Raw genomic sequence first — 104,966 nt, forward strand, 5'->3', positions numbered from 1 at the left:
TAGAGAATGGAAGAGAGAGGGAAAGACAGAGAGAAACATTGATGTGAGAGAAACACATCAATAGGTTGCAAACCCTGACCAGGGCCCCGGCTGGGTAGGATTTTGCAACCAAGGTATGTGCTCTTGACCGGAATCGAACCTGGGATCCTTTGGTCCGCAGGCCGACTCTCTATCCACTGAGCTAAACGGGCTAGGGCAGGACCCACATTTTTAAATGTTTTTGTTGTAGCACCTAGCACATGGCATTTGGTGTTCAATAAATATCATAGATATATGATCAATGTGTGTGAGTTCCCTTTCTGGTATAAATAACTGTGATACTGTACTAGAGAGAAAATGTACATCAACATACAATATAAGGTATTTTTATTGTTTTGTCTTTTAATAGATAATACATTTACATGGCTGAAAATTCAAAATGTATATATGCATTAACAAGATTTCTTCCTATCTTTGAACCACTAGCTTCTTAGTTTTCTTCCTTAAGCCAACCAATGTTTTCACGTTCTTGTATCTCTCCAGAAGAAGTTTATGGATATATTAGCTCATGTATATGTCTATATGCATATGTGTTTGTCCCTTTTTCCATTTAACAATACATATTGGAAATAAATATTTTATTTCTTATTTTTTAAATATATTTTTATTGATTTCAGAGAGGAAGGGAGAGGGAGAAACATCAATGATGAGAATCACTGATCGACTGCCTCCTGCACGCTCCCTACTGGGGATTGAGCCTGCAACCTAGGCATGTGCCCTTGGCTGGAATCGAACCTGGGACCCTTCTGTCCACAGGCAGACAGACACTCTATCTACTGAGCCAAAACCAAAGAGCTCCTTCATTCTTTTATATGACTATACAGAAATATCCATTGTATCAATTTATCATAATTTCTCTAATACTCTCCCAACTTTTGCTATAAAAATAAGTCTATAGCAAAATTGTATATACATATTTTTTTCCCATTTGCAAGATAAATTACTGGAAGTGGAATTGCTAGGTCATAAGGTAACAGGTTAGTTTTTGACAGTTGGCATCAACTCTTTTAGGGATGACTTTTGCTCTTTAGGGACTGTCACTGCTTTTCCCCTCTCAATGAACTGGACAGCCATCAGCAAAGCATTCCGCAGAGCCTGGTTCTTTACCATGTTGGTGATCATGAAAGTGACATCCCGGATGTACATCTGTCTCACTTTGGCACTGTAGTGTTCCGCCTTGTTACCATGTGCAATAAAGAAGGTACAAAGTGCTGTGGTATCTCCTTCTTGCAGCCCACACTCCTCCAGGACAGATTCCCATACGTCTCTAATGCGCTTGTTCTTGACTTTTCTTCTAAGGACAGAGGCTAAGGTAGGAAGACTTCTCACCAGGTCTGGCAGCTTCTCAAGCACACGAGTGTGCAAGCAGATGAGTACTTCCATGACATAGCTGTATATAATATTTAATTCCATTGAAGTGAACCTACAAATAAGGGGAGAGCTTCTGAAGCAGAATACTTTATGTTCAAATATAAATAAATTCTATTAGGATAGCTCAAAGAAGTACAAACCCACTAGGAGAACCAGCTGTTGTATTTTAGAAAATACTTTAGCAATAAGACCTGTGCTAAACTGGATACCTAGTTCTCCAGCCACCCATACTATAAGTTTCTCAATGGCAGAGGAGTTACTTTATCCATCTCTGTGTTAGTAAGATTTTGGCAAACAAGAAACTGTTGATGAGTACTGCAGTGCCTAGCATATAAACAGGTACTCAAATTGATATTTTTGGAATAAATGAACCTAAGCATATGTGATTTCTTCACAATCCATTGCTGGAACCACATTAAGAAATTCAATTTTAGAATGACCATGCCATTCTCACAATGCCACAAAATTCCACTGAATTCTCATTGGATACTCACTTGAGTGTCAGAACTGCTGTCCACAGCTCATCTTGGGCTGCCTGGCTTGCCAACATTTTGCTATGATGTTCAAATTTCTGTGTCAGATTATCCTTGGTGAAGTCCAGTTCTTTAAACTGTGCTTCTAAAGCTTGGAGTTTGTGGTCTACTCTATAGGATAAAAGAATCAAGTGTTGGTTTAAGTTAGGGGACAAAATTAAGGTGTTGCCTAAGATGAGAATGTATTATTTACAACCACAACCAAAGTTGGGTAGCTATTGCCATTCTCTCTACCCATCATCCTAGTTCTTACATTCCTTATATTACCAAACTTTTGAATTGTCTACTTGAATTCATTTGTCATGTTTTATCTTTTTATTGTACTTTATACTTTTTAAAAAAATATATATTTTATTGATTTTTTACAGAGAGGAAAGGAGAGGGATAGAGAGTTAGAAACATCGATGAGAGAGAAACATCGATCAGCTGCCTCCTGCACACCTCCTACTGGGGATGTGCCCGCAACCAAGTTACGTGCCCTTGACTGGAATCGAACCCGGGACCTTTCAGTCCGCAGGCCTACGCTCTATCCACTGAGCCAAACCGGTTTTGGCTGTACTTTATACTTTTAAAAGTATTTTATACAGCCCTTGGCTGGAGTAGCTCAGTTGGTTGAGCCTTGTCCCATGCACCAAGGGGTCACTGGTTCAATTCCTGATCAGGGCACATGCCTTGGTTGGGGGTTCAATACCTGGTGGTGGGCAGTAGGGGACAGCGATCAATGTTTCTCTCTCTCTCTCTCTCTCTCTCTCTCTCTCTCTCTCTCTCTCTCTCTCCCCCCCCCTTTCTTCTCTAAAATCAATAAAAACATATATTTTTAAAAAAGGAAAAAAATAGTATTTTATACAGGCATTACTTTGAGTCTCACAACCACCATAAGAAGTGAAATAGTCATTTCTACTATTTTACAGATAAAGATATTAAATATCAGTGCTCGCTTCGGCAGCACATATACTAAAATTGGAACGATACAGAGAAGATTAGCATGGCCCCTGCACAAGGATGACACGCAAATTCGTGAAGCGTTCCATATTTTTTTTTTAAATATATTTTATTGATATTTTACAGAGAGGAAGGGAGAGGGATAGAAAGTCAGAAACATCGATGAGAGAGAAACATCGATCAGCTGCCTCCTGCACACCCCCCACTGGGGATGTGCCCGCAACCAAGGTACATGCCCTTGACCGGAACCGAACCCGGGACCCTTGAGTCCGCAGGCCGACGCTCTATCCACTGAGCCAAACCGGTTTCGGCCATATTTTTTTTTTTTTTTTTAAAAAGATATTAAATATCAAAAAGATTGAGACCTGCCTGGCCAGTGTGGCTCAGTAGTTGAATGTCAATCTATGAACCAGGAAGTCACAGTTCGATTCCCAGTCAGGGCACATGCTTGGGTTGCAGGGTTGATCCCCAGTGGGGGGCATGCAGGAGGCAGCTGATCGATGATTCTCTCTCATCATTGATATTTTTATCTCTCTCTCCCTCTCCTACCTCTCTGAAATCAATGAAAATATATATTTTTAAAAAGATTGAGACCTAATGTCATATAGTTAGCTAGTGCTGGAACCAGTATTTAATAAGACTGCTTTCTCTGCCCTATTCTGACTGTTCGAATCCTATCCTTCCTTTAAAGATAAGTTCAAAGTCCACTGCCTGCTTGAATCTCCTGTCTACCTGAAGATCTCCCTGAATACTTTGTTCTCACAAGGACTACCTCTATCACCTGTCACTCCCCACCTACTGCTTTGAGTTAGTTTTTCATGAGCAAAATTGTACACTCTTGGAGGGAGGGGTTCAGAGTCTTTTTCTTGTACATTTTTTTTTTTCTTTTTTAGAGAGAGAAGGGAAGTGAGGGAGAGGAAGGAAAGAGACCTAGGATTACGGCAGCCTAGCTGGATCCCTGCTATCAATTTCTGCAACCTCCAATCCATCCTCCAGAAATATGCTCCTGAAACACACTTCTAATCATGTCCTTCAACTTTTTATGCCACCCTGACTAGCCCAGTGATACTGTTAGAGCCAAGCTGTATCTCCTCAGCAGGAAACATAAAGTCCTTTACCCTGTGGTCCCATCTTCTGCCACTCCTCTCACAGCCTAGTCACCAATCCTTGAGACATCTAGCTGCTGACTGAATACGGTATGTGATTCCAAGCTTATATGGCTTACAGATACTGCTTCTCCAGTCTAGAGTTCCCTGCCATATTTTTCTTATAAACTCCTACTCACACTTTAAGATCTAGCTTAAACGTTCTCTATGAAGAGTTCCTTTTCCTAGTATCAAAGGCAAAATTAATTGATCCCCTCTTCATAGCCATTTAGGAACATGACCATTATATGGACAATCACAATAAATTTTAAGTATTTTTGAATACTTTTGTTATCCCTACAGGCTGTGAGTACCTTCAGAGCAGAAACCACATTTCATTTATTTTTGTATACCTACCATATAGCACATGCACTAATTTAATGGAATTCTTGCACCTGGGAGTAAATTTTTTCTTTTTTATTAAATTACATATTTTTTTTTAACTTGGAAGACTTAAACCACTTTAACAGACATAGAAGTCTAATTGGCATGTCTGTAGTTCTTTACCTATTTTTAATCCTTATACTTCTTTAACCCATCTTCCCAGTAAAGAAGGCCTATACTTGCTCCCTCCCTGTATCCCTTAGCAACCTTTTCATCGTCTCTTTCAAGGATATCAGGGTTGCGGTTTCATTGTTCATCTTCTTAAGGCAAAATGAAAGGAAACAAAAACAAAACAAAAACCCAATAGAGGATTGAATCCAGATTTCCTGCTGTCTTCCACTCAGCAACAGGCAGCACTAGGGCGAGTATTCGATCTAAATTCTGCCTGAAAGGTCACTCAGTACAAGAAGCTTTTAATAGCTTGTACATCCAAATATAGTTTCAAAGAAATGATCGTGTGGACACAGGTGTCCTGGGATGCACTATAATGTTTGCCTTTGAAAAATGAGCTGTAGTATATCAACAGAGCACAAAAACCAGATGTAATTGTAGTTCTAATTATATTCTTGTAAATGTATATATGGATACACAAAGGTAGACATATACTAGAATTAAGTTTGATGGAAATATAACTCAAATTTTAACATTATTCAATTATCACCTAAGTTAGGTTTAAAGAAAGCCCCAGACCATTTATTGAGAGCTTCTAGTATTAGGTTAGGTATTTTAAATAAAAACAGGCATAAAACAGGATTCTGTAATTTAAGGGATTCCAACTCTAATTGGGGAGATAGAACTTTACTTAAAAAGAAAATGTGGCCCTGGCTGGTGTGGCTCAGATGGTTGAGTGTCCTCCTATGCACACAGGTCACTGTTTGATTCCCAGTTAGGACACATTCCCAGTTGCAGGTTCGATCCCCAGTGTGGGGCATGCAGGAGGCAGCCGATCAATGATTCTTTCTTATCATTGATGTTTCTATCTCTCTCTCCCTCTCCCTTCCTTTCTGAAATCAATAAAAATTAAAAAAAATGTATATAAAATGTGTGCTAAATAGGTACAGACCATAAAAATAATAGAAGATGAGAGCAGGTCACTGAAGCCTTGTATAATTCAGAAACACTCACATTGAAAGTAGGATTTGGGCTTTGCCTTAAAGGAAACGTAAGTCTTTAGTTATCAGAAAGTAAAGAGAAAGGTATTACAAACTGGAATAATCGTGTGACCAAAATTATAGAGGTGGCAAGGTAAATAATGGTTAGAGAAAATTGTGTGGGTATGTCTTAAGCATAAGATTCATGTTAAGGCCAAAACCGGTTTGGCTCAGTGGATAGAGCGTCGGCCTGCGGACTGGGAGGTCCCGGGTTCGATTCCGGTCGGGGGCATGTAACTTGGTTGCGGGCGCATCCCCAGTGGGAGGTGTGCAGGAGGCAGCTGGTCGATGTTTCTCTCTCATCGATGTTTCTGACTATCTATCCCTCTTCCTTCCTCTCTGTAAAAAATCAATAAAATATATTAAAAAAAAAAAAAAGATTCATGTTAAGAAAAAGAAAAACAGCCGAAACCGGTTTGGCTCAGTGGATAGAGCGTCGGCCTGCGGACTGAAAGGTCCCAGGTTCGATTCCGGTCAAGGGCATGTACCTTGGTTGCGGGCACATCCCCAGTGGGAGGTGTGCAGGAGGCAGCTGATCGATGTTTCTCTCCCATCGATGTTTCTAACTCTCTATCCCTCTCCCTTCCTCTCTGTGAAAAAATCAATAAAATATATAAAAAAAAAAGAAAAAGAAAAACAGCATTTAAACTGATAAATCCAGGTCATGGATTTATTTATTTATTGAATAATTTATTCACTTGTTCAATATTTATTCGATATTTACTCAACACCATAAATACCAATGGAATGGATAAAACCTAGGAATGATCAGCACTATTCCAGGTATTGAGAATACAATGATGAACAAGGCAAAACCCTTGCCGTAAGGAGCATACTAGTAAGAAGACAAAAAAACAAGGATTACAAAAGAATGAATGGTAGTCTGGTAGGAAGTTTCCCAGTCAGGACATATAGGTGAGATGTAGGTTCTATAAAGTTAATCAGTGGTGTTTAGGATAAATCTAAGTGGGAATAAAACCAGAGGCAGACATGCCCCCTCAGAACACTGCTACATAGTCAGATATGAGGTGATGAGGGAATAGATTACTAAGAGTGGAAAGGCAAAGGGACAGATATGAGAAATATTCTAATTCCCCCCATGGACTCCTGGGGGTTAGAGTCAGTAAGTCTCACATAAATCTTTAGAAAACTTTGGGAATCAAGTCCCTCCTTGCCTCAGTGGGAAAAACCTTGCTAGGGTCTCATGTCCTACCAAATAGCCATCCTCCCCTCTTCCCACCCCATCTACTTTTATCTCATTAACAGAATCCAAGTTTTGTTCAAGTACTGGGAAGCCATGTGCTTCAGGAAAGGCTGGGCCTCTCCCCAGTCATAAGGGAGTGAATCTTAATTAGACAAAGCCAATCATATTAATTTTATTATTGTTGCTATTTCTATTGGTTTGGGAATGGGCAGGTGGCAGAATTCTGGCCTATGAAATGTGAGAAGAGGTCTACTGTGGGGCTTCCGAGGTGTTGTGTTTTTATTTTTTTAAATTGTGATAAAATATACATAACATAAAATTTACCATTTTGGTGAAGGTGGGTAAAATGTACCAAAAAGTACAAACTTCCAGATATAAAAAAGTCTTGGGGATGTAATGAACAGCATGAAGTCTATAATTAATAATACTGTACTATATATTTGAAAGTTGCTATGAGTTTTTTTTTTCTTATTTTTAAAAAATATATTTTATTGATTTTTTTACAGAGAGGAAGGGAGAGGGAGAGAGAGTTAGAAACACCGATGAGAGAGAAACATCAATCAGCTGCCTCCTGCACACACCCTACTGGGGATGTGCCCACAACCAAGGTACATGCCCTTGACCGGAATCGAACCTGGGACCTTTGAGTCCGCAGGCCGACGCTCTATCCACTGAGCCAAACTGGTTAGGGCTGCTAAGAGTTTTCTTGAAAATTTTCATCACAAGAAAATTGGTAGTTCTGTGTGGTGATGGATGTTAACTAGATTTATTGTGTTGATAATTTCTCAATATATACTTTTTTTTTTTATCAGGTCATTATGTTGTAACCCTGAAAATAATATACAGTAGCACCCCCCCCCCCTTATCTGTGGGGGATACTTTCCAAGACTGCCAGTGGATGTCTTGAAACCTCTAATAGTACTGAACCCTCTGTAACTTTTTCCCAGAGTCCACACAGCTGAGAGGGAGGGAGGGAAGGAGAGGGAGAGAAAGAGAGAGAGAAAGAGAGAAACATCCAGTTGTTCCACTTATTTATGCATTCATTGGTTGATTCTTGTATGTGCCCTGACCAGGTACTGAACCAGCAACCTTGGTGTATTAGGATAATGCTCTAACCAACTGAGTTACCTGGCCAGGGCTACCTCTGTGACTTTCTAAATAAACTTTGGTTGTATTTTAGTTCCTTGGCTCTGAGTTCTTTTCTTAGCTGAACTCAAGGACCGAGGTCTAACATCTGGTGCCCTTCCCCGTCAATAGAATCACCTCACAAAATATGTGTAATTCTCTCCTTAGGCCCTGCTTCCGGTATACATCAAATTAAGACTTACACGTACTTACAGCAAGATAAGCCATTGACCCCAAAATGTGTTACTTTCACATTTATTATATATATATATATATATATATATATATATATATATATATATATGGGCATATTCACAGACAGTGGGGTTCTTATGGGAGCTTCCATTAAGGAACTGGAGAAAGCTCCCATAAGAACTACCTACTTACCAATCTATTGAATCATTTTATTTATTTATTAATATATATTTTATTGTTGATAGTATTACAGATATCTCCCATCCCTCCCCTGTTGCCCTCATCCTTTCATCCCCTTCCTCCCACCCTCCCTCCCAGCTCTTCCCTACCCTATTGCCTGTGTCCATGGGCTATGCATATCCTAAATAATAAAAGCCCAGCGATCATAACAGCAGAACAACTAGAACGACCACTTGACTAGTCACTGTGAGGTGCACTGACTACATCTTGGTCACTTTCCCCAGCCAGCAGGCTCTGATTCGCCGAGGGTGAACGGGAACTGCAGTGGGTGGTGGGGGATGCAGGTGGTGCCAGGCTAAAGCCCCCGCCCCACTGGTCGCCCCACACACAAAGGGCGACCCATGGCAGGGGTGGGGCCGGCGAGCAGGCAGCAACGGCCAATCTCTCGGTCCCTCCCCTGGCCATCAGGCTCCCATCATCAGATGGAGAACGGGGAACCGGGGTGAGTGGCGGTGAGATGGCCCTGATTGCAGGCTAGGCCTAGGGACCATACCCACACATGATTTTGTGTGCCGGGCCTCTAGTAAGTATGTAAGTTCTTTGGTTTATCTTTTCTCATCCCCCTAACCCAGCCGTGGGCAAACTACGGCCCACGGGCCGGATCTGGCCCATTCGGCTGTTCTATCCAGCCCGCGGAGCCGAAAGAGCAGAGGGTTCTCTTGCTCTCCCCTCCGCTCCTTCACCAGCAGCAGTGTTAACATGGCAACATTGGGAAACATGGCTGCAGCTCCTTCTTCTGAGTGGGCGGATTTATATCCGCCCATTCAGTAGAAGGAACAACCTCTCAATCTTCCAGAGGCTCCTTGTAACGCCCGCGGACGCGTCCCCCGACATCACCCTGGGAATGCGTAGACACGTTATCGTGGTGATGTAGCGAGACACGCCCCTGGATCAGAGCATTAGCTAAAAAGGAGACCAACAACACTGTTCCCACTGAAGTTGATGTTTTAAAGACCAAAAACCTTTCAACCCAGTCTACATTGCCATCTACATCTACGTCCCGGGCATAATTTGGAAGTTGCACTAAAGAAAATGTTTAATTTACTGTTTACACATTTTGTTCTTTTCTATTTGTTTTAGTTTTAAATTATTTTATTATATTTAAGTTTAATTGGAAAGGCTTTTGTACCTTTCCTTTGTTAGGCAATTTTATTTTGCCTTTGCCATCTTCAATATAAGGTATGTTATTGTGCTATGATTCCTCCATTTTTTGAAGTTTCAAATTATAATAGTGTTTACATTCTTCTTGTTAAAATGTTTGAAATGAATAAAACTATTGAAATAAAAATAAAAACAAGACCGTACCCTTTTATGTAATGATGTTTACTTTGAATTTATATTAGTTCACACAAACACTCCATCCATGCTTTTGTTCCGGCCCTCTGGTCCAGTTTAAGAACCCATTGTGGCTCTCGAGTCAAAAAGTTTGCCCACCCCTGCCCTAACCCTACATCAGGGTATATCAGTCTGTTCCATGCTTCAGGTCTTTTGTTGGTAAATTCATTTTGTTCATCTGATTCCACAAATAAGTGAGATCATGTGATATTTAGCTTTCTCAGATTGGCTTATTTCACTTAGCATAATATTTTACAGGAACATTTAAAAAAATTAATAACGGTTTCCAAAAATTGAAGTATTTACAAACTTAATGTCAGTGATGTTGTGACATAAGAAATTTATATTTGGTCTTTGTCATAGTTCTTGGCACAGGGTTTCTAAAACACTTGTAACTTTCTAAGTGATAAGAACATCTTTTGTTATGCTATTTGTTTCTTTGTCCCCAGCTCCAGAAACAGGTGAAAGGAGCGTCTTTTATTATAATATTTGGTTTTAATCCTCCAGTTAAAAATAGCTCTGAAATGATCAGACTGAAAGGAGTGTCCTTTGTTATTCATAATCAGCCCCTTTCAAACTCACCCAAGTTTATATCAATGAGGCAATTTTTAGAAAGCCCCTAAGGATGTGGGGCTGGTTGCTAGAACAACCTCATGATTAGAAGGTTGGAATTTTCAGCCCCATCCCTGAACCTCTGGGAAAGGGGTCAGGGCAGGAGACTAGGTTAATCACCAATGGCCAATGACTTTATCAACCATGCCTACTGTAATGTAGTAGCCATAAAAACCCATACCAAAGGGGTTTGGAGAACCTGAAGTTTGGTGAACAAGAACACATCCACATGCCGAGAGGGTGGAGTACCCCCAAATCCACAGGGACAGAAGCTCCTATGCTTTGAACACTTCTAGACCTCACCCTATGCATCTCTTCATCTGGTTATTCATTTGTATTCTTCAATATATCTTTTGTAATAAATCAGTAATAGTAAATAAACTGTTTCCTTGGGTGAACCATTCTAACAAATTATCAAACTTGAGGAGAGGGTCATGGGAACCCTTGATTTACAGCCCGTCAGTCAGAAGTACAGGTAACAACTTGGGACTTTTGATTGGCATCTGAAGTGGGAACAGACTTGTGGCACTGACCCCTTAACCTGTCGGGTCCAAGCTAATTCTGGGCAGTTAGTTTGAAAATTGGGTTAAATTGTAGGATACCCTGCCAGTGTCTTCTGAGAACTGGAGAACTGCTTGATGTGAAAAACCAACATATCTGGTGTCAGAAATATTGAGTGTGGAGAGGAAATGGTGTGTTTTCTTTTAATGACTTATTACAAAGTGAATACACTCATGTAACCCTAACCAAAATCAAGAAACAGAATATTACCAACTTGCCAGAATTGGCATAGCCCCTGGGACTCTTCCTAATCATTGTTCTCCTTATCTTCCCAAAAGATAACCACTATTTCTCATTATATATTAGTTATTAGTTTTGTCTGTTTTTGAACTTTTTGTAAATGGGATCAGGCAGTATGTATTTTTAACAGCTTTATTGAGATATATTTCATATATCATACAATTGACTCATTTTAAATATAAATTTCAAGAGGTTTTAGCATATTTACCATCACAATCACTCCCTATTCCTTCCTAATTCCTTTTCCCTGTCACCAGCACTAGCAATCATTTACCTTCTTTCTGTTTCTATAGATTTGTCTATTCTGTACACTAATAGAAATGCATATATGCAAAGAAGGCTGAAAAATAAGTGAGCTAAGTGTTCATCTTAAGATGTTAGAAAAAGAATTAAACCTAAAGATGATAGACTGAAGGAGAAACAGAAAATAGCTAAATAATAGAATTATCAAAGGTAAACATTGGTTCTTTGAAAAGGCTATTACTATTGAAATGCTCCTGAAAAAAAAAAAAAAAAAAAAGACATGGTCCTGATAAGACTACTAAAAGTGAGAAACCAAATAAGCAATAACAGGATCAAAGAAGAGGACATCACTATACATGTAAACAGGTATTAAAAAACTAAAAGGATATATTTTTAAATAAAGTCACATTTTGTTGATTTTTTTACAGAGAGAGGAAGGGAGAAACATCAATTGGTTGCTTTCCTGCACATACCCTGACCGGGGATCTAACTCATAACCTGGGTATGTGCCTGATTGGGAATAAAACTTGTGACCTTTGGGTGCATAGGATGATGCTCAACCAACTAAGCCACACTGGCCAGGGTTAAAGCTAAGAGGATATTATAAACAAATTCATGCAATAAATTTGAAAATCTATATGAACATCCAGGTGGCTGCATATACCAACAGTTTGTTCCTTTTTATTCTAGGCAGTATTCCACTGAGTGGATATTATCAGTTTATTTAACCACTAGAGGCCCGGTGCATGAAAATTCATGCACTGGAGCGGGTGTGTGTGTGGGGGGTTCCCTCAGCCCAACCTGCCCCCTCTCACAGTCTGGGAGCCCTCAGGGGCGGGAGGCGACCCAGCAATCAGGGGAAGGTGATGCCCCCATCACACCTCTGCTGCCGCCACTGCCATCAGCACAAGCCTCGGCCAGCCCTGGTTACCTGAGCCTCGGGTGGCCCTGGGCCGCTGGGGGGCTGAGGGGACTGGGGCACTCCGGAGGCAGGGGCTGAGGGAACTGGGCACCGCCACCTTGTGGCTGTGGGCGCTGCCATCTTTGAGGGCTTGGCAGTCAATTAGCATATTCCATCCTTATTGGCTGTGGGTGCTGCCATCATTGAGGGCAGGACAGTCAATTAGCATATTTCCTCTTTATTAGATAGGATTAACCTGTTTAAGGAATCTGGGCTGATTCTAGTTTGGGGCTATCTGAAATAAAGCTGCTATAAATATCTATGTACAGGTTTTTATGCGAACATATGTTTTTTCATGGGATAAACGCCCAGGAGTGCAATTGCTGGGTCATACAGTAGTGGCATGCTTAGTTTTGTAAGAAACTTGCTAACCTCTTCAGAATGGCTGTACCATTTTACATACCCACAAGCAATAAATTATAGATCTAGTTCTCTAATCCTTACTAGCATTTTGTGTTCTATTTTTTTAATATTAGCCATTATGACAGATGTCAAATCAATAAAAAATATATAATCCAGATTTTAAATATTTTTGAAGGGTGAACTGATCTGTAAATATTTTTTTATTTAAATTCTTTATTGTTGAAAGTATTACATATGTCTCCTTTTCCCCTCATTGAGCTCTTCCCAGTCGCTCCCCCATCTGTAAATATTAAACCTCTATACTTGTACTGATTCAGATTTTTGATAGGACCCAGGCATCTAGATATATATTTTTAAATCCTTACCTGAAGACATACTTATTTTAAAAACAAACATTTTTTATTGATTTCAGAGATGAAGGGAGAGGGAGAATTAGAAATGTCAACGATGAGAGAGAATCATTGATCAGCTGCCTCCTGCATGCCCCACAGTGGGGATTGAGCCTGAAACCCGGGCATGGAATTGAACCGTGACCTCCTGGTTCATCGGTGAACATTCAACCACTGAGCCATGCCAGCCGGGCTGGATTTCATTCTTGATCCCAAAGTCTCCTATTGATAATGTGACTAGTTTCCCTACCTAACTACCTTAGAATTTATACAGAAAAATCCTCTGTGCTTCTCCAGAATACCTTCTTTCAGAGCAAGCTATTTGTTCCAGCCTTGCTGTTTCCCTACACACCCCAGCAACATCACTCCTAGTCTTAACAGGAGATGCTAAAGGCCACTAAAGAGGATTTCTGGGACATTATCTACAAGTCCACGCACTCAAGCTTCAGTGCTGTGTATTTTTAAATAAAAAATTATTAGACTTGTAGGATTTGTTATTTTTAATTATTAGACTAAAATTACTTTAGTATAATGTTGCTTTAATATCAAACCCAGTATTAGGCATAAACTTCTTAGAACTCATATGCAACTATAAAATCAAAACAAATCTACATACTAAATACAACCCAAATTACAACTAATAAAATTCAATTGTCAACATTAATGTATTATGATGGCTGATGCAATTTTGCTGATACTAAATAACTTCTCACATCATGGATTTAGCATTAATTGCTTTGAAGAAGGTTCTTTTGAATTTGGCAAGTTGATACTACCTTGGGCAGAGTTATGACTCATACACAACTTTTCTCTAAATGAGTTACATCCATCACTTGGTTTATGCATTCTGTTTGTAAATTTTAGATTAAAATAAATCACCTGCCATTTATTTTAAAACTTTTATATTTTATGAATTTTTTCAAACCAAACATACCATATAACATGTCATAAAAGATAAATTCTTCCTGTTACTTTTGCTACTGCTAATGATGAGTGGAAAATTTATAATGGGACACTGCGGAGAGGATTTATTGACACTTTTTTTGAGTGACTCTATTGGGTTTGGGGGACCTGTGTCTGCCCAGTTAAAACTCATTTGTATTCTTTCTTTTTTTTTTTTTTTAATATATTTTATTGATTTTTTACAGAGTGGAAGGGAGAGGAGGGATAGAGAGTTAGAAACATCGATGAGAGAGAAACATCGATCAGCTGCCTCTTGCACGCCCCCAACCGGGGATGTGCCCGCAACCAAGGTACATGCCCTTGACCGGAATCGAACCTGGGACCCCTGAGTCCGCAGGCCGACGCTCTATCCACTGAGCCAAACCGGTTTTGGCTGTATTATTTCTAATATCCTAAGTTAAAAAATTTTTTTCTTAGTCTTCACTCAAGGATTTATTTTCACATTGATTTTTAGAGAGTGGAACGAAGGGAGAGAGGGTGAGAGAAACATCGATAAGAGAAAAACACATCAACTGGTTGCCTCCCACAGACACAACCCAGGTACCTGCCCTTGACTGGGAATTGAACCTACCACCCTTCAGTGTACAGGTCGATGCTCTAACCATTCAGCAACACTAGCCAGGGCCTAACTTTAATTTTTAAAATTAATTTATTAGAGAGAGGTTTGTTGTTCCACTTATTTATGCACTAGTAGCCCTGTGCACAAATCTGGGCACCAGTAGCTCTCTGCGGGGCCTGGCCGCTCCTCACCCACTGCCCAGAGGCTCTTCAAGGCCCAGAGGCCCATCCGCGGCCGGGAGCGGAACTCTTGCCTCGTTGCCACGGTGACGAGGCAAGCATTCTGCTAGGCCGCTCATGCTGCCTGCTCTCAGCGGCCACCCCCTCCCCCAGGACTGGGGACTCCAGCGGGGCTGAGAGGACTGGGCGCTGCCATTTTGTGGCTATGGGCGCCACCATCTTTGTGACGGAGTGATGGCTAATTTGCATATTACCTTCTTATTAGATAGGATTCTTAGTTGATTCCTGCATGCTCTGACTGGGGATCAAACACTCAACCTTTGTGTATTGGGACAATGCTCTAAGCAACTGAGCTACATGGCTAGGGCCTAACATCCTAACTTTTAAACTACAAAAATACAGGGTGGAAAAAGCATTAAGTTGTTAAACCTAAGGAAAAATATTATTTTAAGTGAAAAATTAGTAGTGATAAATCTAAACAAGACAAACATTAATGATGTGAAAGCTACAAATCTTCCACATACAAGGGCACTGAGAGGTAGTAAGTTTGGAAAGAGCACCAAGACATTTGTTTTGAGACTTACTTTTATAACAGCAGCCTTTAAAAAAAATCAGTTTAAGGTGTTCAACATATTGATTTGTTATATTGTGATGACTGACATTGTAGTGTTAGCTAACACCTGTATTGTATCACACAACTATAATTTCTTCTAGTGTTAGGAACAATTAAGAACTTAATCTTGTCTCAGCAAGTTTAATATTTATAATAGTTTTTGTCTATAACCACTGTAGTGTATTAGATCTCCAGGATTTATTAGTTGCAAACATGTACCTTTAAACATCTTTCCCATTCCCCCACACTTGGGCCCCTAGTAACCACTATTTTACTCTTTGCTTTTACAATTTTCGATTTTTCTAGATTCTACATGAGGTATCATACAGTATTTGTCTCTCTGACTTATCTCACTTAGCATAATGTACTGAAGGTCTATGTTGCTGCAAATGGCAGAATTTCCTTTTTTTCGTAGCTGGATAGTATTCCATTGCTTGTGCGTGTGCGTGTGTGTGTGTATCACATTTTCTTTATCCTTTCATTTAATGACAGGCATTTAGATTGTTTCCATATTGTGGCTATTAATAATGCTGTAATAAGGGGGAAATATGTAATACTTTCATCAATATTTTTAAAAAGTAATAAACATGGGAGTGCTATGTCTTTTTTTTAATATATATTTTTTTATTGATTTCAGAAAGAAAGGGAGAGATAGAAACATCAATGATGAGAGAATCATTGATTGGCTGCCTCCTGCACGCCCCATGCTGGGGATGGAACCTGCAACCCAGGAATGTGCCCTGATCGGGAATTGAACCGTGATGCTCAACCACTGAGCCGCACCGGCCAGGCCATATGTCTTCATTTCCTTTGAATATATACCTAGAAGCAAGATTGCTAGATTGTTTGGTAGTTTTAATTTTTAGAGAAATCGCCATACTGTCTTTCAGTGGCTGAACCAGTTTAAAATCTCACCAACAGTGCACAAATGTTTCCTTTTCTCCACATGTACACCAACACTTACCTTGTCTTCTTGATGGTAGCCTTTTTTTAGGTGTGAGGTAATAATTGGTCTTGGTTTTGATTTGCATTTCCCTGATGATTATTGATGCTCAGTACCTTTTTATGCACTGTTAATCATTTGGATATCTTCTTTGAAAAAATGTCCTTTTTTCTTCAGCTTAAGATTTTTTTCTATTGAGTTGTATGAATTATTTATAAATTTTGGATATTAACCACTTATCCAATACATGGTTTGCAAAAATTTTCTCCCATTCTGTAGGTTGCCTTTTTATTTTGTTGAAAATTGTTTCTTTGGCCCTAGCTGGTATGGCTCAATGGACAGAGCATCGGCCTGTGGACTGAAGGGTCCCAGCTTCGATTCTGGTCAAGGACACATGCCTGGGTTGTGGGCTCGATCCCCCTATTAGAGTAGGGGGCATGCAGGAGGCAGCCGATCAATGATTCTCTCTCATCATTGATGTTTCTATCTCTCCCCCTCTCTGCCTTCCTCTCTGAAATCGATGAAAATATATTAAAAAGAAAATTGTTTCTTTGGCCGTGCAGAAGCTTTTAAGTAGGGGCATTCAGGAGGCAGCTGATCTCTCTCCCTTCCTCTCTAAAAATCAATAAAATATTTTTTAAAACATTCTGCTCCTCTGGTTGGGATGGCTTATGTGGTGGTGGTGATAGTAGGGTACCTTGTTTACTCTTCCACAATATCCCTCTGGCAACTTACTTTAAAATTAACCTTGATAAAAAAAAAAATTAACTTTAGCCCAGTGGAAGGGGTGATCTTCCCCACTGGGAGCACCCCACAGGAAGAGGGTTGGCTACAAAGGAAACCCACCTCTGCTCAGATCCCTGATTGAGCCACAAAGTCCCACTTGGCCCCAGACTTTCACCTCCATAAGCCTTGCTCATGGCTTAAGAGCCTGTCTCCTGCAGTTGTAGCTCCTATCACCAGACTAGTGAGAGAGGGTGGTATTAAGTCACAATTGGGTGGTTAAGAGCAAGAATGTGAATTATTGCTAAGTTTCTTAGATATGATATCAGTATCTAAGTTTTCATTAAAAAGTGGCATATTCCCTTAGGGAATATCTAATTTAACCCCTTCACTTTCAAATAAGGAAACTAAAGCCCAACATGGCCAAGAAAACTGCCCAGTGCTGGGATTAGAATCTTGTTTCTAGCCCTAACTGGTTTGGCTCAGTGGATAGAGCGTCGGCCTGCGGACTCAAGGGTCCCAGGTTCGATTCCGGTCAAGGGCATGTACCTTGGTTGTGGGCACGTACCCAGTAGGGAGTGTGCAGAGGCAGCTGATCGATGTTTCTCTCTCATCGATGTTTCTAACTCTATCCTTCTCCCTTCCTCTCTGTAAAAAAATCAATAAAATATATTAAAAAAAAAAAAGAATCTTGTTTCTGTCAGTACTCAAGTCAAGGTTCTTTGTCAAATTTTTTAGGGCCAAGGTATTCTCCTTTCTTTAAATTCCAAGCGAAATCACTAAACAATATTTACTGATTGCCCATATAATGGATTCCTTTAGTTGTAAGTTAAAAAAATCTAGCTCTAAAAGCTTAAGCTTAAAAAAAAGGGGGGGCTCCAGGAATACACTTGTTTTAGGCATGACTGGTTCCAGGCTCAAAATTACTGTGAGGATTCTACCTCTTTACCTCTAAGACTTTCCACAGGAGGGGCACTATAGACTAACATCCTATCAGCTTAGCTACCCCAGTAGTACATGTCAGCTTATCATTGGACTTCTCAGTTATGTGAATCAATAAATTCCTTTTTATTTCCTTAAACCAATTCAATTTTGAATTCTGTCACTTGTAACAAGTGTTCTGACAGAAATGAAGCTTATCAAAGGGTTCTCCTCAAAAAAGGATAATGGTAACCAATCAGATTCTCTCTTCAAAACTTTGAATATAAGAGTAGGATGTATAAGCAGAAGCCGAAAGAACATGCAAGGAAGACAGCAATCCAGGCCATGAAAAGAAGTTTACTATTGATACTCTATCTTGGCCTCTATTTTCTACTTCTTCTTTTTTTCTATCTTATATCTTGAGCTTATTTGTGACTTCAGTTTATTTTTGGTCCTACCTGCATCATGGCCAGGATTGCTGAATATACTAAACTGATTTGATTCTAAAACCTTCTTCTTAGAAACAGCAAAGGGTAAATTGTTACTAAAGCCTTCTGGGCTTTACACAGAACAAACAATAACAGGTTTCCTCTTCCAGCCTGGTAAGGCTCCACATAGCATCCTAGAATCCGAAATAACTATGTTCTAACTAGTGTAGTGAAATTTCCTGGGTTTTCAAGTTACTTAACACCTCTGAGTCTCAATTCTTGTGCCAATAAAATGGGGGAAATCATTGATTTGGAATAAAAAAATGAAATATACATAAAATCACTGGTATATGTTCAGTACTGAGCTAATATTAGTTCCCTTCCCCTAAATTTTAATGTCACTCACTATATGAAGTATTATCCAATTATGTTCTTTTGCTCAAATGTCTTAAAATTTATACAATGGAATGGTATTATTCTACATATGACAAACAGTTTAAACAAAGAAACAAGATTCTTTTAAACCTAAAAAGTTGGCTGCAGTTATTCAAATGTTTTTATTGGATTTAAAATTCATTTAAGGGATACACAGATATACAACTAGTTTGATCAGCTACTAATATATTTTGGCAACACTTTATTTTTGTACTCAAGAGCCAGTTCACTTTTTCTCCATGTTCAATACTTAGCTTTGGTAAAATTTTGCCCTGTTCCTCATGTGTCACTGAAGCATTAGTGTTTCTATCCTGGTTGGTATAAGTTGCTCTTTTAGTGCTTTTTCTGTGGGTATGTTTTGTAGGACTCTTCTGTTTTTTCTCAACTTCACTGCTTACATCCCACATCATTACCTTCCCATCATTCCCTCCAGTAAGCAGCAAATAAGATTCTGGCAGAAAGCAGACCTGGGATACTCCCAAAGTGTGGCCCTTAAATCCCAATTCCTGTTCACACTTGATTCCCATTATCCTAAAGATTCGAATCTTTCCATCTTCTGCACCACAACTAAAAATATTGCCACACGATGCCACAGACACAGAATGGGCTAGAGCAGGGTTTAAAAGCTGACCCGGTGACTGTGGGCTCTCCATTTCTTCTGTTTCATCCTCCTGTAAATTTGTAATCCAGAGTGGCCGGGCTTTCTGAAGGTTCCACAGCATCACCTTTAAACAAAAGGATGATACACAGTCAAATAAAGTTCTAGCCATCTTGCTAAACTACTATGCTTATTCTGCTTCTAATAAAATCATCAAAATAGTCTGAGATTGATTAGTAGGATATATTTCCAGCAACATTAAGAAAAAATTTAGAGGGCACTACAATATGGCACTGGAATGCTACTGTGGTGCCAAAACTAGAATGCCAATGGGCAGTAAGATAGACTTTAGAAAACAAGATCCTAAATAACTTTCTTTTTTTTTTAAAATATATTTTATTGATATTTTACAGAGAGGAAGGGAGAGGGACAGAGAGCTAGAAACATCGACGAGAGAGAAACATCGATCAGCTGCCTCCTGCACACCCCGCACTGGGGCTGCGCCCGCAACCAAGGTACATGCCCTTGACCGGAATCGAACCTGGGACCCTTCAGTCCCCAGGCTGACGCTCTATCCACTGAGCCAAACCAGTCAGGGCCTGAATAACTTTCGATTAACAAGACTATTAAAATGTAATCCAAATTATTAATTATTAAGTAGTTGCCAGTTTTCTTTAGGTCATTCTACCCTCATCTCTGGAAATAAAATTAAAGATTATGAAACTTATTAATCTTAGTCTATGCTGGTTACAAGTAAAAATCAACAAAACAATCTGGGTTATCACTGAAATAATTTGTACCTGGAATGTTTTCCTTTCCTTTCCCATTACCCAAATTATCCATTCTAGGTGCTTAGCTCTAGTCCCTGTCTCTGCAAGCAGGCTTTCCTAACTATTTCAGCCCACTTTTCTCTTTCCCATATTTAATTCCTATTCTATTAACTAACATTACTAGCTTGTCAGTTTTTGGAGATTTAATACATCTTTGCTAATGCTTAGTATAATGCCTGAAAAAGAGCAGAAATTCCAAATCTATCTGTTGATTAATTTGACATCTTAGTATATTTGGTTTTTTGTTGTTCCCTACCATGATCTCAGACATATTACATTTATTTAAATGAAGTGCTAATTAAAATGAAACAATAAGCTTTGTGAATTGATTTCACTCTAAGGTGATTTGTTTTCTTCCTGTAACCAAATTTAAAAGGAAAATATTTTTAATACTTTTAGAGAGAATATACAGCTTTATTTTACCATCTAGTATTATCTCTGAACTAGAGGCCCGGTGCATGAAATTCGTGCACGGGGGTGTGTCCCCCTCAGCCCAGCCTGCACCCTCTCCAATCTGGGACCCCTCGAGGGATGTCTGACTGCCCGATCAGGCCTATATGGGTAGTTGGACATCCCTCTCACAATCCAGGACTGCTGGCTCCTAACTGCTCGCCTGCCTGCCTTCCTGATTGCCCCTAACTGCTTCTGCCTGCCAGCCATCTTGGTTGGGTTAATTTGCATACTTGCTCCTGATTGGCTGGTGGGCGTGGCTTGTGGTGTAGTGGAGTGATGGTTAATTTGCATATTACTCTTTTATTAGATAGGATTATGACTCACAATTTAAAATGGATACTAGGGTAAGTAAGACTTTGTTTAGATAGTTAAAACCATAGATCTGAATTGATAAGATTACTACTGCTGATATTAAGAATTTGGTTTTCTACTCAAGGTTAACTTCCAAGTCTACTTTCCAAATAAGTGAAATACAGTAACATTTATTTTCTGCTTCTAGTAGGAAAAGAACTGAAAATCCTTTTGGATTGGATTTATAACATTATACTAAGTGGACAGTAATTGTTATTGGGGTGAAGCCAACAGACTAATAAATTAAAGTAACTTTAAGTAAAATAAAAAAAGTCAGAAAATATAACAAAAAATGAGTGAGTACTAAAACTTGATGTGGAAATAATCTCTCTCTTTAAAAAAAAAAAAAAAAAAAGCCTGGCCAGCATGGCTTAGTAGTTGAGTGTGGACCTATGAACCAGGAGGTCACAGTTTGATTCCTGGTCAGGGCACATGCCTGGGTTGCAGGCTCCATCCCCAGTGTGGGGCATGCAGCAGTCAGCAGATTGGTGATTTTCTCTCATCATTGATGTTTCTATCTCTCCCTCGCCTTTCCTCTCTGAAATCAATAAAAAATATATATATTAAGAAAAAACACATGCAAAACAACCAACAACAAAACAAAAACAAAAAAAACCCCACCCTGAACACAGGAAAATAAACATTCCAGAATCTGCTAGCTTAACTGTATTGGCAGTTAACCCCAAGTTCTTTCTCACACAGGCCCCATAATATCTGGATTATATTTATTGTCCTCCTAAGACATCCAAACATGAACTATACCCGAAGTGTATTGAGCAGCTTAAACATTTTGTATTAATTAAATCATCTACATGTTTCTACCAATTCAAGAATCATTTCCAAGTATTGAAGATTCCCAAATTGTTCCTGTCTGTACATTCTCTTTATATTTCTTTGTTCTTCCTAACTGCTAAAGATTCCAAGGTGTTTTATAATTTCTCAACCACCTGTTCAAGCTGTATCACCTAAGTAGGAGAGCTGGAGATAATGAAGAAAAAAAAATACAAGAGTTTGGGGGTAAAAAAAAAAAAGAACCTGGAGGTTATCTATACTAATAATTCTATACTAACAATAGAGGAATATGCAAATTGTCTGGGACGCTGTCACAGTAACAGTAATGACTAAACAGTGGGGCGACCAGGCCGGCAGGGGGGTTAGTGAGGGATGACCAAACGACTGAACAGCAGGCTGCGTGGGGTGACCAGGCCGGTGGTGGCAGTTAGGGGCAACTAGGCTGGCAGAGCGGAGCAGTTGGGGGTGACCAGGCTGATGGGGGAGGGAGTTAGGGGCGATCAGACAGGCAGGCAGGTGAGCAGTTAGGAGCCAGTGGTCCTGGATTGTGAGAGGGATGTCCGACTGCCGGTTTAGGCCCGATCCTCGGGATTGGGCCTAAACCCACAGTTGGACATCCCCCGAGGGGTCCCGGATTGGAGAGGGTGCTGGCTGGGCTTGGGGGACCCCCACCCCCGTGCACAAATTTCATGCACCGGGCCTCTAGTAGTCCTTATAAAACATTAAAAGGGAAAGAAAGTGGACAACTGGCCAATGTTTAGAAGTGAATGCAATCATATCAAAGTGACCCTGCTTAAAAATTTCTCCTTCTACAATACACACACACACACACACACACACACACACACACACACACACAATTTCTTCCCCTACAAAAAACATTTCTTTCCACATAAAGAGATTCATTTATCACTTCTCAGCCTTTTGGCTAAGATCAAGTGTACAGATTAATTTTAAAGGAAAAAAAATCTCCTCCATTATCCTGATCCTTGTGTTAGTACTAATGACTTTTAAAACTCCAGAAACAAAAACAAACCTTTGAACCATTTATTTCCAGGTGTGGATATTGGGTGGGGGGAGTACCATGTATACTATAGAAATATATGATGGTTTTAGATTTCCAAAGAAAAAACTATTTCATTCTCTTTTTTTTTTTCCTTATAGTGAAACATAAGGGAAAAAAAAGGATAGTGAAACAAGGGAGGGCCTTGGATAGAAGCAGCATCAGGAGAGAGCCTAGGTGGGGCTGCTTTGGTTCTCTAGAAATGTTATAGGAAAGAAATGAGCCTAGGTGGAGCCGCTAGGTTCACTGGAAAGTCAGAGAAAAAGGGGCCTTGGAGACAGGTTTGGGGGGTTAGCCTGGGACAAGCTGCTGCTGCCCACTGATCCTGTACTTGCAAGTCTCATGGGGTCCCCTACAGTTGGGAGATGCATGCCAGTGAGAAAAGAGGGGAGCCTGTAAAGGAAGAAGAGGGGGAAGGGAAAGACTGGTACATACTCCCAGTGCTCCCATATGGAGAGCATGCCTATTTAATGTTATTCTTTATACCTTCACATATACTATAATTATTATTTGTATCTATTTAATATAAAACTAAGTGGTCTCAAGTGTCTTAATTAATCACAGTTTGGACTCTCAAGATTATACTTTCAGGGATCATTTCTACAGTTTGTTACTAGAGAAGTCTCTGAACATGTGGAACACCTAAAACCATGTGGAGGAGGTGCAGTGTTATCTCCTGAGTGTGAAGTTAGCTTTTGGTGTTGCTTTTGCAATGCTATTGCCCATTGATGATTGTTCTTCTCTTCCTTTGGGAGAGCATGGGGTTGGAGTGTTAAAAAAATAAATAAATCTCTGACTCTCTGAGTATGCTTTGCCTAATTACTTAAACCTACCTAAATCAAAAGATATAATTTTTATAATTTCTATAATAACAAGGATAGGTGTGTTGAACATATCTACTGTGTGTGGTAGTAATTAAATTTCTGCCTTGAAATAAAATACATTTGCTCAGAGAGAAATAACTCAAAATTAAACTGATATGAACTTCCTCCCACTATTATAACTATATTCTTAGACTCCCCTATAGGCTGGATATTCTTAAAGTATAATGCTGGATAATCAGGTTTTAAAAGGTAAATTGTGGAAGAAATTAGAGTTTCACCTTCAGTAAGGAAATCATTTGTTAAAAGAATGGTTGTGTTGTCTTAGCCACTATTGCTATATCACAACCAGTGCAGAAGGTAATCTACAGTGAACTTTTAACAATTCTTAGCAGTCAAGCAATGACCTAAGCCTCCTTTTCATAAAATATTTATTTCTTATACTTGTCTCTAGCAGTTGCCTGCCACTAAAGCTTCCTGCCTAGAACTGGATGCAAAATGGTAAATTCTGGATGCCCACACTTCTTTTCTAATCTGAAGAATACAGGTCATTTTGCATTATTGCCATGCCTAGTAATTAAATAATGAACCAGTGATTGAAAACTGATAAGAGGACTAGTCAAAGAGACACTATACAATCTGCCTACTTAAAACAGATATCCACCTGGTTGTGTAGATCTTTCTGCACAACCAAGTGGGCAGGTTATCACCACTACAGTAGAAAATTGTAGGTGTTAAAGGGCTTGATCAAGACCTAGAAGGAGAGCCCCAGCCCGTGTGGCTCAGTGGGTTGGATGTCGTCCCTTGCAGCAAAAGATTGCTGGTTCGATTCCTGGTCAGAGCACATGCCCAGGTTTTGAGCTCAATCCTCTCACATCGATGTTTCTCTCTCTCCCCATCTCCCTTTCTCTCTCTCTCTAAAAATCAGTAAAAATATTTAAAAAATAAAATAAAAAAGACCAAGAGTGGAAAAAGACTTTAGAGGTTATAGACTCACTATGTCCGATAATTTTAGAATAATTCTAAATAGGTATTTTGGGTAGGACAATTCTTCACTGTTTAGGGACTGTCCCAGCACTGCAGGACATCCACTGATTCTGCCTACTAAATGTCAGTAGCCTGAGAGAGGGGAAGTGGCAGTCACAATGACAACAAAAATCAGCTTCATCTATTTCTAAATTCTGAAGGGGTGAGGAGGGTAGAGGAGGCAGTAGCAAAGATCACTGGCAAAGAAGGTGGAAAGACAAAATATTTGATGTGATTAACAGAATCAGAGCATCTCAGAAGAAAGATACTGTATATAGTTGAGAAAGTAGATGAAATGCCTAGAATAGTGGTGGGCATGTAGGTCATTTAATAAACAATGGTTCTTTTTCTGGAAGAGATGTGTTCCCAAATCAAAAACGTTTCTTACCACATTCATGGTATTCTGCTTGAAATATGCAGATAAAATATAGGCTTTGGAACCAGAGAGATTTGTGGTTTGAATCCCAAGTCAGACAGCTGTGTGAACACTAAATTTGAATCTGTTTCCTCATGTATAAAAAAGAATAGCTATCTAGCAGGGCATAATTAGAATGAAAGCTAATATATGTAAAACACTGGCAAGTACTAAGTATTCACCAAAAAAGAAGCCATGATTATTCTCACTCCAGTGATATGAGATTTATTCTCAAGAGAAAGCACATCTGCTATGGGAAAGTTCAAGCTATTTGGCTATTTGAAAGTGTTGGGTTTTTTTTTTTTTTCTTGTTTTTTTTAAAAAATATATTTTATTGATTTTTTACAGAGAGGAAGTGGAGAGTGATAGTTAGAAACATCAATGAGAGAGAAACATCGATCAGCTGCCTCCTGCACACCACCTACAGGGGATGTGCCCGCAACCAAGGGCTGTTTTTTTTTGTTTTTTTTTTTTTTTTTCAGTCCTCACCTGAGGACATGCTTCTATTAATTTTAGAGAGTAAGTGGAGAGGGGTGGGAGAGGGAGAGAGGGAGAGAGAGAAAACATTGATCGGCTGCCTCCCATAAGTCCCCTACCAGGAATCGACACCTTTCGGTGTACGGGACAGTGCTCTAACCAACTGAGCTACACATGCCAGAGTGAGAAAGTTTCCTTTAATTAAACCAAAATCTGCTTCCCTATGACTTCTATTTAGACCAGCATATTCCACTTTTCCCCCTCATGAAAACCAAAATTTAAACACCTACAGTTCCAGACATAATAGGGTTTCTAGATATACCTAATCTCCTCTGAATATGAGCTAATTTGTGATGTTCCTTTCAAAACTCAGCATGAATATAATGCTCCAATCCTGGTCACCAATATACAATATTTCAATTAACATACTCCAGAATTTTAAAAAATATGTATTAATGTATTGATTTCAGAGAGGAAGGGAGAGGGAGAAAGAGAAACATCAATGATGAGAGAGAATCATTTATTGGGGGCCTCTTGTACACCCCCTACAGGGGACAGAGCCTGCAACCCAGGCATGTTCCCTGACCAGGAATTGATCCGAGCCCTCCTGGTTCACAGGTCGATGCTCAACCACTGAGCCACACCAGCTGGGCAATGCACCCCAGAATTTTAAAGTAAACAACAGATCCACCCTGGCCAAACAAAAACAAAACAAAACAACAATCCAGTCCTTCCAACTTTTTTTTTTTTTTTAGAAAGTGAGTGATGAACTCTGCCCTTCAGCATGCCCCTTTTTTAAACAAATGTTTAGAATAAAATATTTGAATTCTCAGATATTAGGAATGTATTAAAGCACAGAGAAAAGACTAAAGAATTAATGATTACTTTGTGAATAAAATCTAACAGGCTTTGTCAAGTTAGCATAAAACATGCATTAGAAGTAAAGCTTATGGCTCATGTTAGTAGAAAATAAAAAATTCAAAGATATATTTAATCTGATCAATTTGATTCTGCTAACAAATCTCATTTAGAAATTACCCAAGTATTCTTTGCAAAGCATCACCTGCATATCCAGTCCACATGACACCAGGCTCTGAGGCCTCTGAGGCCGGAAAGCCACAGAAGAACAGATGTTGGAATGTCTCTTCAGCGATCTGCTAACTTTCTTATTTTCCAAGTCTAGGATTTTGATTGCTCCGGAGTCGTCAGCAGAAGCCAGCAGGTTTTCAGTTTCATTCAATGAAAGGCAATTGATTTCTTCTTCATTCACATGAAAATGGTCCAGGGAACCTTTGAGGGATCTGACATCCAGTATGCTAATAGTTTCTCCATGCGAGGCATAGAGCTTGGTGGGGCAGGAGGGAGAGAATAAGACACAGGTAACGTCGTTGGCCCCTTCAAAGCGTGTGTGTCCCAATGGAGTCCCATCTTCACCCCAAGCCATGAGATCTCCACCCTCTGCTCCAGAAGCCACTAGTCCTTCTGAACTTGCATTCAGGCAGAGAATAGGAGAAGAATGTCCACCAATCCACTTGACAGCCATAATGGCTGAGAAGACTGTGAAGAAGGAGGAAAAAAACTATAACATCATATTTTACTTAAGAACTTAATGGTAGGAGACAAATGCAATAAGTAGTATTTCATTTAAATATTTTTAAAAGACATCTAAACAACTCAACAACAAAAAGACAACTGAAGATCAAGTCTACAAAAGTCTAGCTGAACACAGAGTTGTGGGCACACCAGCCTGGAACATGCTGAAATGGGCTTCCCTTGCAATCGGGAACCCAGGTAAGCCTGGTTCTCCAGCCTTTGGTGAGGCTCACATAAGAATAAACACTAAATATATTTATTTTAAATTAGGAAAAATTATTTTTAAGAGAGGGCTGCACAACCATCAGGTAATATTTTTTATCAGAATAATGTTTTAGAGAATGAGCTCTGCAACTAGAGTCTCTGGGTTTGACTAGTTCTACTACCTACTAGCTGGGTGACTTTGGGCAAGTTACAGAACCTCTTCTCTGTGACTCAATTTCCTTCTTTATAAAATGGGGATAATGATAATAATGATAACACCCATTTCATAGAATTAGAGAGAACTATATGTAAAGCACATAAAATAGTGCCTGGTAAATAATGAGTGCTCAACAAATATTACCCCTTTTTTCATTTTTATTAAGCTGGTCAAAGTGGCATCATATACACTGAGTGGCCAGATTATTATGATCTCTGAATGCATAATAATCTGGCCACTCAGTGTATATCCTATATAATAAAAGGCTAATATGCAAATTTTCCCCTTGACCAGGAGTTCGACCAGCAGGCAGGCCGGCCAACCGCCATGTCCCCACCCCCTGGCCAGGATGGCCGGACCCCCTGGCCCCATGCCCAAATTCATGCACCGGGCCATACACACACACACACACACACACACACACACACACACACACACACACACACACATACACACTGAGTGGCCAGATTATTATGCGTTCAGAGATCATAATACTCTGGCCACTCAGTGTATATTACACCAATGGTCCTCAAAGTATGGTCTCCAGACTAGCAGCATTAATATCACCTAGGAACTTGTTAGAAACAAAAATTGTCAGACCTCGCCTTAGGCCCACTGAATCACAAACTGGAGTAGGGGCCCAGCTATATGTTTTATTTTATTTTATTTTATTTTATTTTTATTTTTTTCCATTTATTTTATTTTATTTATTTTTTTCCTGATTTTTTTTTACATTTTTTTTTATTGTTTGAAGTATTAAAAATAGTAGTACATATGTCTCTTTTTTCCCCCCACAGCTATATGTTTTAACAAGCCCCCAGATTATTCTGGTGCATGTTAGAATTTGAGAACCTGTTTCCCAATCATCATTTGGGAAACTGATTAGAAATGTAGACCCTTAGGTCTTAGCACCAGAGACTCAATCAATAGGTTACTTTTATTCTTGAAACCTTTCTGCTTGGCATTATTCCATTTTATAGATAATAAAACTGAGTTTCAGAAATGTTCAATAATTTGCCCAAAGTCTCCTGGCCCTTAAAATTTGTACAGGGACCCAATATAAAGGGATACGAAAACTTTTAAATAAATAATGAAGACCAGGCCTTGGTTGGGTAGTTCAGTTGGTTAGAGCAGTGGTCGGCAAACTGCGGCTCACGAGCCACATGCGGCTCTTTGGCCCCTTGAGTGTGGCTCTTCTACAAAATACCGCGTGCGGGTGCGCACGTACAGTGCGATTGAAACTTCGTGGCCCATGCGCAGAAGTTGGTTTTCGGCTCTCAAAAGAAATTTCAATCGTTGTACTGTTGATATTTGGTTCTGTTGACTAATGAGTTTGCAGACCACTGGGTTAGAGCATTGTCCCAGGATGCCAAGGTTGAGAATTCCATACCTGGTCAGGGCACATACAAGAATCAACCAATAGCCCAGCCTGTGTGGCTCAATGGTTGAGTGTCAACCTATGAACCAGAAGGTCATGGTTCGATTCCTGGTCAGGGCACAAGGCCAGATTGCTGTCTTGGTTCCCCCAGTGGGGGGTGTGCAGGAGGCAGCCAGCCAATCAGTGATTCTCTCTTATCATTAATGTTTCTAGCTCTCTCTCCCTGACTCTCTGAAATAAATAAAAATATATTTAATTAAGAAAAACCCAATCAACCAATGAATAGATAACTAAGTGGAACAACAATTTGATGTTTCTCTCTCTCTAAAAATAAAAATAATTTTAAAAAATCAATAAATAGAAATTTTACAAAATTTATTTTAAAAACTTAATTAAAAACAGTTTACTTGTTAGTATTCTTCCCTCCCCCCCTCCCCCATATTTTTACTGATTTTAGAGAGGGAGAGGGGGAGAGAGATAGAAACATCAATAATGAGAGAGAATCATTGATTGGCTGCCTCCTGCATGTCCCACACCTGGGATCGAGCCCGCAACCTAGGCATATGCCCTAACTGGGAATTGAACCATGACCTCTTGGTTCATAGGTCGATGCTCAACCAGTGAGCCATGCCAGCTGGGCTTGTTAGTATTCTTTACCAGGTAAAGTACAGAAAATGACTAAAAGATACTAATAATTCATTACTGCTTTTAAATGTACTTGTTAGGGGCAAAAACAGAATATTGGGAACTAGCTATAGTTATAAGAAATATTAAACATGTTCTGATTAAAGAAAGGACATTCTAATCTGGCTGGGAGTTGTGCACGCCCAGGAACCTGGGAGTCAACCTAGGAATGCAGACCAGTCTCATTTAGTAACTGCCTATTATCACAGAAGAATTAACAATCAGGTTGCCCTAACAATGGAGTCCCACCCAGCACACAATGCCTACTTCCCCATGCCTGTAATACCCATTTTGCATACCCATTCTTACTCCTTTTGTCTACTTCCCCATGTAATCTTTGTCCTACCCAATATAAGCAGCTTGCTTACGGGAGGGTTTCAGAGCAGATTTTTGTGGATGACCTGCTGCTCTCCCATACTGCCAGCATTATTGGAATAAATGCTCATATATGATTCAACCCTGTCTCTGCTTAATTGCCTCAAGTAGTGACAGGCAGCCCGGACCCATTGGTTGTCAGTTTATTAATGTAAAAACATTCAAACCTGTAAAGAATTTTTGTGAATTTTAGCCAAACTGTCGACAATTGCCAATTGCCAGTAAGCTGAATCTCAATGGATTGGGATAGTGCTCTGGAGAATGGCTTCCCCCCCCCCCCCCCAAGAAAAACAATTTTAAATATAACAATGTTACATGCAATAAACATTAATATTTCAAGAAGAATGGTGGTTTTTTGTCCATTTTTATACGTTGCAATCAAAGGAGGAGACGTAGGTGGTTTACATGAAATCCATTGGTGATAGGTTAGAGAGGTGGGAGAAAGCAAAGGGTGGGGGCGGGGACGGGGGAGTCTGGGATTGGATAAAGAGTAAAATGATAGACACACTTCTTTTACTTAGGTGGGTACAGGATAGTTAACAGTCAGCAATTAACATAACAATGAAGGAATCTGTGGTATCTGTCCTGGCACCCAGGGCATTTGGTTGTGCCCAGAGGGGTCCAGAAAAAAGGGAAGTTACAAGCTACCCTGACATTTCAATGATATGTTATTGTAGATGCAAAGACCATAAACTCAGTTAAAGACTGACCTTGTCAGGGAAGATACCAGCCTAGGAGGTGACTACCCACCATAAATGCCTTTAGTCAAAGTTTAATTTCAGACCATCCTTTGTGTTTACTTTAGGTCATTTGCAAGACTGCCATGTAGGCCTTCCCTGAGCTTATCAAGTTAGCATGTGGCCCCTTTTGTCCACAGGTTTCATACTGACAAATTTTTAATTACATTATTACCTACTTGTACTTATACAATAGTAGTACCTATATACAAAATTTAGGTTCCTGCCCTGACCGGTTTGGCTCAGTGGATGGAGCGTTGGCCTGCGGACTGAAGGGTCCCAGGTTCGATTCCAGTCAAGGGCATGTACTTTGGTTTCGGGCACATCCCCAGTAGGGAGTGTGTAGGAGGCAGCTGAATCGATGTTTCTTTCTCATTAATGTTTCTAACTCTATCCCTCTCCCTCTCCATTCCTCTCTGTAAAAAATCAATAAAATATATATATTTTTTTAAAATTTAGGTTCCTGATATACTAGGCAGCCAAATCTATAAACTGGAATTGCCACATACTTCCCTGCTAGAACTGCCTATGGACAAAGCAAAAAAGGAAATCAGGGAAATTTATATATCTCTAATGGTCAAATAAGAGGAAACAAACAAATTTGGACAAATTTAATTTTTCATTTCACAAGCCAAGGGAGAATTTACCTAGTGAAAAATTGCCATAGTTGCTTTGTATTTTTGCATTTGACACCTGAATTTTATCCAATGGTACACAGATAAATTTCCTAATATTGTTTTAAAAATCATTTAAAATAACACACAGAAATCATTAACTAGACTGCAAAATATCACTAATCTGTTAGTTATCAAAGTTAATAGAAACATCACAAAATCAGATAAAGCAATTTTCATAATGATGACAAAATGGGAAAAAGACAAGATACATTTTTTAAAATCTCAGCAGAAGCACTCAATATACAGATGAAACTAAACAGATTGAAGCAAATACACTGGAGAGGTTTTGGAGAGAAAATGACTCAGAAGGAGGTAAAGCTAGGGAATCTTGGGTGGTTTGATTTTTGCTGACAAGTATTGAAATACTAGTTAAATAACTTTCTAACATAACAAAGGCTCTTGCCAAATGTTCCTGGTAAACCAGAAAAGAGGACACTTTGCATAATTAAAAATGAAATATATTAATATTTAGGATTAGGAACTGTTCTCTGTGTTGATTATTAACTTATATAATAAAGTCAATATCCTACCTTAAAATATTATATTTAAATAGGCCATTGAAAAGGCCATTTAAGTTACATATAATTTTGTTTAAAATTCTGTAATGAATTTTAGAGTTTTGGTCATTTATTTTGTAAGTTAGAGTTTTAATTTTTTTTTACTGTAGCACTATAAATTTTATTCAGAAACTCATCTTTGTTTTCTCAAATTGTTTTTTTTTTTTTTTTAAATTCCCATTATGAACTGGTTTGGTCAATCAACTACAACACTTTTTAGCAGACATACGGTAAAAATGGCCTGGCTCAGAATCACCCAGATCTCTCACGATCTCTTGACCGCCTCGTCACGCTCTGTCCCCCATAACTGCCGCCACCATGATCTCTAGACCAAGAGCGACGCTCCTCAAAAAAACTCATCATAGGGTTCCTGCATCTGGACACTGCTCACAGCACAGCATAGTTTTGAGGGTTACGGTATATGTTTAAGAGGGCAATGGTCTGGCTAAAGGTCGGTTTATTGTGCTACTGAGAGCACCTGTCTCCATGACATGCTCCAATTTTGAAATAAAATGAACAGTTAACTTTGTCCTTCTCAGTGCTGAAGATGAAGGTCAAATAATCCATCATTTCCCACCCGCAGCCGCCAACAGCGCTGCTGAGGCTGCCCACCCTCGAGTTTTAATTTTTTTATGGTGTATTAACATTAAAGCCTAGAAATCTGCCCTCTACTGCTTTAGGATTCTTTATTTTATTATTTAACGGTTTTTATTGATTTCAGAGAGGAAGGGAAAGGGAGACAGGGATAAAAACATCAATGACGAGAATCATTGAATAGCTGCCTCCTGCACACCCCCCTACTGGGGATCAAGCTCCAAGCCCTGCATTTGTCCCAACTGAGAATTGAACTGTGACCTCCTGGTTCATGGATCCATGCTCAACTACTGAACCACACGGGACAGGCAGCTTTAAGATTTTGTGTGCATATAATTTTGGATCGCTGCTGAGATTTTAGGTTTTCTCTAAGATACGAATGAGGCAGGGTTTTTCACAGGGGACTTAAGTAAATGCTAACTGGAGAGACAAAAGTTTTAGCAGGTTTTCTTCCTAATACAATTCTTTTCTGGAAAAGATTAATTCAATTTAAAAAATAGATTTGGTTAAGCTCCATGCCAAAGTGTGAGGTCAGGCAATGCAAAAAATGGATTTTGCATTAACAGGATTATTCCCCAGCTGATTGATGATTCTCTCATCATTGATGTTTCTATCTCTCTCTCCCTTCCTCTCTCTGAAATCACTTAAAACATATTAAAAAAAAAAAAAAACAACACAGAGAATGTGCTAAAAATTTTTTAAAAAGGGATTATTGCAGGCAACAACATAACTCCTGTAAATTTTTCCATAACAGAACCAGTAGTAACTCTCAGTCTATTAATCTCGTAAGACTAAGGTCAGCTATACTTTAACCTCTATGCACCAGAGTAAAAAAAGTTTAACTTCAACGCTGATTGGAAGGAAAAATGGCACCGAATAAGCAAATGTGTCCCGAGCCTTATCCTGGAGCAGGTAGAAGGAGCATCTAAATTGAATAAGATCCACCCAGAATTGGCTAATTAGACACAGCTGGTGAGACAATTCACAGCCAGGAAGGGCAGAGGATGCCCGGAGAACAGTAGGATTGGTGACCTGGGTTGGAGAGAGTCTGGAGACCACCAAGCTGAGAGGGTCAGAAGAAAGCTGCCCAGCACTAAGTCTGCATCCCTTGGGGAAAGGTGTAACAAATCCAACTGTGGAAAGGAAGTCCACAGGGCTGCTGTTGGCAGGGGATTCTAGATCTAAGTTCATAGCTGCAAGAGGCTGAGCCCAGAAAGGCGGCCTGAAGAGCTGCCCTAGCAGTTCCACGGTTGTTTTGCCTCTGCTTTGTTCACTGAACCCAGTGCATAGGACCTTTTATTTTTTTTTAAATATATTTTATTGATTTTTTACAGAGAGGAAGGGAGAGGGAGAGAGAGCTAGAAACATCGATGAGAAACATCGATCAGCTGCCTCCTGCACACCCCCCACTGGGGATGTACCCGCAACAAGGTACATCCCCTTGACTGGAATAGAACCTGGGACCTTTCAGTCCACAGGCTGACATTCTATCCACTGAGCCAAACCGGCTTTGGTATTGTGCATAGGACCTTTTAAATACAAACACTAACCCGTGGCTGCGGTGCAGGTGGAGGTGCGGACTTATGGAGTCTGGGGAGAGGCGGTGGAGGAGAGTGGTTGGGGAGACGTAACCAGGAATCCGGCACTGAGATATTCCTGACCCTCCGGACCTTAGCAGCCATTTTCCTCCTGAAGAGCCAGCCCCTCTCAGCAGCCTCAAGACAGCTAATACAGCCACACCCAGACTACACCCTGAGCTGTACAAAGGACACAAAAACTGAGGAGCCTCAGGGACTGGGTTGAAGAGAGGCTGTTCAGTCCTGGAAAGCAATACAGCACCCTGCCCACTTATAGCCCTGTCAGAAACGGAGGCTTGAGAGATTAAGATTGACAGCAGGAAGACAGGCAAGGTGGGCAGATTGGCTCCACATGTTTGCAGCCAAGGCTGTGGAGATAGACACAGAGGAGCAGTGGATCGCTTGGAACTTCAACACGGTGCTGACTACCTAACAGGAAACTGAGAAGTGGCAGACCGAAGAGTGGGGTCTTAAACCAGCCGCCCTGGGGCATTAAAACGCAGCTGAAACAAATGACACTTCACTTTTTTACTTTATCTTTTATTAAAGATATACTTTTTATTTCCTTTTTTTCATCTTTTTCCTTCATTCTATTTTTATTTATCTCCCCCCCCCTTTCTTCTTCACTTCTCCCTATTTCATCCTGTTTTCCTCTTCTGACCCACTTTAGTTTCTCTCTTTACTTTCTTTTTACCCCTTGTTAAATTGATCTTCTTTATCTGCTTTATTGACGTGTTATTATTACTGTGGTCTCTGTTGGCTTATTCATATATCTAATTTCCTCTCCTCTGCTCCAAGTCCAAGCACCCTACTATTTTCTCTTTCTTCGCCAATATTTTTGCTTGTTTTTCCTCTCCTCTCTTGCTCTCTTCTTCTCCTAATTAGTATCTCTCCTCTATTCTTCTTTTCCCAAAATGGATGAAGATAAATTTTTAAAAATTATTTATCTTTTAATTTATTTAATTTTTAAAATTTCTTCTTATTCACTCATTCTCTTTCTACCTCCTCTATACTGAACTGAGGTCCTTCCCCTATTCATTCATTTCCTTAACCTTACTTTCTGTATATGCTAGGTGTACCGGTTAATAATAGCAGATTTTGTAATAAAAGAAAACAATAATTTCAAGAGAAACTTCAAAAGTGCTTTATTCAAAGTAATGTCCATCGCTAGCTACACATTTCCCCATCTTTCAGGTAATTTGTGGATACCGTCCCAATAGAACTTTTCTTGTTTTGAGGCAAACCACTGAGATACCCAAATTTTCACTTCTCTGTATGTTTTGAAGTGCTGCTCAGAAAGTGTGTGTGCCATCCATTGGAACAAGTGGTAATCTGAAGGAGCAAGGTCTGGTGAATATGGCGGGTGGGTTAATACTTCTCAGGCAAGATCTTTTAATGTGTCTCTAACTGGTTTTGAAGTGTGTGATGGTGCGTCATCATGAAGCAAAATTATTTTGCTATGTCTTCTGGAACATTCTGGTCATTTCACGATCAAAGCGTGGATCAAATTGATTATTTGTTGTTGGTAGTGATCAGTATTAACAGGTTTCACCTGGTTTTAAAATCTCATAATAAACCACATCTTCCTGATCCCACCAAACACAGAGCATTGTCTTCTTTTCCAAGCGATTTGGCCTTGCCGTCGATGTTGATTGTTGACCTGGATCAACCCATGATTTTGTGCATTTGGGATTCTCAAAATAAATCCACTTTTCATTGCCAGTCACAATTTGATGCAAAAAAGGCTTTCTTTCATGCCTTTGGAGCAACATTTTACTGATGACTTTTCAGTTTTCCATTTGTCTTTCATTCAGTTGATGTGGCACCCATTTTCCTTCCTTTAAAATCTTTCCCATTGCTTGTAAACGATCGGAAATTGTTTGCTGAGCAACGTTTAATCTTTCTGCAAGTTGTTTTTGAGTTTGACACTCATCTTCATCCAATAATGCGTGTAATTGTTTGTCTTCAAACTTTTTTGGTTGACCTGGACGTTCTTTGCCTTTCACATTGAAAACATCACTTTCAAAGCGTTTAAACCAGCGTCCACAAGTATCTTGAGATGGAGCATGTTCACCATAAGCTTCCCAAAGTGTTCAGCAGCACTTTTCTTCAAAATAATGAATTAAAGTTCCCACAAATGCTCTTTTTTTGGCATGAAATTCGACATTTTTAAGCGTAAAAGTATCTATGATGTTAACACCTTCAGCAAATTTGACAGATGAAGTTTTGAAGCTTGCTGTCAATACAACAAATTAGCATACAAATCGCGTATGTATCAACATTTGTGTAACTCCATCTATTGAAAAAAAATCCGCTTTATTAACCGGTACACCTAGTAAGCTCTGCTTCTACAGAATCTGCCTCCCCCCGCCCCCCGCTTTTTTTCTGGGTGTTTGTTTGCATTTTTTGGTTTACCTATTTATTTTGTGGTGTTTTCTCCCTATATATTTTTTTCTTCCCTTTTCTTCTCTTTCTTTTCTCTCTTACCTTTTTCTTTTTTTCTCTATATCATTTTTGCTCTCTTTTCTCCCTCCTAATTCTCTTTTCTTTTAAAATATATTTTATTGATTTTTTACAGAGAGGAAGGGAGAGGGATAGAGAGTTAGAAACATCGATGAGAGAGAAACATCAACCAGCTGCCTCCTGCACACCCCCTACTGGGGATGTGCCCGCAACCAAGGTACATGCCCTTGACCGGAATTGAACCCGGGACCTTTCAGTCCACAGGTTGACGCTCTATCCACTTAGCCAAACTGGTCAGGGCCCTAATTCTCTTTTCTCTGGTGGTCGCTTATATTGGGGTTATCGGTATTGTGAGTCCATTTGTGTTTTATTCCTTTGTGTCGTGACTTGTCGAGTTGTATTTTGTGCTGTTTGGTAAATGTGGTAGACAGTGAGCCTCATAACCAGACACCCTGCAAGGAGACTCCATCCACAAATGGGACAATAATACTCAAGACCCAACTAAACAAAGAGAACCCAAATATCCCAAGTAGGGGACATCCCTAGATTACCCAGCCCAGAAGACCGGCAAGATGGTACCATTGGGTCCCACAAAACATCTACTATACAAGACAAACTCAAAAAATCTGGGTGGCATGGCAGTTTGATCTAGTACCTAGAAACAATAACAAATAAACAGCAAAAATGGGAAGACAAAGAAAACACCCCCATTTGAAAGAAAAGGAGGCATAAGCAGAAAAGGAAATCAACAAAATGGAGGCAAGCAGTTTGTCAAAGAAAGAATTCAGAGCAATGGTTATAAGGACGCTGAAAAGGATGGAAGACAAATTCAACAACGAATTTAAGAATCAAGGAAAAATGAAGAATCAAGAGGTAATGAAGAATGATATATGTGCAATAATGAACACAATGTAAAGTTTCCAAAGTAGACTAGATACAGTAGTCGCCAAACTTTAGGACCTCATGGACCACCAGTGGTCCGCAGACCACTGGTTGGTGACCGCTGGACTAGAAGAAGCTGAGGACCGCATCAGCGAGTTAGAAGACAAGGTGGATAAAACCACCCAAGCAGAGTAGCAACTGCAACAAAAACTTAAAAAGCAGGAGAAGAGCCTAAGGGAGCTTTGGGACAACACGAAATGAAACAACATCCACATAATAGGGGTGCCAGAAGGAGAGGAAGCTGAGCAAGGAATAGAAAACCTGTTTGAAGAAATAATAACAGAAAACTTCCCTAATGTTGGGAAGAAAAAAGCCACACAAGTCCAAACAAGATGAACCCAAAAAAGACCGACACCAAGACACATCATAATTAAATTGGCAAACATCAATGACAAAGTAAGAGTCTTAAAGGCTGCCAGAGACAGGAAGTTACCTACAAGGGATCTCCCATTAGACCAGGGTGGGCAAACTGTTTGACTCGAGGGCCATAATGGGTTCTTAAACTGGACCGGAGGGCCGGAACAAAAGCATGGATGGAGTGTTTGTGTGAACTAATATAAATTCAAAGTAAAGGAGCGGAGGGGAGAGCAAGAGAACCCTCCGCTCTTTCGGCTCCCCGGGCCGGATAGAACAGCCGAATGGGCCGGATTTGGCCCGCGGGCCGTAGTTTGCCCACGGCTGCATTAGACTATCAACTGACTTCTCACCAGAAACACATCAGGCCAGAAGGGAATGGAATGAAATATACAAAGTGATGCAAAGCAAGGGACTGAATCCAAGAATATTATACCTAGTAAGGCTACCACCGTTCAAAAGTCAAGTTGAAAACAGGAGCTTCATGGACAAAAAAGGGCTAAGGGAGTTTATTACCACCAATTCCAGCAATGTAATAAATGCTAAAGGGACTGCTGTAAAAAGAAGAAATAGAAATGGAAGAAGTTACATAGGCATAAAGAATAAAATGGCAACAAACAAGTACATATCAATAACCTTAAACTTAAATGGGTTAAATGCTCCAATAAAAAGACATAGGGTAGCCCAGTGGATAAGAAAACATGGCCCATATATTTGCTGTCTACAAGAGACCTACCTCAGAACAAAGGACTCACACAGACTGATAGTGAAGGGATGGAAAATTTTTTCAGGCAAATGGAAATGAAAAAAAAAAAAAAAAAGCTGAGGGAGCAATACTTATATCTGACAAAATAGACTTCAAAGTGAAAGCCATAATGAGATAAGGAGGGCCACTTCATAATACTAAAGGAAGCAATTCAACAAGAGGATATAACTCTGGTAAACATATGCACCCAATACAGGAGCACCCAAATACATAAAAAAACTTCTGGAAGCTATCAATGGAAAGATTGACAGCAATACAATCATAGTAGGGGACTTTAATACCCCATTGACACCACTGAATAAATCCTCTAAACATAAAATCAGCAAAGAAACAGCAATCCTAAATGACTCACTAGATCAGATGGAACTAATCGACATCTTCAGAACATTTCACCCCAAAGCTACAAAATATACATTCTTCTTGGGTGCACACGGGACATTTTCAAAGATAGAGCACATATTAGGACACAGGCAAAGTCTCTTCAAATTCAAGAAGACAGAAATCATATCAAGCATCTTCTCAGATCACAATGGCATAAAATTAGAAATCAACTACAATAAAAATAATGAAAAAATTCAAACACTTGGAGGCTAAACAGCATGCTATTAAAAAAAGACTGGGTTACCAAATAAGAAATAAAAAGCATCCTGGAAACAAATGACATTGAAAACACAACAATCCAAAATCTATAGGACACAGTGAAATCAGTCCTGAGAGGGAAGTTCATAGCTTTACAGACCTATCTCAAAAAACAGGAAAAAATGGTAATAAATTATCTAGCCCTACAACTTAAAGAATTAGAAAGAGAGCAACAAGAAAAGCCCCGAGTCAGCAGAAAGAAGGAAATAAGATCAGGGCGGAAATAAATGACATAGAGACAAAAAAAAAAAAAAAAAGATACAAAAGATCAATAAAACAAAGAGCTGGTTCTTTGAAAAGATAAACAATATTGATGAACCTCTAACCAGGCTCACCAAGAAACAAAGAGAGAGGACCCAAATAAACAAAATCAGAAATGAAAGAGGTAAAGTAACAACCGACTCCACAGACATACAAAGGATTGTAAAAAAGAAATACTACTAACAACTCTAACTCCAACAAACTGGACAACCTAGACGAAATGGAAATATTCCTAGAAAATTACAAGCTTCCAAAACTCAATCAGGAAGAATAAAAAAAAACCTGAATAGACCAATAACTATGGATGAAATTGAAACAGTAATCAAGAGGAGAAACCAAGATGGCGGCATAGGTAAGCACCTAAACTGCTGCCTCGCACAACAATTTCAAAACTACAACTAAAAGACAGAACGGACACCATCCAGAACCACAGGAAAGCTGGCTGGGTGAAAATTCTACAACTAGAAGGAAAGAGAAAAGCTCACAGAGAATTGGAGGTACAGCAAAGGGTCTTTGTGCGCGCAGAGAGGAAGGGTGGCTGAGAGCCTAGCTGACTTTCTCTGGCTGAAGGGGGAAGGAAGCCCCCGACCGCACTGAACCCCAGTTCCAGGTGAGCCCCTGGGGACCCACGCTCTTAAGGGGGGAATCTGGACTCTCAGGAGCCGGGGAAGGCAGAGGTCTGGAGGCGCGCAAATGCCAGTGCGCACAAAGGCTGCGGAGGTTGCCACAGGCTTTCCCTAGTGGAAGGGAGTCAGAAGCTCCTGACTGCACTGAGCTCCAGTTCTGACTGCACTGAACCCCAGTTCCAGGCGAGCCCCTGGGGACCCACACTCTTGTGGGGGGAATCTGGACTCTCGGGCGGAGCATCGGGAGCCGGGGAAGGGAGAGGTCTGAAGGCGCGCGTGTGCGCGCAAGGGCAAGGCTGACGGGAAGCCAAGACTGTCTGCTCCACCCTGAGACTCCACCCCATCCAAGCTGAGCACAGAGGCTATTGCAATTTGGCAAGTCTAATCCTATAAGGCTGTCTCCAGCACCGAACTTCTCCCAGCATAGACACAGCTGATCCTTACAGCCAACTGCCCTGGAGGTCAATTCCTCCCAGTGATACCAACAACAATCAAGACTTAATTACAACAAGGCTGTACACACAGTCCACAAAGGGGTGCACCAAGAGTGTCCACCTCAGGTTAACTGGAGAGGCCGACCCACTGGGCCATATAGGAAACCTAGCACACAAATCTACCCTACCAACTCAGGAAAGCAGTGAAAATGCGGTGTCAAAGAAACAGATCACAAACGAAAGAAATGGAGGAAAACAAACGACTGGATATAGAATTTAAAACCACGGTTATAAGGCTTTTCAAGAATATCCTAGAAAAGGCTGATAAATATAACGAGACCCTTGAAGATATGAAAAAGGACAAACTAGAAATTAAACATACACTGACTGAAATAAGAGACCCAACAACAGACTAGAGGAACACAAGAATCAAGTCAAAGAATTGAAATACAAAGAAGCAAAAAACAACCGAAAAAGCAAAAAGAAAAAAAAAATCCAAAAAGTTGAAGATAGTGTAAGAAGAATCTGGGACAACTTCAAGCGTACCAACATCAGAATTATGGGGGTGCCAGAAGAAGAGAGAGAGCAAGATACTGAAAACCTATTTGAAGAAGTAATGACAGAAAACTTCCCACACCTGGTGAAAGAAATAGACTTACAAGTCCAGGAAGCGCACAGAACCCCCCAAAAAAGAAATCCAAAGAGGACCACACCAAGACACATCATAATTAAAATGCCAAGAGCAAAAGACAAAGAGAGAATATTAAAAGCAGCAAGAGGAAAAACAGTTATTTACCTACAAGGGAGCACCCATACGACTGTCAGCTGATTTCTCAACAGAAACTATGCAGGCCAGACGGGAGTGGCAAGAAATTTTCAAAGTGATGAATAGCAAGAACCTACAACCAAGATTACTCTACCCAGCAAAGCTATCATGCAGAATTGAAGGGCAGATAAAGAGCTTCACAGATAAGAAAAAGCTAAAGGAGTTCATCACCACCAAACCAGTATTATATGAAATGCTGAAAGGTATTCTTAAAGAAGAGGAAGAAGAAAAAAGTAAAGATAAAAATTATGAACAACAAATACATATCTATCAACAAGTGAACCTAAAAATCAAGTGAATTAAAAACCTGAGGAACAGAATAATCTGGTGAATATAATAGAATCAGGGGCATAGAAAGGGAGTGGACTGATAATTCTCAGGGGGAAAGGGGTTTGGGGGGGTTCAGGAAGAGACTGGACAAAAATCATACACCTATGGATGAGGACAGTGGGGGGGGGGGAGGTAAGGGCAGAAGTTGGGGTGGGAACCGGGTAGAGGGGAGCTATGGGGGAAAAAGGAGAAACAATTGTAATAATCTGAATACAGATTTATTAAAAAAATTTTTTTAAACACTTAAAAAAAAAAAAAAAAAAGAAAGAAACAGTAATCAAAAAACTTCCAGCAAACAAAAGCCCTGGTCTGGACGGCTTCACAGGGGAGTTTACCAAACACTCAAAGAACTAAAACCTATCCATCTCAGACTATTAAAAAAAAAATTCAAGAGGAAGACACACATCCAAGCTCTTTCTATGAAGTCAGCATTACCCTAATCCCAAAATGAGATAAAGACACTACTAGTACAAAGAAAGAGAATTACAGGCCAATATCCCTGATGAACATAGATGCTAAATTCCTCAACAAAATTCTAGCAAATCGGATCCAGCATTACATTAGAAAGATCATACACCATGACCAAGTGGGGATTATTCTGGGGATGCAAGCCTGGCAAATCAATAAACATTATCTTACCTAATAATAGACAAACAGCCGAAACCGGTTTGGCTCAGTGGATAGAGCATCGGCCTGCGGACTGAAAGGTCCCGGGTTCGATTCCGGTCAAGGGCATGTACCTTGGTTGCGGGCACATCCCCAGTGTGGGGTGTGCAGGAGGCAGCTGATCGATGTTTCTCTCTCATCAATGTTTCTAGCTCTCTATCCCTCTCCCTTCCTCTCTGTGAAATATCAATAAAATATATTTAAAAAAAAATAGATAAACATGTAAATTTATCGTACCTCCGCTACGCCACCAGCCAATAAGGAGTGATATGCAAATTAACCCAACAAAGATGGATGTTAATTTGCATACTCAGCCACCGAGTGATTGGGGCGGGTCTCTCAGGGCCTCTGGCAGCCAGAGTGGAAAGAGGCGGCTCCGGGGCCTGAGCGGAAAGGGGCTGGGCCGGAGTGGAAAGGTGGTGCCAGCAGCCAGGGAAAGAAAAGCCCATTCTAGCACGAATCTTCGTGCTTTGGGCTTCTAGTACTATACAATAACGAGGTAATATGCAAATTGACCGTCACTCCAACACAAGATGGCTGCCCCCATGTGGACACAAGATGGCAAGCAGGGTAGGACAGTTGTGGGCGATCAGGCCAGCAGGGGAGGGCAGTTAGGGGTGACCAGGCCAGCAGAGGAGGGCAGATGGGGGTGATCAGGCCTGCAGGGGAGGGCAGTTGGGGACGACCAGGCCAGCAGGGGAGAGCAGTTAGGGGCGACCAGGTCGGCAGGGGAAGGCAGTTAGGGGCAATCGGCCGGCAGGGGAGCAGTTAGGCATCGATCAGGTTGGCAGGGAAGTGGTTAGGGGCCATCAGGCAGGCGAGCAGTTGGGAGCCAGCAGTCCTGGATTGTGAGAGGGATCCCAGATTGAAGAGGGTGCAGGCTGGACTGAGGGACACCCCCCCACCCCCCATGCAATTTCGTGCACCGGGCCTCTAGTACATCACACAAATGGAGAGAAAAATCACATAATCATATCAATTGATGCAGAAAAAACATTTGACAAAATCCAACACCCTTTCTTGATAAAAACTATCAGCAAAGTGGGAATAGAGGGATCATACCTCAACATAATAAAATCCTTATATGACAAACCTAGAACCAACATCATATTCAATGGGCAAAAAAACGCCACAATTTCCCCTAAGAACAGGAACAAGACAGGGATGCCCACTTTCATCACTCCTGTTCGACATAGTACTGGAAGTGCTAGCCATGTGATCAGACAAGAAGAAGAAATAAGAGGCACCCAAATTGGAAAAGAAGAAGTAAAACTGTCATTATTCACAAATGACATGATATTGTACATAGAAAACCCTAAAGACTCCATCAAAAAACTATTAGACTTAATAAATGAATTCGGCAATGTAGCAGGATACAAAATCAACACCCAGAAATCTATGGCTTTTTTATACACCAATAATGAACTCACAGAAAGAGAAACTAAAAAAACAATCCCATTTACCACTGCAACAAAAGAATTGAGATACTTAGGAATAAACTCAACTAAGGAGGTAAAAGACCTGTACTCAGAAAACTACAGGAAGTTGAAAAAAGATAGAATCAACATCATTAAAATGTCCATACTACCCAAAGCAATCTATAGATTTAATACAATGCCCATTAAAATACCAATGGCATATTTCACAGATCTAGAACAAACTCTCCAAAAATTCATCTGGAATAAAAAAAGACCCTGGATAGCCACAGCAATCCTGAGAAAGAAGAACAAAGTTGGAGGGATCACAATACCAGATATCAAGCTATATTACAAAGCCACTGTTCTCAAAACTGCCTGCTACTGGCACAAGAACAGACATATAGACCAATGGAAACGAACAGAGAAACCCAGAAATCGACTCAAGCCATTATGCTCAATTAATATTTGACAAAGGAGGCAAGAGCATATAATGGAGTCAAGACAGTCTCTTCAATAAATGGTGCTGGGAAATTTGGTCAGATACATGCAAAAAAGTGAAACTAGACCACCTAACAAGAGGAATCCAAAGAGGACCACATCAAGACACATCATAATTAAAATGCCAAGAGCAAAAGACAAAGAGAGAATATTAAAAGCAGCAAGAGAAAAACAGTTATTTACCTACAAGGGAGCACCCATAGGACTGTTAGCTGATTTCTCAAGAGAAACTATGCAGGCCAGACGGGAGTGGCAAGAAGTGACTCTAAAAATCAAGTGAATAAAAAATCTGATGAACAGAATAAACTGGTGAATATACTAGAATCATGGGCATAGAAAGGGAGTGGACTGACAATTCTCGGGGGGAAAGGGGTGTGGGGGGGCGTGGGAAGAGATTGGACAAAAATCATACACCTATGGATGAGGACAGTGGGGGGGAGGGAGGTAAGGGCATGGGGTGGGGTGGGAACCAGGTGGAGGGTATCTATGGGGTGGAAAAAGAGGAACAACTGTAATAATCTGAACAATAAAGACTTATTAAAAAATAAATGGGCAAAGGACCTAAATAGACACTTTACGAAAGAGTACATACAGAAGTCCAAGAGACATATGAAAACATGCTTAAAGTCACTAATCATCCAAGAGATGCAAATCAAAACGACAATGAAGTACCACCTCAAACCTGTCAGAATGGCTATCATCAACAAATCAACAAAAGACAAGTGTGGCAAGGATGTGGAGAAAAAGTAACCCTCGTGCACTGCTGGTGGGAATGCAGACTGGTGCAGCTACTGTGGAGAACAATATGGCGTTTCCTCAAAAAATTAAAAATGTAACTTCCATTTGACCCAGTAATCCCATTTCTAGGAATATATCCCAAGAAAACAGAAACACCAATCAGAAAGGATATATGCACCCCTATGTTCACAGCAGCACAGTTTACAATAGCTAAGATTTGGAAACAGCCTAAGTACCCATTAGCAGATGAGTGGATAAAAAAGCTGTGGTACATCTACACAATGGAATACTACACTGCTATAAAAAAAGAAGGAACTCTTACCATTTGCAACAGCATGGATGGAACTAGGGAGCATTATGCTAAGTGAAATAAGGCAGTCGGAGAAAGATAACATGATCTCACTCATTTGTGGGATATAATGAACAAACAACATAAACTGATGAAAAAATAGAGCCAGAGATATAGAAGCATTGAACACACCGTCCAACCTAAGAGGGAAGGCAGGCGAGGTGAGTGGGTAAGAGATCAACCAAAGGACTTGTATGCATGTATCTGAGCATAACCAATGGACACAGATAGTAGGGGGATGAGGGCATGTGCTGGGGGGTGAAAGTGGCCAGGCAGAGGTGAATGGGGGAAAAAGGAGACTTATATAATACTTTAAACAATAAAGAATTTAAATTTTAAAAAGTTTAATTTTTTTATAATCTCTACTAGCGGCCCGATGCACGAAGATTCGTGCAAGTACGGGTCTTCCTTCCCACGGCTGCTGGCACCGCCTTCGCTCCAGCCCGGAGCTGCCTTTCCACCTTCCCACGCTGCCCAGAGACCCAGAGCTGCTGGGGCGGTGTGGAACACCTGTGTCGTCACCATGGCGACGATGCAAGCACCCCCCCCCCCCCCCCCGCCTGTGTATGCAAATTGACCCACCATCTTTGTTGGGTTGATTTGCATACTCACTCCTGATCTGCTGGTGGGCAACATAAAGGTACAGTCAATTTGCATCTTTCTCTTTTACTAGTGTAGATATCACATGGATAATATTTACTGATTACCTAGCTAGTTAGAAAGACAAAGAGACTTAATCGAGGGAATGTTAAAAAAAAGTTGGGAAAGCCCCAGAAATTCATACACTTGGAGGCTTTTGATTTTAGTCAATCAACATTTATCACGCAGAGTATTAATCCATAATTCAACCAGAGTCCCCAAAATTACTTTACTTAGTCTGCAAGATTAAAATTTGTTATTATTTGAAACATACCCAAAGACCACCATCAAAAAGTTTTAAACAATCAAACTGCTATAGTAAAAGGTAGTGGGAAAAAATTTAATTAAATCTGCATTGAATCAAAACAATCTTTCAGAAATAAGTTGTCAAGCTACTGTTTCTTATTATTCTCTTATGAGGACTGGAAAGCCCACCAGAAATAGGTTAAGTGCCACTATCCCCACATTTAGGTTTCAAGTCAACAAACCTCTCAAACACTGATGTCTAAAGGGTCAAGCACAACAATTAATCATATCCTATTGTGAATTACTTTAATTAGATAATAGATTCCTTCCAACACCTAATGAGATCATAGAGTGGGTTGGGAAAGGTGGGGTACTTTGAGAGCATTTTTAGAAAGGGTGGAGTACAAAAGTTGGCAGTTCTGAACAACCAGAGAGAATGATGTTGAACATGAAGAATGGGACATGGTCAGGAAGGTGATGAGCAGGTGAAAGATTTGTATAAAGAAAAGGAGGCATGATAAAGAAAATATTTTCCTATTTTGAATTGGGCCACCTGGGGGGTACTCTGCCACACACAGGTCACCTCATTGACTGGACTAGATTAGCATCAGAATCGCCTGATCAGACAGAGCCTTGAAAGGCTCAACTTCACCTGCACTGTAAAAAACAGGATAAAGCGCAACATCTTTAATAACTGAGTGATCTCTAAACACTCTGCTCCAGTCATACCGCCATACACCCAGCTGTCCAAGTATCTGTAGCTTTAAAACTGTTATTCGGCGTGGTTCTTTGCCCCCTTCTCAAGTGTATCAATTCTACATATCCTTGAAGGTTTAAAAGAAAAAGTTAAGCGTCTTCCCAAATGCTGGTCTTCCTCCTCGGATGTCCTATGGTTGAGACCTGAAAAATGAGTAAAACTCCGAAGACTGAGGTTACGCTACCACATAGTCATTATCACTGTAGTAAGTATAGGTCAGCTTTTCTTCACATGCTTGGGTTTTCCAAAGTTGCTCTTGATGTGGAGAAGCTAGTTAGCAGCCAAAATGACTAAAGAGCTGTGCCACTGGCACTAGCAAGAATGAAAAAAATCTGGGTTACTAAGAGTGTTGGAGAAGAAGAAGAAGAAAAACACCTGGAAAGAAGGGAACAAAACTAGTCCTTTTATTTTTATTGGCAGACAAGTGGATTATACACAGTAAGGGAGTTTCGGGAAAGAATTCTTACTACATAAAGACAAGACAGTGGCACTGACTACTAAAAGAAATCTATGAACCCTGTTATCGTAATTATTACCTCGTAGAGTTATTTGAGAATTACATAAAACCCCCATAACGGACCCTAGTAGAGTGCCTGGCTCACATGATAGCTATTATTTTCTCTAACTGAATAATATTTAAAAGTTGTCAGAAAACCTTTTGTAAAGTTTTCAACTAAGCAAACAGTATGACCAAATAATGCTGAAGTTCTTTCCCTTCCAAGAAGACCTCTATAATGACATCTCCAAGTCATTCTCCCGTTGAAATGTCTAATTAAATAAGAACACTCTGCCTTAATCCTCCTACTAATCAATCGTTTAGTTTGTAGGGAAGCCTGGGAAAGGCTACATTTTGACCAAAAGAATGTAGCACTTAGTAGTTATCCAAACGTTGGGGAGAGGGAAGTTCAAAAGTAGTGACCTTACTTTCCGAATACACGCTGGGTCACACGTTCTGAAGAGAACCTAACCAGGAAAAGACCACCGTAGCTGCCGAAGGTAAAGAACGAAGATCCAATTCGGCCGAAGGCGACGGAGCCAGGGAGTGGCTAGCTCGGCGAGGGAAGTTTCCTGCGTTAGGGTGGCGTCGGCAACGGGACCTCGCTGACAGGAAGAGAGGCCCGGGAAAGCCAATGTGGACCACTAGACCCAAAAGAGGAAAAGGCGCGGTAGGCCAGCCTCGAGCCCACCGGCCCCACACTCCTTCCTACCTGCTCTTCTTGTGTTCCTCCGCGGCGCCTCGTGATGACGTCACCCACCGACGCCCAATCCCGTGCAGCGTAGGGCGCGAGGCGCCTCAGCCAAACGGTCACATCCGGGGCGAGAGGAACCGCGAGCGAGCTGGGCGTGCGCCCTTGCTTCGTGCCCTCAACCCTCATGGCGGGGCCACGGGCGCGCCTCCGGGAGGCCTCGCGAGTCGGGCGGTTCCGGCGCCCGCGCTGATCCGCGGGGGAGGGGCGGGGAACGGCTGTGCGCGGGCGCGTCTGCCCTCAGTGAGGCGGGGCGGTGGCGGACGCCCCCGGGCAGGGGCGGGAGTGGCGGAGGGGACGGTGGTGAGCTGTGAAAGGGGCGGTGAGCGCTGCTTCGGGTTCTAGGTGAGGCTTGGCCTCCCCAGCAGAGACGGGGGGAAGCGGCGGCGGTGGCGGCGGCCCTCGGGCCGGCTGGTGAGGCGATGGCGGCACCGGCCTCGGGGGCTGGGGCAGCCTCCGGCGGCGCTGGCTGTAGTGGCGGCGGCGGTGCGGGCGCCGGCTCGGGCTCTGGATCCGCGGGCACCGGGGGCCGGCTTCCCAGCCGGGTGCTGGAGTTGGTGTTCTCCTACCTGGAGCTGTCCGAGCTGCGGAGCTGCGCCCTGGTGTGCAAGCACTGGTACCGCTGCCTGCACGGCGATGAGAACAGCGAGGTGTGGCGGAGCCTGTGCGCCCGAAGCCTGGCAGAGGAGGCTTTGCGCACTGACATCCTCTGCAACCTGCCCAGCTACAAGGCCAAGGTGAGGGAGCTCAGGGCCACGCCGCTACCCCCAGCCCCGCTCTCAGTGCTTCTCATCTCAGCTTGAGTCAGGCGCCTCGCTTCACCATCCCGCCTTCCCAGTGCACCAGTCAGTACCTTACCTCACCTTCCCCTCCATAAACATCTCTTTGGATTGAAGTTCTGCTCCTTAACCCACTCTACTTCCGTGATACTTTTTAAAGGACCAGATGGTATCGTTTCCATCACTCATTCTACTTTTCATAGTCTTTCCCTTTAAAGACAGACCACCCTATTGTTGTTCCTTCAATACTCGCATCTTTTTTTTTTTTCTTGGTGCCCTCCAAATAGGCTTTATTAGATCTTCCTGCGTTCGTACTTAGGTTTTCACGCTCACATTCACCTAACCTTTCCCAAAATCTGATTTATAATCATTTTTTTCTTTATTTTCACCCGGGTTCTCTAATTCTTTCTGCTGTTTCAGGCTTATAAGAGAGTGTGGTCCTGGGCATTCTGCTGCCTCTCTCAGGATATCAATCGGCATCGCTTAACCATCAAAATACTGCCTTGTCCCACTATTATTGGCTACTTCCTTGCCAACTTCTTCCTAGTTCCATCTTGATGGTGTGTCTCTTTAGTTCTATTTGCCATAGAATTCCGGTTTTGTTGCATTCCCCCCTCCTCCCTTAGCGTATTGTGCATATTCCTGCCTTCTTCATATGCAAATAAAAAATGTCAAGTAACAGGTATGGTTGGGCTGAGAGGACACTGGCGCTCTGAGTTTGAGTAATGGAGAATTTGATCTAGGTTGGGAGGTCAGGGAAGGTCTTCTTTCAAGAAATAATGATAAACCGAGACTTGAAGGATAAGGATATGTAAGCCAAGGAGTGAGAAGAGCCTGCTAGGGGAGAACCTGCTGAGTATGAGGTACAAAAATACATCAGTGTGGCTGGAGTATAGAGAGCAAAAGTGAGACAGGTTTGAGATAAGATGGAAGAGGTAGACTGGGGCTAAACTATAGGGAAGTCATTTTGAACTGTAAGCAAGAGGGGGTTAGGGGTGTGGGGATTGATATGATTAGTTTGCATTTTTTAAGAGGTTATTTCTAACCTCAGTATGGAGCACAGGTTGGAGGGAACCTTAGAAATATGGGTAGGTCAATTAGGAAGTAGGTAGTGGAGCAGATGAAGAGAAATTAAGGAGAGATTTAGGAAGTAAAATCTACAGGATTTAGCGGTAGATGTGAATTAGGGGTGAGGAAGAGGGAGGTGCTAAGGATGACTCCTAGATATCTAGCTTACATAATATAGGGATCACCTGGGCTAGATTTACAGGACTAAGAATGAGTTCAGTTTGGGTAGAATAGAATTGATTGTATTTGAGATACCCAATAGATTTCAGATAGGCACGGGTTACAGTTTGGAGCTTAGAGGAAAGACTAAATAAAAAAAAAAAAGTTTAATTTGATTGGATTAAAATAGTGGGCAATATGATTGTAATGGTAAGCTGAAACGAGCTATATCATGGAGGTCCTTGAAATACAGCTTTGAGTCTATATAGTTTGGGCTTTGTTATACATTTGGAAACCACAGATGTTTGAATGGAGGAGTAACAAAATAAGAGCTGTGCTTTAGGAAAACTTGGCTATAAGATGAATTGGAGAGGACAGGGCTTAGTGCCTATACCAGAGGTACTTAAGTATATAGAACAAATGTATGAACAAGTGTAGAGAGGAGAGAAGGGGATGGTTGGGAGAGCTATTGCAGAGAACAAATCCACATAAGTGGACAGCTAATTGGCTGAGTGAGATGAGGAAGAAGGAAAAGTCAGATAGGATTTCCAGGGAGCCTGGTAACTGAAAGAAGGATGGGAACAGGCTTGGGATAATTAATATAAAACTGGAAAGTATTTGGAGCTGTCAGTCTATTTAGGATTTGTCTTTTTTCAAAGTTCCTATTTTCCATGTCACCTAATAGCATCAATTATTCCAGTCATACTTAGCATCTAACTATAATTCTTAAAGTTTCAGACTTAGATCCTAAAGTAGGTCTTAAAGCTGTTAGCCATAATGTACAGTCCATGTGGTGCATGAGACTGGGACAGGAACTATATATTATTTTTATTTATTTGTGTATTTTTCCATTTCTGAATTTTTGGTATCCATCTCTAAAAGATAAGGACACCTAACATATAGCACAATATCATTACATCTCTAAAGTATAAAGAAACTAACAGTAATTCCTTAATATAAAAAATGCAGTGTTCAGTTTTCCAGTTGTCTCATAAATGTTATTTATTTTTAATTTTCAGTTTATTTAATCAAGATCTATATAATGTTCCAATGGCAAACAGTTGACATGTCTCTTAAGGCTATAAATTCACCCTCCATCTCCCCACCTCTCATCCCTGCAACTTATTTGTTGAAGAAATCAGGTCATGCCCTGGCTGGTATGATAAGGGGTTAGAGCAGGGGTGGGCAAACTTTTTGACTTAAGGGCCACAATGGGTTCTTAAACTGGACCGGAGGGCCGGAACAAAAGCATGGATGGAGTGTTTGTGTGAACTAATATAAATTCAAAGTAAAGGAGCAGAGGAGAGAGCAAGAGAACCGGATAGAACAGCCGGATCCGGCCCGCGGGCCGTAGTTTGCCCATGGCTGGGTTAGAGCGTCGGCCCTTGGACCTAAGGGTCTCGTGTTCGATTCCTGGTCTAGGTCATGTACCTGGGTTGCGGGTTTAGTCTGACCCCGCGGGCTCATGCAGGAGGCAACCAATTGATGTGTCTGATGTGTCTCTCTTCATGTTTCTCTCTCTCTCTCTCTCTCTCTCTCCCCGCCCCCCCCCTCGCCCTCTCTCCCTCCCCATCCCTCCCTCCTTTCACTCTCCCTAAAAAAAAAAAAAAAAAAAAAATCAATGGAAAAATATCCTCGGGTGAGGATGAACAAAAAAATACAAACAGTGTTGTCAAGCCCTGGCCAGTGTGGCTCACTTGGTTGAGTGTTGTCCCTTGAACCAAGAGGTCGCCGGTTGAATTCCTGGTTAGGGCACATGCCGGGGTTTCAGCCTCCATCCCCAGTAGGGTGTATGCAGCAGACAGCCAATTGATGTTTCTTTCTCTGCATATCCCTTCCTCTCTGTCTAAAATCAATGAAAACATTTTTAAAAAATCAGGTAATTTACCATGTAGTTTCCCTTGGTCTGAATTTTGCGTATTTTATTCCCATGGTGTTGCTTAACATGCTCTTCTTTTCTCTATTTCCTAGAGGTTTGATCAGTTTAGGTTAGATTAAACTTTTTGCAAAGTAGTTTTTACTAGAATCAAGTGGTTGGGGTGTGTTCAGAATTGTGTTGTATGATGCAGACTATGGTGGGTAGGAGAGAGAGCAAGAGAAAAGTTAGGGAGATTGGGTGATTCCAGTTAAGAATAGCTTCATGAAGGTGGTAAGATTGGGGCTGATCTTAGAGGATATGTGGGAGGAGGAAAGCAGGTATGATATTACAGACAAGGAAAATTAACACAAAATTAGAAAGGAAAATAGGAGGAACCAGATCTGGAGGACTTTGAAAGCCAGACAGACGAATTTATAGTTGATATGGTGGTCAATATGGAACTATCAAAGGTTACTGAACTGGAATGTGATGTAATAAAGATGCTATTTTAGAAAGACAGGTCTGGCCCTGGCCAGTTTTTCTCAGTGGTTAGAACATCGGCCCATGTACTGAAGAGTCGAAGGATCTATCCCAGTCAAGGGTATGGACCTTGGTTCCTTGGCTGTGGGCTCATTCCTGGGCTCCAACCAGTATGGGGATGGCAACCAACCACATCGATGTTTCTCTCTCTGTCTCTCCCCCTCCCTTCCAGTCTTTCTAAAAATCAATGGAAAAGAAAGTATCCTCAGGTGAGGATTCACAAAATAAGTAAATAAATAAATAAAAACTAGCTTCCCTTTCCTATGAAAAAAGAAAAGTCTGGAGGTAAAGGGTTAAGAACTGAGGCTGGAGAGATTGGGAGGGGTAGAATGGTCACCAAAAATGTTACAATGAAGGATCAGTCCTGGGTAGTAGGAAAATGTCATATAATTTTGAGAAAGAGGTTGTCAACAGTTGTCAGTGTGACGAAGAGAATAAGGATAGAGAAAGTGAAATGGGTATTTACAAGAATTAGGGATAGGCATAGTTGCATATTAATGAAATGTTTTCTAATGAAGAGTTAATTGTCTTTATAGTAATCTCGTGAGTTATTTGGGCAATACTTAATATTTTGGGGATGCTTTACTCCTTCTTTAATCTTGTTTTGATATTTCAGGTTTTTAAACGTTGGTTATAAATAGGAACAGGTAGAAAAAAATATAGGAATACTTCAGTTTTACAGCCTCTATGGAAACATGGGATATCTGAAATAAGCAGGATAGTTCGTTTTTTATTAAATCTCTGCTCTGGAATATAACAGTAAAACCTGAAGTACTGGCTGCTAATAGTAAATGAACAGTAGATGAGGGGCCTGGATATCTGACTTCTCTTTGAGGCCCTTTCTCTAATTAGTTATTTACTTTTAACTGATTTATTTAAATATTTTATTTATTTTTTAAAATCCTCACCTGATGATACACCTCCACTGATTTGAGAGAGAGAGAGAGAGAGAGAAGAGAAAAACATCGATCAGTTGCCTCCCGAACCCACCCCAACTGGAGATTGAACCCACAGTCTTGGTATGTGCCCCAACTGGGAATTAAACCTGTGACCCTTTGGGTTGACACTTTAAGCAACTGAGCCACACCAGCCAGGACATCTAGCTATTGACTTTTATGTGAGTTGGACTAGGTGACTTTTAAGGCCCTTCCTAATGCTGAAATTCTGTGATTCTGGAGCTGATTTCTCAGGTTAACTAAAGCAATAGGTCCCAGCCTTTGGCTGCTTTTGGGTAGTTTGAACAAAGTAGATTTAAAAAAAAAAAAAAAGCCAAAAGCGGACACATATGTAATACCTTAATCAATAAAGAAAATAAAAATAAATAAATAAAATAAAAGGGGGTGGGGAAGCCAAATTATTAAAACATGAGAAATTGTTATTATTTATACAGAGTAGCAATTTTTATGCTATCTTTATTTTGGAAGCTTAAAAAAACTGGTAATTACTGAAGGTTAACTAACCTTTCCTATCAGTGGAAGCTGTTCTGAATAGCTATCTCTTTGTAAGTTCTAGTGGTTGAATTTAGATGCTATCTAGGGGGATTATTTGATTTGGTAAAATGAGAGTGGTGCTGTCTCAGTGTATGAGTAATACCTAGCCAGGAGGCTGGGGATCTAATATCGTTTGTGGTTATTAAAATTTTTCATAAACTTTAGAGCTGCTATGACTAAGTTCTCTCTTTTACTTAAAATATTCTTTTTTTTTTTTAATATATTTTATTGGTTTTTTACAGAGGAAGGGAGAGGGATAGAGAGCTAGAAACACCGATGAGAGAGAAACATCGATCAGCTGCCTCCTGCACACCCCCTACCAGGGATGTGCCCGCAACCACGGCACATGCCCTTGACCGGAATCGAACCCGGGACCCCTCAGTTCGCAGGCTGACGCTCTATCCACTGAGCCAAACAAGCCAGGGCTAAAATATTCTTTTTAATTGACAGGATTGCCGACATAAAAACTATGCATCTCTTAATTTTTTTATATAAAAATAATTGAATATAAACTAGAGTAGAGAAAATAGTTTAATGAACCTCCCTATACCTATCACCAAGCTTTGCCAATGATTAATTCATAGATAATCTAGTTTCGTGTTTACCCTACCCACTCCTATTCCAACACTGGATATTTCAAAGCAGTTCCCAGATATCAGTATGTTATGCATAAACATTTCAGTATCATGTCTAAAATATATGGATTCTTGTATATAACATCTTTTGATATTTTAAGAAGTCTATTTGGAGAAATATCACGGGTTAGAAATTTGGTCAGAAATGAAACAGTTGGTGGTTATTTTAAATGTTATGTTAGTGGCCCATCCTGAAACTAGCAATTTTTTGAAATGTTTATTATATTACTTAAAAATATGTAATTTATTATCTAAAAACACATAGCCTGAGGTTTGGGTACTTTTAATTTTTATTTATTCCTCACCCGAGGACATGCATTGCTTTTAGAGAGAGAAGGAGGGAGGGAGGAGGGGATAGAGAGAAAAAGAGAAACATTGATGTGAGACAGAACATCTATCAGTTGCCTTCCATACATGCCTCGACCAGGGATTGAATCCGTAACCTAGGTCTGTGCTCAAACTGGGACTCGAACCCGCAACCTTTCTGTGTACAGAATGACACTCCAACCAACTGAGCCACATCAGCTAGGGCTGGGTACCTTTTATTATTTAAGAAAAATCAAACTTCTGCCGAAACCGGTTTGGCTCAGTGGATAGAGCGTCAGCCTGCGGACTGAAGGGTTCTGGGTTCGATTCCGGTCAAGGGCATGTACCTTGGTTGCGGGCACGTCCCCAGTGGGGGGTGTGCAGGAGGCAGCTGATCGATGTTTCTCTCTCATCAATGTTTCTAACTCTCTATCCCTCTCCCTTCCTCTCTGTAAAAAAATCAATAAAATATATTAAAAAAAAAAAAAAGAAAGAAAAATCAAACTTCTATTTTTTTGGTCTGTTTTTTTCATCTTTTCAGATACGTGCTTTCCAACATGCCTTCAGCACTAATGACTGCTCCAGGAATGTCTACATTAAGAAGAATGGCTTTACTTTACATCGAAACCCCATTGCTCAGAGCACTGATGGTGCAAGGACCAAGATTGGTTTCAGTGAGGGCCGCCATGCATGGGAAGTGTGGTGGGAGGGCCCTCTGGGCACTGTGGCAGTGATTGGAATTGCCACAAAACGGGCCCCTATGCAGTGCCAAGGTTATGTGGCACTGCTGGGCAGTGATGACCAGAGCTGGGGCTGGAATCTGGTGGACAATAATCTACTACATAATGGAGAAGTCAATGGCAGTTTTCCACAATGCAATAATGCACCAAAATATCAGGTGAGAAACTAGGTATTTTCTTAGATGTGGGCCTTTGTCAAATCATGCCTTAATTTGTTTTAAATTTGCAAAATTTTATATAGTGGCTTTGTATGTCCTTTTTGGTAATTTTTTATTAAATAGTGTGACTGGCCTTTTTTTTTTTTCTATTCTAATAAGTTTTTAGTATCTCAATATTTGTTTCCTAATACATATTCAACCTTGAAGCAGTTCATCTTTGCTCTAAATCAGGCATTGGCAAACTTTTTCTGTACAGGGCCAGATAGTAAATATTTTAAGCTTTGTGGTCTGTATGGTCTCTATCACAACTATTCAACTCTGTTTTTATAGCACAAGAGCAGCCATAAATAATATGTAAATGAATGAGCATAGCTGTGTTTCAATAAAATCTTATTTATAGGCTGTAGGCTAGGTTTGACTCAGGGGCCATAGTTTGCCAACTTGTGCTCTAGATTGTCATTTTTCCTTTATGGCATCTCCAAATCTGCTTTTTCTAGACATCTCACCCCCATGAATGCACCTGTGTGCATGCACACACATATCCTCTGCTACTTAGTAATCTGTGGATTCAAAGCCTCTGGATGTGTCAGTAATTTCTATAAAGACTGGCAAGCTCAGGCAAACTTTTACATTTTAAAATTCTTTTCATCTTAGCCTTATATCATATTTATGTTAGTTTAGGGTCAAAATTATAGTTTCTATTTGTAAAAGCTATATGATTCCCATAGGTCTAAAACATAGTAATCTGATAAGAAATTATAAATTTTAAGGAATTATAGATTGCATATTTCAGGAAAACATGTGGCTTGAAAGCTCTAGCCTCAGTAATAACCTCAAGTCAGGGATACTAAAGTAGAAGAACTAAAAAATATATTTAGTTTCCTGAGGTAGAAAACCCTAGAAGGATTTTCTTTCATAGAATTCTTCACTGTGCTTTCAGGCTTTAAGGAGAAGAGTGTCTGGACTTTGGCGATAAAATCCTGTGACCAGCCTTGTGGTGATTTTGTAGTGAAAAACTTTTGGTCTTTGTTTTTCAAAGAACATACTCTGTATGATTTCAATTTTTTAAAATTTATTGAGACTTGTTTTAGTCCCAGAATATGATCTATCTTGATGAGTATTGCATGTGTGCTCGAAGAGAACATATATTCTGTTGTTGTATGGAATATTCCACAAAGGACATTTCCGTCAAGTTGATTGACAGTGTTCAATCTTCTATATCCTTACTGATTTTTCCTTCTACCAGTTCTATTATTTATTGAGAGTAGTATTGAAATTTCCACTATACTTGCTAGTTTTTTTTTTTTTTTTCAGTTCTGTCAGTTTTTGCTTCTTGTGTTTTGGAACTCTCTTCTTAGGTGCACATACATACATACATACTTATCATTGTTATATCTCCCAGTTTGATTAACTATTATCATTATAAAATGACCTTCTTTGACTCTAGTAATATCCCTTGTCTTTTTTTTTTTACTTTTAGAGAAAGGAAGGGAGAAGCTTAGAGAGATAGAAATATCTATGAGAGAGACACATGGATCGGCTGCCTCTTGCACGGCTCCTACTGGGGATTGAGCCCAAAACCCAGGCACATGCCCTAACTGGGAATCGAACCAGGGACCTTGTGGTTCATAGGTCGACGCTCAACCACTGAGCCACACCAGGCAGGCAATATTGCTTGTCTTTAAGTCTATTTTTCTATTTTCTCTGATATTAATGTAGCCACTCTACTTTCTTACACTTACTAAAGCTTACTTTCTTGTGCAAGGTGCCTCTTTTCCCCCATCCCTTTACTTTCTTTTATTTAAAATTTATCTTTATTGTTGAAAGTATTATAGATGTCCTCTCCCCCCATTGACCTCCCCACCTCGACTCCACTTCCTTCCCCTCCCCAGGCCTTCCCTGCACTATTGTCTATCCATGGACAATGCATATATGCAGGTAAGTTCATTGCTTAATCTCTTCCCACTCCCCACCCCCCCCACCCCCCCGCCAACCTTTTCCAAAATAGGTCAGTCTGTTGCATGCTTCAGTGTCCCTGGATCTTTTTTGTTCCTCAGTTTATTTTGTTTATTAGATTCCACATATAAGTGAGATCATGTGATACTTGTCTTTCTTTGACTAGCTTTTTTCACTTAGCATAGTACTCTCCTGGTCCCTCCATGCTGTCTCAAAGGGTAAGAGATCCTTTTTTTATAGCTGCATAGTATTGCATAGTGTAATCAGGGGTCCTCAAACTTTTTAAACGGGGCCAGTTCACTGTCCCTCAGACCGTTGGAGGGCCGGACTATAGTTTAAAAAAAAAACTATGAACAAATTCCTATGCGCACTGCGGGCCCGGGACGAGTCAGCTGCTAAGTAGGACAGGCAGCGGTACCCGGCGGGCCGGATAAATGTCCTCGGCGGGCCGCATGTGGCCCGCGGGCCGTAGTTTGAGGACCTCTGGAAATGTACCACAGCTTTTTAATCCCTTTATCTACTAATGGGCACTTGGGCTGTTTCCAGATGTTAGCTATTGTAAATAATGCTGCTATGAACATAGGGGTGCATATATTCTTTCTGATTGGTGTTTCGGGCTTCTTAGGATATATTCCTAGAAGTGGCATCACTGGGTCAAATGGCAGTTCCATTATTAATTTTTTTGAGGAAACTCCACACTGTTTGCCATAATGGTTGTACCATTCTGCATTCTCACTAGTGGTGTACCGGGACTCCTTTTTCTCGACATCCTTGCCAGCACTTGTTTGTTGATTTATTGATAGTAGCCATTCTGGCAGGTATGAGGTAGTACCTCATTGTCATTTTAATTTGCTACTCTGATAATTAGTGACGTTGAGCATTTTTTCATATGTCTCTTGGCCATTTGTATGTCCTCTTTGGAGAAGTGTCTGTTCAGGTCTTCTGCCCATTTAAAATACATGTGTATATATTTTATTGATTTCAGAGAGGGGGAGAGAGAGAGAGAGAGAGAGAGAGAGAGAGGGGGAGAGAGAGAGAGAGAGAGAGAGAGAGAGAGAGAGAGAGAGAAAGATCAATGATGAGAGAGAATCATTGATTGGCTGCCTCCTGCACACCCCAGGCATGCAACTCAGGCATGTGCCCTGACTGGGAATCAAACCGTGACCTCCTGGTTCATAAGTTGACACCCAACCATTGAGCCACCCTGGCTGGGCCCATTTTTTAATTGGGTTGTTTGTCTTCCTTTTGTTCAGTTGTATGAATACTTTGGAAATTAATCCCTTATCAGATGTATCATTGCCAAATATGTTCTCCCATACAGTGGGTTCCCTTTTCAATTTGATGATGGTTCTTTTGCTGTACAGAAGCTTTTTATCTTGATGTAGTCCCATTTGTTTATTTTTTCCTTTGTTTCTCTTGCCCTTGGTGATGTATCAGTAAAAATTCTGCTACATGAGATGTCTAATATTTTGCTGCCTATGCTTTCTTCTGAGATTTTTATGGTTTCATGAGTTATATTTAAATCTTTTATCCATTTTAAGTTTATTCTTTTTTTAAAAAAATATATTTTATTAATTTTTTACAGAGAGAAAGGGAGAAGAATAGAGAGTTAGAAACATCGATGAGAGAGAAACATCGATCAGCTGCCTCCTGCACACACACCCCACTGGGTATGTGCCCGCAACCAAGGTACATGCCCTTGACCAGAATCGAACCTGGGACCCTTGAGTCCGCAGGCCAACGCTCTATCCACTGAGCCAAACCGGTTAGGTCTAAGTTTATTCTTGTGTATGGTGTAAGTTGGTGGTCTAGATTCATCATTTTGTGTGTATCTGTCCAATTATTCCAACACCATTATTGAAGGGACTGCCTTGACTTCATTGTATATTCTTGTTACCTGACAAATTATTTGCCTTCATTTCACTTAGTTCCTTTTCTGGTAATTCCTTGTTTTCTTTCATGTCAGGGTTGTTTCTTTGTCTCCTTATTTTTGCTGACCCTTTGTATTTTTTTCCATGTATTAGATCAAACTGTTATGGGTCCCAGTGGGTTGGTCTTATGTAGTTATTGTTTTGTGGGACCTAGTGATTCAGTCTCTTAGATTTCCTGAGCTGGGTGCTCTAGGAATGTCCCTTGTGTGAGTTATTTGAATTCTGTTGTAATTGGGTCTTGAATGTTGTCCTGTTCGTGAATGGAATCTCCTCTCAGGCTGGCTGACTGTGAGGTTCACCCCCAACCACATCGTATGAGCTCTAGTGGAGGTGCTGAAAGAACAGAACAAAACACAACAAAATAGCCCAAACCAATTTCTCAGTCGTTAGAGCATTGGCCTGCAGAATAAAGGATCTCAGGTTCAATTCTGGTCAAGGGCATGTACAGGTTTGATCCCCGGCCCCAGTAGGGCACGTGCGGGAGAAACCAGTTGTATCTCTCACATCTATATTTCTCTCTCTGTCTCTCACCTTCCCTTCCATTCTCTCTCAAAAATCAATGGAAAAAAATACCCTTGAGTGAGGATTAACAACAGCAAAAAACACAACAAACAAAATAGAAACATCACAAGACCCCTACAAAAACAAAAGGAACCACAAAAGAAGAAAGAATTAGGTAAAAGAGAGCAAGAATGATAGAAGAAAACCAAGAAAAAAATATAAGGGGAAGAAAAAGGAATATGAAAGGGCAGAGATAAAATAAAGAAAATCAGAGTAAAGAATAGGGGAAGGATAATGGTATAAAAGAGAAAAGGAAGAAAAATATTTGAAAAGGAAAATAGAGGAGAGAGCAGATAGACCAAAAAATAAGAAAAGGAAAAAAGATGAGAAAGCAGGAGGAAAGGAAAAAAAAAAAAAAAGGGAAGAGAAAAATTAAACATATGAAAGAGAAAATAGAGACTAAAATAATAACAAATAAATAAAGCAGAAAGAAAGATTAAAAAAAAAAAGGAAAAAAGAAAGTGAAGTGGCATTCATCAGCAGAGATTAGTGCCTCCTGGGAGCTCCCTTTGGATTCTGCTTTTCTGATGATTGCAGCTCACTGTGTTGTCTGCGGATTCTGGGCTTCCTGGGAGGTACTTAGGTGCTAACCACTGTCAGAAACTCCCATATGGCTGCCAGTCAGCTCTGTGCTGGGGGAGGTCTCAGTATAGGAACAATTACCCCTGCAGGCACCCCTGTCTGGGAGAAAGGTCCCATCCACACACACTTTTTGCTCTGATGCCAGACAATCCAGTTGCAACCTATATGCTTCTAGATCTCCGTGAGCTGTTGCCCTAGCGCTGGAACTCAGAGAGCGGACTGTACGTTTGTGCACCTGCCCTTTAAGAGGAACTGCCGGGACTTGGGCAGCCTCTGTATCACTCTGGCACAATCCCAGCTGGTTTGTACAGCCCGAAGTTACGGGGACTTCTCTTCCCAGCTCTGGAACCCTGGGCTGGAGTCTGGTGTGGGGCTGGGATCCTTGCTCCTCACAGGAGGCCTCTGCAGCTGAGATATCCCTCCCATTTGAAAAAAAATGCCACATGTGGGTGTGGGACCAGTCCATTTTGCCCCACCGCCCCTCCTATCAGTCTCTGTGTTCTTTCTTCTTTATGTCTCTAGTTGTAGGACTTCCATTCAGTCAGCTTTCAGGTGGTTCTGAATGATGGTGGTTTTTTATTTTAGTTGTAATTTTGATGTGGTTGTGGGAAGTGGCGAGTACTGCCCTTTACCTATGCCACCATCTTGGTTCTTCCCCTATTGACTGCTCCCCCCAACCCCCAAATAGGAGTTACACTTTCCTGTTTTCATATCCACCAAGGCTTTCTTGTTCTAGCAGGCAGTTAACTTGTCTTGACTCAAACTGTAAACTGTCTCCCTCATAGTGTGCAGCAGCTAATGGCTTTGTTCAATTTTATTTTTTTTACTTCTCATTGCTACTTTTTTAGCCTAGTTCCTTAGAGGTTTCCTCTGTATCTGTGTAATAAGAGCGGTCACACAAGAATTGGGCAGGGTTTATTCTCAGATTGTGGGGCTCATCCTCTTAGTGGTTCTGTTGCTTCTAGAGCTCCCACTCTAAGGTTCCAGTTACTCTATCATCTCCAAGTTTTGCCCTCTGACACCTGAAGCTAGTAAGACTTCTGCTTTCTGCTCCCTTTGCTGTGTGCATGCTATCTGCTCAGTCAAAGGTGAAGCAAAGTTGCAAATTTCACCAGGAGTAAAATAGGGATAACATCTAGGATTGATATGCAAATAAAGCACACAACAAATACCCAACAAAATATTAACTTTTCATTTATATTTTTTTGTTATTGTTCATGTTTTATTGGTAGTAATGGTGATGATAATTAGGATGTGTTTAGGTCCATTAAGTGGGGTGATGGGCAAAGAGAGGAAAAAAGCAGATGTTAGTAGTTATTTGTAATAAGAAATACAACAAAGAGAAGTATTAACAGCAGGAATTATCATAATTGGGAAGTATTAAATTGCTATTTTTTATTACAAATGTTAGGACTTTCTGCCTCCAAGTATATAGGGGCAACAACTTTTAATAGATGCAAATTATAAAGAGAAAAACATCCTCATTTCTTTGCTTATTTTTCTAAATAGGAAAATAACTGAATATATTATGCTTCCAGTTTAGTTTAACAATTAGTGCTGTCGTTTTTATAATAAGTGTTTTAGATCAGTGCCCACAAAATGACTATTAAAAAGCCTATTCTGATCTTTGGAAACTATAGTCAGATTTGGCTATTCATGACTACATAAGTTCCACATTGTATATAGAACTGCTTTAACTTTAAAGGCTATATAAGTATTTTATAGTATAGTAGAGGCCCAGTGCACGGATTCGTACACTGGTGGGGTGCCTTGGCATGGCCTGCGCCCTCTCGCAATCCAGGACCGCCTCAGGGAATGTTGGACTGCTGGTTTCAGCCGAGGGACCCCACTGGTGCACGAACCCATATGCATATAAGATCTTTGGTTAATCTCTTCCCGCCCTCCTGGCTCCCCCCTTTCCTCTGAGATTCATCAGTCTGTTCCATGTTTCCATGCCTGTGTGTTGAGTGTCTGCCCCCTGGTGGTCAGTGCACGTCATAGCTACCGGTCAAACTGTCGCTTAGGCTTTTATATATATAGCTATGTACTTTTTATTGTAGTAAAATATATGCAACGATATTATAATTTTAACCATTTGTAAGTGTATATAATTCAGTGGCATCAAATATATTCACAGTGTTGTATAGCCATCCATTATCTATATCCAAAACTTTATCATCTCCAACATAAACTCTGTGCTCATTAAAAAATAACTCCCCATTTTGTGCCTCTCACCCCCCAGCCTCTGGTAACCTCTGTTCTACTTTCTGACTATGAATATGAACATTCTAGGTGCCTGTTATAAGTGGAATCATACAATATTTGTCTTTTTGTGTCTGGTTTATTTCATTTAGCATAATGTTCAAGGTGCATCCATGTAGCATATATCAAAGGTGCATTTTTTATTTTTTTTAATAAGTGACTACTGGGAAGCAAACTCAGGTCTGTCTTTTATATATATATATATATATATATATATATATATATATATATAGTTTTATTATTGATTTGAGAGAGGGAGAGGCAGAAACATCAATGATGAGAGAGTATCATTGATCGACTGCCTCCTGCATGCCCCACACTGGTGATCAAGCCCACAACCCAGGCATGTGCCCTTGACCAGAATCAAACCTGGGACCCTTCAGTCCACAGGCCGACGCTCTATCCACTGAGTCAAACAAGCTAGGGCAAGGTGCATATTTTTTATGGATGAATAATACCCGTGTATGTGTGTGTGTATACCAGGGGTCCTCAAACTATGACCTGCGGGCCACATGTGGCCCGCCGAGGACATTTATCTGGCCCGCCAGGTGCCGCTGCCTGTCCTGCTTAGCAGCTGACTCGTCCTGGGCCCGCAGTGCGCATAGGAATTTGTTCATAGTTTTTTTTTTTTTAAACTATAGTCCGGCCCTCCAACGGTCTGAGGGACAGTGAACTGGCCCCCTGTTGAAAAAGTTTGAGGACCCCTGGTGTATACTATAGTAATTTGAAAAGATTACTTAATAGCCTTTTTTGGGTAAAATATGATACCAAGTTATAGATTTTAGTGATATCCTTCTTAAGAAAAGCCTGGAAACAAAAAGTAAATAAGATTAGAGGACTGTTCTAGGGGACATTTGAATTTTCAGTATTAAATGTATATTCCATGTAAGTCTTAACTGAAAACAAATCAAGCAGTTATGATGAAATTGATATATATTCTTCTAGATGTTTCTCCCTTACCAGAAATCTTCTCTTTTGGTTTTTCTAGGTAACATATCCTATCTAATAAAGAGGGAATATGCTAATTGACCCTCATGCCATCACAAAGATGATGGTGCCCACAGCCAATAAGGAGGGAATATGCTAATTGGCTGCCCCGCCCTCAAAGATGGCAGCGCCCACAGCCAATAATGAGGGAATATGCTGATTGACTGTCACACCCTCAAAAAAGGTGGCGCCTATGGCCAATAAAGAGGGAATATGCTAATTGACTGCCCTGCCCTCAAGATGGTGGCGCTCACAGCCAATAAGGAGGGAATATGCTAATTGACTGCCCCGCCCTCAAAGATGGCGGCACCCACAGCCACAAGATGGTGGTGCCCAGTCCCCTCAGCCCTGCTGGGGCGGCGCCTGCTTGCCTCCTGAGTCCCTCAGCCCCCCAGCTGCCCAGGGCCAGCCCAAGGCGCAGACAAGCCTCAGATGGCAGCTGCCTAGCCGCCCAGGACCGCCCAAGGCTCAGGTAACCAGGGCCGGCCGAGGCTTGCGCTGCCGGCACTGGCAGCAGTAGAGGTGTGATGGTGCATTGCCTTCCCCTGATCGCCGGGTTGCCCCCTGCCCCTGAGGGCTCGCAGACTGTGAGAGGGGGCAGGCTGGGCTGAGGGACCCCCCCCCCTCCACTGCATGAATTTTCATGCACTGGGCCTCTAGTTCTTAATATTTTCAGCCTGTTCATTTGTGTTATGTTTCTATTAGCTATGCACTTGGTGGTTTTTTTCTCTAATCTTCTTTTGATATCTGTTTGCAGATAGGAGAAAGAATTCGAGTCATCTTGGACATGGAAGATAAGACTTTAGCTTTTGAACGTGGATATGAGTTCCTGGGAGTTGCCTTTAGAGGACTTCCAAAGGCCTGCTTGTATCCAGCAGTTTCTGCTGTGTATGGCAACACAGAAGTGACTTTGGTATACCTTGGAAAACCTTTGGATGGATGACAGTGGCTTTCTTGGGATGAAAGAGTAGAGGAGATATCTGCTTGTGGAAAGTAAAATCATGAAGTGACAGTGTCATACATGCATGTCCAAGAAACATCCTGAAAAACACATGAAATTGTTAACTGTAGAAGCAACTCTACAGCAAAGATAATCTTAGTGTTTCCTCTTTCTACTGGGCCAGAAAAATCCTCAGGGTTGCAGTTGGTTGAGTGGGCAGTTGACATATGCATGTTGCAACAGAATTTGTCTCTAAGCGAGCAATGTGTTATTTCCAACTTTTAAGGTGAGATCTTAGAGATGCTGTAAAAGGGATAAGAAGGAAATAGCAAGATTTTAAAGTAGTGTGTTTTTGAAGAAAGATTGGTACTGTTTCACAACTGCCTGTTTTTTTTTCAGACCCTTTTCCCCCCAGCCAGCTTGACTATTAGAAAAGTATGAAACTGGTTGGGTTTTATTTAATATTTTTAATATATTGAGAAGCATGGTCTGCTTGGACTGCACTTCTCTAACAGTGAGATGTAAAATTGTGCAGCTATTTTAAAAGTTGTATATACAATATGTGTGTAAAAACAAACAGGACAAAGGGGTTGCTTTGTTCTAGTTCAATTTCTTAAAAACCACTACATGGTACAAAATTAAAATAACATTTAGGGACAATTAGGTAACTACAAAGAAGAGGATTTTAAGAGGAGGTGTGTTGTATTGGCTCATTTTGTGTTAGATTTGGTTTACAGCTTCCATAACTATTATAGTCCTTTTTTTTTAATGATCAAAATTATAAAAATATCTTAATATACTGGATAAAGATTGAGGGGAGGCAAATTTCTTTCTAATCATAAATATAATAATAATAATAATGTCCACCGTATAGTATCTGGGTTTGTTTTTTTTGGCCTTCTGAGAAAGTGTCTCATAAAAACACAGAATATTGCTATTTGCTCTTGTAGGCCTCAAATATGAAAGCTGTTAGTCACAGATCTTAGGAAAAGAATTGATTAATGGTCCTTTTATTTTGTAACTTTATACTGCTGTAGATATTATAATTTTTTAAAAATTTCATATTGTTTACAACATGCAACAATCTAAGCCTCAAACTCTTCATTGGGTTATCAAGAAAATGTTTACTCACCCATCTGGAACAGTGCCATCCTGAACCCAGGTTAAGAATGTTCTTAATCTTATAGATAATTGCCCCCATGGGACTTGAAATAAAACACCTTATGCTGAAAGCTTCAGGTTGGCAATATTTTGAAGGTTTCATTGTAGAAGAGCTTAACATTAATTCCTATTCAGAATTTTTGACTAATAACTGATTTCACTAATACTCTTTCGAATTAATAATCTAACATATATGATTTGATATTTTCTTTTGTTAGAAGAGAAACAAGCATCTTTCTGTATGAAAGTATATATTGTATGGTTTCAGATAAATCTTTGTGATAAGAATTGACTAAGGCAAGTGGAATCTTTGTACTTTTTTAGGTTATGGTTGTATGTATATTTTGTCTTAAGTCTAATAAAATTAGGGACAGCAAGCAGCTGGCTGGGGGTCTTGGGTTGCTGCTTGAGAGTTAAGATTATCAATATCCTATGAAGCAGGGGATTTCAGTCATGAACAAAGATTTATTTTTGTCACGTGTCAGGCTTACAAATATTTGTTGTGTGTTTGGTATGTTGCTTAAAGATCAAATCCGTTACAGATTCTTTTCCATATCCATGTCAAGAAGAAACCTGGAAACCATTTTCAATAGTACAAAGCAAAATTATTTTACATATATTAAAGAGTATAGCTGCTACAGAAATTGATTTTCCTTGCTGTGGAATGACTCGATTTGGTAAAGTGTTTAAAATTTAATTAAAGAAGGGAACTGGTCAGGATGAAAATTGAACTAGTTAGAAAATTTAAAAATCCTTTAAGTATTTGTTTCTTTTTCAGATTGTGATACAGCCAATTCCAAGAGCTTTTGCTGAAAGTTTTGTTTATAACTTCTGTTTTGACTTATTAGTAAACATTTATTTTGTAACAAAGTTTTGAAGGTGCTGAATGGAAAACAGGAACACGTGATTATTGCATATCAAACCTAGAATCAAATAATTGCCTAAATATTTAACAACAAACTATTCTTATCTCAAAGATTTAAATTCACTAATAATCCCATTTGCAAATTTTATAAAATGGAGATTCATATTTAGCACAAGAATTGGGGGAATGAAGAGCCTTCATTTATAACCTGGTAAATGAATTTGTTACTGGAGACCAATAGTAGCTGTACAGAATAGTAAAACAAACTACTACAATGTTCAAGGAAATGGAATCTCTTTTTCATTGGTGCTGAGCAGTTAAGTAGAAGACAGTTGCATGAATCATCTAAACTAGTAGTCTCAACCTCAGCTGTACTTTGGAATCATGTGTGTTTTGAAAATTTTGATACTTGGGTCTCATACCCTAAGATTTTGATGTTGGTCTGGGATATGACATTACCATAAGGATTAAAATAATTCTAGATGATTTTCAAATATGTTGCCAAGTTGGGTTCAAAATTAATGTTTTCTCATCTGCCAAAAATAAATAAAATCCTTGCTTCCTCTCTTCACTACCTTACACGAATATCGAGGGTAGAGAAAATAATGTCAAAGGGCTTGTATGATGGATAAAGGTGCTATTGAATAAGGCAAAGTAGTAGTTGTATTTTAACTGGAACTGAGCAGGAAAAATGTGTAACTGAATTTGCTTTGTTGACTTGAGAAACCAGGAGCATTCTCTAGCTCTTTAGTGAAGCATGCAGATGTGTAAGCAGACATTACTATTACTCTCATTCATACTATGGTATTCTGTCATACTTGAGATAGGCAGTTTTCATTATCTGCTTTTACATAGGAAAGAAGAAATATTAAGACTTAAAGTCTGTATTGGTGAATGGCTCATAATTAAAACATTTCATACAAAGAAATCTGTGGTTAGTATATATCATTTCACTGTTGCCATTTTTTTCATCATCTCACTTTTGAATGTTAAGCCATTTATTTCATCTCCTTCATTTTATTCATGTAAGTTTAGGTTTAGACTTGAGAAAGCACCTAATGCAAGTAGGTTTTGCCCAGTTGAATACTTAAAAGTCCTGGCTCAATAATTAGGCATCTTCTGTAATTCAAATATGGTTTTACCTGGGAAAGAGTTTAGAAAATAACAGAGCCCTAAACCATATAGTAGGTATTATAATTAACTTTTAATTTAAGTACCCCGATTGCTGTTTATATAGACAGCAATATTAATATTTTTTGATCATTTTAAAAAATGAACAGTTTGAAGAGATAGACACTTAAGGAGTTTTAAATTAACATTGAGAAGATTACACTCCAGAAATCAAGGCCACCACATTCAGAACCACTTAGAAGCCTTCTTTGAAGGACCAGTCCATACCCAACCCAAATACTATCCTCACAAAGCATTCCTCAGTTGCAATAGCTGAATGTAATCTCTTCTTCCTTGAAATTCCCCTATTTTTATATTTTATACTTAAGCTGTATTACTTTATACCTCTTATGAATTTATTTATATTTATTATTTGTTGGTGTCTTATCTCCCCTGAACATCTTAGGACAGGATCACTGATGGACTCTTTATGTCCACATCATCTCAGCCCAATAGGCAGGTGCTCGCATATTTGCTGAAGGAACATATAAAGAACTATGTAGGAAGACAAAAGTTATTCTGAAATTACAGTCTACAGTAACAAAAGATAGATGAGAAAGAAATTCTGTATCCTGTCCAAGTGAAACACAAAGGAAAATGATGCAATTCTGAGGCTAATAAGGAAGAAATAATGACTGTGAACATTTTAGCCATTTCCCTTTATTCTTAAATATTGGTAAACTGATTTTTAGTTCTTGGTGTAGATTTAATATTTGTTTAGAATTAAAATTCTGTATTTTAATTTTTGAAATTCTGTTATTTTGCTTTGGTTTCATAATAAAAAGTTAAAAAAAATTTAACCACCTGTGATTGCTTACATTTAAAACAAAGAACTTCTTTATACATTAGAAAGAAAAACGGGAACCTTAATAATCAAACCTAATGGAATTTACCTACAAATTCCATGGCGCTTAATACTGGAATCTGCGTTTCTCAAGTTTAGAGTGGAACGTAGATAGGGAGTAGTAATTCACTAGGATCCTGTTCACCTGTTGTCTCCACCCGCAGCTAACAGTTGTTTGACAATGTGGTAGTTTGCCAAGAGTAATAAGAGACTGACATGGCTGAACAAATGGCTCCTATGATCCAAAACCTTATGAGAGAATCAGTTGATCATGTTGCTCAAAGTTGCTTAATGTATTAATATGCTAAAATTTATGCAAAGGGTTTTAATTTTCTACAAGAAAAGTGTAAAATTTCGGTGTCTTTTTATTCAGGGATAGCTTTACCAGTCTGTTGTCCTATTTTCTTTTTTGGATCCTCCCCCGAACCGTTTGCTTTATATTTAATGTATTCATTAAAATATTGTTGAGAGCAATGTGTTCTCTTTATAGTTTGTTAATAGAAGCAGCCCCTCAGGATTTAAGATTTTTATTATTCAGCTTGTATGTTTTGGATTTCATATTGAGCGACACAAGAAATAAGAATCATTTAGGGAGTTTTCCTTAGATCATCCTGTTGATAGTCCTTACTTTCTGTTTCTTTTTAAACAAGAAGACACTTAAGAAAAAAGAGAAATCCTGCCTAACCTATGGTATGATACTTAGTAAGTAATATTGTATTTCTGCTCCCTCTCTTCCCCTACAAATAAAGTGGCGGATGACATTGAGTAATGATGATTTGAGGTTCCATCTCCCTTGAGAAAGTCTTTCTGAAATAATATTTTCAAATGCTGATTTCCACCCAGCTGGTGTGGCTCAGTGGTTTTTTTATTTTTAATTTATTTTTTTATACTTTTTTTTTTTTTAAATTTCAGAGAGGAAGGGAGAGAGAGAGTAACATCAATGATGAGAGATAATCATTGATTGGCTGCCTCCTGCATCCTGCCTACTGAGAATTGAGCCCACAACCCAGTTACATGCCCTTGACCAGAATTGAACTCTGGACCCTTCAGTCCGCAGGTCGATGTTCTAGCCACTGAGCAAAACCGGTTAGGGCTGTGGCTCAGTGGTGGTGCGTCAACCTATGAATCAGAAGGTCATGGTTTGATTCCTGGTCAGGGTACATGCCTGGGTTGAGGACTCATCCCCAGTGTGGTGGGGGTGCAGGAGGCAGCTAATCAATAATTGTCATTGATGTTTCTATCTCTCCCTTTCTCTCTGAAATCAGTAAATATATATATATATATATATATATATATATATATATATATATATTTTTTTTTTTTTAAATATATTTTATTGATTTTTTACAGAGAGGAAGGAAGAAGGATAGATAGTCAGAAACATCGATGAGAGAGAAACATCGATCAGCTGCCTCTTGCACACCTCCTACTGGGGATGTGCCCGCAACCAAGTTACATGCCCTTGACCGGAATCGAACCCGGGACCTTTCAGTCCGCAGGCTGACGCTCTATCCATTGAGCCAAACCGGTTTTGGCATAAAAATATATTTTTTTTAAATGCTGATTTCCAAAGTTAGAATAGAGGCCTATTGAAATGGGAATAGGCCCAATATTTTTTTATTTTAATGTAACTAACTTGCCACATTCCCCAACCAATGTTTTAAAGGTCTTTTATGCATCTGTGCCCCTTTATTGATCACCTTTATCTTTGAAGGAAAGAATGCTTGGACTGAGAGAAGTCAATGAGTCCTCTCCCTGCTTCACCAAGCCAAAGAGCAATACAATACATGACCAAATTTCCCAGGGCAGTGAAGAGCATGGATGGATGGCTACTTGCTGAAAAGCACATTGTTAAGGGACACTGGCAGCATTTAGTTTTGGAGAGCAGCCAAATGCATCCACATTTCCAAGCACAATCTATGGGAATAGTGAACTTAAGCACCTATGGATGGAGCCACATGGAATGAATAGTGACTCCCTATACCGCTCTGGATTTTAGGTGGCCGTAGCTGAGCCATAGCTTCTGAAATTGTGAGGATCTCCCTACCTACCCAGCTGCTAGTCACCCACTTAGTAGGTTGTAGGTTAGAAGAATGAAAGAGCAGAGAAGGAATAAAAAAAAAAAAGAAAAAAGAGCAGAGAAGGTAATTCATAATTCACTAAATATTTTTAAGCACCTATATGTACCAGGATTTTGCCAACTCTTAGGGATATAGGGATGACAAAAACCCCAAATGGTCTATTCTAAAGTTGTTCACAAGCTAATGAGAGAGCAAATGTGGAAATATACTACCATGAAACAGTAGAATGGTTGCCTTAATGGAGTTATGTACGAGTTCAAGTGTGGCATAGAGAGAGGGAGTATTTAACTTAACCTGGAGTGATACTTAAACTTGAGCCTTAGAAGACGAGGAGTTAGGTTAGATCCACCATTCTAGGCAGATGGAATAGCAGGAACAATAATAGGGAGGCATAAGTATATCCAGTATATTTGGAAATGGTGCATCCTGAAAGAGTGATGGGAGAGGATAAGGAACAGGAGTGTTGGGGCCAGATTATAATTGTCATTCGAAGGAGTTTGGGTTTCATTCTATTTTTCATGGGGAAGCCAAAGGTTTTTATTTATTTATTTTTATTTTAAAATATATTTTAATTGATTTCAGAGAGGAAGGGAGAGGGAGAGAGAGAAACAAACGATGAGAGAGAATCTGATTGGCTGCCTCTGGCACGTCCCCTACTGGGGATTGAGCCCACAACCCTGGCATGTGCCCTTGACCACCCTTGACCAGAATAGAACCCAGGACCCTTCAGTCCGCAGGCTGATGCTCTGTCCACTGAGCCAAACCAGCTAGGGCAAAGCCAAAGGTTTTTAGTGGGGGCATGGCATGATCATTGGTATTTTTCAATGATTACTCCAGCTGCACAAGACAGTAATAGAAAGATGGAGGATGAGTCAAGAGGTCTAGGCAGAAAATGATGAGGACCTAAACTAAGGTCACCATAAGGATGTAAAGAAAGGATGTATTTAAGAGATATTCAGGAAGATAAATGGACACAATTTGTATGTAGAAGATGAGGCACTTTTTGTGTGTGTGTGGACATTTGGGAGAATAACGGCACGATTTATTAATATAGGGAACTGAGAAGCAGGAATAGATTGGAGTAGAAGGTCATGAGTTCAGTTTTGTCCATGTTGAACCTGAGTTAGAAATACTCAAAAGTGTTGGAACTAAGTCAGGGGTTAAGGAAGGATTTAGCCAATAGACCACTAAACAGCAAGTGACAGCTGCTGATGTGTTCTTTCCTCACTTGCTCTATCTTCTCCACTAGACTCTACTGCTCAGGAGGCAGACAGATGGAGGATATGCCTGGAGTACATTGAAAGGACAATGAACTGCCCCTCTACATGGTGACTTGGGTTTTTTTTGTCTTAGTTCTCATGCCCTACACCTCCGAGTAACAATCCTAACACTTCAAATATTTCAAATGCCTCTTAAAATTTTTTTTGGGGGGGTGAGCTCAGTAATTTTCTAGCATTTTGGTTCTAAGATAAGATCAGAAGAGTAGTAGTTCAGGAGTCACAGGTTCTAAATCCTAGCAGTGTTGCTAGCATGACATGATTCCTGAGCAGATTTCTTCCCTTCTCGGGCTGTTTCCCTATCTACTTAAAAGAGGAGGTTGACCCAGCTCAATGGTTCTCATTTTGGGATGCCCATTAGAATAATCTGAGAAGGTTTAATTTTTTAAAACAGCTTAATTGAGATATAATTGACATACAATAAGCTACACATTTAAAGTGTACAATTTTATAAGGTTTTTAAAAAATAGATTTTTATTGATTTCAGAGAGGAAGGGAGAGGGAGAGATAAAAACATCAATGATGAGAGAGACTCATTGATCAGCTGCCTCCTGCACGCCCCCCACTCGGGACCGAGCCCACAACCCAGGCGTGTACCCCCGACCTGAATTGAACCTGGGACCCTTCAGTCTGCATCAAGACGAATTTTAAAAGATAAGATGCCCAGACAAATTCGATGGGATAGGGGAATGGATTCAGGCATCAGTATGTCTTGGTATGTATATTTTAAGTCCCAGATAATTCTCCCCTGAACTAGAAGATCACCATTCAAAACTGACTTTTGAGGAGCCCGAGAAAGGAAGCAAATTCTCTGTTTTATGACCAGGAGGAATAAACCCCTAGTCCTATACCAAGAGCAAGTCAAAGTCAGAGGTAGAACCTGTAACACTTCATATCTCCTATTAGGTGAGCTAAATTTCTGCAGTCATTTAAAAGAGGGAAGTGTCCTTATCAGGATTTGGTGTCCTTAGTAGTGTCCTTAGCAGTGGGTTTGATATCCTTCCTGAATCAGGAAGGCAATGAAATCTGAGTACAAAGCCAAAGCTGAGAAGCTGCATTTGTGGTTTGCCACACTTTAAAACCAAACCTTTTACGTATTTGGAAAAAGAAAAAAAAAATACAACATAATCATTGAAAATTGCTGCAGGAAAGAAAACCCGATGTTATGGGTTGAATTGTATCCCCAGCCCCAAATTCACATGTTGAAGTCCAAAACCCAAGTCCCTCAGAATGTATCATTTTTTTATTTTTTTGGTCAATCCTCACCCAAGTATATTTTTCCATTGATTTTTACAGAGCGTGGGAGGGAGGGGAAGAGAGAAAAATAGAAACATCTATGTGAGAAAGACACATCGATTGGTTGCTTCCCACAGGCGCCTGGACCAGGCCCAGGAATCGAACCTGCTGCAATCCAGGTACGTGCCCTTGACTGGGAATGGGACTCGAGACCCTTCGGTGTGCAGGCCGATGCTCTAACCACTGAGAAACACCAGTCAGGGCGGAATGTGTCCGTTTTTTAGAAATAGGGTCATCACAGATTAATTAGTTGAGGTCATACTGGAGTAGGTTGGGCCTCTAATCCAATTGATTAGTGTCCTTATAGAAAGTGCATATTTGAACACAGGAGAATGCCACATGAAGATGAAGGCAGAGATCAGATGATGCAGCAGAAGCCAAGGGATGCCAAAGAGTGCCAGCAAACCACCAGATGCTAGGAAAGGGGCATGGGACAGATTGCTCCCTCATGGCTCCCAGAAGGATCCAATTCTTTGGTCTCGGACTTCTGGCCTCCAGAACAGTGAGACGATAAAGTGTTGCTGCTTAAGCCATCCAGTGTATGATATTTTGCTACGGCAGCCCTAGGAAACGAATACACCTGGTAAGTTTTCTCTCTACAAATTCTTCTTTTTCTCTCTGAAGGTAACTTCAATACTGTGTTTTGTTAACTGGAACAAGAGGTAAGGCCAGGAACTATTTCAAGGTGTTATAGATTTGTTGGACGTTCTTTTGTCAGGTTGTATTTGTAACCCAGTGTTTGTAAAGTATATACTAGTAGTATTGTGGATAAGAGCATGGATTCTTTAGTCAAAACTGCCTAGATTCAAACTCTGGGAAAGTGATTTCTCTGTGCTTCAGTTCCCTTATCTGTAAAATGGGCGAATAGTGCTACCTACTTTAAAGGATGTTGTGAAGATGAAATGAAAGGCACATTGAGCTTCTTAGAACAGTGCCAGGAACATGGTAAACACATTTTTCATTATTACTGAACTGTTCTACAACATGTAGATATCATTAGGAACCAACCATGAGAGGAAAGCATTTTGTGTGTGTGTGTGTGTGTGTGTGTGTGTGTGTGTGTGTGCACGCGTGTGCTCTTCTGTATGTCTGAAATACAATTTAACTCATTTGATCCTAAAATTAAGAATAGGAAACATTTTTTAAAATATTCAAAACAGCCCTGACCACTGTGGCTCAGTCGCAGCATTGTCCCATGTACCAAAGGGTCTCTGGTTCAATTCCTGGTCAGGGCACATACCCAGGTTGCAGGTTCAATCCCCAGTCAGGGTGCATACAGGGGGCAACCAATCAATATTTTTGTCTCACATTGATGTTGCTCTCCCTCTCCCTTCCTCTCTCTTTAGAATCGATGAAAAACATGTCCCTGGTGAGGATTAAAGGGGGAAAATTGAAACAACAGAAACTTGGGGTAGTTTAAGCAAAAGGAGTTCATTATGGAATACAGGGGTATCTCACAGAGGTCAATGGCAAGAATGTAGTTGAACTGTCCCTGAGATGTCTCTTTATTCTTTCCCTAAGCATTCCCTTCAACATAGTCCCATTGTAGGCTACCTATACCTCTCCTTCTTTCAAGAGGTCAACCCAGGATGAGATTGGACTCTGAGCCCAATACCAAATTTCAAAGATAGGGGCTCCACTTCTCACTAATGGTCCTATCAGCTGTGGTCATGTCATGAGATGGGGAGTGGGTTTACATAGTACCTATGAAGTCACCAGGGTTCCAGTCTGTGACCTTGGCTGAGGGGTGGGATAGTTGGGAGGCAGTCACAAAGAAGAGTGGCAGGATACTGCACGAAGACACTAACAAATGTGCAAAGTGTGGCCATATAAAGAGCAGTAGTACTTTTAGGGAATCTGAGAGAAGGAACACAAAGAGGCTTAAAGGTATGAGGAGAAAAAGATATAGAGGGAAGAGCAGGGCAACCCCATAGAGCAGTGGTGGGGAACCTTTTTTCTGCCAGGGGCCATTTGGATATTTATAACATCATTCGAGGGCCATATAAAATTATCAACTAAAAACTAGCCTGCTATATTTGGTCAGACATTTAAATAATTCACCTCCAATGCCTTGGCAGGGCCAGAGCAAATGATTTCGTGCGCCTACTAGTATACTGCCTGAGGGCCGGATGTTCCTCACCCCTGCCATAGAGGGATGGAGGCTCATAGCAGGACAGCACCCTGAGGGAGAGGACCCATGTTTCAATGCCAGACTCTGTTCTCAAAGGCAACAGACACTACGGGGGGGGGGGGGGTGGACGGGGAAGGGAGAGAAGGGGTGTTGCCAAATTAAAGGCAAGAATAAGAATCTCAGTTTTTTTGGATTAAAAAAAAATAAAGATGCTTCTTGCCTCAAACTTCTGGTCCCTGCTTTTAAGAAAGAGACTGAAGGATGGTGAGGTTTGAAATTCAAAGGAAAGCCAGTTCAATAATCTGCTTTTTGTTTGGCTGATCTTGAATCATTGACAACCAGCTGCTCACTCACTGCTCATTTTGAACATTAAAAACAAGGGTAGTTGGCACTGGCCGGTGGGGCTCAGTGGTCAGAGCGTCAGACTGAGCACCAAAGGGTCGCAAGTTCGATTCCCAGTCAAGGGCATGTAACTTCTTTGCCAGTTCCATCCCCAGCCCCTGTCTGGGCAGCAGGAGGCAACCAATCAACATATCTCTCTCACATTGATGTTTCTCTCTCTCTCTCTCTTCCTTCCTCTCTCTCTAAAATCAACAAATTAAAAAAAAAAATCCTTTTCTGGAGACCCCAGAGTTTAATTTTGATTGCTGTTGGGATACTAAAGTGATCTGAGGGTCACAGCCTAGGGGGGAGTTTGGTGATGAGGTGAACTGAGGAAATATTTTAGGGAAAAGACCGCGTCTTAGCTCAGGCTGTATAACAAAATACCATAAACCAGAAGCTTATAAAGAACAGAAATTTATTTCTCACAGTTCTGGGGGCTGGAAATCCAAGGTCGGAGTGCCAGCATGGTCAGTTCCTGGTGAGAACCCTCTTCCAGGTTGCAGACTTCGGCCTTCTCATTGCACCCTTACATGTCTGAGCAGAGCAGAGCAAGCAAGCTCTCAGGACTCCTTTAAGGGCACTAACCCCACCCATGAGAGCTCCACCTGTTTGACTTGCTCTGATCCTCATTACCTCCCAAAAGCTCGCCTCCTAATCCGGGTTTTGTAAATATGAATTTTGTGTGGACACAAAATGACAGATAGCAAAGGAATTTAATGTTCAAATCTTCTACTGCTTCAACCAAATAAAATGTTCCTGCTCGCTTCTCACAGAGTGAAACTTGGAGCTACAGGGTTCTAGATAGAAAAGAAACTCTTGTAGGAAGATAGAGCCAGTCATCTGCCCGCAGGGGTTTAGGAAGACCTACCGTACCCTCAGCACAGCCCCCTGCCAAAGCCTTTATGTGTCTCCTGATTTCATGACCTGTTGTGGCCTGCCACCCTCACACCCAAGTCCCTGACTTGGGGATCACCACAAGGAATGAAAGGATCTTCCCTGCAGGAGTCCCTGCCATGAGGAAGCACAGGATATGGTCAACGACAAGGGTATTACAAGGGCTTGTCCTCTGTGCATCCCTCTTTCAGAGCCTTATCAGAGGTGGCTAGTGGAAAATTATGATTGAGGCTCTCTTATCTCTTTTTACATTAGAATCATGACTAGCAGCAAGAATAAAATCTGTAGAGCCTCTAGTCTAGAGAATCAATATAGAGCTCACACTCCTTCCACTGTTCACTTATCTCTCCATCTACTAAGTATGGCGTAGCATGTACAGTGTGGTGTTAGGACTAGGTCCTTGCACTCGGTCTTCATGGATGTTGTGTTTAGTATTTCTGAGCACCTACTGCATGCATTACCTTCATTATCTCATTTGTTTATTACAACTCTGGATGGTACATGTTCTGCAAGAGGGGAAGCTGAGACAGAGGATAAGTTACTTGCTATAGTCACACAGCTTTAAGTTTCAGAGTCTGGATTTGAGCTCAGATCGCTGACTCAAAAGCTTGGTCACTTTCCACTCAAGAGGGAGGCAGACATGTCAACGATAGATATCCTATAACAAGGTAAAAGCTCTTGAAGAGGCAGACAAGAGTGGTGGTGGGGTGTCTGACTTGCCTGGAGAGCCAGTGGGGACATTGACCGCTGTTTCATTCATCAGCACTAGGGAGACAATGGGAACAACACCTGTCCCTGCCTTCAAACCACCTCAGGCCTGGCCAGCTCCTCTCTGCTTCCCTTCTAACCTCTGTGAACTGTTCCGTCTTAGCCTGCCTATTACTTACGATCAGCAATAACTATACAACCTGGACCTATGTCTGGATTGCCAGACAAAATACAGGATACCCAATGAAATGTGAACTGCAGATAAATGATTTTTTTTTTTTAGTATAAGTATGCCCCGATGTTGCATGAGATATACTTTTACTAAAGAATTATAGTTTGCCCTAGTCAGCCGTGGGCAAACTACGGCCCGCGGAGCCGAAAGAGCGGAGGGTTCTCTTGCTCTCCCCTCCGCTCCTTTACTTTGAATTTATATTAGTTCACACAAACACTCCATCCATGCTTTTGTTCCGGCCCTCCCGTCCAGTTTAAGAACCCATTGTGGCCCTCGAGTCAAAAAGTTTGCCCACCCCTGCTAGATGGTTTGACTCGGTGGATAGAGCATCAGCCTTGGACTGAAGGGTCCTGGGTTTGATTCTGGTCAAGGGCACATGCCCAGGTTGTGGGCTCGGCCCCCAGTAGGGGGTGTGCAGAAGGCAGCCAATCAATGATTCTCTCTCATCATTGATGTTTCTCTCTCTCTCTCCCCTCTCCCTGCTTCTCTGAAATCAATAAAAAATATATTTTTAAAAAAGACACATCCGTGCCTTCCCTTAAAATAAAGAATTATAGTTTATCTGAAATACAAATTTTATTGAGTGTCCTGTATTTTTATTTGTTAAATCTGGCAACTCTAAAACCCAGCCAGAAGCTTCTTGTCTAGTCCTGACTGTCAGCAGCCTTACCCTTTTCAACCTTTGGCTTTTTTCTTCCCTTTTCCATGTAGCATCCTGATAGCAGCCTGGCTGTAGGCTCCTGGTCCCGCCCAAGATCTCATCTGCTGCTGTACGGGCCCCAGCGTGATAGCTGGGTTTACTGCTGCTGCAGAGAAAAGCTTTCATCATATTTTCTTGCTTTGCTTCCTCTGAGAGCACCTCCCTAGCACCACACTGGTAGGCTGGCACCGTAGGCAGAGCCTGAAGGTAGAAATTGGCAGAACATCATCTCAAAGGAAATGGCCTACGAGGGGAAAATGTTGAAATAGCAAAAGTCTGTGGCCTAAATTCAAAGCACAGACTTATAAATATCCTTCACTTTGCAGCTGGAATAAACAGATGTTCTTAGTTTGATCCTTTCCTCAGGATTCCTGGCCCCCTTTCTCCACTCCTCTGTTCAGATCCTTATTAAGGATCTACCTTGAGCACCATAGCACCAGGCAGGCGGAGATAACTAAAACTTTGTCCTCAAGGATCTCATGGCCCAGCAAGGAACTCAAGACCTGTCCAAATAGCTGTACCATATGGTAGAAAATAATAAGGGAAGTGGAGAGACTTCAGAGGAAGAAGAGGGCATTTTGAGGGAGGGAGGAGTTCAATCCAAGCAACTCCATAGAGGAGGTGTCTTTTGAGCAGACCCTCAAAGGATAAGTCGTGTTTAAACATCTCTCAATTTTCTAAGTAACTAATTGTTGAACACTAATTCATTAATAGCAATTGTACCAATTTGTCAAATGACCAGCTCATTAAAACTTTATTTTATTTTGTTTTTATTTATTTATTTATTTTAAAATAGATTTTTATTGATTTCACAGAGAAAGGGAGAGGGAAAGAGAGATAGAAACATCAATGATGAGAGAGAATCATTGATTGGCTGCCTCCTGCACATCCCCTACTGGGGATAAAGCCCACAACCCAGGCATGTGCCCTTGGCTGGAATTGAACCTGGGACTCTTCAGTCTGCAGGCTGATGCTCTATCCACTGAGCCAAACCAGCTAGGGCTAACTTTGTTTATTTTAACTATTTATATAATTTATGGCAATTTTTTTTTTACCAAGGCTTTCAAATATTCCGTTTATTATTATTTTTAAAAAGTCTCAGGTGATGTTCATGTCCCAAATGTAAAAAAATGTGATAAGGTTGCCTTCTCTCTTCTACCCAATTTTAAACCCATCGTGCTGCCTCCATGGGCTTCTGTGACTCCACTGACGTGATTCCCACAGGTAGCCCCTTCTGCAGACACAGGCTTGAAGCTTTCTCTGTCTTGTGGCTATTCCTTTGTAATTTTGACATTTTTGAAATAAGCAGAAAAGTAAGAGAATAATAACAAACACCCATGGGTCCACTGTTCAGCTTTAACAAATTTTAAACATTTTGCCATATTTGCTTCATATCATTTTCTCCCAGAAACAAAACAGTATAGATACAGTTGAAACCTCTATATATCCTCACCTCTGATTTGATTCCTTTCCTTTCTCTTTCTCTCCAGAATCTGATGCTTCTCACTCCCATGCTTGGTTTTCAACTTTTTTACATATGCATGCTTCATAAAGCAGCATTGTGTACAGGAGAGGGACCTCGCATTTCCTGTTGCCTCACACATTTATAGAGGAGTCTTGAGGAATCAGGATCATCTAAAAAAGCTGGCTTTGAAATTAAGGCTTCAGTCTTCCTAGCATGAAAAATGTGTTAGAGAAAGCCCACTAAATGAGAGAATTTATAGACCAGAGGCTTTGCAGCCCTCCCTGAAGAGCCGGCTCATTGCTAGGCTACCTGAAAAAGTTCACAATGGTCATCCAATTGACAAACTGGTTTATCTCTCTACATGACACCTCTGACCCTGGGGGCTTGTTAAACAGAGGCCTTCCAACTCAGGGCTACATTAGTTGACAGCATTGTGATGAGTTTGCATCAGAGTCTATGAAAGACAGGAAAGTTATTTGGGAACTTCTTGTCTATATCTGTAATACAAAGGAAGAAAGAGTGTTTAAATTTTTTTTTTAAATATAGGTCTTTCATCTACCTAGAATATATTTCTTGTTTTAAAGTAGAAATTTTATTATTAAAAAATATGATTGCCAGGTCAGCATGGCTCAGTGTTTGAGCACCAGCCTATGAACCAGGAGGTCACAGTTTGATTCCCAGTCAGGGCACATGCCCAGATTGCAGGCTCAGTCACCAGTGTGGGGCGTGCAGAAGGCAGCCGATCAATGACATCATTGATGTTTCTATCTCTCTCTCCCTCTCCCTTCCTCTCTGAAATCAATAAAAAAAAAAACAAAAATAGATCCAGAGACAAATGGCAGGGGAGGGCAGGGGGTGGGGGGGATTAGAGAGCAACCAAAGGACTTGTATGCGTGCATATTAGCATAACCAATGGACACAGACACTGGGGCGGTGGGGGCTTGCCCGGGGTGGGAATGGCTGGGAGGGGAGGGGGTCAATCAGAGAAAAAGGAGACATATGTAAAACTTTAGACAATAAATAAATAAATAAATAAATAAATAAATAAATAAATAAATAAAATATTTTGAAAAATATGACTAACATGTTATCCTAGTACTACTTATTGAATACTTTATGCTTTCCTCCATTGATTTGCATGCCCTCTTTGTCACTTAGCAAGTTTGCATATATACATGGGTCAGTTTCTGGGCTCTCTGTTCTATTCCTTTAGCCTATTTTTCTATTCATAGACTTAAACCGTAAACTCTTAGTTGTCCTTGCTTTTCATCAGTCTTCATTTTTGCAAGAGCAAGTCCCTTAACGTTGTGATTTTTTAAAAATATTTTGATTATTCATGGCCCTTTGCTCTTTCATATGAATTTTAGACCTAACTTGTCACGACCTGGAAATTCTGTTGTTATTTGTATTAAAAATAGAAAATATAAATCAATATACATATTGAATTAACAGATTTGGAAAGAACTGATATCTTTATGATAAAGTGTATTCTTATCTGTGATAACGGTGTGATAGATCCTCCCTTCCCCCAACTGGTGGGCAGAGTATGATGTAACCTGCATCTGCGCTGGAACATCCCCGAGACATTGAACCACCAATCAGCACGTGCTGAGTGCCCTGGGCCCCACCCCTTCCCATTCCTCCCCTCAAAAGGCGTGTTCACCTCTGCACGTGTTGCTGTTCTCTCCCCCTGTGAGACAGCCCAGCTGGGTCCTCCTCCTTATCCTCTAATCCTGGTTTTTCTACCCTCCTTCGTAATGAATCTCGCTCGTTAGTGCGGAATAAACTTCCTCTTTTAACTTGCCTTGGTCTCCGACTCCGTTTCCCACGCCTCAGACCTTACATGGTGTATCTCACTATCCTTTATGTCTTTCAATATCATCTTTAAGGGGACAATAACTAGATAGAGTTCCTCACTTGGGATTGGAACAAATTGAGAAATACAGGAGTTGTACCTAGGAAGCCAAAATATTACCCTTACCGATGATAGAGATCAGGATAGAGGACGTGGCTTTAAGTCAGGTATCCAAGTGCTTGGTAGATCAAGCCAATGAATATTAGTAAGCATTCAAAAGATTTTTACAGCCCTGACCAGTTTGGCTCAGTGGATAGAGTGTCAGCCTGTGGACTGAAGGGTCCCAGGTTCGATTCCGGTCAAGGGCATTTACCTTGGTTGCAGGCACATCCCCAGTGGGAGGTGTGCAGGAGGCAGCTGATCGATGTTTCTCTCTCATCCATGTTTCTGACTCTCTATCCTTTTCCCTTCCTCTCTGTAAAAAATCAATACAATATAAAAAAAGATTTATACAAACAATATAATACATAATGCTATATAAAGGGCTCTGCAGGCAGTTTGCTCCCCAAGAAGAAGATAAACAGAATTGATCCTAGCATGCCCAAATTATTCCTCCTAAATTTAGTAACTAACATCACTCTGTCCTCTGTGGAGCAGAATGAGTAAAGGAGAGGAGAGACTGGGAGTGTCACACCAGTAGAGTTCCTTTCAAATGCAAGGGCATCTTACAAGTAGGAAAGAAGTGTTCCTAAGGTGTTCGTTTTTAAAATGGAGAATGGAATTTGTTTGCCACTACATTCTTTTATTGGTTATTATGGGTATATAGGAATTCTACTGATTTATCTATGATGACCTCATTTTCAGCAGCCTTAGGACAATCTTATGAGATACATACTATTATCATTCCTCTTTCTCTTTTTTCAAAACCCTTATTCAAGGATATGCTTTTATTGATTTTAGAGAGAAAGAAAGAAACAAACAACACATTGATGTGAGAGAGAAATATCGATCGGTTGCCTCTTGTACGCATTCCAACCAGAGATTGAACCCACAACCTAGGTATGTGCCCTGACTGTAAATTGAACTCACCACTTTTTGGTGTATGGGATGATGTCCCAACCACCTGGCCAGGGCTATTATTGCTCTTTTAATATGTTTTTATTGATTTCAGAGAGGAAGGGAGAGGGAGAGATAGAAACATTAATGACGAGAATCATTGATCAGCTACCTCCTACACGCCCCCTACTGGGGATCGAGCCTGCAACCTGGGTATGTGTCCTGACTGGGAATCAAACTGTGACCTACTGGTTCATAGGTCCACTGAACCACTGAGCCACGCCGGCCGGGCTATTCCTCTTATTTTATTACTAGAGGCCCGGTGCACAAAATTCATGCACTCGGGGTAGAGGGGGGAGTCCCTCAGCCCGGTCTGTGCCCTCTCACAGTCTGGGAGCCCCATGATCAATCGCCCCGCAGAGGGAGGCCCCGCCCACCCACCGCAGCACCACCGGCTAGGTAGCCTCGGCCTTCCTCTTTGGGGTGATCGCAGAGCCTCCCCCGATTGGTTGCCCTGCCAGCCAGTGGCTTGGGCCTCCCTCTGCGGGGCGATCATGGAGTGATGGCGGAGCCCCCCGACCAATTGCATCGCATCCACTTTGGCTGGCGTGGAGCTAGTGCTTGTCATAGTGTGGTTGTCTGGACGGTCGTTCTGCTGTTCGGCCATTCGGTCGATTTGCATATTATGCTTTTATTATTATAGGTTTATTTATTTATTTATTTTTATAATAAAAGGTGGAAATTTATTGAGAAACAAGCACAGGCTCCTACACGAGGAGGGATAAAGAGTCCCCTATTTCTCTTTTAGATGAGGAAACTGAGGCAATGAAGAGTTTAACTTCGTTCCTTTTTATGGCTATATAATATTCCATTATATATGGACTAGAGGCCTGATGCATGAAATTCATGCAAGAGTAGGCCTTCCTTCCCCTGGCTGCCAACACCAGCTTCCCTCTGGCACCTAGAACCTGGGCTTCCCTCCGGCCACTGGCAGGCACCTGGGACCCGGGTTTCCCCTGGCCCCTGGCAGGCACCCGGGACTCGGGTTTCCCTTGTATCCCCAGCTTTGTCCGGAAGGACGTCTGGTCTAATTAGCATATTACGCTTTTATTATTATAGATACCATATTTGTTTATCCATTCATCAGTTGATGGACATTTGGGTTTCTAGTTTTTAGCTATTACAATACTGTTGTCAACATTCATGTCCATGTTTTTATCTGAACATATGCATGAATATATGCTTTAAATTGTCTTAAGTGAAATTTCCAAGTAGAATTCCTGGATCATATAGTAACTCTATATTTACATTTTTGAGAAATGGCCAAACTGTTTTCCATAGCATCTGAACCATTTTACATTACTACTAGCAGTGTATGAGGGTTCCAATTTCTCCATATCCTTCCCAACACTTGTTCGTTTGTTTTTAAATTTAATCATCCTAGTGTGTGTGAAGTGGTATCTCATGATTTTTAAATGATGTTGAACATCTTTTTATGTACTTATTGGCCTTTGTATAAGCTTTTTGAAAAATGTCTGTTCAAATCCTTTGTCCATTTTTTAAATGGAAAATTTGTCTTTTTATCCTTTTTTTTTGGTCAGAGTTTTTTATATACCCTAGAATGAGAGTGTCCTTTTGAAGTGCCAAAAATTTTTTTTAATTTGATGAAATCTAATTTATTTTTTCTTTTGTCATTTAGTGTCATATTTAAGAAACCATTGCCTAGTCCAAGGTCACAAGATTTACTCTTGTTTCTTCTAAGGATTTTATAGTTTTAGCTCTTAGATTTAGGTCTGTGGTTATTTGGAGTTACTTTTTATTTGTTGTGTGAGGTAAGGGTCCAACTTAATTCTTTTGCATGCAGATATATATGTAAACTATTAATTTTCAAAAATTTCTTCTCGCCGAAACCGGTTTGGCTCAGTGGATAGAGCGTTGGCCTGCGGACTGAAAGGTCCCGGGTTCGATTCCGGTCAAGGGCATGTACCTTGGTTGCGGGCACATCCTCAGTGGGAGGTGTGCAGGAGGCAGCTGATCGATGTTTCTCTCTCATCGATGTTTCTAGCTCTCTATCCCTCTCCCTTCCTCTCTGTGAAATATCAATAAAATATATTAAAAAAAAATTTCTTCTCCACCATTCTATTTTTTTTCTCCTGAGACTTTAAAAGATTTAGATTAGAAACTAAATCTATTCTTCATGTCATTTGGCTGCTGTTACTTTTGTTTTTTTCTTACTTGAAAACTTTTTTATAGTGTTTACTCCTATGTCATCTTTTTTTTCTTAAATCCTCACCTGAAGATATGTTTATTGATTTGAGAAAGGGAGGAAGGGAGAGAGAGAGAGAGAGAGAGAGAGAAACATCAATGTGAGAGAGACCCTTGACTTGGTTGCCTCCCACATGTGTTCCAACCAGGGCTGGGGATTGAGCCCTTGACCAGAAATTGAATTTATGACCCTCAGGTCTGTGGGCTGACGCTCTCACTGTTGAGTCACACCAGCCAGGGCTAATCTTTTCTTTTTTTTAAATATGTTTTTACTGAATTTAGAGAGAGAGAGAGAGGAAGAGGGAGAGAGAGAGAAACATTGATGAGAGAGATACAACAATCAGCTGCCTCCTGCACACCCTGCATTGGAGATCAAGCCTGAAACCTGGGCATGTGCCCTGACTGGGAATCAAATGGCAATCTCTCAGTGCATGGGGCGACGATCAACTAACTGAACCATACTGGCCAGCGCGAAACCTACATAATCTTATTAACTAATCTCACCCCAATAAATTTAATTAAAAACATAAACTATAGCCCTAGTATGGCTCAGTTGGTTGGAGTATTATCCTGTGTACCAAAAAGGTTGCAAGTTCAATCCCCAGTTTTCTCTCTCTCTCTCTCTCTCTCTCTCTCTCTCTCTCTCTCTCTCTCTCTCTCTCTCTCTCTCTCCCCCTCTCCCTTCCTCTCTCTAAAATCAATGGAATCATATCCTTGGGTGACAATAAAAAAAAAAGTGTACAAATCATAAAAAAATAAACTTGTAGCCACACAATACAAAAAGTAAAAATAAAAAAGAAATAAACTATTTCATTAATTTATTAGTTTTGAATGTGCAATATAAGCATATTGCACAAAATTCAAAAGTTATAAAATGTAATAAATAGGTTATTGGGTTTTTAAAAATCCTTATCTGTTTTTATTTCAGTTTTGTTTCATAGCTTTGTGTCTGTATAATGCATATTACTCATAGAGCTAGGAGAATTGAGGTGGGGAGGAGAGAAGCATTGACACTGAAATGACGGTGGGAAGGGAAGAGGGAGAGTTTGAGAATGATAAACAGTGCAGTTTGATCAGAGTGCAGCCTGTGAAAGGAAGACTAGTAGGAGGCTAGGCTGAAAAGGGAAGTTGGGATCAATCTGAGGTCTTGGAAAAAGAGGTGAGGAAAAGATAGATGAAGATATTGAACATTGTTCTTTGAGCTATGCAGTCTTAGAAGATTTTTACTCCCCCGCCCTCCGCCCCCAACTTTGGCTCCTGTTTCATGGGCACAGAATTAGGAATTGAGACAAACTGGATTCTTGAGGGTTTTGGGGCTATTGAGAGGTAATACAGGATATAACTGAGTGGGACTATTTTGGGGGACTTGGCTCCTAGTCTATGTGTGAGGGAAGGGGTTTCTTTCTTTCCCTGGGGCCGAGAGAGAGAGAGAAAGAGAGAGAGAGAGAGAGAGAGAGAAAAAGAGAGAGAGATATCTATCTCCAAAACCCAACGTGCTTTAGGAAGGTGAATACATTTCAGGTTGGCCAAAGGGAGAAGATGGGTAGTCCAGGTCTCATTAAAACCTTCTGTCTCAGGTGGGTACTCCCTGCCTTGATCTCTGTTAACAGGCCTATATGCTGATGATAAGCCAGATGTTTCAAATATTTCCTGCCAATATTAACTTTTGTGTCAAACTGTATTTAAAATACTTTGTTTTATTGCCCACTCTTTAGAGTCCATCCTCCTCTGCCCCTGACGTGGAAAAGGGCCGGCCTCCAAAGGTATCCACCCTCTGCCGGTCCCCCCAGTGTTCCTGCACCAGAGGGCAGCAGCGGCACACTTCAGGTGTTCAGGGGAGGGTGGGGTGCTGAGGGGTGCCCGTGGGGCGGAGCTTGAGGGAGTGGAAAAGTTAACTAGTTCCTCAGTTCCACTTCAGAGCCAAACCCACACCCTATGGTGAGCTGAGCCACAAACACCGCGTTTCCTGTAAAGCTGACAGAGTCTTTTCTTCGGGAGGGAAGAGGATGACTTTTGAGGACCTGGTTTTGTGTTTTTTGCTTTTCCCTCATTCTTTATCCTCTGCTTTTACCGGTGAAAGTTCTAGTTCCTCCCATTTTCTTCTTCCCATTCTTTCATTTCTTCCACTTTTCCCACCACTGTGATGTGATCATGGGTCAATCTAAATAGTCACTGCATTGACGCCCAGTCATGGGGTGGGGGGAGGAGGGAATAGGGGATGAAGCATGAGGGAGGAGCAAAGCTGGCTGGAACCCCGCCATCCCAGGGGCATCACATTTGTCTTAGAGACTCTAATCACCTCTGGTCAAAGCCTCTGGAGATCTCTTACACGGCTTCATGTTCTCACTCACTTACCGGATCCTCTGCCCAGACAGGATGAGCACATGGGCACCCACCTGCAATCTGGCCACTAACGTGACCCACACCTGCATGCCATGTGGTGAAGTGATCCTGGGACAGAGAATGTGGGGTTTGGGGCCAAAGCACAGGGATGGGAATCTTTTGAAGGGTCCCAAAAGAATGTGGCCCTAGTACCTTCTCACCGCTTTCCCTCCAAATCCACTGTTACAATGCCCTTATATACTCTCTCCACTCTGTCAGATTCCATTAGAGGCAGTGTGGTACAGGAGAAAGCATATGGGAATCTGTCACCCCAAGCCTTGTGGGACTAGGCCACAGGCCATACGCTTGATTTTTACTGCTGTGTGGTTTTAAGCAAGTCACTTGCTTTTGAGCCTCAGGTGTTTTTTTTTTTTTCATCTTCAAATGGATATTAATAATGCCTTCCATAACTGCCTCACAGAATTAAGATATTTAAATAAGGTAATGATATGAAAAAGTTTTATAAACAATAGGATGCCTTCAAAACATCATTTATCGTGACTATTTCTTTTTCAAGAGTACTTTGGCTCCTGTTTCATGGGCACAGAATTAGGAATTGAGACAAACTGGATTCTTGAGGGTTTGGGGGCTATTGGGACGTAACACAGGACATAACTGAGTGGGACTATTTTGGGGGACTTGGCTCCTAGTCTATGTGTGAGGAACGGGTTTCTTTCTTTCCCGGGGCCGAGAGAGAGAGAGATCTACCTCCAGAATTCTGGGCCTGGAGAAGAACACTAAAGAGCTATTGACCTTAGACCATTTCCTTGCCTCCCACCTAAGGCTGCATATAAACCACCCCAGTGGATAAGAAAGAATATGGCATATTATCTGTTTAAGTGTTTCCGAGGAAATTACATTTCCTCTCCCAATAATTCAAAACTACGTGTCTTTTACAGTGACTTCTTTATATTTAATTTTTTACCTTTTGGCTGCCTTCAAAGGTTTGGAATGCTTTGAGGGCAGGGAAAGATCTATTCATCTTCATATCTCATCTAAACCCAGCACAAAGTAGCCCTGGGGTCCGGTTGGTTGACCTGAACTGTATTGTTCTGTCCTCACCAGAACTAGGAAATATGCAAATATGCTTGTCAGTTGTTTTTTTTAATTCCCACCTGAGGATATGTTTATTGACGAGAGAGAGAGAGAGAGAGAGAGAGAGAGAGACCGAGTCACACTGGCCTGGCCAGGGCCTTTGCCAGCTTTAAATACAGTATTTGCAAAGTTCAAAACAAACTTTGCAGTAACAAGCTTCTCTCCTAACTCTCCATCTCTTGGGGACTGACCAGGATGGGGTAGGACCTGTAAAGACTGAGCTCTCCGTTTCTGGTCAAGGCCAGGCCCCGAATGATGGCTTGGCTGGGGCTCCCTCACTTTCTTTATCAGATGAAATCTGCCACTGAAGGAAATTGGCTTCTCCCGAGTGAGAGAAACAGGAAGCAGCGCTGAGAGCAGGGGCCAGGAGGGGAAACCAGAGAATTAGCGCAAGGCCCAGCCAGTCAGTGCCTGGCACCTGGGATGCTTTCCTACAGCTCAGTCTTGTTCTCACCACCTCCAGCCCCATCTACCTGGCATGTAAGGCTGAAAGGGACTGTGGAAGCCATCAAGGCCAGCACTCCCACATCTTCCAGCTTCCACCTGACACTTCCTGAGGTGGGAATTTCCCTGCTTCCTCAAGAAATTCGCTCCATTTTGCCTTTTATCCAGCCATATCTACTGCCCACCATTGGACTCTCTCCTCCATAGCCCTTCAGACGCCGTAGTCTCCAAGCTGACCCCCTCCCCTCCCAGCTCCCACACACACACACCCCAGGAGGTCCAAATAAAGGCATGCGTTTATCAGAAACTTACAAACCCAAAGGAAGTCAGGACTGGAACCTCAGTGGGAAGGAAGTGCTAAGAACAAAGGGCTGTTAGTGGGCCCTTTCCTTGCCAAGGAGAAGCATGTGGTTCACCCTGATGTTTACTACGACCTTGACATACTGCCTTTTCCCCTCCTGTGTGCCCAGTGTCTAAGGAGAGTCTTTCTCCCCAGTCCGTTCACTTTATTAATTTTTGCTAAAATATTTAAAAGTATATTTCAAGGCATAATGACATTCCACTCCCAAGTACTTCAGTATATGAAAGATGAGACAGAGGGCCGAAAACCAGGACTACAGGCTTTATTAGAGGAGAAGGACCCTGCCGGGCTGTCTCGCAAGAGGAGAACAGCAACACGTGCAGAGGTGAACACGCCTTTTGAGGGGAGGAATGGGAAGGGATGGGGCTTAGGGTACTCGGTGGGCGCTGATTGGTGGCTTCATATAAGTAAGGCACATGATTAGGCACTTCGGTGCTTAGGAATCAAAAGCTTAGGGCAGTGGTCGGCAAACTGCGGCTCGTGAGCCACATGCGGCTCTTTGGCCCCTTGAGTGTGGCTCTTCCACAAAATACCACGGCCTGGGCGAGTCTATTTGGAAGAAGTGGCGTTAGAAGAAGTTTAAGTTTAAAAAATTTGGCTCTCAAAAGAAATTTCAATCGTTGTACTGTTGATATTTGGCTCTGTTGACTGATGAGTTTGCCGACCACTGGCTTAGGGTATTTGGCAGGTGCTGATTGGCGGTTCAATGTATAGTCCATATAAGGTGCCTGGTTAGGTACTCAGGAATGTCCAGGCCGCAGGTGCAGGTTACGTCATACTCCGTCCACCAGTTGGGGGAAGAGAGGGTCTATCAGTATATATGTTTAAAACATAAGAATATTTCTCTACAGAGTTCAAATCAAAATATAATATGGAACAAAGTTAATTATAATTTTCCAATATTATATAACACTTAACCCATATTCAACATCTCCCCAGTTGTCCCCAAAGTGTCTCTCTGTTATTTTGTCCAAACCAGGATCTGATCCAGGACAATGCATTGCATCTAGCGTTTAAAGCTCTTTTCAGTACAATGCTGGTAGGTGGAAGGGAGTGTCCCATCTTCTGGATTTATCTAACTGCTTTCTTGTAATGTTCTTCCAGTGGGTTCTTTTATGCCCTTTATTTTCTATAAATGGTAAGTTAGGTTTTAGGGTTTGATTCAACGCAAGTTAAACATTTTTAGCAAGGATATATTCTCGATGATGTTGGACTTCATGTTGCCTCACATGGGGAGACATGTCTGGTTGTCCTACCATTAGTGATGCTAAGATTAACTCCTGGACCCGGTGTTGGTAGTTTGGCCCCTTGTTGTGATTTTTCCTCTTGTGATCAGAAAGTAATTTGTTGTATTATAGCACCAGACAAATGTATAAATGTCAAGTTATGTGTATTTTAAAGTCACAATGGATCAGAAAAAAAAAAAGGCAAGGGCTGGGATGGATGGAAGTTTCCTCTCTGCTACTGTGCTCTGTTCATATGTAAATCATTTAACACCCAGCGTCTTAGTTTTCCTGGCTGTAAGATAAAGAATTTGAACTAAAAGATCTCTAAGGTTCCTTCCCACTTTAAACTTCTCTTACAAAATTTTTCAATTGTGGCCTCAGCCAGTGGCTCAGTTGCTTGGAGCATTGTTCCTGTGCACCACAAAGGTTTTGAGTTCCATTCATTCTGCCAGTATTATAACCTGCTTTTTCTAATTGTGCATGCAGAAATTCATTTAAAAGTAACAAAGGATACTCATCTTGGCCATCTTAGTGTTAATGGGAGGCTGACTGTCCTGGGCCTTGTCAGCCTGAAAGGTGTGATTGCCTGTGTTTATTCTGAGATCTGTAGAGTCTGAACAAACTTTCAGGGAAAGCCAGCCTTTACATTACATGTACTTCTCCCTATAGGGCTGCTTTATGCCCTAGAGAAAATTCTCCCTCAGGCAACCCCACAAAGATTCTTAGCCACCTAAGAGTACCTGAACAAGGGCCAGGGAGAGCGTACCAGATGCTGAGATGCTTCCTAAGGCATGGGCCCACTCTCAGGCTCCTTTCTCAGGGTGAATCTGTGGCAGAATAGTAAGAAGCTAGAGATACTCCTTGACAGGTGGAATAAGGGAAACTGAGACAAAATAATCAAATAAGGCCAAACAATTTGAGCAATTTACAGCCAGCTAATGAGTCACAAGGCTTTATCTTCTCTAATGGAGGACACTTAGCACATAGTTTACACATTCCAGACCGTTCATCCCTCTTCTGATAAAACCCCTCTCATTTTCTTTAGGGTACCACTCCTCCCTCTTTCGCATTTAATTCATGTAGTTTGGATGGAATTTTAGGTATAAGCATGTAACCCAGTCAAAAAACATCAGCACATTCCATCCCCCAGCCACAGTGACTGGTGAGGGGAGAGGCATTTGACCCCAGGTCACACCAAGTAGGTGCGTATTCACAACATACATAGATAGACATACACAGATAGACTTTTGCTGGCTTATTTTGAAAGAGGCCCTCTTTCCCCTGGGATTGCTAACCTAGTAGGATATTTGCCTGGAGCTGCAGTAGCCATCCTAGATGCAACCTGAGAAGAATCTGCCAGATGGTGGAGCCAGACGGACGTGAGCAGGGCTGAGAGCTGGAGAAATAGATTTTTGAAAGCCACTGTTTGAACACCTGGATCCAGGTTTGCCTAAAATCAGACTTTTTAGGTATGTGAGCCAATAAATTCCCCTTTTTGCTTAAGCCAATTTGAGTTGGGTTTCTATCACTAATAATTAAAAGAATCCTGATTATTCCAGATTGTACTTTAAAATATTTATGTAAATGATCTGGAGGAGGGTATGAAAATAATGAACAAACAGTGAGACTGAAAAGTCAAACAGAATAATTCTGAAGGGAACGTGTGTGAGACTATGTTAGAGGTAAGAAAAGTGACTTAATTTTGGGTGCTGGTGTAAGCAAATGACTGGTAATGGTACCATAGACAGTCAGCTGGAGCACTGGGGAATCTCCCCCATTGGCCAAGGTGGTGCAGGGGGAGGTTTTTACACTGAGCTCAGCAATAGCTAGAAAGATGAATGGAGAGGGTGCAGCCAAAAGCTAGCAAGATAATTGGATAGAAAAAAGCCCTCCTCTCGCTATCCCTATGAGAACCACAGGCTTGAGCAGGAAGGGGAGATGGTCTTTGAGATGGAAGTCCACCATTCTTCCAGGTTGCTCGGCTCTTTCCTTTTGCACCAGCACCTGTCTCATTAGTTTGGCTTTTGTTGTAGCAGGCAGCCAAATCTGCATTTTTCAGTTACAGTAACACAAATAAGAAACTATAATTTAAATTCTGTTTATAGTATGACAAGTTGCAAGACAAAAAATGAGAGGCATTAAATGCTCTTTAAGAACTATTGTGCCGAGAGAAACCAAGACAGCGGCATAGGTAAGCACCTAAACTGCTGCCTCGCACAACAATTTCAAAACTACAGCCAAAAGACAAAACGGACATCATCCAGAACCACAGGAAGGCTGGCTGAGTGGAAATTCTACAACTAGAAGGAAAGAGGAAAGCACACTGATACTCAGAGGAGCTGCAGGAGGCAGAGGTACTGAGACGCGCGCGTGGAGAGGACTGGCAACTGAATGCGTGGCTGGCTTTCTCAAGCGGGAGGGAGACAAAAGCTCCCGACTGCGCTGAACTCCAGTTCCGGGCGAGACTCTGGGGGCCCAGACTCATACAGGGTGAAACTGGACTGTCAGGAAAGAGAAAAGCATACTGAGACTCAGAGTAACTGCGGAAGGCAGAGGTACCGAGGCACGCACGCAGAGAGGGCGGGCAACTGAGTATGCGGCTGGCTTTCTCAAGTGGGAGGGAGACAAAAGCTCCTGACTGCACTGAACTCCAGTTCCAGGCAAGACCCTGGGGACCCAGACTCATTCAGGGAGAAACTGGACTGTCTGGCAGCGGGTGGAACTCGAGGGTGGCTTTCTCTCAGAGGTGCTTGCAGCGATTACCACAGAACACTGAGACACAGGGGCCTATTAGGGCAGGACTGACAGGAAACCAATGCTGTCTGCTTCGCCCTGAGACTCCGCCCCATCCAAGCTGAGCACAGAGGCTTTTGCAAGTCTCCTCCCATAAGGGTGTCTCCAGCACAGAAGTTCTCCCATCGTAGACACAGCTGATCCTCACAGCCAATTGGCCTGGAGGTCAATTCCTCCCAGTGATACCAACAACAATCAAGGCTTAACTACAACAAGACTGTGTACACAGCCCACAAAGGGGTGCACCAAGCGTGTCCACCTCAGGTAACTGGGGAGGCTGAGCCACTGGGCCCTATAGGACACCTAGCACATAAAGCCACTCTATCATCTCAGGGAAGCAGCCAAAATGCAGAGACAAAGAAACAGATCACAAATGAAAGAAATGGAGGAAAGCAAATGACTGGATATAGCATTCCAAACCACGGTTATAAGGTTTTTCAAGAATTTTCTAGAAAAGGCCGATAAATTTAGCGAGACCCTCGAGGATATGAAATAGGACCAACTAGAAATTAAGCATACACTGACTGAAATAAAAAATATTATACAGAGATCTAACAGCAGACTAGAGGATTGCAAGAATCAAGTCAAAGATCTGAAATACAAAGAAGCAAAAAACACTCAACCGGAAAAGCAATAAGAAAAAAGAAACTAAAAATATGAAGATAGTGTAAGTAGCCTCTGGGACAACTTCAAGCTTACTAACATCAGAATTATGGGGGTGCCAGAAGAAGAGAGAGCAAGATACTGAAAACCTATTTGAAGAAATAATGACAGAAAACTTCCCCCACCTGGTGAAAGAAATAGACTTAAAAGTCCAGGAAGCGCACAGAACCCCAAACAAAAGGAATCCAAAGAGGACCACACCAAGACACATCATAATTAAAATGCCAAGAGCAAAAGACAAAGAGAGAATCTTAAAAGCAGCAAGAGAAAAACAGTTAGTTACCTACAAGGGAGCACCCATATGACTGTCAGCAGATTTCTCAACAGAAACTATGCAGGCCAGATGGGAGTGGCAAGAAATATTCAAAGTGATGAATAGCAAGAACCTACAACCAAGATTACTCTACCCAGCAAAGCTATCATTCAGAATTGAAGGGCAGATAAAGAGCTTCACAGATAAGAAAAAGCTAAAGGAGTTCATCACCACCAAACCAGTATTATATGAAATGCTGAAAGGTATTCTTTAAGGAGAGGAAGAAGAAGAAAAAGGTAAAGGTAAAAATTATGAACAACAAATACATATCTATCAACAAGTGAATCTAAAAATCAAGTGAATAAAAAAATCTGATGAACAGAATAAACTGGTGAATATAATAGAATCAGGGGCATAGAAAGGGAGTGGACCAACAATTCTCGGGGGGAAAGGGGTGTGGGGGTGCGGGAAGAGACTGGACAAAAATCATATACCTATGGATGAGGACAGTGGGGAGGGGTAAGGGCAGAGGGTGGGGTGGGAACTGGGTGGAGGGGAGCTATGGGGGAAAAAAAAAAGAACAATTGTAATAAGCTGAACAATAAAGATTTATTAAATTAAAAACAACAACAACATTGTGCCAAGAGGGGTGGGGAGAGGTAAGAGAGTGTTTAGAGGGAATAAGTGGTGGTAGAAGGAGACTTGACTTGGGGTGGTGAACACACAATACAATATGCAGATGATGTATCATAGGATTGTACACCTAAAACCTATGTAATTTCATTAACCAATGTCACCCTAATAAATTTAATAAAAAATAAAACTATTGTGCCAAATGCTACTGTTGCCACAACATATTGTAAAAATATAATAGAAAAAAACACACCCAGTTAATAGTTAACATGATTCTTTCCATCCTGTGTAGAATGCTGGATTTATTCCGTTTGACTTTCTGGATCCACTCTCCACCCTTGTCCACTCTGCTCTCTGCTCAAGGCAGCTGACATGTCTGTATTGACTACATCAATAGTTCCATTGTCCTTTAACTTCTAGGTGGGATCCCTGGAGAATAGAGGCAGAGAGGAGAACGCAGTTGGGGTATTTATTCTTCTGGCTTCCTTCTTTTTTCTTTTTTCTTTTTTTTTAATTTTTTTAAAAATATATTTTATTGATTTTTTTACAGAGAGGAAGGAAGAGGGATAGATAGTCAGAAACATCGATGAGAGAGAAACATCAATCAGCTGCCTCCTGCACACCTCCTACTAGGATGTGCCCGCAATCAAGTTACATGCCCTTGACCAGAATCGAACCTGGGACCTTTCAGTCCGCAGGCTGACGCTCTATCCACTGAGCCAAACCGGTTTTGGCAAGGCTTCCTTCTTTCAAGGTATCTTTAGGGTGGCTGCTTCCCTATATCAAAGGCCTTCTCTGTGTCATCTTCTGTGTTCTGATCATCATTGCCTCTCCTCAGACCTAAGGGCATTATCAGCTCTTTATGGCCAATCCTGGTTTTCTGCAATACCATGCCCACATCTTTGTACTAGTTCCTTTATTAAACCTTTCTCAAATTGCCTAATTTGCATGTACCAAGTCTTTGCTTCTGGGATCCTATTTGATACACATAACAAGCACATGGGAAAATACATTTGGTTGTGATTGCTGAGCCTCAAACAAACAAACAAACAAAAAACCCCAACAAAGTAGGAGAAGTCTACAGGAGGGGAACAGAAGTGATCAAGGGGGTAGGCGTGAGAGAGGAGTCATTTGGGGACAAATCACAATCTGATGCCTGAGCATAAAATCCTAAGTAAATAATTTATAGATTAGATGATCAAATAGTAGTATTGGGAGCACATCTTGAAATTGAAGATATACCTTAAATAAATAAAATGAAGTATTACTTCATGCAGAGGATTGTACAATTGCGAAATTCATTACCCAAAGAGGTGGTATAATTTGAAAGTAATATTCAATTACAAAAGTGTTTTGAATACAGAAATCAAGAAATTTTAAGGCATGAAGGGAAACTTGAATTTTAAGGTTAATACTGAGATATGATAGAGGGAAATGGGGTGGCTGAAATAGAAATGACCAGGAAATTATTGTTTTTAATAATAAAATAAAATGTGAACATAAATAAAACTTAGTCAGCTTTTTATTTTCCACTCTAGTTAACCCTTCTGAAAATACCTTTGATAGTACTTTTACCTTTTTTAAAAAATTCCAAACTATTATCTACTACCCCTTCAGGACTTGTTGACCTGTGGTCCATGGACCCAAAGGGTGTGTGGATTAAATTCTATTTCAATATAGTTTATTTTCTTTATAACCCTGTGCATTTTATAATCTTCATTTAAAAACATGACTCTGAGGAGGCCAAAGGCTTTTCCAGACTACTAAAGGGAGGTGTGGTATAAGGAAAGTTACCGTTCTTGTGGACCATGTCAGCCACCTGGATTACCCAGGGTGTAGCAGAGAAACACATTGTCTTGCTTCACATCTCTGGCAAGAATCCTGCTTACCAGGGCACTTCCCTGGGAAAGGCAGAGAACTCTTTGGAGAGGCAGAGAACCCCACTCTAGTCTAGATGCAGAGGGCACAGAGGATGGAGCAAAAACTGGTAAGGAACCAGTGTAAGGGGCTGATTAGACAGGATGAAGGTCGGATGGTAGGATCTTGCTTCCTGGCAGAACAGCAGCGGCCACATCCCTTCCTTGGCTGCTGCTAACAAAGACTCTCTCCTTGGCTCCCTTCCCTGACCTCATCTTGCATTACTGGACACACTTTTGGGCCGTCATCCTTGTCCTGATCTTTGGTAGCTACACAGCTTTGAGCCAGCCTACTTAGCCAGTCATTACTTTGTCCTCAGCGGGTAACCCTTCATGACCCAGACTGATGACTTTGCATCCCTCATCCAAAGGTGCTCCTAGTCATGTGGCCCAGGGGCCAAAGCCTCTGCCAAGCTGAGAACCACACCATGGAGTTGTGCTGGGTCACTAAAAGAGCACTGAGCAGAGGGGAGGAGTAGAGGCTGAAATCTAGCCTCTGTGTTACCTGTGGGCTGTGTCCGGCTGGAGGGGCATCTCTTCTAACTCGCATGAAGACACAGCAGAAGCCCTGGACCAGAGCTACTGGTGGTATTGCCTACTTAGTAACAAATCCTTCTGCAGATATTCCATCATGCATTTTAATCTTCATAGAGTCATAGTCTCAGGGTTAGGGGGTTCTAAAGTTCTGAATAATTACTTGGCTTAATCCCTTACCGGCTTACCCCACTATGTCCAAATCCCTTCTGAATAAAACATGGTATTTTGAGCACCTCCAACTTCACCCTCCCTTTATACCTTCAGGTTCTTGCATTATGCCTGCAGAAATCTCTCTTCTCTTCTCTTCTCTTCTCTTCTCTTCTCTTCTCTTCTCTTCTCTTCTCTTCTCTTCTCTTCTCTTCTCTTCTCTCGTCCTCCCTCCCTCCCTCCCTCTTTCTCCTTTCTGACTCATTGCTTGCAATATCCTCGTGGATTAGCCAAGAAATAGAAATAAAGTATCTTTAACATTTTATCTAATTCATAATGAATATTACTGGCAAACACAATCAAAATAAAATAAAACTGGCAACTGCTTATACTGAAACATTTTTAAAAATTGTTTTTAGCTAAAAATTGAAAAGAAAAATAGAATCAGAAAAGTTGGACTTGATAGAAATAATAGCCATAAAAAAAAATGGGTGTATCAGTCAGTGGGTGTATCAGCTAAGGCATTTTCTGTTGCAAGGAAGAGAAAACTCAAGTAAATTGGCTTAAAAAAAAAAAAAAAAAAAGAGGGCTGGGAGGGGACTGCACGGCTCATGTAACAGTTAAGTCCATAAATAGCTCTTTCAGATGTAGTTTGATCAGGGCTTCAGTTCAGTTTCCATGGAGTCCTGTCGGTCTCTGTGTGGTAGCTTAGCTTCCCTCATGGCAACTAAATGATTGCAAAGCTTCCAGGCTTCACATCTTCATCCCACACTAGTCGAATGAAGAGAAGGGAACTGCTTTCCCAGAAGCCCTCGCCAAAAGTCTTTTCTAACCGCATTGGCCTCCAGGCGTCCCAAACTACGGCCCGCGGGCCACATGCGGCCCGCCGAGGACATTTATCCAGCCCGCCGGGTGCCGCTGCCTGTCCTGCATCCCGGGCCCGCAGTGCGCATAGGAATTTGTTCATAGTTTTTTTTTTTAAACTATAGTCCGGCCCTCCAACGGTCTGAGGGACAGTGAACTGGCCCCCTGTTTAAAAAGTTTGAGGACCCCTGGCATACTCCCTGCAATAACAACAGTTCACTGCAGATGGGGTTTTTCTGATGAGCAGAGGCCTGAGCCGTGGTCCCTGCTTTAGCCAGCGGTGAAGCTGGCTTTCCTGAAAGCCCTGGATTGCCTGGTGGAAATATAGTTATTGGCCAAACGTTGGCATAGTCACCAGGAATAAGGAAATGGATATTGTTGGCGGGAGGGGACAAGCACAATGTCTCTAGTGAAAAATATTTCATTTGAAAAAAATAAAAATGGGTAAAAATGGAAATGTTTCAAGTGTTTGTCATAGAAAGACCATGAAGGAGTTAAATTGACTTAGTGGTGTTTGTTCCAGAAAACACATTCCTGATGAAAATGAATTAATATTGGTGTAATTCGTTTGAAATGTTTGTCTTGAAATCGTCCTTGGGGACAAAATGGCAGGGATGGAAATGTTCTCCCACTGCCCTTTTGAGGTGCCCACCAGCCGTCTCGTTACTAATCCATTTTGCTTCTGGGACTCACAATAAATACAATGGCCTGTGGCGTGTGGAATTGAATTTCCTCACTGTTTTAAAAATTGTAATAAGCACCTGCCTCCAGAGTTCTGTCCTTTAGACAATGCCTTAAGGGTGATTCATTTGCGAGTCTCCTCACACTCTGGAAAACAATTTGTTCTGGTCAGATTCCTGGAATTCATACAAAGACCCTGAAGTTGCCTCTCGTAATATTTCTCCCATCTTGGGTTGACGTTTCCTCTGGGTGTTTCTGTTCCAAGAACATTCCCTTTGACAGAAAAAAACAGAAGCAAAATACAAATTGAGGAGTTCTGCTTTCTCTTTGTCACCCACCAACATGACAACATTGACCACAAAGATTGTATCCCCTTTTTGCTTTGAGTATGACTTTATGAAGGTCTTTGTGGGCCTCAATTCAATGGGGGCTTTCACTTTCTCGAAACTACATTAGGCATCCATTCCATCTTCTTAGGGTCATCAGTGGTTATGTGCCTCTCTGGCCATCTTAGCTTACTTTCTCTTATGATCAAATAAACAAACATTAATGTATCTTTATGATTTTTTAAGCCCTTCCCCTTTTTCACTGACTTAAGATTTCATAGGTAAAGAGAATGTTCTTAAGAAGTTATTCAATTCTTGAGCATTTTTCTAAAGCCTAAAGCCATGGTATTAATATTCTTTCAACTGGTATAATCTAGGGAATCCATTTAATTGTGCCCTACTGTTTCTCTCACTGTCACAAACTTCAAGAAGACACAGTTGCTTTCTCCCAAGGTTCCTACCACTTCCACTCTGCCAACCAATTCCTCCTTTTGGCCAAATTTAGGTTCAGAGGGCAGTTCCCCTTATTACTTCCTCTACTCTCTGGAAGATGAAATTGTCAGCAAGCAATAATAATAGCTAAGGTCTTTTGAATTCTTGTTGTGTGAAAGGCATCTTTCCTATGAGGAAACTGAGGCCCAGAGAAGCTAAGTATTTTGCTCAAGTTCATCCATCTGGAAGGTCGTGGAGCATGGACATTAAAACCAGAGTCTGGCTCCAGAGCCAGGTTCTGTCTCTAGTTAAAAGAGCTTATCGTTACCAGAGGGGAAGAAGGGTGGGAGGTGGACAAAGAGGGTACACGCAGTCAAATATACGGTGGCAGAAGAAGATGAGCTTCAGTGGTGAGCGCACAATAGAGTATACAGATGTGGTATTATAAAGTTGTAGACCTGAAATCTATATAATGTTATTAACCAATGCTATCCCCAATCAATTTAATTTTTAAAAAAGAGAGATGTTGTTGCACAGTCTGGTTGGAGCTGGACAGACTTCCAATAGGCCTGAGGATGTTAATATCTTCTGTCAGCATCTCCAGCCTCTGGGCCGCTTTTGGGGTACAGAGCAGCTTGTGGTGTATTTCCTGCATCTGGTTGTGGGTGCTGTGGTAATCCTGCTGCAACATCCTTTCTGGATCTCTCCTCTCCTTCCACACTTAGCTTTTGATTCTCATGACCTACAACCCAACACCCTCTCCACTCCTAAGAGGGTTTCTGTGGTTACCTCCCAGAATGTCTTCCCTGACAAGTCACAGAAAGAAACTTTCCTTTAACACCTTTGCTTCCTCCTGCCTGTGAACCATCTTGCACTCATTATAGACATGGCTGGCATAATGGTGGCACACCTCTGTGGGACACTTGAGGTTAGTGATTGGTTACCAAGTAGAATGGTTACTTCTGTGGATCCTCCTCTAAACAGTTCTGCTCTCTCTCTTTTTCCCCTAAAGTTAGGTAAGTTTTTGGAATACCACTTTTTTTTTTTTTAAGTTATCTTGTATTTATTTATTTAAAATATATTTTATTGATTTTTTTACAGAGAGGGAGAGGGATAAAGAGTTAGAAACATCAATGAGAGAGAAACATTGATCAGCTGCCTCCTGCACACCTCCTACTGGGGATGTGACCGCAACTAAGGTACATGCCCTTGACCGGAATCGAACCTGAGACCCTTCAGTCTACAGGCTGACGTTCTATCCACTGAGCCAAATCGGTTAGTTAAAAATATATTTGTTTGTTTTTATTTTAAAAAATATATTTTTATTGATTTCAGAGAGGAAGGGAGAGGGAGAGAGAGATAGAAACATCAATGATGAGAGAATCATTGATCGGCTGCCTCCTGCACGCTCCCGCACTGGGGATATATCCCACAACCCAGACATGTGCCCTGACTGGGAGTTGAACCCGGGACCCTTCAGTCCACAGGCCAACGCTCTATCCACTGAGCAAAACCGACTAGGGCCTGCTTTCCTTTCCATAGTCATTGAGAGTACATCTGACTTTACCTCAAGTAATAAAAAGCCCAAGCATTACAATAAAGACAACTAACACTTATTGGGCTCGCTGATAATCATCCAGTTTGCACCTAAAATAGAACAAAGCTTATATGTATCTGTTTCTTTCACAAACTTTCTATAATATATATTTTTGTTTATTTATTTATTTTAGAGAGAGGAAGAGAGAGAGAGAGAGACTGATCTATGCATTTATTGGTTGATTCTTTTGTTGTGTTTTTTTTTTGGGGGGGGGGGAATTGATTCTTGTATGTGCCCTGAATGGGGATTGAATCCACAACCTTGGTGTATTGGGAAGATACTCTAATTAATTGAGCTACCCGACCAGGGCTACAGTATAATATTATCAAACAATCTATATGATTGAAGGAATCCTAAGATTGAAAGAAGTATTTCATTGAAATTATTTTATTTTATTATTATTTTTTAAAAAAATAGCCCTAACCGGTTTGGCTCAGTGGATAGAGCGTCGGCCTGCGTACTAAAAGGTCCCAGGTTCGATTTCGGTCAAGGGCATGTACCTTGGTTGCGGGCACATCCCCAGTAGGAGGTGTGCAGGAGGCAGCTGATCGATGTTTCTCTCTCATCGATGTTTCTAACTCTCTATTCCTCTCCCTTCCTCTCTGTAAAAAAGCAATAAAATATATTAAATATATATATATATATATATATATATATATATATATATATATATATATATTATTGATTCTCTACAGAGAGGAAGGGAGAGGGACAGAGAGTCAGAAACATCAATGGGAGAAAAACATCAATCAGCTGCCTCCTGCACATGCCCTGAACCGGAATCGAACCTGGGACCCTTCAGTCCGCAGGCCGACGCTCTATCCACTGAGCCAAACCAGTCAGGGCTCATTGAAATTATTTTAAATTCAATATTGCCAAATTTAAGTATAAACCATTATAAATTTAGAAAGTATTATTTTCTTGTCAGTAATTCCAATTATAATATTTATCTTGCCCTAGCCGGTTTGGCTCAGTGGATAGAGCATCGGCCTGGGAACTGAAAGGTCCCAGGTTCGATTCTGGTCAAGGGCACATGCCCAGGTTGTGGGCTCGATCCCTAGTGGGGGACTTGCAGGAGGCAGCCAATCCATGATTCTCTCTCATCATGGATGTTTCTATCTCTCTCTTCCTCTTCCTTCCTCTCTGAAATCAATAAAAATATATTAAAAAAAAAAGTTGGTGTAATATTTATCTTAATTACATAGAATTGGGATTTCAGAATAGCTTTAACAGTAATTATAACCTGCCCTGCCAGTGTGGATCAGCGGTTGAGCATTGACCTATGACCCAGCAGGTCACTGTTCGATTCCTGGACATGGCACATACCTAGGTTGCAAGGGTTGATTCCCAGTGTGGGGCGTGCAAGAGGCAGCCAATCAATGATACTCTCTCATCATTAATGTTTCTATTTCTTTCTCCCTCTCCCTTCCTCTCTGAAATCAATAAAGAAAATTTTTTAAAACAACAATTACAACCCAAACTGCAAGTATTTCTATCACATAATCGTAAGTGAATTCTCTCAATTATTATTTTTAAATATGGTCTGAGATTATTTCACCTACAAAAACTTTAGTTTATTAATGTTTCCACTCATATTTTTGGCTAATATTTTAGCTCTTCTTATATTATTACCAAGTTATTTGGCTATCATTTAACTCCTGTTCATTTAAGTGTTTTCAGGCCTAACCTATCCTAAGTATTCCCACAAAGAAACACTTCAGAATATCAGACATTACTGTCTCTGAAGGAATTCTCACTCTATTACTTGTGACTTAGTTTCCTCGAGGGTGGTGGACTGGAATTTTTTACTTGTGTCAGTTGAACTGCAGTCCTGGTTTCCCTGGGAGTCCAGCAGCTTTGCTCAGAGCTGCAGGGTCTTACAAGACTTGTTGCTGTCATTACTTCCTGCTAATTTCAGAAAAAAAACACACCTTATTTTACCTTTCCAAATCCCAATATCTCCTTTCTTCCTCTGCCTCTCTATCTCCGATTGTCTTTTCAACTTCAGGAGTTTTTTTGTACTTTTCTTTTTCCCATTTGGAGAATGAGTCAGAGTTTTTGACTGCAATCAACAGCAACTGCTTCTGGCTCACTTGAGCAGGAAAGAAAAGGAATTCTAGGAAGGATAGTAGGTAGATGTCAATGTGAAGGCTGGAGTCCAGGTGAGCAAATGGGCAACACCATGGGGAGGTGGGCAGCTGTAACTGCAGCCATGATCAGCCAGCTTCCTTGGAAGGTTGTGTCACTGTGGCTGCTGAGCACTGTCCCTGGCACTGTTGCCACCACTGCCTGACATTAAACAATAAGAGGGTTTGGATGCGGAGCACCCTTCAAAAACAACCCAGCAAATATTGACTATTACAGATCCAAGCCCTAGATACATAATCCTCTTTTCCCAAAACAGATGAAGGGACCAATCTCTGTTTTCAAAGTCAATAATACACTTTTCTCTTTATTTATCTTTAAATACTTTTATTTTATTTTGTTATTCTTTTCAGAGAGGAAAGGAGAGGGAGAGAGAGATAGAAACATCAATGATGAGAGAGAATCATTGATCTGCTGCCTCCTGCACGCCCCACACTGGGGATCGAGCACACAACCTGGATATGTAGTACCCTTACCAGGAATCGAACCGTGATCTCCTGGTTCATAGGTCAATCACTGAACCATGCCGGCTGGGCCCCTTTTCTCTTTAATAAGGAATACCAGCTGCCTGAAGTTTTCTGATATATAATAAGATATAATTAATTGATATATAATAAATAATTAATTTATATATTCAAATTATGTAAATTTATATTTTATATTTACTATATTCATATTTGTTATTTTTATATTGTATTATCTATATATATAAAAGGCTAATATGCTAAGTGTCCCTCCAACCGTCTGACCAGTCTCTATGACATGCACTGACCGCCAGGG

The 104,966-nt window shown here is 40.9% G+C and overlaps 3 protein-coding genes across 9 annotated transcripts; 1 reads left to right on the plus strand and 2 right to left on the minus strand.

Annotated features, from left to right (window-relative positions):
• Positions 1–350: 350 nt before the first annotated feature.
• SMCO1 (single-pass membrane protein with coiled-coil domains 1) lies at positions 351–6,789 on the minus strand (the record flags this gene model as incomplete). Its single annotated transcript, XM_080654692.1, is given in 6 exon segments — positions 351–1,462; positions 1,905–2,054; positions 4,622–4,718; positions 4,721–4,741; positions 4,744–4,799; positions 6,779–6,789. Coding segments are annotated over 6 exon segments (780 nt in total). The 3' UTR covers positions 351–1,017.
• WDR53 (WD repeat domain 53) lies at positions 1,925–48,431 on the minus strand. 7 transcript variants are annotated; one of them, XM_080656673.1, is made up of 4 exons: positions 48,377–48,431; positions 26,662–27,180; positions 19,429–19,522; positions 1,925–2,054 (listed from the first exon to the last, which is right to left on the minus strand). In XM_080656673.1, exons 2-3 carry the CDS (start codon positions 27,164–27,166, stop codon positions 19,461–19,463), a joined length of 567 nt encoding a protein of 188 aa, XP_080512799.1. In that variant the 5' UTR covers positions 27,167–27,180; positions 48,377–48,431; the 3' UTR covers positions 1,925–2,054; positions 19,429–19,460. The 7 variants fall into 7 exon arrangements, with proteins under 7 accessions (XP_080512799.1, XP_080512793.1, XP_080512794.1 ...); XM_080656667.1 differs by lacking the exon at positions 1,925–2,054 and having other exon boundaries at positions 18,342–19,522; positions 26,687–27,180; XM_080656668.1 differs by lacking the exon at positions 1,925–2,054 and having other exon boundaries at positions 18,342–19,522; positions 26,687–27,180; positions 48,093–48,409.
• Positions 48,432–48,620: 189 nt separating this feature from the next.
• Positions 48,621–69,873, plus strand: FBXO45 (F-box protein 45). Its single transcript, XM_080657814.1, has 3 exons — positions 48,621–49,152; positions 55,792–56,148; positions 65,185–69,873. Exons 1-3 carry the CDS (start codon positions 48,838–48,840, stop codon positions 65,368–65,370), a joined length of 858 nt encoding a protein of 285 aa, XP_080513940.1. The 5' UTR covers positions 48,621–48,837; the 3' UTR covers positions 65,371–69,873.
• The last annotated feature ends 35,093 nt before the right edge of the window (positions 69,874–104,966 follow it).

This window comes from Plecotus auritus (genome assembly GCF_963455305.1).
Source record: "Plecotus auritus genome assembly, chromosome: 2".
In the NCBI taxonomy this organism is placed as follows: domain Eukaryota; kingdom Metazoa; phylum Chordata; class Mammalia; order Chiroptera; family Vespertilionidae; genus Plecotus; species Plecotus auritus.

Excerpts from the sequence above, each read along its gene's own strand:
- FBXO45 (XM_080657814.1), top strand. The coding sequence starts at position 48,838 with ATGGCGGCACCGGCCTCGGGGGCTGGGGCAGCCTCCGGCGGCGCTGGC. Across the intron at positions 49,153-55,791 it reads TGCCCAGCTACAAGGCCAAG|ATACGTGCTTTCCAACATGC; the intron begins GTGAGGGAGCTC and ends TCATCTTTTCAG. Across the intron at positions 56,149-65,184 it reads ATAATGCACCAAAATATCAG|ATAGGAGAAAGAATTCGAGT; the intron begins GTGAGAAACTAG and ends ATCTGTTTGCAG.
- WDR53 (XM_080656667.1), bottom strand. The coding sequence starts at position 27,166 with ATGGCTGTCAAGTGGATTGGTGGACATTCTTCTCCTATTCTCTGCCTG. Across the intron at positions 19,523-26,686 it reads CATGTGGACTGGATATGCAG|GTGATGCTGTGGAACCTTCA; the intron begins GTGATGCTTTGC and ends TTTTGTTTAAAG.